Source organism: Hyperoodon ampullatus (genome assembly GCF_949752795.1).
Source record: "Hyperoodon ampullatus genome assembly, chromosome: 20".
In the NCBI taxonomy this organism is placed as follows: Eukaryota; Metazoa; Chordata; class Mammalia; order Artiodactyla; family Ziphiidae; genus Hyperoodon; species Hyperoodon ampullatus.
The window spans coordinates 23,805,025-23,949,203 of record NC_136933.1 but is presented as its reverse complement, the minus strand read 5'-3'; the positions used below and the strand labels follow the sequence as shown (position 1 = coordinate 23,949,203).

The 144,179-nt window shown below is 41.5% G+C and overlaps 3 protein-coding genes across 7 annotated transcripts; 1 reads left to right on the top strand and 2 right to left on the bottom strand.

Annotated features, from left to right (window-relative positions):
* Positions 1 to 43,891: 43,891 nt before the first annotated feature.
* On the bottom strand, positions 43,892 to 53,068 carry CASP3 (caspase 3; the record flags this gene model as incomplete). Of its 2 annotated transcripts, none has more annotated exons than XM_079726682.1 (6): positions 52,958 to 53,068; positions 50,842 to 50,966; positions 46,743 to 46,871; positions 46,237 to 46,412; positions 45,783 to 45,903; positions 43,892 to 44,115 (listed from the first exon to the last, which is right to left on the bottom strand). In XM_079726682.1, exons 1-6 carry the CDS (start codon positions 53,008 to 53,010, stop codon positions 43,892 to 43,894), a joined length of 828 nt encoding a protein of 275 aa, XP_079582808.1. In that variant the 5' UTR covers positions 53,011 to 53,068. The 2 variants fall into 2 exon arrangements, with proteins under 2 accessions (XP_079582808.1, XP_079582809.1); XM_079726683.1 differs by lacking the exon at positions 52,958 to 53,068 and adding an exon at positions 48,563 to 48,665 and having other exon boundaries at positions 50,842 to 50,896.
* Positions 53,069 to 69,381: 16,313 nt separating this feature from the next.
* Positions 69,382 to 105,333, top strand: PRIMPOL (primase and DNA directed polymerase; the record flags this gene model as incomplete). 4 transcript variants are annotated; one of them, XM_079726591.1, is made up of 12 exons in its annotated part: positions 69,382 to 69,561; positions 71,506 to 71,603; positions 72,492 to 72,621; positions 79,141 to 79,288; positions 83,526 to 83,813; positions 92,283 to 92,445; positions 94,655 to 94,743; positions 96,479 to 96,565; positions 96,638 to 96,746; positions 102,040 to 102,122; positions 102,202 to 102,248; positions 105,015 to 105,333. In XM_079726591.1, the coding sequence occupies 12 exons, from the start codon at positions 69,382 to 69,384 to the stop codon at positions 105,258 to 105,260; spliced, it is 1,668 nt and encodes a 555-aa protein (XP_079582717.1). In that variant the 3' UTR covers positions 105,261 to 105,333. The 4 variants fall into 4 exon arrangements, with proteins under 4 accessions (XP_079582717.1, XP_079582716.1, XP_079582718.1 ...); XM_079726590.1 differs by having other exon boundaries at positions 96,476 to 96,565; XM_079726592.1 differs by lacking the exons at positions 92,283 to 92,445; positions 94,655 to 94,743 and having other exon boundaries at positions 96,476 to 96,565.
* A 545-nt stretch (positions 105,334 to 105,878) lies between these two features.
* CENPU (centromere protein U) lies at positions 105,879 to 136,433 on the bottom strand (the record flags this gene model as incomplete). The annotated part of the gene is made up of 13 exons (XM_079726594.1): positions 105,879 to 106,014; positions 110,460 to 110,616; positions 112,664 to 112,725; positions 113,844 to 113,891; positions 114,117 to 114,195; positions 116,511 to 116,619; positions 117,777 to 117,843; positions 121,749 to 121,982; positions 122,435 to 122,495; positions 126,460 to 126,565; positions 131,377 to 131,494; positions 133,268 to 133,316; positions 136,402 to 136,433. The coding sequence occupies 13 exons, from the start codon at positions 136,431 to 136,433 to the stop codon at positions 105,901 to 105,903; spliced, it is 1,236 nt and encodes a 411-aa protein (XP_079582720.1). The 3' UTR covers positions 105,879 to 105,900.
* Positions 136,434 to 144,179: the final 7,746 nt, after the last annotated feature.

The window sequence follows — 144,179 nt, the reverse complement described above, 5'->3', positions numbered from 1 at the left end:
CAGCAATTCAATGAGGGAGCCCTCTGTATACCTATATTGGAAAGCTCTTCAGTATACCATTTGAGATTTAAAAAGAAAAGGCAATGTCCAATTGTGTATGCTACCTTTTCCATAATAGAAAGTAAAAGTAAGAACATATATTCATATTTGCTTATTTTTGCTTAATAAAGCCATGTCACAAAGTGTATGTTTAGGGCTTCCCTGGTGGCGCAGTGGTTGAGAGTCTGCCTGCCGATGCAGGGGACATGGGTTCGTGCCCCGGTCCGGGAAGATACCACATGCCGCGGAGTGGCCCGTGAGCCATGGCTGCTGAGCCTGCGCGTCTGGAGCCTGTGCTCGCAGCGGGAGAGGCCACAACAGTGAGAGGCCCGCGTGCTGCAAAAAAAAAAAAAAAAAAAAAGTGTATGTTTAACTTGATAAAAAATTGCCAAACTATTAAGATGGATCAGTCAGATTTTTCCTTCTTTTGCCTGTCCTGTAAATGTTTGTGCTTCCTAGTATTTCCTCCTTGGATTTCTTCTCTTGCTACTTACTCTTTTCTCTCCCCTTGGACAGTCTCAACCACTCCCTTGGATTTTGCTAACCACCGATGAACCTTATTCAATAGCTCCAACCCTGATTTTCTTGCTTGTATATCCACCTACCTTCAGAATACCTATGTCCACATTTCTACAGCCTTGCCCACTTTGTCCAAATGAGCTGGCTAACACTATGACCATCACCGCTGTGTTCTCCTCTGTGACTGACCTCAGTCATGAAAACCAGTCATCGAAGCCAATAATCCAGGAAATGTTCTAAGCTTCTCTCTTTCACAATTCACATTCATTAAGTTCTATAAATTCCACTGCTTAAATAGGTCTTGATACTCTCCCTTCCTTTTCATTTTCCCACCACTATTGCCTCAGCTCAGAACCTTGCCTGTATTACCGCACTAGTCCATTTACGGACTCTTCTGCTTTATACAACCTCAAATATCCTTGCCCAAGTGTGTCTCTAACCTGCCTGCATCTCCAGCTACCTCTTCCACTCATCCCTACCTCATTCCCTATGTCCCGGTTGCACTAAACTATTAGAAGGTCTTTGGAGAAATTATGTTGTTCATCATATAACATATTCCATGTCATTGTACATGCTGGCTAAGGGATATGGTTATAAATCAGAGAACTTGGATGAAACCTAGTAAATTCAGAGAAGAGAAATTTGGAAATTTTTGAAATTTAAATATAAACAAACTAATAAGGAGTCCAGTTAGAGCCTCTGGCTTGTGATTTTTATTTCTTTAATTATTTAATATATGGATACTCTTCTGCACTCTCATTGGAAGGGTGTATTGGGGCTATCTTCAAGGAAAATTGTCATATTAAAATTATAGTGTTCAACTCAGATATTCAGCTTCTTGTTATTTATCCTAGAGAAACACTTGTACTTATGCATAAAGGGGCATGTACAAGGATTTTCATTGCTTCTTAGTTGTATTTGTGGAAGACTGAAAACAACCTAAAAATTGGCAATAGGTTAGGGTTAAACTGTGGTGCATCTATAGAATGAAATGTGTTGCAGTAATTAAAGATAACATGTTAAATCTGACATAAAAACCTCTCGAGGGTATACAATTTAGTGGGAGGGAGGAAGCTGTGGGATAAAATACATGGTATGATATGGTTTATGGCATTTCAAAAGGTCTAGAAGAATCATTTAAGACCAATGATGACAGTATTTACCTCCAGAGAGAGGATTGGGACTGGGGTAGTGATCAAGACAGGTTTTGCTTAGTTTTGTTGTGTGATTTTTCTAACTGGCGTGTTGTCTTAATGTATTATTACTCACAGTTTTTTTTAAAATTTATAAAATAAAAAAGCATGAAGAAAAGAGGGCAAAGCATTCAGACAGGTTTGGCACAAAAGGAGAAATGTAAATAGCAAAAAACAAAAGTTCCAAAAATATTCTGAAGAAGATTTATCAGGAATCAATGATAGCTCTGTTTGGATGATAAAGCTATGAATAATTCATTTTTGGCTTTCTACTCTTTCTACCCAGCTGTATTTTTCAATCTTTTTAAAGAATGGAAATACATAGATATTTTTAAAGGGCTAAGAAATGGCTGGAAAATCCTAACTACATCCACCTTTAATTCTCACTCTGCCAGGTGCCATTTGGCGTATGAGGAAGTTTCTGATGAAAAACTCCCATGGAAAAGTGATATTTGAGGTGAGTGGCCCTCTCCTGGTGTCATATGACAGACCAACACACCGATATGCTGGAAACCAACTCCCCCCCTTCAAAAAAGCCCTGACTTGTGGCATTTGCTGATTTCTGTCGTGTTATGTATGCTTTGAATTGTGACACCCCCAAAATATATGTTGAAGTCCTAACCCTCAGTACAGTACTTCAGAATGTGACCTTGTTTGGAAATAGGGTCATTGTAGATGTAATTAGTTAAGATGAGGTCATACTGGGAGGGCGCTTAATCCAATATTACTGGTGTCCTTATAAGAAGAGGCACAGAGACAAAGACACACAGGGAGAATGCCAGCGACCACAGAGGTGCAGATTGGAGAGATGCATCTACAAGCCAAAGAACACCAAAGGTTGACAGCCACCACTGGAAGCTGTGAAGAAGCAGAGAAGAATTCCACCCAGCATCTCAGAGGGCACAGAGCCCGGGTGACACCTTGATTTCAGACTTCTGGCCTCCAGAACTATAAGGGAATACAGTACATTTAAATCACTGTATTATCCTTTATACTATCAACTAGTTGCATTATTATATTGGTTAAGAAAATGATTTATACTGCATACAAATAACTAATAAACACAAAATAATAGTTAACTCTCAATTATGGTACTTTGTGTTAATTTTTAAGGCAGCCCTAGGAAACGAATACACCTGCCATAAATACTTCTGTTGTGGCCAACTGACATGACTTCACTGAATGCAGAGTTAAAGGGCTGTTCACAAACAATTCTCATGAGCCATATAAGCTGTACCACTGAACAGCTGATTTCGGGCTCATCTAAGCCATAGAGAGTTCTAAGTGTGTTCAGAGAAGAATTTGACATAGGTTCAACCAAGAACTTTCAGCATAGAAGTGTCATCAGTGGACATTGTCTTATGTGGTATGCACTTTACTTTTAAAACCTCCATGTTGGGTTCAAGATGTACATTAACCTGTTTCAATTCTGGAGAAGCAAGTAAGAACATGAATGTGAAACTACCTGATAACCATTCAGGTAGCAATGACAACATGAGGATATATAGGTCAAGTTACCCACTTGAGACTAATTCCTGTGTAATTCTCTTTTTTTTCTTTTTGGGTTTCTTTGGGGGGGTTGTTTTTAATGTTTGTTTCTTTCCTATGTTATTCTGACTGTTTCAGTTAGGAGTTTTAAAACTGCTTAGTGCTGATATATCCCGGATCAAGACACACACACATACACAAACACACACACACACACACACACACACACACACACACAGAGTGATTGATAATTGACACATACAGGAGTGTCAGGCAGTTGTCACCAAAACGTGCTCATCAACTTCTCAGTGAATTTGACAGAGGAGATGACGTTCACTCAGTGATACTATGTGTGACAGAATTAAAAGACTGAGAAGAAAATGAGAATCACTTTACAATCATTTCTGGCTTTGCTGTCAAGATTAAAACTGCTGAGATTTACAGAACCTCCTTCCAAGGTCAAGGTCCAGAGGAGGAGCTGCGGGCTGTGGGAGCTGGGACAGGAGGACCAATGATGAGCACTTCAGATGGAAAGACAGAACGACTTGGTATAGACCGCATTCCTGGATGCCGTTTCCTCATGTAGATTCCTGGTTCCAGCAAGATGATAAGCAAATAGTAGAGAACCTTTCCACTGCACATTTGGCTAAGCCCCTCCTCTTTGTGGAACATATTAGATCTACCTTGATGTTTTTAAAAAAATACCCATCCCCAACTAACTGTCTCCTGGAAAGGAATGAAGAAAAAAGAGAAGAAAAGAAAGAGAGAAAGAAAGGAAGAAAGAAAAAAAGGAAAGAAGAAAGGGAAGAAACAAGAGAGGAAGGAAAAAAAAATGGCTTGGCTTATGGAATAAGATCTCTCCTCCAGAGAGCTTAAAATAGGAATTACCAAAAAAAGCAACTTTTTGGCATGACAAGGACCATTGGTGGCAGTTGGAAAGAATATAAATTTGGAATCTACATCCGTTGAGTGTTAGTTCTCCTTCCTTACCAGTGTCTTTCAAATAACTTTCAAAATAAAATCTTATTTTGGCAAAAGAAAAAAAAAGAATCTCACTACCACCTTGCCATACACATAATCATTAAAACCTTTATTAAGTGCTGTGTTTCTCTTCAGAATAAGTTGCCAGACTAAAGGAATTATACAGACATAGCGCCACAGTTCTTGAAGGTAACAAACTCAAGTTTCCTTCTTAGGAAAGGATAAGGAGAGCTCGTCACATTTACACATTGGGCTGCCTCTCTTCTCGCTTTAAATCCTTGAACAGTTTTCCAGGGTAACGTCCACTCCTTCAAGAGGAATACCAGACCCTTTGGGAGCAGCGTCCAGCACGCACATTTACTCTCCCATCTGTAATCTTCCACTTCCTGTTTCTCATCCTCCTCCCTCCAGCCGTATGGGATGCTATGCTGTTTCTTTCTTTCTTTTCTTTTTTTTTTTTTAATATTTATTTGTTTATTTGGCTGTGTCGAGTCTTAGTTGCAGCACATGGGATCTTCGCTGGGGCACACGGGCTCCTTGTTGCGGCGCGCAGGCTCTCTGGTTGTGGCATGCGGGCTCTAGAGCGCACAGGCTAATTTCCCCGCGGCATGTGGGATCTTAGTTCCCGCCCAAGGATCGAACCTGTGTTCCCTGCATTGGAAGGTGGATTCTTAACCACTGGATCACCAGGGAAGTCCCGCTATGCTGCTTCCTGAAGGCTCTCTGTTCCTGCCCCCGTCTCCTTGGTCCAGGGCACTCCCCCTCCCTGGATTGCTCTCCCCACCCCCCACTCATTACCTATCCACCCTCCAAGTCAGTCCTGAACCCTTGCCTTTTCTGCCAGGACTTCCCCTGCCCCTCAGTCCTTCTCTACCACATTATACTTGGTCATTACCTCTACTATACTATTTATCAATTTTGATTATAATCATTTATATTTCTCCCTTCCAGGAGAGATAAGCCTCTTAAACGCAGAGACAGTTTTGTTTTTCTCTTTGTCTCCCCAGGGCTTGGCACATAGTAGATGTTTAAATACTACTGAATGAAAACCAGTAATTGATAAAGCGCTTGGCTATTTACAAAATGTTTTTCAAGTGCATTATTTCTATTACTATTCTAGAAGTGACTCCATTTTTACCTGTTATTAGCCATTATCATCAGCCCAGTTATTTTGCAAATGAGGATGCTAAGGTTCACAGAGGGTAAGGAACTTGGCTTAAGATATTCAGCTGGTAAATGGTCAGGCCGGGCGACAAAGCTTGGATCTACTGACCAGAGAGCAGAGAGACAGGAACAGGACGAATAGAAACCTCAGCAGACTATCAAGTTCATCAGGTCTTTTTACCGAACAGTCTGACAAGGGAGCTAGGAGGCTGGGTGTTTAAGACTCACTAGTTTTAAGATTTTAACCATGCTGGACCTCAGTTTTCTCCTCTATAAAATGACAGGATTGTACTATATAAGTAATTCTCAATTATCTTATATTTCATGTCCACTAATCTTTCTAATGCAGAGATTCCCAAACTTTCCTGGTTCCTGGTGCCCCCGGGCCAAAAGAAATACCTGAACAATTCTCTTTATTAAGTAGTGTGGTCTAAACAACTTAGTAGTAGTTGGCGTGGTATCCAACAGTTGTCTGTGCCCCTCAAAAACTTAAAATAACCCACAGTGCCTCTGTAAGTTTGCTTGTCACACTAGGGTGGTTCAGCACACAATTTAAGAATCACAGTTTTAATCAAAGAAACTCAGCTCTACTCTGATAGAAATAAAGTCTCTTTTTTAGAGAAAAATGCTTATATCATAGTTATTTACACAAATTTTAAACACATGATCATTATAATGGCATTATTGAAGGTATATTTTAACGCCAAAGTTTTAAAACACAGATAATTCTGTTAATAAGCTGAAACATAGCAAAACGTTGCTGGGAATATGGTTTCCTGATATCATCATCATAAAGCACAAAATAAATTCTGGTAATATTATTAGAATTATTATAGCTCTAACACATAAAAATAAAATCATTCTATTAGAAATTAAATGATAGTAATACTATTGACATTCACTTTTACAGCTATCGTTATAAACTTCAAAGATAAAAAATAAATCCATCACCAGGAAACATATAATGATTACTGAACCTTATTATTGAGAAGCCTGTAGTTGCATTTTGCTGGATAGCATCTCAGTTCTTGGAATAAAGTTTTAAACAGCAACTGGAAGAACAGCTTTAAGTTTAAAATGTTTTATTTTTAGAGTTGTCATGGTGTAAAAGTTATTCTCACATAGCTAAGTTGCTGGAAAGAATCCAAGTTTTGTGAAAGTTTTTCATTAAGTGTTTCATGTTGTCCCTGCTTTACACGCAAACAATTGCAAACTCTTCATAAGCTGTTGTAATACTGGTTTAGCTGATAAATTAAGAAAATCCCCCTTCTTTGAGATCCTAAGCCACAAAACATGTGTTACATTGCTAATAAGGGGGAGTGGACAGAGATGGGCCACCCAAGGATTCTCCTATTCCTGCATCATCTGCAAGGAGAAAACAGCAATTTAATTGTGATTCTTGCTTATCCAGGTCAACAGTTACCACCAATACAAGGTACCCAACTGCACAGAGATGGAACCTAGAGCAGCAGGAGATGGTACATAAAAACACAGGTACTCCAGGAAACTGGGGGAGGGCAGGACAGTAATTAATAGCTGTCAGGTGTGGTTTGCAGGATGTAGGATGTGGTTGGTGGGCTAGAGGAAGAGAATTAGAAGAAATGATGCTCATCCAAGGTTATTTTGATTAACTAGCCAGAAGCCCACAGATGGATACTCACAGTAAAATGATCAAAGCAGAAACAGCACATTTGGCACGTAGATGTGGGGATTGAGGGAGAATTAATTTTAGCTTTAATTTTTAAATAGTTTTAATTAATTTTGATTTTACTTTAATTAATTTTTAAAAGCTTTATTTTTTTAATATTTTTTAAAAGCTAGGATTTTTTTTTTAAGTAGTTATGTATTCAGTATTTTATTTATTTATTGTTGGCTGTGTTGGGTCTTCGTTTCTGTGCAAGGGCTTTCTCCAGTTGTGGCGAGCGGGGGCCACTCTTCATCGCGGTGCGCGGGCCTCTCACTGTCGCGGCCTCTCCTGTTGCGGAGCACAGGCTCCAGGCGCAGGCTCAGTAGTTGTGGCACACGGGCCTAGTCGCTGTGCGGCATGTGGGATCCTCCCAGACCAGAAGCTTTAATTTTAAAAAAGCTTTTAGTTTCTTATTGTGGAGAGATATATGTATATATATAACAAAATATACCATTTTAACCATTCTTAAGTGTAGAATTCAGTGGCATTAAGTACATTCACATTGTTGTACACTCATTACCATCATCCATCTCCAGAGTGTTTTCATCTTCCCAAACTGAAACTCTGCACCCATTAAACAACCCTCTGTTACCCTCTCCACTCCCACCCCAGCCCCTTGCAACCACCATTGTACTGTCTGCCTCTGTGAATTTGACTATTCTAAGTACCTCATGTAAGTGTAATTGTACAGTATTTGTCCTTTTGTGTCAGACTTCTTCATTTAACATAATGTCGAGGTTCATCCATATTATAGACATGTCAGAATTTCCTTACTTTCTAAGGCTAAATAATATTCCACTGCATGCATATATCACATTTTATTTGTCCATTCATCTGTCACTGGACACTTGGGTGCCTCCACCTTTAGGTTATTGGGAATAACGCCGCTATGAACATGGATTTACAAATATCTGTTTAAGTCCCTGCTTTCAGTTCCTTTGGGTAAATATCCAGAAGTGGAATTGTTGGCTTATATGGTAATTCTATGTTTCTTTTTTCTTTGTCTTTTCTTTTTTCTTTTTATTTTTTCAGGAACTGTTGTACCGTTTTCCACAATAGCTGTACCATTTTACATCCCTAACAGCAATGCATGTGTTCTAATTTCACCACATCCTTGCCAACACTTGTTATTTTCTGGGTTTTGTTTGTTTTAATAATAGCTATCCCAGTGGGTATAAAGTGTTGTCTCATTATGATTTTGATTTGCATTTCCCTAAGCGCTACTGATGCTAAGCATCTTTTCATGTGCTTCTTGGCCAGTTGCATATCTTCTTTGGAGAAATAGCTATTCAAGTTCTTTACCCATTTTTATTTTATCTTATTTATGTATGTATGTATGTATGTATGTATGTATGTATGTTGGGCTGCATTGGGTCTTCGTTGCTGCGCACGGGCCTTCTCTAGTTGCGGAGAGCAGGGGCTGCTCTTCATTTTGGTGCGTGGGCTTCTCATTGTGGTGGCCTCTCCCGCTGCGGAGCACAGGCTGTAGGCACGTGGGCTTCAGTAGTTGTGGCACGCAGGCTCAGTAGCTCTGGCTCACGGGCTTAGTTGCTCCGTGGCATGTGGGATCTTTCTGGACCAGGGCTCAAACCTGTGTCCCCTGCATTGGTAGTCGGATTCCCAACTACTGCACCACCAGGGAAGCCCCTTTACCCATTTTTAAATTGTTTTTGTTGTTGTTACAGTCATTGAGTTGTAGGAGTTCTTTAAGTATTCTGGATATTAATCTATCAGATATATGATTCACAAACAATTTCTCCCATTCCATGGGTTCTGTTTTCACTCTGTTGATAGTGTCCTTTGATGCACAAAAGTTTTTGATTTTGATGAAATCCAATTTACCTATTTTTGTTTTGTTGCCTGTGCTTTTGGTGTCAGAAAATTTTTAGTTTTAAATTTAAAAACATCATGTCTCCTGCCTCATAGGTACCACTGGACCAGGTCTTTGTTTGCTAGGATTCTGTCAGGGGTAAATGCATTTTGAAGTAGAGAACATGGATAATTGCACACTTGGAATGGAAAACTAAGGTAATTATGAATGTTCCAGATGCAAACAGAGAGGGTTCACCAATCCATCCTGGACGTCTTTTGTCAGAATTGCCTAAATAGTGCAGGGGTGGAGTTTAGGACACAAGGCCTTTGGGGGCCAAGCAGACAAGGTGTGGAGATGAGATGGAGGTAAGATAGAATGAGATAAGAATATGAAGAAGTCCTTTGTTTAGAAGATTGGGAAGGGGGCAGCTTCACTTTGCTGAGGGATGCAAGGTGTTAATCACACTCTGGTGGAAAACCCCTGCTTATTCTAACACAGAGAGAAGGGTTTGACCTCTTCCCGAAATTCAGTTGTATTAAGGTGTGAACCCTCAGTGATGTTGTAGGCTCATTTTAGACTATAGGGCAGTAGATTCTCATGACTCATTGCTCTCCTAAGAAATTCAAACTTACATTCAACTTGGTTTACCCTCTGCTGTCTAGAAGAAGTTGCTCTGGGTGTGAAAGTTCAAGGCAAAAGTTCATACCTTCCTACCAACTCAGGAGATCCGACAGAAGTCTTGCCCTCTGAGGGGCCCAGTCCAGAGCAAGGCCTAGTCCTTGGGCTGAATCAGCTGAATATCCTCCTGGGTATATCCTTTCCCTTCCTCAAGACATTGACTCTGAATAGACACTCCAAGATAGATCTCCCCTCAGGGTCTGTCTGGTCCCTTCACTGCTTATCCTCCGGTCACTTCTGCTGAGACCAGACTACCCCATCCCTCTGCTGACTCTGGAGAATTGAAAGCTACTCCCATGGTACATAGACTTCTTGCTACTTCACAAACACACAGCCTCACCTGGGACAGGATGCGGCAGGAAAGTTAACGGTGGTCATTGCTTGCCTCTTAGGGTCTCTAGACAGTTTGATCATTGCCTCCCAGGACTTTATTACCTTGCAGTCCCCTGGGCCAATCAGAAATATTTCCCCTGAGGACAGGGTAATCAGCCCGATGTGACCTACTTACTAGTTAAGTCTCCAACCTGATCAAAAGGGCCTCCTGCTCAGACACCTCCTGCTCATTAGTTAGAGCACAGACCTGTGTCCACTCGAGAAAGCCTGGAACCAGGAGAAAGGTGACTTCACGAGCAGAGGACGCCACACTCCGTGTGAGCAGCAGGTAGCAGTGATCCTGCCACATGGGCTGAAGTAGTGGCAATGGGGACACTTTGGGGAGGGGGGAGGGCCTTGGTATGAAAAGCATTTATCAGGGTGTTTAAGTGATATCAGGGAAAACTTGTAATGGGAAACCACTAAAATCAATCTGTCGTAGAGCATCTGTGACTATGATTTCTCTTGGAGGACTTGATGCCAGCCTAGTGAAACATCCGGACTTCTGGTTGGAAGTTGCCACCAAATTTCCGTAAATTATCCATGCATATCTTTTAGAAAGTGTTCAAAGCAAAATCTCTGACCTCCTGTCTTCTCCTGACCCCAATGCCCTGATACCATGTCTCTCCTGCCTGTGTCTCTCTGATAGTTAGCCCAGAAAAACTCAATTCGTGTCCATTTCTATTTTAATCAGAGTCAAACCCTCTGGAGGGAAGGCAATAACTGAGCAGCTATTAGAAGTGGGGAATAGTATGAGGTTAGCCTGTTGTTGTAATGAAAAGCACAACAAAAGATAAAAAATAATAACATTACATGCAAGGGAGTTCACCAGGAACTTTTGCTGCTATTTACAGTATTTTTAGGAGGAAAAAAGAAATAAATATGGTGCTAGAAAACCTCAGATATTCAAGTGATTTTTGCCAAAGTCACACTGTCAAAAATTAAGCAGTTTGATATTAGATATTTTTTGGAAGAACGTGGAGAATGAACAAACCAGCAAAGAAAGAAATTGTTCATGGAAATTAAGTCTCCTGACTTCCAGATCAGATTCAGCTAGAAATACTCTTACTTTTATATATGCCTCATCTTCATGTCACAATCTTGATGCACCTGGAGTTTGCACACACTAATTGCTGTACCATGCCGTATGCAGGTGTATGATTCATTCATCTTTGAAAATCTTATTTACTTTTTCAAGTCAATTGGTTTCTCTGAAACATCGTGTTGCTGCCTAGTAGTCAACAGTTCAGCATCATTTTTTTTTTTTTTGCTTCAAGAAATAGCAGAGAAAATGACAGTAGCATTTTAAGGTGGGTTTTATTTCTCCATATGTAAATACATATATCGTTTGATCAAAAAAATGTATTAGTATTCAGGTGAAGATTATAGCGATCTTTTTGAACATCTGTTTTATGTTGACTAGTTTTAAATTCAGGAGCAGTAATTTCATCGCAATTCAACTTGTTTCTGTTTTATTATATCATACTAGGCTAATCTTAAAGACCCCTAATAGCTTTCATTCTATTTAGACCAGACTATCACACATCTCTAGACTGAGTAGTATAATGCCCACTATTCAAATAAAAGCAAGTTATTGTAATATAATGACACCTCCAAATGCTAAAAGCAGACCCATGGATATTAAGTTGAGGTAGAGAGACCAGTATTCCTACTTATTATTTTAGGGCAGAAATATCCCAGTTATGCTGATTGCAAAGTAAAATGGAAACTGTATGGTGGAGAGGGACTTGGGAACCACACAGACTGGATTATAACTCCAGCCCTTACACATAGAAACTGCATGACTTTGGGTAGATTATGAACTCCCCCAGAATTTGAATTTCCTCACCTGCAAAATGGAGATTAACATCTACACATTATGATTGACGTGGCATAAAAGAAAACTAACACAAATGCCATGGGCAGTGCCTGGTCCTTAGGGCAGGTGGCATTCAACAGAGATTAGTCCCCTTCCCACCTTTGCTTGCACTACAAAATTGGAAATATACAGCTATAAAAAGTTGTCTTGGAAGAGACTGAAGTGGAAACTTGTGTTATGAAAAACAGGATTGCAAGGGTGTGAATTCTGAGGCATGAGGATTTGTGAGCATATACTTGGAGCTTTATGCCTGCAAGATACTTGTAGAGCTTTTATAGCTTTAAGAGAACAGTCTGGATGCCATCTTCTTCCTCTACCATAGAACTTCCTTTCCTTTTCTGAGATTTGTGGACAGTACCTTGTACAGCTCTAAAATAATGCAATTCTTTCCCTATTGTCTGGACTATTCTAAAAGGTTACAAAACAGTATTTCACCAGCAGAGGCTACTACAGTTTATATAAAGGTTACAATCTGAAACTTCCTCTAAGACTATGCAATGAATTTTGGGGGGGAAAGGGAGGAAATACTTTAAGTTTAAAATTTTATAAAATAAATAAAAAATGATGATTACTTGTTGCATATGTCTATCACACTATATTATATTTATATACATATTTGTTTCCTATTTTATTTATTTTAAAATATTTATTTATTTATTTGGGTGCACTGGGTCTTAGTTGTGGCATGCGGGATCTTCGTTGCCTTGTGCAGAATCTTCATTGCGGCATCTTCGTCGCGGCACGTGGGATCTTTTAGTTGCGGCATGCAGGTTCTCAGTTGCAGTATGTGGGATCTAGTTCCCTGACCAGGGATCAAACCCGGACCCCCTACATTGGGAGCGTGGAGTCTTAGCCACGGGGCCACCAGGGAAGTCCCCTGTTTCCTATTTTAGTGTGTAAGTTCCTTGAGGGCAGAGACTGTGTCATAAGTTTCCTGCACCCTTGGTGCCTTGCTAAGCACAGAGTACACAGTAGGTGCTCAATAAACACTTCTAAAAATGTACTAAGAATAAATCTTGGTAGACATAAAAATACATGAGTACAATCTATTGACATGGCCAGGCCCACAAAATTCAACTTCCAGCTGTCAAAATCTTCCCCATCTTTCAAGGCCCAGCCCAGAAGCAAAGGAACTTCTTCCCAGACTCTTCCCTAATCCTTCCACAACCCCGAGAGGTAATATTCCTCACTTTTGCATTCTCATAGTGCTTCATACCTCTTTTTGAACACCTGCCACTTTCTGCCTCGTTATAATCTGTTCAATGACTTAGGTATAAATTATTATTAACTCCTGACTATCCATTATTGCATCATCCTCAAATGTCTCAGAGTCCTCACCAAATGCATGTTGAATTCACCCCTTATTCAACAGCTAACCTCTGAAATCCTAAAGTTAAAAGACAAAGTTTTGGGCTTCCCTGGTGGCGCAGTGGTTGAGAGTCTGTCTGCCGATGCGGGGGACGTGGGTTCGTGCCCTGGTCCGGGAGGATCCCACATGCCGTGGAGTGGCTGGGCCTGTGGGCCGTGGCCGCTGGGCCTGTGCCTCCGGAGCCTGGGCTCCGCAACGGGAGAGGCCACAACAGTGAGAGGCCCGCATACCACAAAAAAATAAAAAGTAAAATTAAAAAAAAAAAAAAAAAAAAGACAAAGTTTTAAAGTAGCTTCAGAACCCTTTTGGAAATACATATATTCATAACAAGATGAATATAGGAAAATACGGAACTTCGTATAATAGAAGGATACTACCTGGACTTGCATCTGGGCTCCATCATTTATTTGCTGCTGGATCATGGTCGAGTTACGTAGCCTCTCTGTGCCTCAGTTCCTTCATCTGTAAAATGGGGATGATAATAATACCTAACACTTATGGTTGGAGACGGTATAGGTAGAGGTCTTTGAGGAGAGCTTGTCACATAGTGAGTGCTCAGTCATTGTCATCTACTATTTAATCATCACCATCATCATCATCATCACCATCATCGACTCAGAGAAAGATTCCTACTTTATATTCAGCTTCTCGAAAGAATACCAGACATTGGTGATATGAAAGGAAATGACACTGATACGATTTTTAAAAATTCTATTGTGGTGGGCTTCCCTGGTGGTGCAGTGGTTGAGAGTCCGCCTGCCGATGCAGGGGACACGGGTTTGTGCCCCGGTCCGGGAAGATCCCACATGCCGCGGAGCGGCTGGGCCCGTGAGCCATGGCTGCTGAGCCTGCACGTCCAGAGCCTGTGCTCCACAGCGGGAGAGGCCACAACAGTGAGAGGCCCGTGTACCGCAAAAAAAAAAAAAAAAAAAAAAGTAGCCATCTTAACAGGCGTGAGTTGATGTCTCGTTGTTTTGACTTGCATTTCCCTGATGATTAGTGTGTTAAACATCTTTTCCTATACCTGTTGGCCATGTGTATGTTCTTTTTGGAGAAATGTCTATTCTGGTCTTTGCCCACTTTTGACCAGATTATTTGTTTTTTTGCTATTGCATTGTATGTGTTCCTTGTATATTTTGGAAATTAACCACTCTCTGATATGTGGATTGCAGATATTTTCTCTATGTTGTAGGGTGCCTTCTCATTCAGTTTTTATTTTCTGTGCTTGGCAGAACCTTTTAATCTGACATAGTCCCATTTATTTATTTTTGCTTTTACAGTTTTTAAACTTTTACAGTTTCAGGTCTTACATTTAAGTCTTTTATCCACTTTGAGTTGATTTTTGAATATCGTGTAACACACGGGTCCGGTTTCTGATACGAATTTTTACATTGATAAATTGGTTCTTTATTTTGCCATTCAGTTTCTGCAGTCCCCACTTCAACCTCACAGTCCACCTTTTTTTTTGTCTTCTAAAATTTCTTCTCTTCTTGTAAGGTTCATCTTTGCCCGGACAGGGCCCAGTTCCCTCTGCTTTGCTTCCCGCATTGCTTACTGACCCAGATCTGCACGGCTCCTGGTGCCCTCCTGCCCCGCCTGCGGCCAGCACTGAGTCAACAAGCAAAATCTCACATGTAATATTCTGAGATTCAACCCTCAGGGAATAATTCTCCTGCATTTAGTCATTCATATCCTTTGGTTCACAGAGACGTTGAATCTAGTGCCTTCAAATGGCTGACCTAAATAATATCCCTAGATTTTTGAAGATAATATAAAGTTTATTTTAGTAACAACCGTGAGTCATTACAGAAGCTAATGAACTTGGGAATTCTATACAAAATCATCCAAGCATATAAAGCCTATTTTCCAAGGTTCCTTTTTCTCAGTTCAAGGCCACAAAAATTGGAACGAGACAGAACTTGACTCCTACATTTGCCATATGTCTAAATAATTATGAGGTATAAATGAAGCCAGCAAAGTGTTAAATAAAACATGCTCTGTTCTCCTACCGTGACAAATATACCACAGTAATGACCTATAAAGGCCAAGGTTGAAGTTAGAATTCTCAGACTCCTTGGTGGTCTGTACAGGAATGTGGTAGCAGAGGGAAAGCTGGCCCCAACCCTGGGCCAATCGCCTTCTCCTTCACCCGAGCCCTGTTCTCACATGAGGGGCCTTGCATCCCCTGTGTGGACTTCCTAAGCCCCATTCAAGCTCCATCCACACATCCTTACCCCCTTCAGACAGCAGCACTTTGGGTACCGTTTGGCTAAGCAGCCTGCCTTTGAAGATAGAAGAAGCCATGCAGGCTCACAGCCATTTGAGGAGCGTCCTCAGTATGCAGTCTGTTCCAGAAGAGAGGGCACAAGCTCTGGGTGGGAAGGGGTGCAGTCGGGGGAAGGCCGGAGAGGCACGTTCTAAGGCACAAGGTCTAGGCAGGGGCCTTCTTGCCCAAATCAACTGCTCAACCAACAGTGGTACATCACGTGCTCTCAGCCCTTTCATTTCAGTCTCAGCCACAGTGAACCGTTCCGTGGAAGCACAGACTTTCCTTGTGCTGTCAGCATCTTACCTGAAGCTCAAGCTCGAGCCAGACTTTCTGCCCCAAGGTCATCTCCAACACACACAAATGCAGCCCAGAAATACCAGGAAGTTCACAGCCTAGGAGGAAACCTCAACTAGTCCAGGTCAGAAGCAGGTGGGCAAATCTCAAGCTTTCCATTTTTTTCAGGTGGACAATTCTGAACAGCTTTCCCTGGGCTTCTTTTGAGATCCCGGTGGAAACAAGCCCACCGCTCACAGCAGCAACCTCAGCAGCCCACCCTGGTCTCAGCTTTTCCTCCTTCCCTGTCTCACTCTCTTGCTTCCTGGAATCACCACCCAAATAAACCACCCACACCCCTCAGGCTCTGCTTTGGGGGTACTCAGAGGAATAAAGGGACAAATCCAGAAAACAGAAGGACCAGCCCCTTCCAAGATCAATCACATCATCATGGACACAGTCTCACTGGTGACCTTTATCAACGATCATGTAAGCACATTTCCTAAGGGGAAAGTGTCCTCGACATTTATATTACAACCTAAACTCTTGTTAAAGAGGTCTTTTGTTTGGTTTTATTTTTCTTGGAGGGGGCGGTCCCTTTGCTCTTTCCTCTACCTCAGTGTCTAAATTCCTCATGTGACGCCTCACTTTCCTGGTTAAAATTTCCCCGAATTGACTGTGGCCTGTTGGGAGACAGGATGGAGGGAGCTGCTTGTGGAAAATGAACAAGAAGGGGGAGCAGGGCTTCCCTGGTGGCGCAGTGGTTGAGAGTCCGCCTGCCGATGCAGGGGACGGGGGTTCGTGCCCCGGTCCGGGAAGATCCCACATGCCGCGGAGCGGCTGGGCCTGTGAGCCATGGCCGCTGAGCCTGGGCGTCCGGAGCCTGTGCTCTGCAACGGGAAAGGCCACAACAGTGAGAGGCCCGCGTACTGCAAAAAAAAAAAAGATGCCAATGAACATGACGAAATGCAAACAGCACTTTTTACAGCTGACCATCGTGCTGAAGACTGTGGACTCCAGATTTTCCTGGAGAGTCCCATTTCAAATTTTGATGTCAGATTTGGAAACACATTCCTCTGGTCAGACCATTGTCCAGATTTGAGCTTCAGAAAATAGGGTCCCAAACCATCCACGGCCGTGGCCAGGCGAGGGGCTACTTGCTGTCGCCTGGGTACCTTGTGTGAATCCGGGGCCTCCTATGGGGCACATAGCACCCAGGTCCTGGGTGCCCATGAGAAGGGGCTCTTTGACAAGGCCAATCAACACCTCTTCTTGCACAGCCTGGCCCTGTTAGGTGTGCGCCACTGCAGAAAGCCCCTCTGGGCCGGGTTATTACCAGCCTCTAGAACCACCTTATTCTGCACCAGCTTTTACTAATGGCTCTCAGTGGAGACCCCTTTGCCCAGACTTTGGCCCCCGTGGGAGGGAGCCTGCTACCTGGGGCTGGCTTGCCTTGACTCTTTGACAGCTTTCTTCTGTTTAATTTTGAGTTGGAGCAGGCAGAGGATTAAAAGAGAAAAGCAAATTAAAAAAAAAGAAAAAGAAAACCGGGTCGCCATGCAATAGGAGGCCTAGTTAGGGTCATGGGGCTCTTCTTCCTCACGGCCTGATTCTGCCCTGAGGCCTTCAGCCACTCCTGACCTGAAGGTGAACCCGATCACCTCCTATTTCCCTCCACATTTCAAAACCAGAAATGGGGTGGGTGGCAGAGAGATCAACCTGGGAAACCAGTCGTCTTAGAGCTGGAAGCAACCTTAGACTAATCCCTCACTTAAATCATGAGATTCTGTCATCGGATTATAGTCTAAGGTAATGTATTGGAGTTTTCTATAGATTTGGAAAGAAGAATCCTAAAACCTGAAATGGTTGCACATTGCTATTTAATAACGTTTTCTACAAGCAAGGGGCTATTTTGTACAGACTGGTGTGGAGGGATCCTGCGAGGTGTAACCGGAGGGAATTGATTTCATTACCTGTGCTGCCCCCTAGTGGTGGAAGTAAAAAGGCACACCCAGGACAGGACACAGGCATTAGAGCCTCCAGGAAACAGACATTTACAGACATGAGAATAGACAATTACCCATCATTAGAAACAATGCTACAATAACTTAGGTTTTGTCCTCCTTTCAGAAATTAGAATAGCATCCATATGATTATGAATAAACATCTTTTATGTACAAGCACTGGCAAATCACATTTTAACCTTCAACACAAGACCATGGAAAGATGTTTTAAATATTCCAAGTATTATTGAGCAAACATTTATTGAAATGAGCCATGAGCCTGGCACTGTTCTAGGCTCTTGGGATAAAAAGGTGAATAATACAGAGCCTTTGACTAAAAGAGCTCACAGTTCTTGCCCCGGAATGAACAAGCAACAAATCATTACACAGTGTGATGTGCACGATAATAGACAGTATAATGATATTTTTCATATTTTCCATCTAAACAACAGCAATTCAACAAAATGTAAATGGAGGAGTACAGGGATACTCTCTTCCCTCTCCTAATATCTGAAACAAACCTTCCATATCTGCCGCTCCAGGCTCCTCTTTTAAGATGCAAACACCCAAGAAGGCTGATGTTCTTGTCAAAGCCTGAAGTCAGCCTGAGGTCACAAGATGCAACTTTCAACAGATAATTTTCCCCATCTTCCATAAACTTTTAAATGTAGTCTTTGAAGACTTTGAAAACAAAACAAAACAAAAAACAACCACGAAAAAAAAAAAAAAAAACCCACTTGCCTACTAGTCACATTTTAAAAAACACCTATTAACTTTACCACTTTATTATTTTTCCATTATCAGTGTAGAAGCAACAAATTGTCTTTTTACAATAATATTATTAACAGCATCAAACAGAGGTATCAGAGAAGAAAAACGAACTTGCCAGATATAGGATTGCCAGAACAAAACAATGGAAAGGGAAAACTTTTAAAACAGGCCAAATGACAAATTAAATAGAAAATAGTTGGAAGTGTGGTAATGAAGCAAACAGAAAAAACATAGCAAGCAGTATTGGGAAAAGAAAATAGTGTCCAGAGCTTTGGGTGTCTTTGTCATCAAAATGGAAGATGGAAAAGAGGCAATATGCATTGATCCAACTGTGTTAACAAATTTCAGTAAAAAGCAAATTGAGGGACTTCCCTGGTGGTGCAATTGTTAAGAAACCGCCAGCCAATTCAGGGGACACGGGTTCGAGCCCTGGTCTGGGAGGATCCCACATGCCCAGGAACAAATAAGCCTGTGCGCCACAACTACTGAGCCTGCATCTAGAGCCCACATGCCTAGAGCCCAAGCTCTGCAACAGGAGAAGCCACCGCAATGAGAAGCCCATGCACCTCAATGAAGAGTAGCCCCGCTCTCCGCAACTAGAGAAAGCCCGCGTGCAGCAACGAAGACCCAATGCAGCCATAAATAAATAATTTTTTTAAAGTAAAAAAAAAAAAGTAAATTGAAATATATTCATCTTCAGTAGGTAAACAAAAGGACTAATGCTTTAGATTTGGGCAAATTTGGTTAAAAAGAGGGAAGCAATTTTGAATCATTTAAAAAGAAAGAATCAGGCCAAAATTTAGGATTAATTTAATTGGGATTTAATTAGTAATTTAGGGGGAAATGTTACCTAAACAAGTGATAACCAAGGAATGACAGACACATTCTAAAATATCAAAAGCTAACAATGTCTTCATGTCGGTGTCTCTGAGAAAGGACTAAAAATGATAGTTTTCACTTTTTTTTTTTTTTTTTTTTGTGGTACGCGGGCCTCTCACTGCTGTGGCCTCTCCCGTTGCGGAGCACAGGCTCCGGACACGCAGGCTCAGCGGCCATGGCTCATGGGCCCAGTCGCTCCGCGGCATGTGGGATCCTCCCGCACCGGGGCACGAACCCGTGTCCCCTGCATCGGCAGGCGGACTCTCAACCACTGCGCCACCAGGGAAGCCCAATAGTTTTCACTTTTAAAGAAGGTTGAATGAAGTTGGATCACAGAATCTACCTCCCTCAATACCTAATGATATAAATCACTCCAAAAGAAACGGCATAATTTCCTTGGAGTAACCAACATGGAAAAGGGTATAATGCCAGGCTATAAGCTTCAGAAGGAGATGTTGGTTAATGATAGAGAAAAAATTTTTTGACAAGGCTCTGCCAGGTATCAAACCTACTCTCATCAACAAAATGAGTCCAGAGCCATTGGACAGCACAGGTGCAGAGTCTAGGACCACAAAACCATAAGGACTTCCAAGAATGTTCACTGTTGTCTCAAAATGAAAAAAAAAAAAGAAAATTAATAAAAATTTCATTGCTGTATTATTAAAATCCCTTCAAATATTTTTATAGGAAAATTATATGTAATGTGAAATATGTGATCCTTTTAACATGTTTGATATAGTAAAGAACAAGAGTGTCTCCAAAATCGAAGACCTGCCATAATTTCTAAGAGGCCCTGCTACTATTTTCTGTATTGAGAAGAAGGGAACTGAGGGAATAGCTTTATCTTGTCATGGAATGAAAAAAAATTGTTCTAAAGGTCAGCATTGACTTCACTTTTGCTTCAGTTATTTTTTTCAGTTAAATTCAAACAAAATATGACAAGTCAAAAAAAAATTTTTTTAATCTTGCTGGATAGGCTCAACAGGAGAGTGGAAATGACAGAAAATTAAAAACTTAAGAACAGTGACTAGAAATTACTCAACCTGAAAAACAGAGAGAAAATATATTGGGGAAAAAAAAAACGAACAGAGCCTCAGGGACCTGTGGAACAATAAGAAAAGTTATACTACTTGTGTCATTGGAGTCCCAGAAGGAGAGAGAAGGAACAGGGAACTGAAAAAAACATTTGAAGAAATAATGACTGAAAGATGTAAACCTATTGATTCACGGAACTGAATGAAATCCAAATCAAAGAAATCCATGCCAAGACACATTGTAATCAAACATCTGAAAACTAAAGACAAAAAAATCTAAATGCAATCAGAGAAAAATGACACATTTCCTATAGGGGAATGGCAATTCAAATAACAGCAGATTACTCATCTGAAACCATGAACCATGGAGGTTGGCAGGAAGTGGCACAACATTTTTCAAGTAATAAAGAAAAGGAATAGGTGATGTGAATTCTGTGTCCAGAGAAACCATCCTCAGGAAGGAAAAAGAAATAGACATCCTCAGATGAAAGAAAACTAAGACAATGTATCACCAGCAGACTTACCCTTAAAAAATGGTGAAAGGAAGTTCTCCAGATAGAAAATGATAACAGAAGAAGACCTGGGATTTCAGAAAGAAAGAAAGAAAGAAAAAAAAAAAAGCAAGGGAATGGGTAAAAATACGGTTAAATATAGTAAGCTATCCTTCTCATGAGTTTCTGAAATCATACTTGATGGTTGAAGCAGAAATTAAAACAGCATCTATTTGGTGCTCAAAATATGTAAAAGAAACACTTGAAAGAATTACGTTTTAAAAGTAGGGGGTAAAAAGGACCTCAATGGAAGTAAGTTTTCAGTACTTCACTTGTAGTTAAACATCAAAATCAATAGATTGTGATGTCATGTATGTATCTTGTAATACCTAGAGCAACCACAAAGAAAGGTATACAAAGCAATATGCTCAGAAAAAATTCAAAGTAACAAGATGGAATCCTAAAAAAAGAGGCCAGGCACCCCACAAAAAAACAAGAAAAGAGAAATAGGAAACAAACAGAAAACAAATAATAAAGTAGCAGACTTCAGCTCCAACATTTCAAGAATTGCTTTAAAAGGAAACGGTCTACACCTACTAATTAAAGGGCAGAGATTAGCAGAATAGATTTTTTTTTTAATTAATTAATTTATTTATTTTTGGCTGCGCTGGGTCTTCGTCGCTGCACGAGGGCTTTCTCCAGTTGCTGCGAGCGGGAGCTGCTCCTCATTGCGGTGTGCGGGCCTCTCACTGTCGTGGCCTCTCCCGTTGCGGAGCACAGGCTCCAGACGCGCAGGCTCAGTAGTTGTGGCTCATGGGCCCAGTTGCTCCACGACATGTGGAATCCTCCCAGACCAGGGCACAAATCCGTGTCCCACGCATTGGCAGGCAGATTCCCAACCACTGCGCCACCAGGGAAGTCCCAGGATAGATTTTTAAAAAGAAAAGAAAGTGTAATCCAACTACGTGTTGTCTACAAGAAACTCACTTCAAACACAGCGACATAGGTAATTTGAAAGTAAAAGGATAAAAAAAGATTTGTCAAGCTAACATGAGTAATAGTGAAAGCAAGTGTGGTGCTATATTGAAAACAGAAGAAAATTAAAGGGACTTCCCTGGTGGTTCAGTGGTTAAGAATCCACCTGCCAATGAAGGGGACACGGGTTTGAGCCCTGGTCCGGGAGGATCCCACATGCCACGGAGCAACTAAGCCCGTGCACCACAACTACTGAGCCTGCGCTCTAGAGCCCGCAGGCCACAACTACTGAGCCCACGAGCCACAACTACTGAAGCCTGCGTGCCTAGAGCCCGGGCTCTGCAACAAGATAAGCCACCACAATGAGAAGCCTGCGCACCACAACGAAGACTAGCCCCTGCTCACTGCAAGGAGAGAAAAGCCCGCGCACAGCAACAAGGACCCAACGCAGCCAAAAATAAATAAATAAAATAAATAAATTTATTAAAAAAATATTTTAAAGGATAAAGAGGGTTATTAAATAATCATTTTTAAAAATCCACCAAGAAGACATAGAGACACTAAATGTGTATGTACCAAACAATAGAGCTTTAAAATTCAATTAAATGTAAAACTTTTAATCAAAATTAGCATTATAGTGATACCATTTATTCAGAATTACTTTAGTCTATCCACCCTTCCATCATCTATCTTTCAGTCTTCCTGTTTATCCGTCTATGAGCCCAGAGGGTGAACGGCATGTATTTTCCTGTATTAACGATGGTTGTTTGTAGGCTGTGGGGTTGGGAATGGTTCTTTACCATCTTCTTCGTCCTTGGTGTGATCGTTGATTTTTTTATTATATGAGCACTTTTTAGAACAGTAAAGTCATAGAAATAAGGAACTAAATTAAAGTAAAATAATATATAAATTAATTTGTTCAGTGTTTAAACTTTTTATTGGCATTCTGTTAGATTCAAATTAGATTTTGGAATAGTATCTCACAGAAGGCAGATGTGCTCAGCTTATGTTAACTCTGCCTTTGCCTGTGGTTTAATTTAAGCAATTTGCTTTTGTAAAGGAACACAGATCCAACCTATTTTAAATATATGTAAATGCTTATTTATTTAATTAAAATGAGATAGTGTCAAGTACTCATTTGAATAACGCAGAGCATCTTGATCTGTGTTCTGGTGAACTGTGTGTTATATGTGTGTGGAGATTACTGATGCTCTCAGCCATCAGGAAGGCTCAGTTTGGCCTGGGGCCCTGGGCATTTATCTTAGGCCACAAGCATTGTTGTCCATTAACCCCCATCTGCTATAGAAATGTTATTTACGGGGGCTTCCCTGGTGGCGCAGTGGTTGGGAGTCCGCCTGCCGATGCAGGGGACATGGGTTCATGCCCCGGTCTGGGAGGATCCTACATGCCGCAGAGCGGCCTGGCCCGTGAGCCATGGCCGCTGAGCCTGCATGTCCAGAGCCCGTGCTCTGCAACGGGAGAGGCCACAACAGTGAGAGGCCCGCGTACCACACACACACACAAAAAAGAAATGTTATTTTCTGTGTGTGCTATGATTAAAAAAAAAAGGAGCTGGGCGATTTATTACACCCTAATGCATAAGTCATGTTGGTCAATGAAGGTGAAGCTTCTTCTGAATTAACAAGAAACCTCACTAATATTTATGCCAATTTAAATATAATTAAACAGAGCAACTGATTATTAAGTAAAACAACCCATTTGAATTGCAGAATTGTAAGGTTGTAGGTTACATTTCATAGATCATAGCAGTAATCTAAATCTATCATGAAGACAAGAGCCAAGAACATCCAAGACATTATTAAAGAGGAAAGAGAAGAAACTTACCCTGCCCAACATCCGAACTTTTATGAAGCTACAGCAATTAAGACAGTGTGGTATTGCTACAAAGATAAACAAACTGACCAATGAAACTGGCCCATGAAGGAGAATACAGAAATCCCAAACCGTCCTCACATATTTAATCTTTGATATATGATATAGATGGCATGGCAGATCAGCAAGGAAAGGAGGGATTTTTCAATAAGCACAACTAGAAAAAAATGGTTATTGGTACAGGGAAAAAAGAAAATTATAGTCCTAGCTCCCTCTATATACAAAAATTAATTCCAGAGGGTCATTCTTTCTTTTTTTTAACATCTTCATTGGAGTATAGTTGCTTACAATGTTGTGTTAGTTGCTGCTGTATAACAAAGTGAATCAGCCATATGTATACATATATTCCCATATCTCCTCCCTCTTGCGTCTCCCTCCCAATCCTACCCCTTTAGGTGGACACAAAGCACTGAGCTGATCTCCCTGTGCTATGCAGCTGCTTCCCACTAGCTATCTATTTTACATTTGGTAGTGTATATATGTCCATGCCACTCTTTCACTTCATCCCAGCTTGCCCTTCCCCTTCCCCGTGTCCTCAAGTCCATTCTCTATGTCTGTGTCTTTATTCCTGTCCTGCCCCTAGCTTCTTCAGAACCTTTTTCTTTTTTTTTTTAGATTCCATATATATGTGTTAGCATACGGTATTCGTTTTTCTCTTTCTGACTTACTTCATTCTGTGTGACAGTCTCTAGGTCCATCCACAGAGGATCATTCTTAAACGTCAGAAGCAAAATGTTAAAATGTTTAGTAGAAAGTAGAAGCAAGTGAGATGCAGAAATGCATTTAACCATTAAAGGAGATTAAAATTTTGGACTATAGCAAAATTAAGAAATTCTTTCATCAAACGGTGAAAAGAGAAACTATAAAATGGAAAAAAGATATTTGCAGCACATAAAACCTACAAAGCGTTAACATATCAGCACAGTTTAAGGAGCTCTTACAAATTAATGAAAAACAACAATAGAAATTGGCAAAAGACATTAATAGGAATTTCACAGAAGAGGAAACATCCGGCCAATAAACACATAAAAAATTGCTCAATCTCAGTAATTGGGAAAATGAACAATGAGACGTTTTGCGTCTATTCTATTGGCAAATATTAGGAAGTTTGACAATACCAAATATGGAGAGATTGTGGATCAAATATGAAGAGAAAGCTATTTATTATTTGGTCAGAGTTTAAATTAGAACCACCACTTTGGAAAACAATTTGGATTATCTCATGAAGTTGAGCATTCTCATACTTTACGACAGAAAAATTCCTCTAAGTATAAGCTGTAGGGAAACTTGCCCATGTGCACCAGAAGACCAAAAAAAAAACCAAAACCCTCACATAGTGCCATTCATAATAGCAAAAATCTGGAAATAAACCAAATGTTCATTCATAAGAGAATGGGTAGATTAACAGGAGAATGGATATAAGTTATACATTTAAAAAAGAAATACAACCAAGCAATATGTTCCTTAAGCAATCATATATATGCAATAAAACATTTTTTGAAAGCCCAGGAATCATAAGCATAAATTCAGGGCAGTGGTTACCCCTGGGCTGGAGGGTATGAAGCAAGGAGAAGAACAGGGGTAGGGCAGATGTTAGTAGATGTTAGGCCAGAGTGCTTGTTCTTGGGTTGTGTGGTGGGTTCACAGGTGATCACTGGTTTATTCAAATACACTCAAATATATTCACATAGAGGCCCAGGAACAGTCAAGGGTGACCTATGAACCAAGAGGTGCCATGAACCAAGGATTATGATTAATCCATTTTGTGTACTTTAAGTCATTTTAAAAACAGAGAAAAGTAAACCAACAGAAAAGAATTTTTAACAAATGGAATATTGGGCTTCTTGTCATTTTCCTATTCTACAATTCTTCATTGCCTCTTTAGCAATGTTTTATTTTAAGTTTGATTCCTCGCAAGACTTCTTACATTTGGTTCTTCAGATTTCTTTTCCAAGTCTATTCTTAAATATATAGTGTTCACTATTTGTTAGTATGTAGGTGAGAAAATTCAGAATATGTGCTTTTATTTATTTTTAAAATTATTTATTTATTTATTTGGCTTTGCTGGGTGTTAGTTGCGGCATGCGAGATCTTTAGCTGCAACCTGTGAACTCTAAGCTGCAGCTTGTGGGATCTAGTTCCCTGACCAGGGATCAAACCCACTGCATTGGGAGAGCAGAGTCTTAGCCACTGGACCACCAGGGAAGTCCCCAGAATATGTGCTTTTAAAGGTTCAGTTCCTGCAACATGTTCTAAGTATTCATGTTTCATGTAAACTATTATTTCCTTTCCAATTGTAACTGTCATCTAGAACACAGTGGCCACTATACTTCCTCTACAAGTGTTTGGGTGGATTTTTAAAGTAGCCTAAGGTAGGATTAAATGCTAGTTTCTAACAATACAGATTCATCAGTGGCCTAGCACACTAATCTTCAGTTGCTAGTTATCTCTGTTTTTTTCCACTGAGTTGGAAAGGGAAAGTGCAGACTCTGTGAAGTTAGACTAGTTGTGTTACCCGTAACGTTTGGAGAGCTTTGTTCTTTCAGCCTTTTGCTGTTCAACTGTCACACGCAGCATGTTAGGTGAGAAGGTCCTCTTGTATGGGGATTTTCCCATCGTGCCTTGTGATGCATGAGCGCAGACCCTGCATTTAGAAGCATTTAAGTATTTTGTATATCAGTGTGACAATTAAAGGAACAAATTGTTATTGTACATTTAGTTCCTGAAGATAAGACCACAGTGACAGTAATGAGGTCAAGACATGGTATCCAGAGAGGGTGAGACTTGGTCTTTAAGGGTGAATTCCCTTTACCTCCTTGCCCTTACTCATTGACCAGGAAGTTTAGATGGAGCAATGCAGCAAGTAACAAACACCCTGGTGTGTAATCACTATCGTGTGCTGCTGATACATGTGATGGTCACTAGACCTGTCTTCCTGTTGACAACAGGTAGGTTGAAGAAAATGTCTCCTTGGGGATTTTCTTGAGTCTTTAAATTGTATCAGAATGAACTTACTTAGAGTTCAGGAAGCTTGGAGCACAGGTTGAATTTTAGTCTTTGGCAGATCTAGGTTAGAGTAACGGGCCTATCCTTTGTCCTTGTAGCCTCAGGTCACCCTTGGGAAAACATCATGATGCCACTACTGATTTTGAACTTGATGGAGAGTGGGTTGCTAACCCCTGTGTCTAGGGAGAAAAAGAGACATTAATGCCAAGAGTTATGAAATGAGTGGGACTGACATCTGCTTATTATGGGAGGTAGGGGTTTAAGACATAAGAACTTAGGACTTGACAGCCATATTCGTTCGTGGGGCTTGAAAAAACCCTGTCCAGTGACCTTTAGGCAATGTGAAAACTGATGAACGCAAATTTGAAACCAGTGTTATTTCACGATCATCCAGATCAATTGGTAGAGCTCTCTTACTTGTGAATGAAATATCACACCTCAGAGACATTGTAATAATCCAACACAGCACCATTCAGCTCATGTCTATTCTTCCAGAAGTGCCTGAAATACCCAAAATCCTACAAATTAATATTGCATATGGCGAGAGTGCTTGTCTTTTTTAAGCTATAGATTTCATGTTTATAAGAGCTACGGGTAGGGCCAGTTTTTTTGGGTTTTAAAATTTTATTTATTTTTGGCTGCGTTGGGTCTTCACTGTTGCACGGGGGCTTTCTCTAGTTGTGACGAGCGGGGGCTACTCTTTGTTGCAGTGCGCAGGCTTCTCATTGCGGTGGCTTCTCTTGTTTCGGAGCCCGGGCTCTAGGTGCACGGGCTTCAGTAGCTGTGACACGCGGGCTCAGTAGTTGTGGCTCGCGGGCTCTAGAGCACAGGCTCAGTAGTTGTGGCGCACGGGCTTAGTTGCTCTGTGGCATGTGGGATCTTCCCGGACCAGGGCTCGAACCCGTGTCCTCTGCCTTGGCAGGCAGATTCTTAACCACTGCGCCACCAGGGAAGTCCAGGGCCAGTTTTAACACAGATCATGGCAAGTTTATTTTTCAAAATGCAATTTTGATATTTTACTATTCCTGTTGGGTAGTGGAGGCATTGTTGATGTATAGGGCTTTACAAACTGTTTATACCATCCCATAAAAAGCCCACTCGCTCTTAATGGACAAGGTGTTTCAAATGTTGGAATAAAGTCTTTTAAAACTTGCTGAATAAGTATTTGAATGTGAACTGCTTCTACCCATCCTGAAAAGATACTAGAGCATATATCTATAAGGATAACATTTTATTTACTAGAGCATATATCTATAAGGATAACATTTTATTTACTAGAACATATATCTATAAGGATAACATTTTATTTGAATAGATTGTCTGAATAGTTACAAATATCCTTCCAGGAGAAGGATGAGCTACCTTCTTTGTCTTTAAGGTTTTTCTCTTACTGTGAGCTTGAAAAATAGGGCAGTTCTGACAGTCCTGGTGAGCTCCACTGGCAAAACTGTAGAGCATGTTACTCACATCTAATTATTCACAGAATCCCTTCTTTGTTCCTGTGTGCCAAGCTGTGAGTTAAATTAGTGGGAGATGGAAGTAATTTTTTGGCAGTACCAAGTGGCCATCGAGGGAGTGCCAAAGATAATTTGGGTACAAAGTCACCCTAACAGATTTCTAAGTATTTTCCCCCACTGAATTTAGTGTTGTCAGAGAAGACTGGTTGTTTTTTTTAAATCCAGGGTCCAATCTGGGGACAAGGAATAGCAATGACTTGTGTTAGCGACCTAGCAATTTAATCGTCACAGAGGTGGTCATAGAAGGGCCATTTGGACATCTCATCTCCTGTGCAAGGGAGACACCCTTATGGTTTTATAACCATCATTACCTCAAAGCATAGCCAGTGCCCTTGAAAATGTTAACAGGTTTTTTTTTTTTAAGAGGAAACAGTACTCACTTGAGGAAGAAGAGGTTCTGCTGCCTGGGTGCCCTTGGTGTTCAGCTGGGTGTAGAGCGAGGTTGTTTCCTGTCGTGTGGGCTTGAGCGGGCTGGTTATTGTCTAAAAGTTTTCTGTCTTCCTAGGCTGCCCCTCTCTTTGGAAGCTTTTTTTTTTTTTTTTTGGTTTGCACCCACTGCCCTTTCTGTGTTGCCAGCTTCTCTGTTCTTCAATCCAGGATGCATGAGACGATAAGAAAACTCAGGGAACTCACTGCCACATCACTCCCTGGGTTCTGAGGTCACTTCCCCGTCTTCCTCCTCCTCTCCCCTTTCAGAGTTTTCTATATTTGCTTTATAACATCCAGGCTTTCTAGCAGAAGGAATAAGAAGAGTGAATTGACTCCACCTTGGTTTCTACAGTATTTTTATATCAGTTAAATAGGAATTCCGTTGGAATCGAGACACATAGCATGAATTTCAGAGGTCTCTAAGGATGCACGGAGTGATCTTCATCAGAGTTTTCTCCATGAGAAACCCTGCACCTGGGTCATTTTTTTAAAATCAACTTTTGGGAATTCCCTGGTGGTCCAGTGGTTAGGATTCCTCGCTTTCACTGCTGAAGGAGCCGGTTTGATCCCTGGTCAGGGAACTAAGATCCCACAAGCTGCATGGCGCAGCCAAAAAAAAAAAAAATCAACTTTTGGTTGGTTTAATATTTATATAATAATGAATATTTTATATACAACTGAGTGCACTTAAGACTGCACTTTGATGTGTTTTGACAAATACATACACCCACGTAGGCATCACCACCATCAAGATATCGAATATTCCCATTACCTCCTAAAATCTTCCTTCTGCCCTTTTGCAGTTTCTAGAGTCCTAATCTCTTCCCCAGGCAAGCACTAATATGATTTTTCTCACTGAGAGCTTGGTTTTTTGCCAGTTCTCATCCCTTATTTAAATGGAATCTTATAGTATGTACTCTTGTCTGGCTTCTTTCACTCAGCAAGATGCCTCTAAGATTCAACCATGTTGTGTATATTGGTAGTTTGTTACTTTTTTACTGGTGATGACTATTCCATGGTACAACTATACCTCAGTTTGTGCATGCATTCACCTCTTGATGGACATTTGTGTTGTTTCCATTTTGGGCCCTTATGAATAAAGGTGCTATGAACATTCACGTACAAGTCTTTTGGTGGACATGCATCTCTATTTCTCTTGAATAAACACCTAGAAGTAGAATGAGCGGCTCATATAATAAGTGTATATTTAACTTTTAAGAAAGTGCCAAACTGATTTCACAAGTGGCTGTCCAAGTTTGCGTTACCAACAGCGGGGTATGAGAATCTGATTACTTCACATCACATCCTTGGGCTCTGGCCGGGGTCCCCGCCTCCAATATTGATGAGGGTCCCTCCAAAGCCAGTATGGTTTCGGTGCAACGCTCAGCCGATGGCACTTCTTAGTAAAGCTAGTCCGTGCCCTCTCCCCACGGCCCCCCATCTTGGCTCTTTCAATTCCCTTCACTGGAGTGCTGGGTTAGGACAGATTCTGGGATCTTCTCTTGCACAGACCCAGAAACACTCTTCCTATTTGACTTTGGACTCCGAGAGGTCTTTCTCAAATCTAACCCCACATTTTTTTCAGCACAGGGGAATGCTTTCTTTTTTTTTTTAAACATCTTTATTGGAGTATAATTGCTTTACAGTGGTGTGTTAGTTTCTGCTTTATAACAAAGTGAATCAGCTATACGTATACATATATCCCCATATCTCCTCCCTCTTGCGTCTCCCTCCCACCCTCCCTATCCCACCCGGGGAATCCTTCTTTAAGGGAAAACTAATACTGCCAGGTGTTGTTAAGAAGCTCAGCCTGCAAGAGATGTAAAAATCTTTTGGAGGGGTACTAGAGACTGGTAAGCCAATCAGGTTTCAGTGATCTGGATAGGAGGTAATGAACAACATAGCTTTGTAGCTGTTTTAATCCCAATAGACCTGGAGCCTATTAATATTAATACAAAATTTTTTTCATTGAAAATGAGGGAAAAAAGACTTTATGCAAAAGAAATATTCCTCAATTAATTCCAATAATTCAGTTTCAATTAATTTGAAAATAACTTTTACCATCTCTTTCTCTTTATAGTGGTAGTCATCAGGACATTAAATTTTATTTGGAAAATCCCTCAACCCACCCCACACTGGCTAGTATTTTTTCCATTTTCTGGTGGTCACCTACTCATTAGACCACCTACTAGGAATCCTACTCAATTGGTACGTCTCTCCTTAAACAGCAGGGACATTTTGGTCATGACATCACTGCAAGAGGCCCAGAGCAGGGGGCCAGGTGAATTTAGTCCTGTATGGGACTCAGTTTCCCCATATTTAGATTGAGAGTATTTTAAAAAGTAGATCTCAGGCCACGTGATCTGAATTCTTGTGAACGTACATTACAGCCTCAAGAAGTCTGCAGAACAGAATGGAAGGTGCCTGAGATGGTACGAGATGCTTCCTCCAGGGCAAAACATTTCCCAAAAGGACAATTTTCTTTCAGGGTGCGGTATCCGGAAATTTTTTGCTGTAATTCTGTAGAATACGTTAATCTAGCAAGAAGAAAAATCACCTGGTGAACTTCCAGCTGAATCGAAGCTGATTCATAAGTTGTCTACCAAGTGTTACTCACCTCCGTGCTGAGCCCTCAGCCCTCACTTGGAGCTGGGCATGACCAGGCAGGCACAGTGGGTAGAATTCTTAGATGCCCCCCCAATTCCTGCCCCCTGGTGTCCATGCCCTGTATGATACTTGCCCCTTGAGTGCAGGCAAGACCTGGGAATATGGTGGGATTTCACTCCTGTCATAGGTTAGGTTACGGGGCAGAAGTGAAGGGAGTTTGCAGAGGTAACTGTCTCCAACTGGTTGCCTGTGAATAATCAAAAGGGAGGTGATCCTGGCTGAGCCTGACCTGAGCAAGTGAACACCTCAAAAGGGGGCCTGGGCCTTCTCTGGAGGGAGGAAGTATTTGAAGTGAGAGATCCTCCTGCTGGCCTAAAAGCAAACAGCATGTCAGGAACCGCCTGTAAAGGGGCCCTCGGGCGAGGACCCAAGGGTGGCTCATCGTTGCTGAGGGTGATGTCCGGCTGACAGTCAGCAAGAAAACAGCCATAAAGAACTGAGTTCTATGAATAACTTTAATGAGCCTGGAAATGGTTTCTTCCTGAGTCAAACCTCCAGATGAGAACACAGCCCACTGGCACCTTGATTTCAGCTTGGTTGGCCCCTGACCTGAGAACCTAGCTCCACTGCGCCTGGACTCCAGACAACAGAAACTGTGCAAGAATAAACGTGTTGTTTTAAGATGCTGAGTGTGTGTAAGTGGTTTTGCATCAGTAGAAAATGAAAGCAGCGGAGACCAATCCATATTCACATTCTTGCAGCTTTCTGCAGAAGCTGCTTGCACCTTGAATTCACAGCACTAGCACAGCCGCCTTGCACGTACATACATGCAGTGAATCCAACCTATTATGAGCTCTAGGAATCCGAGGGAAGCCGTGGACGATCCCTTAGGAAATACATGAGCCTTGATGTAGGACAGAACTGATTGCTTGTGAAGTCCTAAGCTCTGAGCTTTATATGCATCCTTTCTAATCTTCCCAACCACACTGCAGGGATGATGTTATGGTTGTAATTATTTTATGAATAAGAAAACTGAGGTTCACGGAGGTGAACGAAAATGCCCAGGGTCATGTAGTAAACGAGCAGAGACATCAGCCTTCATGACTGGATCCTGCTGATCCCAAAGCCGGTGAACTTTCAATGTCACAACACTCCTTCCTGTTTCTCACCTCCACTTTCTTTTTGAGTTCCTAAAAGCCACATCATCATTTGGCTTCCCAATTGCCCAACTCTGTGGCACGCTCACGCAGTTACTCCTTGCTTGGAGCGATGCTTGGAGCCCAAACTCTGCTTGTTGGTCTTCTTGCTCATGTATGTTTGCTGCTACCCACACACAACACCATGGACAGATGCTCCCGACTTCATTCCGTCAGCTATAGGAGCTGCTGCTGCTTTGCTTTCTGGATCCTAAGGTAACAGATGGGTGAAAGAAGAATGGAGTTGCATAGAAAATAGAAAAGGAAAGTAAAAAAGAAAATTATGGTGTTTTAAATGCATTGCCAAGAGACTTCGAAATTTTTTAATTAAGAAAACCAGTGTGTACATCACAGGATAGGGGTCTGCCCATCTGCAACCAAATTTGACTCCAACTCTGTAGTGTTCCAGCTCTATCCTGAGGCTTGTTTACCCTTCTTTAAAGTGGCTTCTTTAAGTGATGCACTAAAGTATAGTTGTGGGTCATCTTGAGGGCAGGTTCTGGAAAGGTGAGTCTCTGCCATTTGTTCACATTGTTTATAACCATCTGAGAGCTTGTACTCTTCTGCTCTCTCCTCCAGCTACTCCCCCCACCCCCCAACCAAGAAAAGATCCTTTCTGATCGTCTATCACTTTGACCAACTCTCCATACACGTGCTGATGCAGTATCTCACAAGGACAAAGCTCTAAGGATCAGGTGTGAGGTGTTTTCCCAATCTGTTTTGCAGACACAGGCTCTCTTCTAGATTCCAGGTGCATGCTTTGGCTTGTGTTTTTCATTTGGTGTCCATTAAAGAAGTGAGTAATCGGGGGATTGTAGAAAGAGCAAGGGCTTGGGAAGCAGAAGTACCTGGATTCCTGTTCAGGCACCACCAACCACAGGCTGTGTGACCTTAGGCCAGTCGTTTAACCTCTGAGCTTTCAATTACAAAATTTCAACCTCAGTTAGCAAATTGAGATGATAATGCTACTTCCTAAGATTCTTGTGAGAATTATGGGAGATAACTGTTTGTGAAGAGCTTGGCACAGAGAAATTGCGTAAGGGTAGCTGCTGTCATAAGCACATGTGGCAAAATCTGCATCCTCACGTCCTTTCACCCTGTCACAACCTCCTGTTCCCGCACTGATTTGGCTGTGAGACACAAGGCCTTCATGGCCCCAAGGAGACTTGTCGCATTAAGCTCTTGTGTTTTGATGTTTAACAGCTGAAGGCCAGGTGTGACACAGACAGAGAAGGCTGGTCTGCCTCTCCCCTCTCTGTCCTCCCACCACCAGGTGAAAATCCTCCAAGCTGGGGAAGGGAGGAGACCTGGTGAGGCAAGAGCCGGGGTGAGTCAATGCCGAGGGCCTCACAGAAGGAGCCCTGCTGTGCAGCCCCTTAGATTTGGGGTTCTGCAACTTAGAACAGACTGGCACCCCATTTCCTGCTTGGATCCCTGAAGGAGAAGCTCCCGCCGTGCCCGCCCCATCGTGGTAGCTGTAGAACAAGGCATAAGCTGTAGAAGGGGCTTAAGTAGGTGGGCTGGGGGCAGCCTCCCAGACACCCTGCTTGTCCCGCCAGGCCTCAAGAAACAGCTCAATGACCTTCCCCTGTGGTCTGAGATGCAGCTGACTTTGATGGGTGAAGGACAGCAACAGAATGTGCCGCCCTAAAAAATACCTTTGGCACAGGATTCGTTTGAGGAACTACAGACACACGAGAAGCTCTGAAAACAAAGGAGAAGTTACCCTTTTGCAAGAGAAATGTACATTTACAAAGGAAATTTCCACTTGTGGGGTTATGTCCCTCTCCGTACCAGGAAGATAAGGAAAACCCTTAATCACAAGGGACCTATCAACTACCAGGAAGGGAAGGAAAACCCTTAATCACAAGGGACCTATCAACAGAGGAGGTACACACTGAAATCTGTGTAACAAGCCTTACCCTTGTTTACCTTGCTCTTCCTGGTAACAGTCCCCATAACTGAGCTCCCCTCTCTTTTCTTCCTTTTGTCTTTAGTGAAGAGGTTACTCAAGCCAGTGGTTTAGGTCATGTTGGGGAGTTTCTCAGTTTTGCTGGGTGTCTTCCATGTACACACAGGTTCATGAACTTCTGTTCGTTTATTGTCTTGTGAATCTGTCTCTTATTACAGGGACCTCAGCCAAGAACTCAGAAGGGTAGAGGGAAAATTATTTTTCCTCCCCAACAAGGGCCTCGTGACTGGGAATGAGAGGACGCAGAGTGGCCGCAGAGTACACGGTGAGAGCAGAAACCCCATGGGCACGCAGGTGTCCTGATGGATGCCGGGGGTGGGGGGGGAGGAGGGCAGCCAAGCAGAATGACATTCATCTCAGCAGGACCCACGGGGCACCTGTGACACTGGAAGACCAGATACCTCCAACCTCCTCCTCCCTGCATGTCATGATGCTTCACAAACTCCCAGGCAGGGAGTGAGCCCCAAGTTGGATGGTTTAACTCTGAGTGGATTGGGTTTGCCCTAAACCGATGAGTTCTCCACTACCAAGCAGAATTGAGGTTCAAGTAACTTGACATATTAACAGAGTGATAAAGACAGTTCGGGGCTTCCCTGGTGGCGCAGTGGTTGGGAGTCCGCCTGCTGATGCAGGGGACGCGGGTTCGTGCCCCGGTCTGGGAGGATCCCACGTGCCGCGGAGCGGCTGGGCCCGTGAGCCATGGCCGCTGAGCCTGCGCGTCCGGAGCCTGTGCTCCGCAGCGGAAGAGGCCGCGACAGTGAGAGGCCCGCGTACTGCAAAAAAAAAAAAAGACAGTTCGTGTATCCAGTGACCCCACCCATGTCACAGATCTAAGCCTAAATCAGCCTGCTTTTACCAGAAACTCCTGCCAAGGAAACCTGACATACACCACTCACAATCCTCCAACTCAGCTTTAGCTAGTTTACCTTACCCTAGAAAACAGGACCTGCTAGTTTTGTAAGGAAATCCCCACCCTCCTACCCAGTCGCGCTGTTTCCACGTGGCCTCTTCTCTCTGTAAACCTCCTTCTTGCCCGAAATCCCTCCGGAAGTGGGTTCCACTGCTTGTGAGACGCTGTGCTCCCCAAATCCTTGAATAAGGGACTTCAAACTCATTACTAACTCATTTTCGTTTTGTCATTAAATGAGAAAGTTGTGAGGGGAAACAGAATATGCCACCCCAAAATAGCCATTTTGACATGTGGATGTTTTGGCCTGAAGGCATGAAGACCCAGCAGTCTCTGGAAAAGCTTTTTGCCTCTCCCTTAACTGCCTAAAGGAATTTAGATAAAGGGCTTGTTGCAGGAAAAGAGCTATTACTAGAGATAGCTTTTACATCAGAAAGACTTATCTGCAAGGCAAGGCAAACATTTGTTTACCAGACATTTTTTTCTTCTCCTCTCCTTGTGATTTGTCTACCCCCTTCTTGGCTCAGGGTGGTATGTAAGCCTCACTTAGAATAGAAGGGGCACAAAGTTGAGAGCTATAAGTACAGATAAGTCAAGAAGGTCGTTTCCCTAGTTCTACTGGCATTTCCAACAACAGCAAACTGATGGATACGTAGAATAACCTGCCATGGTTCTCTAGAGCTTTAATCTGTCAAGACAACTTTTCCATCGTTATCTTTTAAAAAATTCTCATCTCACTACTACTGGAAGGAAGATATTATTGCCCCCATTTTAGAGAAAGAGAAACTGGAGTTCAGACTGGGGAAGAAGCAGCTAGTGAGCGGATTCCAGAGCTGGTACTACCCAAACTACACGAAACCAACCCAGTGGAGGAAGTGGGCACGTGGGAGGTGAAGCAGGGCGGGGGGAATTCTGAGCTGAAATGAACTGTGACTGTATTTCGTGAAAAACATTTCTTAGTCATAGTTTACCTGTAAGCTTCACATGCCGAAAAAAATGGGTTGCCCCAAAACATAAGACCTTCAAAGACAGTGCAGGTGTCAACTAGGAATTTCCCAGAATTTACTTGATGTGATTCAAAATTATGCTCCCGTCTAACGAAGCAAGTTGATATCAGTGCAGTGGTTGGAAGGGACTTTTACATCAGGGCTTGAACACAGAGTAGATGCCCTTAAGGCTCATAGATAAACTTCCACAATAAGCTTCCATCGGTGACTTGATGACTTTCAAGAAGAAAACTGTAAAGAGAATCCCTAACACTTTTAGTGGTTAACTTTAAGGATGTGAATGTATTATAGTGGCTCTGAGGCTAGCCTATCTTTTTTATGTTTTCCTTGGGTAAACCAAACCACTGTTTTGGTTCAACTATTTCAATCTATTAATTCTGCTTTATGCTTGAGGGCATGTGAGGAGATGAGGAGAGAACACGGGGGTAAATCAGGTTCTAATTTTGTCCCATTTTGTACTTACATGAGAAATTCAAATGAAATATAAAGGATATTTGATTGCTTTGAATATCAGAGAGATATACCCAGAAAGTTCAAATTAAATTTCTCACATTAAAGGTTTTTTGAAAAAAATTTGTTTAGAAGGTACCAAGGGTACCTTCAACAGCGATTAACTGAAACGAAAATAGCCAAATGGAATCTGTCCTTAATGGACAGACTTTTAATATTTAGATCATTTAATCTTGTATCAGCCTGGGTTGGGTCAAGGTTGTGATGATAAATCAGACCAGAGTTGATACACACAAGCCAGACAAATCTGATTTGTCAGTGCAAGGTCCAAGCTCATAGCTGGGGACGGAGAGCCACGAGGAGGGCGAGCAGGAGATGGGGAGAGAAGGGTGAGGCGTGGGTGCAGAACAAGAGTTTGGTACCCAGACTGCCTCCATCACTTACCCCCGCAGGAGTTCAACTCATTCTCACAGATGTACAAATGATTGAAACTCTCAACAGACACCACTTGCAAATTTTATTGCTCAGTCTCTTACCTCTGAATTTGCATCAGCAACAGTAGCTCTGAAAGCAAATGTTCAAAACAGAGACCCAGCAGCATTGGCTGGAAACAGGCAACTACGATTTCTACCTGGTGCTTTTCTCTATTTTATGTTCCAATTACAAATTGGAAACAAAAATATATATATTTTAAAGTTTTGAGCAGAATTATCGGTTATTTTTTCTAAGCTTTAAAAATGAGCAGGGACCTTGGAAAATGTGAGATTATGTCCCTCCTTATTTTGGGAGTGAGGAGGAAATGAAGGAGGTGGGAGTTAAAATGCCCTTTCTTTTATGAATGGTGATAACAGGTGGTAGTTTTAAAGTGTTAATTGGCAGAAACAGAAGGTGTTTTTTTAAAAGTTCCCTAAAAGCAAAGGTTTATAAACAAAACTACATTTTATCACATTATCTTACACTATACTCCTGCACATGGAATCTCATTTCAGCAAATCAGTGCCCATAGGGAGGAGGACACATCCAGCATTCTCACCCCTTAGTTCCATGACCTCAGCTCCAAAATGGTCTTTCATACGACTTCACTCTTCAACTTCCTCAGTCACATCTTTTTCATGATTGAATTTGCCGCACCTTCCATCCATTCTCTGACTACAATCTGCAATCCTTTTAGTCTTATTGTTCCACTACTTGTACGATGAGGGTTCTTCAAATTCATCAGGACCATCAGGCCACCGACCACTCTTCTTATTCCCTAAAATTACCCCCCTTCCGTGTTCATTGCCGTCTCTCCAGCTTAGCTTCCATGGTCCATCAGTTAGTTGAGTAGTAACTCATGTTGCAGTCTCCTGAAGTCCGTGGCTCCTCTTTTTTTTTTTTTGTTTACAAATGTGGGCAAATACCCAAAGTTGGATGAAGCCAATACATACCAAGCAGCTGAATGTTCCTAGATAAAACCCCACAGCAGGGCAGGCTGGTACCCCTGTGATTCACCATCGCCGGTTTCAACTGGGTCCTAAACACTGCCCAGCGATCTCACTAAACTTCTCCAGTCAACTCACTCTCCAGCTCTTGACAGTGATGGTTTCAAAGCTTCTTTTTTCTACTAACCCTTTGGACAGTTAACTTTGAGCAGAGTCATTGTCTTCTACTTCTTAAAAAATATAGAGTGTTATAACCTCCTGCTACAAAAGTTACAAGCCTAGCTTTATTCACACCCAGCTTCTCATATTTCCTCCCATTAAAAACAAACAAAACCACCTCCTTTCTGCATCCTCACAATTAGCTCAGATTTAACCCCTTCTCATTTCTTAAGAACCCTACACTGTCAGTTACTTTTCCCTCCAGTATTTTCAGTCTTTTTCCTGACTGGATTCTCGCCATCAGCATTTAAACACGCTCAAATCTCTCACACAACACAACATTTCAACTCACTTCCCCCTCTAGCTACTTCTTCCCCCAAATCCCGCCCTTCCTTCAAAGCCAATTTCTCAAGTTTTCTATACTTTCAATTTCCGTTTCCTCACTTGGCACTCATTTAGCAGTCCTCTCTAAGCTGGCTTCTGCCTCAATGTTTGCACAGAATCCCCTTTGTCAAGATCACCTATAACCTCCTGTCACAAATCCAATGCATATTTCAAATGTTCATTTTCTCTGAATTTTCAGTAGATTGTCCCAGCAGACCACTTCCTTGGGAAGCAGTTTCTTCCCTCGGCTTTCTCACCCTATACTCTCCTGTTTTCCCACCTTCAGCCCTGGCCGTCCTTTTCGGTCTCCTTTCCTGGGTCCCTAGATGTCAGAGCCTCTTCCGTTGCACTCTGTCCCTAGGTGGGATCTGTAGGTAGAGCATCCTCAAGGCCCTGCTCTGCAGCATCCCCCCATCAGCCTCACCTGCTCTCCTTCTGCTGACTCCCCTCCACCCACAGTGGCCTCCTTAATGCTCCTTAAACCTGCCACGCAGAAATGAGTCTCTGGAAATATTTCAGTAAGATCAGTGAATTAGCTTTCAATACATTGGCCAAACATGCTTCCCTCTTGGGAAACTGTATATGAGGCTGTTAGGTCCCTGAGCTGACATTTAAGTCACCTAAAACCAAAGCATAAGGTGTAGATCAGACATTGGCCTCTTAGCTCAAACATGCTACTTAATTGCTTTTGCACCAACTTTAAATCTGGAAAAACATTTTCTTGAAAGGGAGATGCTTGCTTTTTCTGAACATCCCTATGCATGTCAGTTCCTCAGTTCTTTCAATTATCAACGTAGCAGACGGTAGAGATTCTGTGCACAAAAATTCTTTGATGAATATTTCTTGGTCTGCCTCGTCATGTGATAATTTATTACAATCATATTGCAAAGGATAAGGATGGAACAACTAGAGAGTGAATTAAGAAACGAATGTGAATAGTCTAGTTTGCTCCTTGAGCTATAAAAAGCTGATGCTGAGTATTACTTTAGGCTCAAGTTCTAATATCAAGCATGTTACGATTTCTCAACTAATACCTACAGAGGTTGAAGCAAAGAGGAAAATAAACAAGCTAAACAAAATCCTGCAACATGGCTATGGACAGCTGTGGCATCCCTTCCAGCCCTACCCCTGTATGGATCCACGTTCTCATTCCTGAAAGTTTTGTGCCATCCCTATCCCCCCTTGATTTGATTCCATTTTTGAAGCCAGGTAATACACTGACACGGTTCCAAAAAGTCAAAACGATATAGAAAAGTCAACACAAAAGAAATTTCACTTCCATCCCTGTCCCCATCCACCATCTACATTTGTATTAGTGTCCTTTATCCTCCTGGTGTTACTTTATGCATATTCTTATACTCTCCCCGCCGCCTAGTCCTTTTTTACACAAATTACAGCATACTGTCTATAGCATTCTGTGTTTCATCCTTTCCCACCTGATCATACACACTGGAGATCTTATCAGTTCAAGAGGGTCCTCCTCATTTGTTTTACAGCAAGTCGTGTTCCACTGTGTGAATGTATCAGTGTATCTAACCTATCTTTTTTACAGCTGCGTTGCTGTATTAAAAAACAATGCTGAGGTGAATAATTGCATATATACTTTTGTACATGTACGGGTGTTTGAGCTCCAAGACCTGAGATTGCTACTTCAAGAGTAAATAATTGGATAGGTATTGCCGGATTCTCCTCCACACGCCGTTGTGCGGTCCCACCAACGGGGGATACATTTCCCCACAGCTTAGCCAACAGAATGTTGTCAAACGAGGTCTTTTGTCCGTCTGCTAGATGACAGATGATACCTTAGTTTAATCTGCATTTCTCTTGTGATGATTAAGATTTTCATCTGAGGTGTAAGGGACATTTGGTGTTTTTCTGTGAACTGTCTGTTCATGGCCCTTAGTCCATTTTTCTATTGGGTTCTTGGCCTTGGTATTTTTCTTTTTAATATTGAAGACTTCTTTATTTAGCAGAGATTAGAATGGGCTCTACTGTCAACGTACTACAGAACTATAGCTTTAAAAGAGTCTTAAAGGAGTTATTCATGTCACCCTGTACTCCTTGGAAACAGGAATCCCCTAGTCCCAATTAGAGAATTTTATTAGTTTTCTGACTTAAAATGTACATTCACTATAGAAATACTGGAAGAAATGTAAACCACTCATGTTTGCACTTTCTCATATTTCTTTTCTAAGTACATAAAACACAAAGGGGACTTCTTCCCGTCACAGCTCCTCTCCCAGAGCTGACCATCTGGGGACATCACAGGTTTTTTCCCATCCCCCCCCCAGTTCTTCCCCCCACCCTCTATTCGCCCTACTAAAAATTTATGGGTTGAAATGATTCATTTCAGCAATATCCTTTACACTCTGCTACTCCCCATTCCTCAAAGCAAGGAAACAAACAAAAATATGGTCATATTTAGGGGCTGTGATCTCTGCAAACTTAGTATCCTTCCTGGCATCATGGTAACTTTAGAAATGGTCTTCAGGGAGGGACCTGGGAGAAAAGGAAGGCGGCTTATCCTATTCGGTAATTTGCCACCATCTCAAAGTATTTGATTAAAGCGTCCTGTTGCATCTTCTCTGGCCCTTCCAAATCAAGCACTTGGTTAAAAATATTTTAATTTCAGTGAGTAGCACATCAGAAACAACAACAACAAAAACTCGAATGTGATGGTAATTTTAAGTTAAAATTTATATTTGGAAATAAAAATTCATAATAACAAATTTTTAATAAAATTGTCACACAGGGGCTTCCCTGGTGGCACAGTGGTTGACTGCTGATGCAGGGGACACGGGTTCGTGCCCCAGTCCGGAGGATCCCACATGCTGCGGAGCGGCTGGGCCCGTGAGCCATGGCCGCTGAGCCTGCGCATCCGGAGCCTGTGCTCCGCAACGGGAGAGGCCACAGCAGTGAGAGGCCCACGTACCGCGAAAAAAAAAAAAATTGTCACACAGGAACACACTTTAAGATATTTCATTGACTTAGAAAAAGTTACAGACATAGCCAAAACAAATAGCTTTCATTTATAAACGTGAGTTCCTTTCTTTTAGCAAAAGAAGGCTCACAGGAAATGTCAGACTGAAAACCAGGGGGATACAGCGATGCAGGGACAGCTCAACATCCCCTGAGCTAGGAGGCTCCTAGCCTGCTCTCCCCGGCTCGGGGCCGTGCTGCTTCTCCTCTCTGGCCTTCAGTTTCCCTGGGCACCAAAGGAGGGAAGACTGAATAACTGCTAACATCCTGCATGCCACAGTCCTTTCATTTCAGAGAACCGTATATGATCATAACAGTATCATTCTCCTTTGATTATAAATGTCAACAAAATACAACTTAACATGCTCAAAAATTTTACTACAAAGAGTGCTATGATTTTTCCCATCCTTGGTAAAGGATGGTTGAGGGCCCACATTATTAGGCCACACTCACCGCTTATATTGGAAAATGAGGAAATGCTAATGAAATTGCTTTTATGGGCTGACATTCATGGGTGGCAGAAAGGGACATTTCAGAAGGAGTGCAGGATTTGCCCTTCGGGAGTATTTCAGCTCCCAAAGCTTGGTGGCCAAGTGCACACGTGGCCACACCCATGTCTGCGTGCAGTCTGTCAAGGTCGCTGAGCACTTGTTATCGGTGAAGCGGAATGAGAGACCTCAGGATTTTCCCCCAACAACACTCCGAGCGTCTTGTAAATCATATTCATATTCATACACTTAAGCATTAATTTACATACTTGATTTCTGACAGGCCTCCCCCTCGGTGTAAAGTGAGAAGTGAATTGTTATTCAGTGTATCCAGTACAGTGGTAATGGTGCTAGCTGTATTTTATATAATGTGCTATCTGCAGAAAGGCAGATAAGAATTTAACATCCGATTAAAAGCTGTCATTGAAAAAACTGAAAAAAAAAAAGTGCTACCATTTTTATTATGACTCTCACCATCTTTTGAAAATTTCCATTTCAGAAGTTTGATTTGTTTCACTTTCTTGGAGCTTCTTGCCTTGGGTGCATCCTCCACATACACCAGTACCTATGAAGAAACTAGCCAGCATTCCTTTTCCTGAAGCCCTAGCCTATGGCTCTGCTTTCATCACATAGGCTGCGCTGTGTCCCTGTTCAGGCTCAAGCCATCTTCTAATTACGAGTGCCCAGCTGATTGATTTACTGTTTCTTCCTCACACCTCACTGTGATTCTGTAAGTTGTATTTTAGTATGTTCCTATAGAATTTCTTCAATTCATGCTGCTATCAGTGTGATCAAAGTTTGAGGTTTTGCATAAGAACCCTTCAGGTATTCTGTGGGAATGTGAGGCCCAGCAGCTGGTGGGAAGAGTTGCATTTCAGCACCTTATAGTCCTAACTCTCTCTCCCTCTATTAATGTTGCATTTAACCTGAGAGTCAACTTAGTTTTCTTGCATATTCTCAAGTAAAACATTTAGTTCCTTTTTCAATACTAAACATGATTTTTTCTTTTTTTTTTAAACAACAAGGACATGCTCGGGACAGACATCACAACACCGTGTGCTCAGATGAGTGATGTAAAAATACCATTGTCTTGTCTCCAAATGCTAATTCTAAGATCAAGGTCTTCAAGCATTTGACCATGCACATGGACCACCAAGTTTGAGGATACATTATTCCACATCGTCATGTCTATAGTTTGACAAAAACCAGAACATGTTCTCTGAAACAAGAGCATTGTCAATATCACTGAAACACATTACAGCAATGTTAAATTCTTCCATAATTCCTTGAAAATTTGTAGCATAGCATAATCACTAAAACTTGCTAATTATGAGAGCTGTTAATTTACAGTCATTTCCTCTCATAATGACTGTACCATTATCCATTTTTATTTATTCTTCATTAAGTTCAATTTCAACTACCTGATTGTGTTTGAGGTAGCTTCACAGTAGTTTTATTGCTATGAAAGTGGCATGTTTCCATGTATTACCTGGGGGATTAGATTAGATTTAAATGAGAGAGGAAAATATAGTTTATCAGTCACACCATTTCCTCACTTGGCATACAGATTAAAAAAAAAATCATCCATTTCTTCAGTGATTAAAAATACAGTTCTTTTGTGAGCATAGACACAATACAAGGAATCTGTTTCTTTGCATGAAAAGTAGAATCAGTGGAAAAGGACTCGAATTCTATTGCTACCTTTCGGTTAACCCGAGTGAGGATGTGCATAAGCTCAAGCTTGTGAGCATACTGTTTCATCATTGCACAAAGTGACTGGATGAACCAGGATCCGTCCTTTGAATTTCGCCAGGAATAGTAACCTACAAGGCAAAATGTAACCAAAATATCATGGATATCCAATGTTAGCTGATGTAATAAATTATGACATAATCATGAAGGTAAAAACAAGCATAAACATCCATAGGTATTATTAGCCATAAAAATAAATAAATAAATAAATAAATGACACCTTTGATTCCAGGGGAAAACAAAACAAAAACCAAATGGGTGCTTTATGTATACCTCTGCTTTGACAAGGAAAACAGTTGTGGACTAACTTCACCACTGAGTTACTGAGAATTTTACTTCCTGGGCTTCCCTTCCAATAGGCAAGAACAGGGTAATGCGCAGAAGATGCAAAAGCAAAGAAATAAAAAGGATCATTATAAGTAGCATCGTGTTGCAATCAGATTATTGGCTTATCCAAGAAATAAGCTGCTTTACATATGCACACACATTTCAGTGTCCTAAATTTGTCTACAGGGCATCTGAATAGAGTATAATAAACACATTATAGTATACTCAAAAGTCCAAAAAGGGGAAATAGTGTATTTATTGTTCTTTTCCCAGATTAACTATTGGATCCATTCCTTTTTTTCAGCTGTGCTGCGCGGCTTGTGGGACCTTAGTTCCCCGACCAGGGATAGAACCCGGGCCTGTGGCAGTGAAAGCACTGAGTCCTAACCACTGGACCACCGGGGAATTCCCTGGATCCATTGCTTTTAATTTGAAAGTACTTTATCTGGAAAGATGCCTGGAGGTTAAAAGAAATCACATTGACTATATTTAAAAACGTAATACTGTTTAAAAATACATTTGCCCTATATTTCCAAACTTTGTGACACCCTTAGTTATATAAGTAAACAACTGTATGATCAATAAACATTTATTTATATGATGACACATATAATACAACCACAAAAAAATGGAGGTTGATAACCTATTCATAAATCCTTTTTAACTTTGTTTTCCCTCATTCCATTTCTACCTGCGCATATGCTATTCAGGCTTATCCTTTCAATTTCCTATCTTCCAAAGGATTCCTAGAAAACACAGTTCTCTCCTATTCCAGGAAGTGGGCAAAGCTCTGACTTGTCCTATGTTTTAATACAGTTTCCATGTGGTATCAAGTTCATGAATGACACTATGTAAGTATGCTTTCTTATAGATGCATATTTTCTAGCCCAACTTTGCTAAAGACAACTTTTTGAGACTTGTCTGTGGTTAAGGTACCCTAAAATACAGACAAGTTGGCTTTTTTTTTTTTTTTTAATGTATTTATTTTGGCTGAGTTGGGTCTTCGTTGCTACGTGCAGGCTTTCTCTAGTTGCAGTGAGCAGGGGCCACTCTTCGCCGCGGTGTGCAGGCTTCTCACTTTGGTGCCCTCTCCTGCCGCAGCGCACAGGCTCTAGGCATGCGGGCTTCCATAGTTGTGGCATGTGGGCTCAGTAGTTATGGCTCGCGGGCTCTAGAGCGCAGGCTCAGCAGTTGTCGCGCACGGGCCTAGTTGCTCCGCGGCATGTGGGATCTTCCCGGACCAGGGCTTGAACCCGTGTCCCCTGCATTGGCAGGCGGACTCCCAACCACTGCGCCACCAGGGAAGCCCCAAGTTGGCTTTTTATGGATATCAAAATCATGACAGCCTTTGGAACACACTCTTCATTGTTTAAAATCTACATATAACATTCAGTATTAGTAAGTTTCTTACCAGGTGCTGTAGAATATGCATACAAGAAGTCCGCCTCAACCGGTATTTTCTGACAGGCCATGTCATCCTCAACACCACTGTCTGTCTCGATACCACAGTCCAGTTCTGTGCCTCGGCAAGCCTAGAGGTTAGAAAATAAACATTTATTTAAGAAGTTAAAAAAAAAAGAAAAAGAAACTAATCATTTATTTTAAAAAATATGTGTGTACATGTACAACTGTTATTTCTAAGAAATGCAAAGGCTCTGTAAAAATTGATGTTAATTATGCAGAATCCTTTTGCTAGAAGTCTAAAATTAAAATTTATTCTCTATCTCCTAAGTGGTAGTTTAAATAAAAAACTAACAATAGTTCAGTAGCTTCAGGGAAAACAATAAATTTTTTTGATAATCCACAATTAAGTAAATTAATCCCTAATGAATCCTCAATAACCAAGTTGCTCAGTTATATATTACCTGAATAATGAAAAGTTTAGGTTTTCCAGTCAGACTTATACAACAATCCCCTCTGAAGAAACCTGTTAATTTTTTCAGATCGACAGGTCCATTTGTTCCAAAAATTTTTCCTTCCTCGCCATGGCTTAGAAGCACACAAATAAAACTGCTCCTTTTGCTATGATCTTCTTTAGAAACTGGGAAAACATTTACAAACAAGAAAAACAAACAGAAAACCAATGCAATTTTATTCAACCATTTCATATGCACTGTATGGGAATAAGATGAAGAAACCTGAGAACAGAACTAAGAGATCGTGTAAACCCAACTTGGGGCGGAGCAACACACCTCAAAGCACTCTAGTGAGTTGGTATGAATAACTTGTTTTACTTACGTACAATATATAGAGTAGGATTGTGTACAGTTTAGTTCCACAGTTCTCATGCTTTACTTTTATATGTGTATAATTACAGCTAGATTGTAACATAAATTGGACGACGAAGGTCATTCTTTTCATTATTTCTTACCACTGTACATTAATTCCAAAATTTCTTCACATGTAAGATCATTTTTATTCCTAACTTCATATTTCAAGTTCGTGAAGGTTTCCCAGAGGTTTGCTGCATCTACGTCTGTACCAGACCGACATGCCATCCCTTGAACAGAAAAAGTTACTTTTAGTTGCATTAAAAAAAAAAAAAATTTGACTTAACCTGGTGGCGCAGTGGTTAAGAATCCGCCTACCAATGCAGGGGATATGGGTTCGAGCCCTGGTCCGGGAAGATCCCACATGCCATGGAGCAACTGAGTCTGTGCACCACAACTACTGAGCCTGCGTTCTAGAGCCCGCGAGCCACAACTACTGAGCATACATGCTGCAACTACTGAAGTCCGCGCGCCTAGAGCCCGTGCTCCTCAACATGAGAAGCCACCGCACCACAACTAGAGTAAGCTCATGTGCAGCAACGAAGACCCAGCGCAGCCAAAAATAAAAAATATATAAAAATAAATTAAAAAAAGACCCATAAACTGCTTTGATATGAACTATTCAGTGATTCACACAATCTACAGTAAACTCTTCCTTGCAAATGCTAAGAAAATTCAATATTCTGATCGTGGTGACACAAAGTCTCTTTCATTTCTTAGCATATAAGACATTTCATAACATAAGCTGTTATAGTGTTACAGTCACAAAGACGTCTTTCACAGCTGCTTAGATAGTGAAAAACAAAAATGCCTAACAAGAGAGGTTTGGTTAAATAAATTAAAAGTCATTTATATAATGGGATACTATATTGCCACTGAAATTTTGTAGACAAAATTTTGCCATGGGAAAATGGTCACTTAAAAAAAAAGAATAGGATCCTACTTTAAAGAAAAAATTATAAGTATATATATATATGTATATAAACATACACACCCACATACATATTGTACATACACAAACACACACATACCACCACACACACATATGTATCAATACACACCTCACAAACTCAGAGGAACTATTTCTTTGATTTCAAGTTCCCAACAATTCTAAGATACATTAGTACTTTCATAACACCTTTTCAGGAAAAACCCCACAAACCACTAGCCACTTTAGCACTGTTCATCAGGCATTCTGCTCTGTGTGGTTTCCATTTAGCCTTCTAACCACCATGAGACCGTTATCATGGCTGGCTTCATTTGCACAGATGTGGGAGCACAGAGGAGTCCAGGAACTTGGACAAAGTACTGAAGCTGGTGTGCGGACTGTACCCAGGAGTCCTGGGCTTTCCTCATGCCTTTACAAGCCTTCCACATACACGTACGGATTGACTGAACAGTGAATTCAGATTTAAAAATGCTAAAGTGCTGCCGGGGGAGGGCACACATTGAGTAAACTTAACACATATGCATAGAAAAAAGACTAGGTGTTTCTAGCTCCAAATTATTGTTGATTATCTGAGTAGTGTGATTAGGAGTGATTTCAATTTTTCTTTTGCTAATCTGTAATTTCTGAAATGTATATTATGGCCATATATTATTTTTATAAAATTAAAGTAAGCTCATCAAGGTTTTGACATTGGAAAGGCTGAGGACACCATGCAGCTGTGTGACAAGGTGACTGAATTCTGGTCCTGGTTTGTGAGCCACTTAGTAGTTGAACAAAAAATACCAGGCTGTCAGAGGCGGTTGTAAAACCTGACCTTCAAATTTCAAAGCAGAAAAGGGGCTCACTCTAAGGCTAAAGCCAGACTACAGGCCTAAGTATTTTTGGGGGGAGAGTAGAACAATTTTCCCCCTCCCCCTTTAAAGATAAGTAAGTGGGCTTCCCTGGTGGCGCAGTGGTTGAGAGTCTGCCTACCGATGCAGGGGACGTGGGTTCGTGCCCCGGTCCGGGAAGATCCCACGTGCCACGGAGTGGCTGGGCCCGTGAGCCGTGGCCGCTGAGCCTGCACGTCCAGAGCCTGTGCTCCGCAACGAGAGAAGCCACAACAGTGAGAGAGGCCCATGTACCGCAAAAAAAAAAAAAAAAAAAAAAAAAAAAAGTAAGTACTCGGGATGTACTAGAGATACAACATACAATGTGATAAACATAGTTAACACTGTTGTATGTTATATATGAAAGTTTAAGAGAGGAAATCCTAAGAGTTCTCATCACAAGGAAAAAAGCTTTTTTCTAGTTTTTTAATGTTGTATCTATTGGAGTTGATGGACATTCACTAAACTTACTGTGATAATCATTTCATGATCTATGGAATCGAATCATTAAGCTGTACACCTTAAACTTATAAGTGCTCTGTGAAATTATATCTCAATAAAACTGGAAGGAAAAAAACCGTCCAGTAAGTTCAACAATGGAAAATTCTATGGGACGAGGGCATTATAACTAGTAACGTGAGGCAGAATACCTAATGGTTGAAGGTGGTATCTCAACTTAGAGCCGAAAGCAATACAAATGGTGCCATTCCGGTTGAGACACTCATTTTCAACTACTTTTTCCTCACTCCTTATTATGAATCTAACATCAAATCTGGCTTATCTTTCCAGTGTAATCTGGCTTCTTTCCCTTTTCACCAGTACTCTGGTAGATAGCCTCCTAAACTGAATCAGCAGATTCTAGTTTCTTTAACTAAAATTAATTCTAATACGATTAATATGCAAATTCAAAGAATTATCACAGCACCAATTTAAAAATGAAAAATGAAGAAACAGCCAAAGTGTTCATTCATATGGTAAATTATGCAAGTCAAGTGAACACTAAATTTAGGGAATGGGATATTATATAATCATTAAAATAACAGATATGAAAATTATACAGCAACACAAAAAATGCTTATATTACATTAAATGGAACAAGCAAAATACAATATTGCTTACTATTATGGATAAAATTAAGCTTTGAAAGATACTGTCAAGGAAAAAATATCAAGTAATACAGTAAGATGTTAAATAGCTTTTTAGGATCGTGAGGGATTTTATTTTTTACATTCTCTTAAAAAAAACCTCTGGGGCTTCCCTGGTGGCGCAGTGGTTGAGAGTCCGCCTGCTGATGCAGGGGACACGGGTTCGTGCCCCAGTCCGGGAAGATCCCACATGCCGCGGAGCGGCTGGGCCCGTGAGCCATGGCCGCTGAGCCTGCACGTCCGGAGCCTGTGCTCCGCAACGGGAGAGGCCACAAGAGTGAGAGGCCCGCGTACCACAAAAAAACCAAAACAAAACAAAAAAAACCTCTGAAAGTATTATTCAATTCAAGCCATACATAGTATAGAGACTGAGAACGGGATCTGGTGATCAGGCTATGGTGAACCTAACAGCAACTTCTACAGAGTGGTTGAGGTAGAAACAGAGAAAACAGGATCAAAGGGATGGAAGGAAGTGAAGATGGCAAGTTTAAAGTACGTGTTTTTAAGATTTAGGGAAGGAGACAAAAATCAGATCAAAGCTTAAGAGGCATCAGGGTAAAAGAAAGGTCTCTTTAAGGGTGGGGAGTCTGCTTTTCAGGGGAAGAAGAGAAAGTCAACAGAATGAATGAAGGCACAGGTGAAGTGGCACAGAAAGTGGATTCAGAGCACCAACGCTGAGTCCCAGTTCTGCTACTAAATCATCTGTGGGACTCTGTGCAAGGATTTTTAACCTTTCGGCACCTAATGGTGGTTAGTTTTCAGGGTTGCTCTAAGAATTAAATAAGACAATTTCTGTGAGGTGCCTTGCACAGTTCCTGGAATGGAAAAATACTTCTACTTACTATTTGTTGAGATCCTTCCATTAACATGAAAGAGGGAGCAGGAAGATAAAGAAGCAAGGGTTACACAGAAGTCAGGGCAGAAGAGATAAACATACAGATAGAAGAGGGAGAGATTTTGATGATGGGTAGAAGATTAAGAGTTCATGTTGAATTGTAGGACCCATAGGGTCCTGCTCTATCTCTACTTCATGGCTATTCTGTGTCGTTAGTTTACAAACTAATAACATCAATTCTGTTTTTTATACTACACCAAATATAAATGGTACAAAATACTTCATGGCTATTCTGTGTCGTTAGTTTACGAACTAATAACATCAATTCTGTTTTTTATACTACACCAAATATAAATGGTACAAATATTTGTAAAGGATTAAAAACTATCTTATGATACATACCAGTACTTTCATGAAAGTTCTTATTATTAATTATTATACATAAACCCATTTCAGGATAATCCATTTTGTAACTATAGTCCAAGGATATTCCAGAGTCCATTGATTTGCTTCCATGTAAGATCTTTCTGTTTGGAAATCAAACAACAGTTTACAAAGAGAGAAATGACCAATGCTGCTGTTCACATTGACACAACTTCTCTAACACATAGGAACAGTTAACATTTGTTGAATATAATATGCCAGGTTGTGTGCAACAGGCTTTCCCTCACTAAAATTTCACAAAAACCCATTTCACAAATGAGGAAGTGACCACTATGAGGCTGATGGTTATGCAGATACAGTGTCAGACCCAAGGCTGAAAGCATCTGTTGAACTTCAGAGTTCAGATTTTTAATCTCTATATTTTGCTTTCCTCTAAATTTTATTAAAATTTCATCAAATTCATTTTATACTTAAAATTTTTTAAACTTTCTAAAATATTTTATCCTTTAAGGTAAGAGTGAAATCATAAAAATTACCCTGAAATGATAGGGAAATCAAAAAAGGCAACTATGACTCAAAACACAATATTTATCACAATTCCTAAATTGTTCCTTAAACCCTGTGCGCTAAACAAACTAATAATTTATTGCTACATAGAATCACTGTTGTAAATAATTGAAAATACTTGTCTAAAGGTCACTTATTCAAAAACCTCTGTTATCTAGACCAGGGTCAATAAACTTTTTCTCAAAGCGCCAAATATTAAGTATTTTAGGCTGGCTAGCTGCCTGTACAGACTCTGCTGCAGCCCACTCCATCCAGCTGGTGGAAGTCGCCCAGGACAATATGTAAATGAATGGGTGTGGCTATGCTTCAATAAAACTTGACCAAAACAGTCTGCAAACCTGACCCTTGAGCTGGACCAGGAATCAGGAAACAACAGCCAAACACTGATACCTAACGTCCATGTACCCACACACTCAACCTGGGAGTATTTCATGTTATATGCAATTCTAAAAATATTGTTGGAAAAGGATAGTAAATTACTATCTTTTAAATTAGTAAATTATGTTCTGTATGATAGGAAAAGGTAGGAAAATGTGTAAATCAGTTTAAAAGGGTTTAAAAAAAGGCAAGAAACCTCTAAAATGAGACTGCCTTTCAAAAGGTTAATTTCTAGGCAAATTCCTTTGCTTAACAAATACTGCAAAAATCTTTATCGGTAACCTGTTAATAGCTCTGCTGTAACAGTATTGTTTAGTACTAAAATTAGTTTATAATTCCCTGGGTGGTCCAGAATAATAATACTGGACCCCAGAAATAAACTTTTAGAATTAAATGTACCACAAGAGATCCCAAATGGATAATAACAGACATGATTAAGAGTGTTTGAGCTCTATCTTTTCCCTTTCTCCATTTGCTGGTTATTGGAAGCATTAATGAGCAGAATATTCCAAAAAGGAAGACTGAGACAAAGAGTAAAAGATAATCTATAACCAGGCAATTCTTCCCCAGACTGAGAACTGGCATTTTATTTTAGCCTTAAAACTCACAAATAAACAGGAGGCCAGGGGCTTCCCTGGTGGCGCAGTGGTTGAGAGTCCGCCTGCCCATGCAGGGGACATGGGTTCGTACCCCGGTCCGGGAAGAACCCACATGCCGTGGAGAGGCTGGGCCCGTGAGCCATGGCCGCTGAACCTGCGCGTCCGGAGCCTGTGCTCCACAACGGGAGAGGCCGCAACAGTAAGAGGCCCGTGTAACGCAAAACAAAACAAAAAAACAGAAAAAAAAAAAAAACAGGAGTCCAAAAAACTCCCCCAAACACAAAACCTCTCATCCTGCACAGAGATTCGGAGGGTGTATCTGCTTCTCCTGGGTCATCCTTCTGCTACTAGGGTAGGGTTTCTGACTACACGTCAGGCACCCTCCAACCTCCCCGCAGTTCCGTGAAAGTTTTATTTTAAGGAGGAGATTCAGAGCGGATAATGTATAGCCATGCAGCTGTCACATGAGGTAGGAAGTCACCTGGGCCTCTCTGGCTTGAAAGCCCATATTCTTTCTGCTTCCTCAAAGTTTGCTGTATTACATACACCCATCTTTCTCTGCTTGTATGAGATTCCATTTAAATACTCACGTCTGTGAAGTTTTAATGGATTTCGAATCCACTGAATTTTCATTGTTCTCCATGGATACTTTTATTAACTAGAATATAAAGAAAACAGATGTTAATCAAAATCAGTCATTATAAGATCACTGCATTAATTATTCCAATGATTATTTCTCTAAATAAACACAGTATATGGATATTTTCATATTAGCAGTACCATCACTCTCCCAGCTTCACCTCTACTGTTCAAGGCTTCTGTGAGTCAAACCTGAGAACAATCCTTTGTAAAGGTATGTGTAAGGTCACCCATTTCTCTGTCTCTTTCGTTTTTAATTGAGCTATGAAGTACACAGTGCACAGATAGGAAGTGTGCAGCCTGATATATTTTTACATTTGGATACCCCACCAGATCAAGATACATACTGCAACTTGTTTCTATTACAACAGATCTGGTCATTGGTAAGAACTCTGCCTTCCAACTCAACACAGTTAAAACAAAAACCAAAAACGGTCTACCTCACATAACACTATTCTACGATGCTTAGATTCCCAAGAGATTCAGCACCAGGAAGTTCCAAACCTCCACATAATCTTTACTCTTAAACTAGACGTGAAAATCCCACTTTCTCATTTAAGGTGGTGGACCGGCTTTAGGAAACCTGGAAGTAAAAACTAAAGTTCCTGCTTTCATTCTTCTGTCAGACAATTCTGTTTACCTCCCACAGTGAGTGGGTCCTTCTAATCAAAGCAGCTCTCACTTACGGAGCATTTATTATACAGCAGGTACTGTGCTAGGCATCTTATCTTTTATTTTCCCAACAACCTGAAAAGTCAGGAAACCCAACTCCTAGTGATTAAGTGACTTTGTCCACAGACGCAAAGCTCAGTGATGGAGGCCCTCTTCTTCCCACTCTTCCCTACTGTCTCCTAAGAAGCCAGTTCCTTACTACCTGTCTGGAGTTCTACCATGTCTTCTCTAGCTTCCCCAAAGCAAAGGTACTTCTATGGCAATCTGCCTCCCTAAATAAAGAATACAGAAAAACAAGGACAAGACATTTTCCTCCAGCCTCTAGAAGTCCTGCCTATCTCAAAAATTCCAATCAAAATAGAACTTTTAACTTAACTCCCACGCTAAAATCAGAAATCTTACAAGAATACACACCCCATCAACAGGACTCACTCAACCACAAAAGGCTTTACAGAAAGTCCTAGGCTCCCTCCCCCTTTTTAAATTTTTAAAATTGTGATAAAATATACATAAAATCTATCATTTTAATCTTTTTTTTTTTTTTTTTTTTTTTTGCGGTATGCGGGCCTCTCACTGTTGTGGCCTCTCCCGTTGTGGAGCACAGGCTCCGGACGCGCAGGCTCAGTGGCCATGGCTTACGGGCCCAGCCGCTCCGCGGCATGTGGGATCTTCCCAGACCGGGGCACGAACCCGTGTCCCCTGCATCGGCAGGCAGACTCTCAAGCACTGCGCCACCAGGGAAGCCCAGAAATCTGAATTTTTTAAGACTAGTATTTAAAACAGTTTCTATCTGATAAGGATTTCTCAGGAACAAATACTATGATGTATTTTGTTCCCTTTTTTTTTTTTTTTTTAAACCAGTGATGACGGCTTTATGAAGTCATGTGGCAGGGTCAACAAACAAACTCACACTTTTACATAAACAAGAAATAAACCCCTTCCTTTAAAGTCTTTCACAGAATCGTACCTGATCCACCATGCCAGAATTAATCTCTTCCACCTATATATTTACTTAGCATGTAATTAGAACCCTTCCTGTATTTTCATTTTATCCTGTTTTGGATTTTTTTTTTTAATTAATTAATTTTTGGCTGCACTGGGTCTTCGTTGCTGTGCACGGGCTTTCTCTAGTTGCAGTGAGCAGGGACTACTCTTCATTGCAGTGCATGGGCTTCGCATTGCGGTGGCTTCTCTTCTTGCGGAGCACGGGCTCTAGGCCCTTGGACTTCAGTAGTTGTGGAGCACGGGCCTAGTTGCTCCGTGACATGTGGGATCTTCCTGGACCAGGGCTCGAATCCATGTCCCTTGCACTGGCAGGCGGGTTCTTAACCACTGTGCCACCAGGGAAGTCCTGGATTGCTTTTTATGTATGTGTATTTGTTACTCTCATAACACCATGACATAGTGATGGTTTTTCCTCTCTCAATTCCACCAATAAGCAACAAGCATGCTATATGCTGGTCCCACTGGATTCTCTGAACGGTTTAAAAATAATTTTCTCTCAGGGTCTTCACACTTGCTATTCCCACTACCTGGAATACTAGTCTCACCGATATATTATGTTATATAATATTATATAAGATAATATGACTTATTTTGCTCAGGTCTCTATTGAAAGGTCACCTCTCCCAGATGTCTTCCCTCATCCTATTTCACTTTCTTTACTCTGCTGATATGCAATCAACAAGGATCCTGGAACAGAAATCTTGAGGAATTGCTGAGACAGAAAGTAGGAAATATCAGGGAAAGATTCCTGAGGTGATGGGAATGATTTTGGGAAATTGAGCTGAGAGAACATTAGAAGTGGAACAGAAGTGGGTAGAAGTGGAAGGAAGGAGAATTTTAGGGTCATCTCTTGGTGAGCTGCCTTTGGAGCAGTTGAGGGATTGTCCCTTTCTTTTCTTATGGTTGGCTGAATAGTGAGTAGTCAGAGTATTTCCCCACAGGTTTTAAGGAATAAAAGTGTACATTGAAACCTGGTAAACAGAGTACTCACATTAGCAAATAACACAAACTGGAGTTTGGCACCCAACTTGTTTGCCAAACCCAACTGATTTGGCACAACTCCGAAGATAAGTCCAGCCATCCCAGTGTCCCATCACAAGCAACAGAGGCAGACAGAAAAAGGGAATAACCAAGAAATCACTGACTATTCAAGAAAAACTGGTACCATGAAAGAGACACCAAACTCAACAAAAATATTAAAACAGAAAAAGAAGTAATTATGAGTTTTTCTGAGCCTACTGTGTGTAATTTAAAAACTAGAAACACCAGAAATCAGCGAGAAGGCAGATAATGACTAGAAGAAAAAAGTCATTGCTCAATTTTGGGTTTCAAAAGAGAGATTTAAATTCCAAGACAGACAATAGTTTGAAAGCCAAACATATTTGACTTTAGTTGAAAGAAAAGGTTGTCTGCTGCCAGTGTCCTTGTCCTCACAGTGAGACACAGCCGCCGCCACCCCCGCCCCCACCCCGCCTCTGCAGGAGACCCTCCACCACTAGCAGGTAGGTCTGGCTCAGTCTTCTATGGGGTCACTGCTCCTTCCCCTGGGTCCCGATGCGCACACGACTTTGTGTGTGCCCTTCAAGAGTGGAGTCTCTGTTTCACCCAGTCCTGTCAGCTGACCTTCATATACTACTGAAAATTTATATAATGATAAATAAAATCCTCACTGCATCAGACTTGCGCACATTTGCTTTCTGCTTGTCACCATCTGCTTTTCCCACATGAAGGCACCAAATCCACACGCTTGGGCGCAGAGCTTTGGTTCCTGCAGAACTTACTTAAGAGTTAACTCGGCATTACCTCACCTCCATTAGCTAATGCCTGGCTGAATATAAGTTATTCTGGACACGGTGATCTCATCTCAGAGGATAAAAAAAACTGTCCCCCAAGGGAAAAAAATGCCCTATATGATGACGAGAGTTTAAGGTCTTAGAACACTTTCATTTGACAAAACACAAATAGGAAAATATACAATAGGGCTTAAAAAATATATAGATTGTGTGTGTGTGTATATATATATATGATGAATTACTACTCAGCCAGAAAAGAGAATGAAATTTTGAATAAATCCATAAACAGAAAATAAATTAGTGGTTGCCTAAGTTTAGGGGTTTGGATAGAAATTGGGGATGACTGCTGATGGTTATGAGGTTTCTTTTGGGGTGATAAAAATGTTCTAAAATTGACTGTGGTGATGGATACATTACTCTGTGAATATACTAAAAACCACTGAATTCTATAGTTTAAATTGATAAACTGTATAGTATGTGAATTATGTCTCAATAAAGCTATTTAAAAAGTAAAAAAATAATAATAAAAATAACAAATATATTGTAGCACAGCAGTGGACTGAACACTAATTGCTTCTTAGTGTACTGAGTATGTAATTCTTTCCATCAGTTCAGGATGCTGATGATAATAAATTTCTAAACATATATTGGGTCCCAGAGAAGTTCTAAGTAGATCAATTGGCATTAGATGGCAACCTGGAACCTGGGTCTTAGGATCAGGTCTCTGAGTTCCTAGATCCCTTTAATACTTGCCACTGAAGCTACGACAGTCAGATTTTTCAAAAGTTAAAAAATGTTGTCAGTAGAAATTTACTGTCACTCTAAAATACATAAGCCTTTCAGGCTGTTTTCCTAAAGTGAAAAGTTGCAATGATTTCCCAATTTTTTATTGTGGTTAGCCAACTAAAGGGACCGTTGCATAATGCCACAATGAAGTTAAGCAGAATAAATTGTCCACAGAGTTCAAAGAGAGAAATAAAAATTGATTTCTAAAACTGAAATTTCTATATGAAGTTACAAAGTATCAACATTTTAGGAAAAATAACCAACAACAACCTGTTATTAAAAATGGCTTGAGGGAGGGAGGGAGACGCAAGAGGGAAGAGATATGGGAACATATATATATATGTATAACTGATTCACTTTGTTATAAAGCAGAAACTAACACACCATCGTAAAGCAATTATACTCCAATAAAGATGTTAAAAAAAAAAAAAGGCTTGAGGACTTCCCTGGTGGTGCAGTGGTTAAGAGTCTGCCTGCCAATACAGGGGACAGAGAGAGGTTCGAGCCCTAGTCTGGGAAGATCCCACATGCCGCGGAGCAACTAAGCCCACGAGCCACAACTACTGAAGCCCGCGCACCTAGAGCCTGTGCTCCACAACAAGAGAAGCCACCGCAGTGAGAAGCCCGCGCACCGCAACGAAGAGTAGCCCCACTCGCCGCAACTAGGGAAAGCCTGTACGCAGCAACAAAGACCCAACGCGGCCACAAATAAATAAATACATAAATTTAGTTTTTTTTTAAATGGCTTGAAAGTTGTGCCTATGGTAGATTTCAAAATGAGATATTACGTTAGGATAACCAGTTTAAGTTATTCCTACTTAGTTAACCTGTCACCCATCAGTGGGTTTTTCTTGGTGCGTGTCCTATGAGGAAACTGCAGTAAGGTCTAAAACCTGGCCTTTGTCCTACCAAACGAGTTTTAAATCTCAAGATGAGACATAAGAACCAACATCACTTGCTTCTGAATCATCTCCACAAATACGAGTATCTTCAAAAAAATTATAAGGAAAAATTTACCAAAACAGGTAGCCAAAGAAAAGCCCAAAGTATCATAACACAATATGTGATTTGAGTGTTGTGTAATAACAGGTCCTCTTACTGTTAGCTAATAGGGGCTAGACTCTGAGCTAAAAGGTACATTTATCTATGCATGTGTTCATTATTTACGTATTTCTAGTTAGTCCTTCCAACGATGCTTTGAGGAATAATGAGATTTCCATTTTATAGTTCAGTTGACTGAGGCTGAAAGCAGTTAAGTAACTTTTAAGTGGCAGAGCCTGGATTCAAACTCAGATCTGTCAGCTTCCCACACTTCTACATGGCTTAGTTCTACAAAGGAGGGGTAATGCTATCAATAATTTCAAGCAAGGAAACAAAAATCCACAACCTAGAAACACTAAGATGAAAGAGGAAGCATACATAAACATGATAGAAACTGACTGCAAGGACAGTGAAATAGGATAAAGTGCACTCATTCCAACGCACGAAGAAACCAGGAATGATGTTTATGGTGTTTTGGGTGCCCCTGGGTAACTTACTTCTAAAAGTAAGATTACTCTATTAAGCATTTAGGATGTCATTCAGACACTTTTTTCTATGTCTCTATTTGCCTCTAAAGGAGAGGTGAAGCCTTTTCACCACGACTTGTGGGGAGATTAGTCAGTCCTCTCTCAGTATCCATAGAAGATTGGTTCTAGGACACATCCCCTTCCTCCTCCTTCCAGGGATACCAAAATCTGCAGATGCTCAAGTCCTTTATGTACAATGGTGTAGGAGAAGTGGCCCTCCAGATCTGGTTAAGCACCTACAGACAAGGAGGGTGGCCCATCCTTTGGCCAAAGAACTTGAAAACCATCGAGATTCTATTTATTACCAATTAGAGTGGACAAAGTCTCAAAAGCAGTCATGTTTCCAGATTTGGTAAGTGAAACAGAAAGAAGAAAATACTTTTTACACAACAGTTTGGATAAGAGGAGATTTCTGCTGTGACGTACTAGAGGTTTTATTGAAATCGTTTCCCATCTGGTCCCTTGCATTTCTTTGGGAAGAGTCACCAAACCGGATATTGTCATTGGGCCTGGTAAAAGTCAGACTTTTAATATTTATTTTGTAATAAAGGAGGAATCTCACACATGGCAAGTAAAATTAAATACAGGAGAAACTTAAATAAGCTCAGTTGTGCCACACAAACAAAACCATTCTTTCTTTTTCTCTGGCAAGGACCGCACCACCAGGAAGACACAGACAGGAGGGCTTCCCCACCACTCAAAAGCCACAAGCCAGAAAGGACACAATGCTTACTAAGTGCAAGGGGCCTGTTTCCCTCACCTGAAGTCTTGTCCTAAGATGGTATCTCTGGAGGGGCAGGAGAAATGGGAAAGTCCTTGCAGACCTAAACATTGCGTTAGGAAATAAATGTAGAATGAAGGATCTTGGATGCCCTTTATAAAAATTATAGATAACCTGTAAGGCCTCCTCCCTCCCACTGAGAATCACTCCTCTGTAGAAGGGATTCAGTTTTACAACCACCTGCCAGAGAAGGTCTGAACTGCGAAAAGCCAGGGTCAGTAGTATTTATTTATTTGTCACTTGTACCATAACAATTGACTGAACACTAACCGTGTGCAGAGTCGTGAACCCTGAGTGTCTGAAGTAGTGGAGACCAAGATCCAACCCCTATGTGTGACTCGCACCAGAGCTCACTGTATTCAAAAGTGGCTCAACAAGACAGGTGCCAGCGTTCAGGACAAAACAGATAACTTTATTTTACTCTACCCTAATGCAGAAACTCTGTAAGCAACTTGAAGATCAAAATAGGGAGAGAATTAACATTACTTAGAGATTTACAAGGCACTGTCACAGACATTATCTCATTTTATCCCTATAATAACCCTGCGAGGTATGTATATTACTCCTGCCTAATTGATGGATGAAATAGGAAGTGTTGCCCTTGGGATGTGGCCTCGGGTCCTATGACAGCAGAGTACCTAACCCCTTCCATTACATTTGTATTTGTTAAATGTGTACACGACAGTATCTAACAGTCTAAGGATTCCACATCTTTTTTTAGATCCAGCACCAGCGCTTCCCATCTTTGAGGCAGAGCCTAAAGAACTATCTGATACCAGAGGCACCAGAGATGACCTAATGCCACTCATGAAACTAAAGACTGCTTTCCAGCATCAGAAGGGGGATGAACCAATAGGAGACTGTGTTAAATTGGATTTGAAAGCAAAACAGAAAAGAAGCATTATAATTGCCTCTATCAGATGTCAGTCTCTTAAAATCGCAGGAGGTAAGACTTTTTTTTTTCAGGATAGCAAAAGCAAATCTGATGTAATTGGATACAATGTTTCACTTCTTTCTTACTGGGAACAGGTTTTATTGCTACACTCCAATAAACTGTTCATTCCTTCATTCATTAAAACACATTCTAACTTTCAAAAGCCTTCATTGCAAAAGAGCAAAGCAAAACCATCAGGTTGGGATAGGGATGATTTAAGCTTTGTATTTCATTCTTAGAGATCACGTAACTACAATACATTCAAAGTGGCTGAGCGCATTTTGACACAGGCTGGTCTATGCAGCTTGCTGAGCACCTCCTAATACGAACCTGCATAAACACATTGTTACAGCAACTCTGCATTTCAACTCTACCATTCCTTTCTAGTCCGCATCATTTAATTATAATTTGCTAAGCAACCTTAAAATAGGATTTTTTTTTCTACATAGGGCATAATTATTAAAAAGCATAATACTGTAGTATTGGCATTCATTTGTGCCAGGCCCTAAATATGGGGAAAGACAATACGGAACAAGATAACAAGAAAAACACAGTTCCTTGTGGAATTTGCTTAGGAGCTAATAGGGGAGAGTGTAAAAATAAGCAACTGCAAAGGATATGACACTTTCCTCTTAGGATGAGACGGGTGCCAAAGGAACACATAATAGCTAGACTTAACCTTGAAATGTTTAATGAGAACAGAAACATAAATAGGAGTTCCTCAAGCAAGTGTGTGGTGATGGGAAGAGAGAGAGAATGCAAGACTGTTCCAGGCAGAGAACAGTTAGTGTTAAGACCAGCATGGCTCTGCAGAAAGTGAAACGGTGCCATATGAAAGATTAGGCAGGGGAAGGGGACCAAGGAGCCAACCTATGCTTGGCTTTGTTAACCGTGTTAAGGGACTGGGTTATCCTATGACCAAAGGAACAGCTTTCTGGATTTTTATTCTGTAAAGATCCCTCAGCCTGTGCTATAAAGAATGGACTGGAGAGGGGCCAGAGGGGCCAGAGGGGCCTCCTGTAGCCAGGTGAGAGCTTAGGGTGGCTTAAATCTGAGATGGAGAGAAGGGGCCAGATCCAGTGGATATTTAGGAGGGCCGGGAGGCTTGGGGGCTAACTGGAGGAGCCGGGAGAGGAAGCTGATAAGGTTGGTTCCCAGTTTCTTGGCTTGGGAGCCACTTATTGAGAACTGGGAAAGAGGCAGCTGCCTTGGGAAGTAAGGCTTGAGAGCACACCCACTGAAAACAAGAGTGACTAAGGCACTCTTATTCAGCATGCGCTGAGGGGATTTCAAAGCCTAAGGGATTTGGGCCCTGGATACACAGTCACCCGCAGGAGCTAGAAGGATGCATGGAGGCCTTCAGGTCTGAAAGTGAATAGGAGTTTAATACTTGAAACTACCTCTTTGGAAAGCGGAGTCACCCGTCAACCTGATAATACCTAGACAAAGAAGGCAGCAGAGACCAAATCCTCACCAGCAATGGGAGGATAAGCCCTGAGGGCCAGAGCCCTTAGGACAGCACCAGCCCGCCTCCTGCCCTCAGGTCATCTTTTCTCCACGCCCAGCCTCCTCACCACCTTCCCGATTAAAATTTCAGCCTTCGATCCCCGCTGCCTCCCGCTCCCGGGTCCGACCTCCTACCCCCCGGCCTCAGCGCCTCCGCCTGGGCCTCCCGCGCCTCTCCTCCCCAGGTTCAGCGACCCGTGTCAAGCCTCCTGCTACCAGGCTTCAGCGACCCGACCCGGGTCTCCCGACACCCCCCATTCTCGGCCCGGCCACCTGTCCCCCGGGCTCGGCGTCTCCGGCTGGGTCTCCGCTCCCCAGCCTCCCGCTATCCGCCCTCCACATCCCACGCGGATCTCCCACCACCCCCGGCCCAGCCTCTCGATCCTCGGTCCGGCCTCCCGTCCCCCAGGCTCGGCATCTCCAGCCGGATCTCCGCTTCGCGGCCCAGCCTCCCGTCCCCGGGCCGGGACTCTCGATCTGCGGGCTTCAGGGCTCGTCCCCGACCCCGTGGTCGCGCCAAAACAAAGGATCCGCCGCCCGGACCAGGCACGTCTCCTCCGTCTCCCCGGGGCAGCTGCAGGCCGGTGCAGGCCCCCGGGGCAGGCGCTGAGCTTGGGAGAGTGGAGGGAACCAGCCCAGGGCCTATGGCGCCAAAGCGAGAAGCGTCGAGGGCGTATCTCACCTCTCAGCCCCCACGCCACAGGAACCAAGACGCTCTGCTGGGCTCGGTTCCTGCTCTGCTTCCGCCGCAGCCGCGCTCAGAGGTAGGAGCCCGAGCAGCCCCGCCCCCCTCTGGCCCCACCCCGGTCCCGCCCCTCAGCTCAGCGAGCTCCGCGCCGCGCCGACACGCCCTTCGGCCCCGGCTCCCTCCGCCCGAGAACACCGCCCCCTCACAGGCCCCGCCCCGCCCGAGAACACCGCTCCGCCCGAGAACGCCGCCCCCTCACAGGCCCTGTCCCGCCCGAGAACACCGCTCCGCTCGAGAACGCCGCCCCTTCACGGGTCCCGCCCCGCCTGAGAACGCCGCTCAGCACGAGAACACAGCCCGAGAACGCAGCTCACTCACGGGTCCCGGGAGCTTCTGGCTTCCAGGCACGCTTCTGGGCCATTCTAGGCCCTTCCCGGCCTCCGCTCCCTTTCAGTCCCCGTCCTGCCCCAGAACGCTGTCGTCTCTCGGGCCCGCGCTCTCCCCACTTCCCGCCCCAGCCCCGCCCCCGCGCCAGGTTTGAAGACTCGGTCCCGCCACAGAGGGCGGGTCGCGTGTCCTGCCAGCTGCAGAGGACCCACGGCTTCCCGCCCACAGGGAGCGTCTCTGGAGGTAAACGGAGGGAAACCCGAAGGCCTCGCCGGGCCCCGGGGGCAGGGAGAAGGGAGTCACGGGCGGGCCCTGCGGGAGGACGGTGAGCGGGTCGCGGCCTGCCGGTAGTCCCCGCTTCCCCTCGGGCGACCGGAGGCCTTCCCTTACGTCACCCCGAATTCCCTGTCCCGAAACCAAAAGCTTTAACCGCCCTGCTGGGCCTCCTCCTGTCTTGGGTCACGAACCCTTTTCAGACTCTGAGTCATTTTCGCAAAAGAATGTACCAACCCAATTGAGCACGAAATTCTCCATCAAATTTCAAGAGGTTCAGGACATTCTGACAAGTCAGGGGCCCCAGGTGAAGAAGTCGCCCACTTCCAGCACTTGTTTACTTGGGTATAAGTGAGGGCGCTGGTTTGTTCACAGATACACATCGTTCTGAGTGTGGCTACCGTTCCCTGAGTGCTTATCTGTGTTCTCACGTTGTGGCAATGCATTTTCTTTTTCTTTCAGCAACCCCTGCAGGTAGTAAGTCCAGTTTCCACCTGGGCTTAATTAAAAAGGCTAAGTAGTTTGCTCTTGTTAAGGGCTACACGAGCTAAACTCAGATCCTAGGAATCAAACCTAGGCCTTTATCCCTGCCACGTTGAGAGAGGACCAGTGTTTGCAGCCCTTTTTCTGCTGCAGTAAAACTGAAGAATAGGACCCACTCCCACCCTGCACGGTGGTTGGCGTGCAGTTATTTGTAAGGCAGGCACTAGTGTACTCGTTTTTTTAAACTAGTCCTATTACCCCGTAGTGCTGCTCAAACCCCTTCCTGTGCTAAACTTTCTTAACCAAAATTACGCTTTAGTTAAAGCAGCGGCAGCAGCAGCGGTTTTCTGTTTTTTGTGTAAATTACACTTATTAGTTTGGAGAAACTTTAATTATGGTAAAGTAGCTGGCTAGAAGCAATGTGGGAAGTTTCTTTCTGCAGAGGTGTCTCAGAGGTGGCAGAACCTGAGCTGGGCCTGGGAGGGGAAGACTTCTGGAAGGGTGAGCGAGGCGTTCCAGGGGAGGGAAACATGCACGAGGGCTCTTGGAGCGGGCCAGGTGCAGGCAGTGGTCATCGTCATTCATGTGGTGAGCAGGCTGAACAAGAAGAAATCGAATGGGTCAGTGGTTGAGGGCCAGATTCTGGAGAGTTCGGACTTCTTGAGGTAAAGCTTTAGCGTGCATTAAGTGGTGCTCCGAATCATTAATGAGTGTCCCTAGGAAAAACTGTGAAAATGGTCTTTTTAAAATTTATTGGCGTATAGTTGATTTACAATGTTAATGAGTTCGTTTCAGGTGTAGAGCAGTGATTCAGTTACGCATATATTCATTCTTTTTCGGATTCTCATATAGGTTATCACAGAGTATTTTTTTTTTTTTTTTTTTTGCGGTACGCGGGCCTCTCACTGCTGTGGCCTCTCCCGTTGCGGAGCACAGGCTCCGGACGCGCAGGCTCAGCGGCCATGGCTCACGGGCCCAGCCGCTCGGCGGCATGTGGGATCTTCCCGGACCGGGGCACGAACCCGTGTCCCCTGCATCGGCAGGCGGACTCTCAACCACTGCGCCACCAGGGAAGCCCCTATCACAGAGTATTGAGTAGAGGTCCCTGTGCTGTACGGTAGGCCCTTGTTGGTTATCCGTCTCGCAGATAGTAGTGTGTGTGTGTTCATCCCAAGCTCCTGATGTACAACAACCCCCCCGCCCCCCGTTTCCTCTTTGGTAACCATGAGTTTGTTTTCAATATCTGGAAGTCTGTTTCTGTTTTGTAAATAAGTTCATTTGTATCATTTTTTAAAAAAATTAGATTCCACATATGAGTGATATCATATGATATGTCTTTCTCTGCCTTCAGGTAGTATGATAATCTCTAGGTCCAGCCATGTTGCTGCAAATGGCATTATTTAGTTCTTTTTTATGGCTGAGTAATATTCCACTGTGTATGTGTACCACATGTCTTCATCCATTCCTCTGTCGATGGACATTTAGGTTGCTTCCATGTCTTGGCTGTTGAAAATGGTCTTAAGGGTGATTAGTCTGGCAGAATTAGGCTCTTTGGATGGGAGATCCTGTGGGGATGGTAGAAAGGTGGAACTGGATAAAACAGTGTACCACTGGATGTTTTCTTCCTTATAGGAGACTTCTGGGAAATTTAAATATGAGTTACTCTGTTCGAGCATAGACAGGCAAGGTGACTGAAGTAGGAAAAAAAGAAAAAGTCAATTAGTATATTTAATAATTTTGTAAGGTGTTATTCATCTGGGAAGTAAACTATTATTGCTGTAAATGAAGTTTAATCACATACTTCATTGTGTGGGAGAAATAGTATAAATGTATTACAAGAGGCCATAAAGGTGGGCTTCCCTGGTGGCGCAGTGGTTGAGAGTCCGCCTGCCGATGCAGGGGACACGGGTTCGTGCCCCGGTCCAGGAGGATCCCACATGCCGCGGAGCGGCTGGGCCCGTGAGCCATGGCCGCTGAGCCTGCGCGTCCGCAGCCTGTGCTCCGCAACGGGAGAGGCCACAACAGTGAGAGGCCCGCGTACTGCAAAAAAAAAAAAAAAAAAAGAGGCCATAAAGGGAATTATATTAAGAAAACATTGCCAAATACCAGAACATTACTAAATATTAGAACTGGAACATATATGCAGAAAACACAAGGTACTGCTGAATATTCTCAGGGCAGAGGAAGAAGTTCGAGTTGGGGAATAGGAACTGACTTGTGATTAGACAAGAAAAGAAACTAGGAGAACTGGGCTAGAGAGAGCCATGCGAGGCAGGCTTCAGCTGTCCCTAGAAACCAGTAGTCGTGAACCATGGGCCTCATGGTCCAGCTGCTCCTGGGGACCAGGCCGTCAAGTGTCACCGATGAAAAAGTCTAGGCATAAACCTCTGGAAACCAGGGCTGCTTAGGTCGGCTGAGTCATCGCTTCACCCTCACTCTCACTGTCCCTTCTCCCGCTATAGTTACTCTAGAAAGACTAAGCCAACCTTTTTTCTAGCCTGACCACCTTTAGTTGTGAAACTGGTATCAAAAATGGTTAAACAATCATTCCCGTGCGATGCTAAGAAATAAATAATAAAGCTCTTAAGCCTGCTATTTTAAAATACAGCAAATATTTTTCTTTGGGTCTTGGAAACTGTTACAAAAGTAGTTATGGTCCCTGTGTGAAAAGGGGTTTTCATGTGTAATTATATGTATATAAAAAAAGACAGCACTATTTCCCCACCAGCATTTCTGAAATGGTGATATGTTCTCCCAGGGGGTAGGGCTGAGGAATATGATAGTCTAAAACCAGAATGCCAGATGCCTTCCTGTTCTCCATTTCCTTTGCTTTTAATATTCAAGCCTGCTGCTTGAATAGTCTAAGCCCCAGTTGTCTTTCAGCCCAGCTGTTAAAATTTTAAAACTGTGCAAAGAACAGGGGGCATAACATATTTTGAGCTTCTCTCTTTTTTTTCTGTTGACATGCGTGGTTTCCTCAGTCCAGTAAGTGTTAAACTGGTTTTCCATTGTGACTGTGACTTTCATATATGATATACTCCCATGGTCATACCAATATTTTTACAAAACCAGAAAAAATTTTCCCGATGTCATTGTAACTAAGTGTGAACATCCACATGGTTATTTCTAGTCAGTTATTTGCTAGATACTAGAGTTATAATTCACCTCTGATCGCATTGTGTGTTTATTTTCTTCGTTAAGTAATTGGTGGGCTTTATTAAAAGTTAGTTTCTTAGAAGAAAGTTTCTCAGTTAGGTTGTCTAAATGGAGGGAATTTTTATCTGTGTGTGAAGCAGATTAAATAAACTAATACTCAGAATCTATCTAGCAATAAGGAGCCCTGTCACATATATTGAAAAATTAACACAGTTGTATTAAAAATTGCCCCATCTCTTCAGTCCAAAGAAATTGTATTCCTTTCCTAGGCATATCTGTTATGAAATTTATGTTGATAGCTTTAGAATTTTATTTCTGTTTCTTGGTTTATAATTTATAATATCCATGTGGATTAAGTGTAATTCTGAGAGTATAATCTTAAGTCTGTTATGGTTGAAGTCAGATTTGAAATCTATGGATAATATGCCTTTTTTTCTAACAATGCATGAGGATATTCCTATCCTCTTAATCTTTTTGGGTGATTCTATTTTTCTTTCCAGGGAATATTTCATTTGCCAGGGAGTTTATGTTGCAAAGTTTTCTGCTAAAATTCAAGAGCATATTTATCAATGCAAGTACTAGATAGGCATTGACAAAGGTAAATAGGGATTTTACCTTCAAATGCTTTAGTGTATGATATTATGTCACTTAAAACCTAATATATCTGTTTTCTACATACATAAATTACAACATAGATGATATTAGTGAGGAAGGAAACTTAGTTATTTCTATTTCTGTGTAAAACCCAGGCCAAAACTTGCTGGCTTTAAAAACAACAAATTAATTTTTTCTTAGAGTTCTGTGGGTTGCTTGGGCAGTTTGCTGGATCTCTCACCTGAACTCACTCAGGCTTACTCAAGCATTGAATTCAGATGATGGCTGGATGATCCAAAATGGCTTAACTCACGTATCTGGTAGTTGGTACTTGCTATCAGCTGGGGTATCTTGGTTCTTCTCCAGGTGGCCTTTTATCCTCTGTGAGGCTAGAGTTATAGCATGATGATCTCAGAGCAGGACTCCATGATAGTCAAATCTAATGCAAAAGCACTTATTAAACCTCTGCTTGCTTCACATTCGTCAATGTGACATTGGCAAGTCACATGGCCAAGAGTCTGTAGGGGAGTGGGCTTAGATGGCATCTCTTGATGGCAGGAATGCCGGAGAATTTGTCCCCATTTGTTCTCTATACTGGAAGCTTTTCCCCCCTCTTCTAAAAACCTTTTTCCTTTGTAAGTAAACCGTAATCCCAAATTGGAAAGGTATTGCCTGGTCCCCTTACTTTGGCATGGCTAACATGGAAGCATTGTATGCAAACAAAAACATATCATTAGGAAACAAGGGTTAAAATGTAAACATTTCAATTGACTAATCACAAAAGTAGTCATTAAGTTAACAGATTAACATTTATTCTTTTTTTAAGTCATGCTTATGATTACCATACATCCCAAACCAAAACTAGCCAGTATCGTAATTCCCACTCATACACTGATTATCCTCCCAACTAATAGTTGTTTGAGTAGAAAAGAAGAGCAGTGGGCAGGAAAAAGAGGAAAAGAGCTAAGAACTAGACAGTGGTGCCTAGAAATGAATTCTACACTAAGAAATAATAGCACTGGAATGATGCCCACCATCTGGGTGAGGTACATGGCACTTGATGCAACAAAATGATTATAATGAAAACCATAGTGATGCAAAAAACTCTTATATTTACACGAGGCATTGGAATTTGCAAAACATTTTCATGTCTTATGACATGTATCCTCAAGATAACTACATAAAGATGTTGATTCCCATTTTGCAGCTGATTACAATTTAGGGAGCTTCATTAACCTGTTAAAACTGTAGCGCTGGGCCTCCCTGGTGGCGCAGTGGTTGAGAGTCCGCCTGCCGATGCAGGGGATACGGGTTCGTGCCCCGGTCTGGGAGGATCCCATATGCCGCGGAGCGGCTGGGCCCGTGAGCCATGGCTGCTGAGCCTGCGCATCCGGAGCCTGTGCTCCGCAACGGGAGAGGCCACAACAGTGAGAGGCCCGCGTACCACAAAAAAAAAAAAAAAAAAAAAAAAAAAAAAAAAAAAAAAAAAAAAAAAAACTGTAGCGCTATTAGATGGAAGAGCCAGGATCTAAAGATTTCTGATAACCAGCCCTGTCCTTGTTTCACAACAAAACTTCACGCAAAACATAAACTATAAAGCAAAGAAATAAGCAGAAATGAGCTTTGAAGTTTTACCAAACAAAATACATTTTAAACAAAGAAACTGACATCCATGTTTGTTTGTTTTAGTAGTAATTGACAAGAGATCCTACCTGGGATAGGATTTAGTCTCTGCATACTTCTGAACCAATGAAGAGAAAATGGGAAGCAAGACTGAAGCAAATTGAAGAACGAGCATCCCGTTATGAGAAGGAACCATTGCCCTTGGAGTACAGACCAAGATTGTCTAAGCCAGAAGAACCACCATCCATTTGGAAACTATTTCATCGGCAAACTCAAGCTTTTAATTTTGTTAAAAGTTGTAAAGAGGTAATTTTTCTCATCTTTTTTTTAGGGCTACTATACCTTAAGATTTCCAAAAAAAATCTGTTGTTTGTCTTCATTTCAGTCCACATATTTTACCAGAAGAATTTAATTGCTATCTTTTTGTACTATTTAGGAAAGATATCCATGAATCATTAACCATTTACTTTATATTAATAATGAAAAAAATGACATATCTAGTGCCAAATAGTTTAAAAAATTTGTAATGACATAGAAATGAAGCTATGCTTAGAGGAGAAGTGACTGTATTCATGGACTGAAAAATAATAGAATGAGTGTAAGAGTTAAACTAAAATATAAAATAATACCCACAGAAATATCAGGAAATAAGTAGAGTGTGAGATTTTTTTTTTTTTGGTCTGCGTTGGGTGTTCGTTGCTGCGCATGGGCTTTCTCTAGTTGTGGCGAGCGGGGGCTCCTCTTCATTGCGGTGCACGGGCTTCTTATTGCGGAGCACAGGCTCTAGGCGTGCGGGCTTCAGTAGTTGTGGCTCTCAGGCTCTAGAGCACAGGCTCAATAGTTGTGGCGCACGGGCTTAGTTGCTCTGCGGCATGTGGCATCTTCCCGGACCAGGGCTTGAACCTGTGTCCCCTGCATTGGCAGGCAGATTCCTAGCCACTGCACCACCAGGGAAGCCCAGAGTGTGAGATTTTAAGGATGAAATTAGGGATTGGAGATTTGAATTTAAATAGTCGCAAATGAAAATGTCTCAGATGTCATAGCTTAGAGTTAATAAGCCCTAAAACTTACATCATAGTACCAAAGCACACGTTTTTATCTCTCTACTGTCCCTTTTGTGCTTTGGAGTGGTAGAGTGGATTTATCATAATTTCCAACACATTAGGAAAATGGGAGGAAGGAAGTGCTTGCTACATGCTAGCCTCACAAAGGGAATGGTTCTCAAAAATAAACAGGTGTGTATTGCACATCTTTTTTTGTTGGGCACTGTGGGGAATATAAAGAAATATAACGAAAAGATACATCTTTCCAACATAAATCCATAAATATATTGTGATTCTGAAAATTGATTATATATAAAAACTCAAAATGCTAAAAGTTTTTAAGGAGGAGGACCTTCTTTCCCTGGTAAACAGAAGCTCACTCATATCTCATCAGAATAGTTTAGGAAATAGAAGAAAAGCCTTTTGTGTGCATTTTGTGTAACCCTAATTCAGGTATCAGAAATTAAAATACAGATTCGCTTAATCTTGACTTAAAAAAAACAGCTGTATGATTGCTGGATTTACCAATCATCAGTTTATAAAATTTATCTCAAGAAGATTTTTAATAGGGTCGGGTAACTTAGTCTTTTTATGATTTCTCTCATGAAAATGGAAGTTTAGTTCCTTTATAGGCTCAACAGCTACCTTTAGCTAAGTGGAAACAAAAGAACTTGTGTATTCCTTTTCTATGGGAAAGAATAATGCTGCATTTTAGAATGTTCTGCATTTTAAAACTTTCCTTAAGCTTTTAAGATTTACATACAAATATATTTTTTAAAATGGTTCTTATGTATTTTTTATATACTCTAGGAAATTTATTAACTTTAGTCCAAATTATTTACAGTAATGTTCAGGTAGTTTTAAAAAATAAGTTCTTTTTCATAAACTGGCAGATAAAACTGTAATAGGAAGTCAAACGAGTGACTGAAAAATGATTTTTCTTTCTTTTTTTAGTTTTAGTCTGGATGTTCTAATTGTTTCTGCCTTGAACATGTATTATTACCTGAGTGACTAAATATAAATAAATACAAATAACTAGATTTTGATTGGCATAGATTTAGTGATTAATTTTCTTGTTTTCAATAATACAAATGTTCCAGTTTTTGAAAATTTGAATGATAAAATCTTTATGAACATTTAATAGCTACAGTTGATTTTAAATTTGCATTTTACTAATTTTTTGAATATTATTTTTGGTTGTATAAAGGACGTTCATGTATTTGCTTTGGAATACAAAGTGGGCGACGGACAACGTATTTACCTCGTAACAACGTATGCTCAACTTTGGTTTTACTATGAATCCCGGTAAGTAGCTTTTAAAGCACAACACATTAAATTACATTTCCTTCATCTGGAAATGCTTGTGAAATTAAATTAGGCTGCCTTGGCTTTCGTAGTTCTCAGTCACGCAGTTAGTTACTACTTTACTATTAGAATTGAATTCTGGAGTTTCCTTGTGATAGCAACACTGAATTATCTCACCAGGTGCTAGGAGAGAGAAATTGCGTGTGTTTTGAATTCTTGTACCATGTGATGACACAATTCCCACCATCACTTTTCTTTGTTCAAATTACTGTAAACCTTTTATTTGTATATGATGCCACTAAGCAGTTTATCATTTACTAATCAAGTCAGCATTTCTTCTTAATAACCCATCTTAAAGTCATACCTCTTGATTCCAGTGAGAATGAAACTGCACATGTGAGCATTGAAAGCTCATTGAAGTCAGGTGATTCAGAATGTATGTAACCAGTTTTTAAAATATTCCTAATGAAAATATGGAACTTAAAAATTCTCATTAAAAAATTCATGGAATCCCAAGAATATGTGATTGTGGGATCACAGTTTGAGAAAGTTCTTAAACAAAATTTGCTTCATGGTGATACCAAAAACATGTAGAAGTGTTACCTGATATCAAAATTATCTGTGAATAAATAACAGTATGAAGTTGACTATATTTTCCAGTTAAATAATGTTACAGAAAATGATTGTTAGATCTTGTTTGATGGAAACTCTTGATACTGTGTTCCGTCAACCTGTGGTAAGCAGTTGTTCACTTTATCTTGTCTTCATTATGTCATAGTTATCTGTCATTACATCACAGTTAATATACTATCTTGAGATACAAGAGCAACTTCTGTGATTTAAAAGGTATGAGATATAAACCTAACAATCTTGAATTATTCAATTCAGAAGAAATCTCTTACACTGCTATGAAGTTATTCCTGAAAATGCTGTGTGCAAGCTTTATTTTGATTTGGAATTTAACAGACTCGCCAATCCAGGAGCTGATGGGAAAAAGATGGTTGCATTACTCATTGAGGTAAATTACAGACTCAGGTTTTTCTCCTTATATCTACCTGTGTATCTTTTCATTCACTCATTCATTCGTTAAATGAATCCAACCTATGTAATATATAGGTTCTGTGTTTCTCCTTTTTCTTGTTACTCTTCCTTTTGACCTCGTTTCTTTTTTTTTTTTTTTTTTTTTTTTTTTTTGTGGTACGCGGGCCTCTCACTGTTGTGGCCTCTCCCGTTGCAGAGCACAGGCTCCGGACGCGCAGGCTCAGCGGCCATGGCTCGCGGGCCCAGCCGCTCCGCGGCATGTGGGATCTTCCCAGACCGGGGCACGAACCCGTGTCCCCTGCATCGGCAGGCGGACTCTCAACCACTGCGCCACCAGGGAAGCCCGACCTCGTTTCTTAATGCCACTTCTCTGAGTAAACTTCTGAAAAGGAGGAAGGTTCAGTTTAAGTCTATATATTTCGTAATATTGTTGTATCAAAAAAAACTGAGAGGACTTCCTGGTGGTGAAGTGGTTAAGAATCCACCTGCTAATGCAGGGGACATGGGTTCAGTCCCTGGTCCGGGAAGATCCCACATGCCGCAGAGCAACTAAGCCTGTGCGCCACAGCTACTGAGCCTGTGCTCTAGAGCCCACGCGCTGCAAGTACTGAAGCCCGTGTGCCTAGAGCCCGTGCTCCGCAACAAGAGAAGCCACTGCCGTGAGAAGCCTGTGTACTGCAACAAAGAGTAGCCCCGCTCGCCACAACTAGAGAAAGCACACACACAGCAACGTAGACCCAATGCAGCCAAAAATAAATATATTAAAAAAAAAAACCCAAAAAACTGAGAAAGGTGGCAGTTTGGGAATTTTCTGTTTCTTAATTATATATTCTTTTGCATTACAAATAGTTGACTCTGGTGAAGATTAGGTGAAGTAATTTTTACTGAAAAATTGAGTACTAAGATAAACTTCAAGAAAATTTTGATAAAAATAGTATCAGAAGTTTCGAGCTGGCAGAAATTTTGGAAACTATTCTGTCTTACATCATCATAAATGAGGAAGCTAAAGCCTAGAGAGACTTAATTCCAACTCCTGGTCCAACAACTAGTTACTGGCAAAACCTGGTCTAGAACTACAATTATCATTTCTCTTTGTTTTTCACAAAGAGAAAAAGTGTAGTTCTAGTATATATTTTTGATTTAGCAGTGTCAACCAGGAAGTTAGTAATAAAAGGAATATGGGCTTGTGCAACTAAGCTCTATTAGGTTAGTTTATAAAATCTTTTAAGATTGTATTAAGGTGTACTAAAATTATATTGACTATTATTTGGACTCAGTAGGTATTAACATTAACTATTTTTTGTTTTAGATGTTAACTGTAGATGACTCATTTTATAATGTTAAAAATACATCCAAATTAAAATGTTTTTGATTAAAAATATCTGTTGATTTTGTCGGATCTCTACATGTTTTATTTTAAATTTATTTGAAAAATGTATGCAAATACTGTTTTTTTAAAAAATCATAATGTCAGCTTTCTCCTGACTTTGAAGCAAAAGAAATATACATAAGTTCCCCCCAGCCCTCCCAAAAAACAACAGAAAAGTTATGTTTTTCTTAAGATAGCCATTGGACCCTTAAAAATAAATTTAAATGTTTTATTTCATTATAGTTGGTAAGTTATATTTAATTTTTAACCTTAATTACATTTTTAATAATCCATAGATATTGACTCTTTTCTAGTGTATGATACAATTCTACAGTCTAGGGTAGGATTTGTTATGTGGGCTCTGTGTGGCCAACAAGGAATTAAGATTCAGAGATTTTCACTGGCACTTTAATATGGTGATACTGTTAAAAAAGAAGTATTAGTACTTCATTGTATTAGAAACTGGAAACTTATCCCTAATGGAATCAACACTAGTGCAAATCCCATTTATAACAAGAATAAACACTGGTATGGGAAAGATCATGTAGGTGTTTAAATTTTTTTCCTCCTAATTCTTTATACAATCTTATCCAAATTAGTCTTGAACAACTAATCTTTAACATCAACAAAAGTTGGAAAAAGTTGTAGAAGTCTGAGTTTAAAATTATACAGCATTTTTATTTAACATGATCATGTTGGTAGAAAAGTTATTAGGATTATTTTACTTAATATAACCTTTACAAATGATTATATTGAAATTAATTTCATTTACTGGTTACTTTGTATGTTAACAAGTGTATAATACAATAAGTACTTTTCCTTTAGCGTCTCTGTGTGAGGAGGCATAGGTTAGCTGTTATCATAACAGATGGTTAATAAATAACTGGCTAATAGTAACTAGTGATAATATGTAATGCCCTTTGATACTGACAAATTTTTTTTTTTACATCTTTATTGGAGTATAATTGCTTAACAGTGGTGTGTTAGTTTCTGCTTTATAACAAAATTAATCAGTTATACATATACATATGTTCCCATATCCCCTCCCTCTTGCGTCTCCCTCCCACCCTCCCTATCCCACCCCTTCAGGCGGTCACAAAGCACCGAGCTGATCTCCCTGTGCTCTGTGGCTGCTTCCCACTAGCTATCTACCTTACATTTGGTAGTGTATATACGTCCATGCCTCTCTTTCGCTTTGTCACAGCTTACCCTTCCCCCTCCCCATATCCTCAAGTCCATTCTCTAGTAGGTCTGTGTCTTTATTCCTGTCTTACCCCTAGGTTCTTCATGACATTTTTTTTCTTCTTAAATTCCATATATATGTGTTAGCATACGGTATTTGTCTTTCTCTTTCTGACTTACTTCACTCTGTATGACAGACTCTAGGTCTATCCACCTCATTACAAATAGCTCAATTTCGTTTCTTTTTATGGCTGAGTAATATTCCATTGTGATACTGACAATTTTTAACTGACAATTCCAGTAAGCCACTTCTGCCAGATGGAATGACTTCTGGTGCTAAAGCATTTTGTAAAACTATGTTGACAGGTAACATTGCTCAAATAATCATATATTTTTAACTTCTGGATTTTACAACTTAAATACTTAAATAAAAAACTTTTAAAGTTGAGGTATAATTGATTTACGATATATTAGTTTCAGGTGTACAACAGTGATTCAAAATTTTTACAGACTACATTTATAGTTATTATAAAATATTGGCTATATTCCCTGTAACTTAAATTTTTATTTAAAATTTAACTTGGGAAAAGGAACTTAAGGGGACTATGATTACTTTTATTATCTACAGTTTTTACGTTTACTCTGTATAGCTCCAAAGTACATAACTAGACTTTATTCATTTATCAAAATTTTTTCAGCCTCTTAGTGTCAGTGTGCCTAGGCATTAACAATACAATGGCTAGCCCAAAGAGACATGATTTCTGCCTTCACAGAATTTATCATGTAATGGAGGATAATAAGTTAGGATAGATTTAGCTGCCATAATAAAGACCTAAAATTAAAGGGGCATAAGCAAGATAGAAAGTTATTTCTCTCATGTAACATCTGGATGTGACTCCATTGTATTAGGGGACTAGGCCTGTTGCTTTGCTCTTCCTAAGATGCCATTATTTACATTGTCCAAGATGGCTCAGCACCACTGTGTCTACATTTTAGACAGTAGAAAATGGGGAAGGGGTGAGCATGCCCCTTTCCTTTAAGATTATAATGTAGAAGTGGAATACTTTCCTTCTGCTCACATCCTCTTGGCCAGAACTTAATCACATGGCCACACCTTACTGCAAGGGAGTCTGGGGAACATGGTCTTTATTCTCGATGACCTCATATCTACCTAATAATCAGGGTCCTATTTCTACAGAAGCAGGAGAGAACAGATCCTGAGGGATATTCTCTATGATATAGAGGAAACCTATCAAAATAATCACAAAAATTGCAGCTGTTGTAAGTACTACAAATAGAGGTAGAATATGTATGGGGCAATTTGATGTAGATAACGAAATTGAGGAAGGCTTCTCTGAGAAAGAATTTACTGAGGAAGAGTAGGATCAGAGAGCATGATGGGAGGTGGTATGCTATAATACCAAAATAACATTAATAAACACAATTTACTGCATAACTATTTGGTATCTAAGTGTTTGGCAGTTTACAGACATTTTTGCTAATCCCAAGATAACCCTGTGTGGTGTTTGTTTATTTTATTTTTTTATTTTTTCAACATCTTTATTGGAGTATACTTGCTTTACAATGGTGTGTTAGTTTCTGCTTTATAACAGAGTGAATCAGTTATACATATACATATGTCCCCATATGTTTTCCTTCTTGCATCTCCCTCCCTCCCACCCTCCCTATCCCACCCCTCTAGGTGGTCATAAAGCACCGAGCTGATTTTCCTGTGCTATGTGGCTGCTTCCCACTAGCTATCTGTTTTACATTTGGTAGTGTATATATGTCCATGCCACTCTCTCACTTTGTCCCAGCTTACCCTTCCCACTCCCCATATCCTCAAGTCCATTCTCTAGTAGGTCTGCATCTTTATTGCCATTTTGCCCCTAGGTTCTTCATCACCTTTTTTTTTTTTTAATATTCCATATATATGTGTTAGCATACGGTATTTGTTTTTCTCTTTCTGACTTACTTCACTCTGTATGACAGACTCTAGGTCCACCCACCTCACTGCAAATAACTCAATTTCGTTTCTTTTTATGGCTGAGTAATATTCCGCTGTATGTATGTGCCACATCTTTTTTATCCATTCATCTGTCGATGGACACTTAGGTTGCTTCCATGTCCTGGCTGTTGTAAATAGAGCTTCAGTGAACATTGTGGTACATGACTCTTTTTGAATTATGGTTTTCTCAGGGTATATGCCCAGTAGTGGGATTGCTGGGTCGTATGGTAGTTCTATTTTTAGTTTTTTAAGGAACCTCCATACTGTTCTCCATAGTGGCTGTATCAGTTTACATTCCCACCAACAGTGCAAGAGGGTTCCCTTTTCTCCACACCCTCTCCAGCATTTATTGTTAGTAGATTTTTTGATGATGGCCATTCTGACCGGTGTGAGATGATATCTCATTGTAGTTTTGATTTGCGTTTCTCTAATGATTAATGATGTTGAGCATTCTTTCATGTGTTTGTTGGCAATCTGTAAATCTTCTTTGGAGAAATGTCTGTTTAGGTCTTCTGCCCGCTTTTGGACTGGGTGGTTTGTTTTTTTGATATTGAGCTGCATGAGCTGCTTGTAAATTTTGGAGATGAATCCTTTGCCAGTTGCTTCATTTGCAAATATTTTCTCCCATTCTGAGGGTTGTTTTTTCGTCTTGTTTATGGTTTCCTTTACTGTGCAAAAGCTTTTAAGTTTCATTAGGTCCCTTTTGTTTATTTTTGTTTTTATTTCCATTTCTCTAGGAGGTGGGTCAAAAGGGATCTTGCTGTGATTTATGTCATAGAGTTTTTTGCCTATGTTTTCTTCTAAGAGTTCGATAGTGGCTGGCCTTACATTTAGGTCTTTAATCCATTTGGAGTTTATTTTTGTGTATGGTGTTAGGGAGTGTTCTAATTTCATTCTTTTACATGTACCTGTGCAGTTTTCCCAGCACCACTTACTGAAGAGGCTGTCTTTTCCCCACTGTATATTCTTGCCTCCTTTATCAAAGATAAGGTGACCATATGTGCGTGGGTTTATCTCTGGGCTTTCTGTCCTGTTCCATTGATCTATACTTCTGTTTTTGTGCCGGTACCATACGTGTGTGGTGTTTCTTAGTACCTTCGTTTTGCAAAAGAGAAGACTGAGGCTTCAGAAGTGACTCGTCTTGTGGCTGCACGGCTGATGCTTTTAAGCAGTTACGTGTGCCAGCATTGGGCCAACTCTTTACTCCCCTTTTCTCTTTGCTCCCTACAACAACCTGAAATGTTAGGTTCTATTATTATCCCATTTTGCAGTTGAGGAATGTTAGGTTTGGACTTGACTAAAGCGACAGAGCTGGTAAGTGGCAAAGCCAGAACTCAAACCTTTCTGACTCCTAATCGTGTGCTCCTAACCCTGCGCTCGCTACCTTCCTATAACGCGTAACTGCTTTCATTACTAGCATCACCTACCCCTGGAGGCCACATTTTAACTCATAGATAATATTTAAAGAGATGCTTAGGACTTCCCTGGTGGCACAGTGGATAAGACTCTGTTGCTCCCAATGCAGCGGGCCTGGATTCGATCCCTGCTCAGGGAACTAGATGCCACATGCATGCCGCAGCTAAGGAGCCCACCTCCTGCAATTAAGACCTGGTGCAACCAAACAACAAACAAATAAATAAATATATAAATTAAATTTATAAAAAGAAGTGCTTAAAAAGAAATATTTTTATTGTGATTTTAGAGATTAATGTATAAGATAAATTGAATTCTGAGAGGACTTTAACCCTGAAGCCTATGCATTTTTAACATAAACTGTATAATAATTTAAATATGTATATTTCAGTAAAATTGTTATGTAATAATCTGATATCAAAATAAAAAACAGATTAGACTTGTACCAAGATATTTGAATTTTGCTCATGGAAAAATTTTAAAACAAAAAACACTAATTATTGATGTTTTACTTGTGTTTCCAGCATGTTTGTAAAGCACTTCAACAGTTTTACAGGGTTAGTTGTTCAGCTGAAGATGTTCTCAACTTGGATTCTAGCACCAATGAAAAATTTAGCCGCCATTTAATATTTCAACTCCGTGATGTGGCATTTAAAGATAATATTCATGTTGGTAAGTGTACTGTTTTTTTTAAAAAGTCACAATTATATTAAAAACTTATGTTTTCCTTTCCTCTTAAAGTTTTGTATTTGTCAGGTTTTATGGCCATTAACCTGTCCTAAAAAAAAGAATCATGATTTTTCATGTTTTCAGGATTGACCTTTAGTTCTAGATCTATCTTGCTATTCTAGATACATTTTAGACACATTAATGTACTCAGGATATCCTTGGCATTCGTGCCTCTTGCTGTAGATACTGGGATGGCCATGCATGCCCTGGTCCTGGTTTCTGTTCCAACGGGAGTCATTTCAGAAGTTTTCTGGGTAATGCAGGAGAGGCCTAACTCAAGTCTTATCTGTGATGCCTCAGATCTGGATTTCTGACCTTCGCTTTAGCCTTGCCTTAGCTTTTAGTACATGAGAACTGGGCTTGGGTTCCAGGCCACACTCACAAAACCTTGTTTATTGTTCCAGGCCAAACCTTAGGGTTGGAGAGAAGTGTAGATGTGTAAGCCTGAAAGTGTAACCAGAGGATTAATTCCAGGACTGGACATTTAGAGATATAGGCCCAGGTATAAAATGAAGTCGGTCCAAAGGGGAACAAATAGGCAGAAAGGGAACACTGAAAACCAAGATCTGAATAAAGGCCAAAATCCTGAGTGTATATCAGAGCAGGGGTAGGGCAAGCAGTTGATTGACTGAAGTTCAGGTAACAGGTAATCCATTCCAGGACAAGTGTCTGACAGTTTCCAGGGTACCAAGGGCAAAAGGCATGAACATAGTCACTAAAAGACTGGCATAAAAGTCAACGTCTAATTGCTAGATTGGGGTAACACTAGGTCACAGGGGTCTAGTGTGCCGTATACCTAGGACTCCTTATTATCTCCCCATTTTCTTTTAGTTTAGTTGGACATCTCTTTTCTGTCTCTTTCTTTCATCCCTTGGATGTTAGTAATTGTTGAATCTGTCCTTGTCCCTTTGTTCACTCCGTCTGTAACCTTAATGATCATCCACTGTCATGGCTTCAGTTCCCATCTGTGTGTTGATGACTCTCAAGTCTTTATCTGCAGCCAAGACAGTTCTCCCATTAAACATCCCCACACAGACACTTGAAACTCATCTTTTCTCCCAAACTTGCTCTTTCTCCTGTGAGGTGTATATCCGAGTGGTATGACCATTCACCCAGTTACCCAAGTGGAAATGCTGTGTCTTGCTTACTTCTTTAGTCAGCTAGCTAGATTGATCTGATCATACTACTGTGTGCCTCAAACCCTTCCAGGATTATTCCTTGCCTTCAGGGAAGAGTCCAGGTGTCTTAGTTTGCATGATGAGGCCCGTTGTGCACTGGCCTCATCTCTCACCACTTGGCACTTCTAACTCTGTTCTTCACTTAGCTCCCACGGGGGCCACATTTTCTGTAGTCCTTAGGCCTCTGCACTTTTTTTTTTTTTTTTTTTGCGGTACGTGGGCCTCTCACTGTTGTGGCCTCTCCCGTTGCGGAGCACAGGCTCCGGACGCGCAGGCCCAGCGGCCATGGCTCACGGGCCCAGCTGCTCCGCGGCATGTGGGATCTTCCCGGACCGAGGCACGAACCCGTGTCCCCTGCATCAGCAGGCAGACTCCCAACCACTGCGCCACCAGGGAAGCCCCAACCTCTGCACTTTTTGACGCTGCTGTCTGACCATATCACCTGGTCTGTTAAGACTCAGTGTAGGTATTGTCATCTGAGAAGGCTTTTCTGTCACATCCCAAACCCTAAGACTTAGGTTCGTGTTCCCTCTGGGTTGCAGAGCGTGCCCAGTGCCTATCATGTCAAAGCCTTCACTGCTTCCTGGGGTAATTTCTTGTTTTGTCTTCTCTATTCTACTTAATGTTTCTTTAGGGCATGGATTGTTTCTTATTCACTATTGTATTTCCAGAGCTTATCAGATAGTAATGTCTTTATCAGTAATAATAATATAACAGTAGCAGCAGCAGCTACCATAAGTACAAGAAGTCACTTAATATTTGCTGAATGAATGACTGAACGTTAGGTGGCTCTGCTGTCTGGTGCGGGGGGTAGAGTCCTAAGCAGGTATTTCTTTGATTCCTATTTACTCCTCGTGGTCTGCTCTGGCTCCTAGCCACGAGGCTAAGCACGGAGATTTGCTGCTAGGCGGAAGAGGAGAGTGGAAATTTGACCGGTAATTAGCAGTGTCTCCAACAGATAGCTTCTGAGGGCAGCTGACGTTGAAGCTGGGCTTTAAATCAAATTCCATCAGGCAAAGATAAGAAAGGCTTTACTGTCAGAACAGCGTAAGCAAAAGTATAGAGGTAAGAGTTCGTGACTAATTTGGGGAGCAGTGGGAGTCTAGTGTGGCTGGAGTGAGAGGCACGGTCAGACCTGGTAAACGGGATGCCATCCGCGGCTCCGATCCTCCAGAATTATGAACTGTCAGAACCAGAGGTGCAGAGATTATGAAGTAGTCCAGATTCACCACGTTGGTTCCCCTCCCTCAATGTATCTCTTGGTGACATTTCTACTTCCTTTTGTCAGCCTTTCAGAAAGAGGAATTAGGAAGTGTAAGATCATAGGATGTTAGCAAGATGTACAAATTTGATCTCCTTGAAATACTTTCCTACCAGCCTGCCATAGAACCTGAAATTTCTATGATCGATACGTTCTTTTGAGTTATTCCCAGCCAATAAAATTGTCCCTGTATTAATGATGAGGGAGGGTGATACTATCGGGGAAGAGCAGCAGAAAGCAGCGTCGTTTGCTGGAGCCGGTGTTAGTGTTAAGGTGGTTGCGCCGTCCATCGTTCTAGCCCAGCCTCCTAAGCATGGTCTTGGCAACTGGTTCTGCAGCCACGCCTCTTGGTGTCAAGTAGGTGTAATGTTACATTTCCAGGAAAATTTACTTTATCAATTTGTGTTTGGACTGCTTTATTGTCCTTTGATATATCATGATTTCTTTTTGCTCAGTATTTACCTTATTTCCCTCATTCCAGAGATAATCATGTCTGTATATGATTGCAAGGATCAAATTCTTTTGCCTTCATTTTGATTTTTAGTTTTAGAAGATAGTGGATTTGTTTCTTTGAGGAGGGAAGTAATTAAGTCTAATTTGGAGAAAGAGAATTTTGAACTTAGAGCATGTGTATCTTATGATTTAAGGGTTCAGGCTGTCTGGTAAATAAAGTGACAAACCCAGACTATACCAATTGTAAAGACTAAAATTAAGTTTTTCTTATAGTAGTGCATTTCTCCGGTATTGTTCTGTGTGAAGCAACTTAACCAGATTGTTATTTGATTTTATGATACAAATTATGAGAGTTTAAAGAAGCTCTGGATTGTCATACCATCTTTTCTATGTAAAGATAGTGCTACTCATATTTAGAGCTCTTAGAATAAATGTTGAAATACAATAGATGTATTTACTTGCTTTAGTTCTGGACTTTAGTTATTGAGCCACAACCCCGCTCATGACCAGTTATCGGGAGAGGCAGGAGGAGCAAGAACCTTAAACTGATGGCTGTGAATGTCCAGGTTCTTGGGGCGTGTCATGCGAGTGAAGGAGAGAAGATAAGTCCTGAGAAATTTGCTGATGTCCTGACATAGGGAGAGTGTGGCAGCACTGTTTACTTGTGTAAACCTTGCATTCTTTAATCATTGATTGTGAATGTAAATTCTACTCAATTTGTATTCATTAAAATGGCGCTTTTTTTGGTGACAGCATTTGGCCCAGGCCCATACTAGCAACACTGACAAATCATCTCACATTAACCTTCCCTTCTAAGATGATTTGTTTACAAGTTACACCAAACTCCCCTGTCAAAGGGAATTTAAAAAGTAAAGGATTACACAAGAGAAAGGAAGTATAGGAGAGGTATGTTACAGTTTATAATAACAACTCAGTTGTTTTTTTGGTTTTTTTTTTTGTGTGTGGGGTACGCGGGCCTCTCGCTGCTATGGCCTCTCCCGTTGCGGAGCACAGGCTCTGGATGTGCAGGCTCAGGGGCTATGGCTCACGGCCTAGCCGCTCTGTGGCATGTAGGATCTTCCCAGACCGGGGCATGAACCCGTGTCCTCTGCATCAGCAGGCGGACTCTCAACCACCGCGCCACCAGGGAAGCCCAACAACTCAGTTTTAAAACCAGAAATCGAAAGTAGAAGCCTTACTATGTAAAATTGTCCTGTGTAGATTTGTGCCTAGATCTTGTTATAGTTTGCAGAAAAGAATTAGATTAACGTTTTTATTTTTCCTTTAGGTAATTTTGTGAGAAAAATTTTAGAGCCTGTTTTTCACTTAATTGCTACTGAAGATGATGATATGACTCCAGAGACAGTGGGCCATGAATTTTCCCATTTTTCTGAAACACCAGTTAAACAAGGAATTTCCTTTAGCAAAAAGTCCACAGATAAGAATATAGGAGAGAGCTGGACAACGAATTCAAAGAAACTGGAGATGCTGGGGTCAGCTAAGCAAAGCAGTCCTGATCTTTCATTTTTAATTGTGAAGAATAACATAGGAGAAAAGCATCTTTTTGTAGATCTAGGTAAGTAGAATTGACAGCTCTCTGTTGGACTGTCCTTGTGTACTTCTGTGAGAGACCAGTCAGTGCCCACTTGTCACTTGGCTTAGGATTCTTACTGCCACCACTGCTCCACAACGACTGGGGTCACTAGCAGAATGTGATCAGTGAGCTCAGGTGCAGGAAATCTAGTAGGTTTCTGTTAGGAGATCTTAAAGGGGTCCTGTGGGACATAAGCAGCAGGCTGGCCTGAGCTCCAGAAGAGAATGGTTGTGGCTGGCTCCTGCTCTGAAATGTTCACAGGATTCATGACAGGGGACAGTTGGATAGCAGTCTCCAATGCTGCTGACAGGTTTAATTAGATGAAATAAATTGTAAAAATAGGTACACTGTAAAAATGGAGCTATTATGTGGCAAAGTAAGCCTGGCGTTTTCTGCACTGAAGAGCTTTGCAGGGGTTATTTCATCAACTTCCTACTATGATAAAACTGGTGGCTTCTTCAGCTGTGCTCTCTTCTGCCCTGCTTGCTTCTGGTCTCTGAATCTGAGGATATATGAAGCACTGGCACAAGACCTCAGCCTGTTTAGGTAACACACAGGCCAGTCAGGACCCCTAATTCAGCTGAGCTCCAATTTGGTGAACTAAACCTCATTTTTATGTTGAGTTCTAGCTTGTGATTTGAAAAGCCATAAGAGCAGCATTTTTGCCATTGATGGTTAGAGCAACTCAGAGAGCTTCAGTGTCTACAAGTTGAAGAAAAGTAGGTTTAAGCTATAAGCAAGATTACCAGGCCAATCAGGCTGAGAATAGGAAGTGTTCCTGCTGTATTGCATATCTTTCTAGCACCCCTGACAACCAAGTATAAGAATTTGGAAATAAAACAGGCATTCCTTGTTTTATGACACTTCACAGATATTGTGTTTTTTACAAATTAAAGGTTTGTGACAGCCCTGAGTCAACCACTGATATCGCAGTTTTTCCAACAGCATTTGCTCACTTTGTATCTCTGTTTCACATTTGGTAATTCTTGCAATATTTTATACTTTTTCATTATTGTTTTGATCTATGATTAGTGATCTTTGATGTTACTACGATGACTCGCTGAAGGCTCAGATGGTGGTTGGCATTTTTTTAGTTATAAAGTATTTCTTAAGGTGTGTATATATTTTTTTTTTTTTTTTTTTTGCGGTACGCGGGCCTCTCACTGTTGTGGCCTCTCCCGTTGCGGAGCACAGGCTCCGGACGCGCAGGCTCAGCGGCCATGGCTCACGGGCCCTGCCGCTCCGCGGCATGTGGGATCCTCCCAGACCGGGACACGAACCCGTGTCCCCTGCATCGGCAGGCGGACCCTCAACCACTGCGCCACCAGGGAAGCCCAGGTGTGTATATTTTTAAAGACTGCTGTTACACCCTTAATAGACTATAATGTAATATAAACATAACTTTTATAAGCACTGGGAAGCGAAAAAATTCGTGTGACTTTATTCTGATATTTGCTTTTATTGTGGTGGTCTGGAACTGAACCCACAGTAGCTCTGAAGTATGCCTGTAGCTTTCAGTGTACAGGTCTTTCACCTCTTTGGTTAAATTTATTCCTAGATACTTTATTCTTTTTGATGCAATTGTAAGTGGGATTGTTTTCTTATTTTCTCTTTCGATAGTTTGTTATTAGTGTATAGAAACACCACAGATTTCTGTATATTGATTTTGTATCCTGCAGCTTTACTGAATTCATTTATTCTAACATTTTTTTTGGTAGAGTCTTTAGGGTTTTCTACATATAGATGATCCCTGACTTAATGATGGTTTGACCTACCACTTTTTTTTTCCCACTTAAAATATTTTGACTTTACAGTGGTGTAAAAGTAATGTATTCAGTGGGAACCGTACTTCGAATTTTCAGTTTTGATCTCTTCCTGGTCTAGTGATATGTGGTATAATACCCTCTTGTGATGATGGGCAGGGGCAGTGACAGTGAGCTGTAGCTCACAGTCAGCCATGCAGTCAGGAGATAGATCAGTCACAATCATTTTGTATCCAGACAACCATTCTGTTCTTTTTACTTTCAATATACTATTCAATAAATTACATGAGGTATTCAGTGCTTTATTACAGAATAGGCTTTGTGTTAGATGATTTTGCCCAACTGTAGGCTAATGTAAGTGTTCTGAGCACATTTAATGTTGGCTAGGCTAAGCTATGATATGCAGTAGGTTAGGTGTATTAAATGCGTTTTCAACTTATTGGGATGTAACCAGTTGTTAGTTGAGGCAGACCTGTATAATATCCGGTATACAAGTATACAATATATCTGCAAACAATGACGGTTTTACTTCTTCCTTTACAATTTGGATGCCTTTTTTCTTTCTTTTCTTGCCTAAGTGCTGTGGCTAGGACTTCCAATACTACATTGAATAAAAATGACGAGAGTGTGCATCCTTGTCTTGTTCCTGATCTTAGAGGAAAAGCTTTCAGTTTTTCACTGCTGAGTATTTCTAATTGTGGACTTGTCATATGTGGCCTTTATGTTGAGGTATGTTTCCTCTGTATCCACTTTATTGAAAGTTTTTGTCATAAGCGGATGTCGAATTTTGTCAAATACTTTTTCTGCATCTGTCGAGATGATCATATGATTTTTATCCTTCATTTGTTAATGTGTTGTTACATCACATTGATTGATTTGTGGATGTTGGACTGTCCTTGCATCCCTGGAATAAATCCCACTTGATCATGGTGTATGATCCTTTTAATGTAGTGTTCAAGTTGGTTTGCTAATATTTTGTTGAGGATTTTTAGATCTATGTTCATCAGTGATACCGGCCTGTAATTTTCTTTTCTTATGGTATCCTTGTCTAGTTTTGCTCTCGGGGAATTTTGGTCTTGTAAAGTAAGTTTGGACATGTTCCCTCTTCTGTTTTTTGAAAGAGTTTGAGAAGGATTGGTATTCTTTGAATCTTTGATAGAATTCACATCTGAAGTCATCTGGTCCTAGACTTTGCTTTCTTGGGAGGTTTTTGTTTACTGATTCAGTGTCCTTACTAGTACTTGGTCCATTCAGATTTTTGCTTTCTTTATGATTCAGTCTTGGCAGGTTGTATGCTTCTAGGAATTTATTCATTTACTCTAGGTTGTCCTATTTGTTGGCATATAATTATTCATGGTAGTCTCTTATGATCCTTTGTGTCAGTTGTAACGTCTCCTCTTTCATTTCTGATTTTATTTATATGAGTCCGCTCTTTTTCTTGGTGGATCTACCTAAGGTTTATCAATTTTGTTTATCTTTTCAAAGAACCAGCTCTTGGTTTCATTGATCTTTTTGTTTTTTGTTTTTTTAGTCTCTATTTCATTTGTTTCTGCTCTGATCTTTTATTTCTTTCTGTCTGCCAACTTTGGGCTTCATTTGGTTTTATTTTTCTAGTTCCTTGATGTATAATTTTAGATTGTTTATTTGAGATTTTTCTTGTTTCTTGAGGTAGGCCTATATCACTGTTAACTTCCCTCTTAGAACTGCTTTTGTTGCATCCTGTACATTTTGGTATGTTGTGTTTCCATTTTCTTTTATCTCAAGGTATTTTTTTATTTCTCCTTTAATTTCTTTGTTGACCCATTGTTTACTCATTAGCATGTTATTTAATCTCCACATACAAGTGAATTTTCCAGTTTTCTTCTTATAATTAATTTTTAGTTTCACACCATTGTGGTCAGAAAAGATGCTTGATGTGATTTCAGTCTTCTTAAATTTGTTAAGACTTGCTTTGTGGCCTAACATATTATCTGTCCTGGAGACGGTTCCATGTGCATTTCAGAAGAATGTGTATTCTGTTGCTTTTGAATGGAATGTTCTGTAAAGTCCATCTGATCTAATGTGTCCCTTAAGGCTAATATTTCCTTACTGATTTTCTTTCTGGATGCTTTATCCATTGATGTAAGTGGGGTATTAAATTTTTCTACTATTATTGTATTGCTATTTCTCCCTTTAGGTTTGTTAATATTTGCTTTATATATTTAGATGCTCCTAGGTTGGAGCATATTTGTATATAAGTATTTACAAATGTCCTTTTCTTGTATTGACCCCTTTATCAGTTATCGTTACGTAATACCCTTCTTTGTCTCTTATTACAGTCTTTGTTTTAAGTCTGTTTTGTCTGATACAAATATAGCTATTCCAGCTTTCTTTTTGCTTCCATTTGTTCGGAATATCTTTTTTTACCTCTTCACTTTCAGCCTGTGTGTATCCTTATGTCTGAAGTGCATCTCTTGTAGGCAGCATATAGATAGGTCTTGTTTTGTTTTGTTTTGTTTTTAAAGGAAAGCCAACATTGGGGGAAGATGTGGAATCTTTTTTTTTTTTAATTTATTTTTATTTTTGGCTGTGTTGGGTCTTTGTTTCTGTGCGAGGGCTTTCTCTAGTTGCGGCAGGCGGGGGCCGCTCTTCATCGCAGTGCGCGGGCCCCTCACTATCATGGCCTCTCGTTGTGGAGCACAGGCTCCAGACGCACAGGCTCAGTAGTTGTGGCTGACGGGCTTGGTTGCTCCGCGGCATGTGGGATCTTCCCAGACCAGGGCTCGAACCTGTTTCCCCTGCATTGGCAGGCAGATTCTCAACCACTGAGCCACCAGGGAAGCCCGGTCTTGTTTTTTCATTCATTTAGCCACTCTGTATCTTTTGATTGGAGAAGTTAGTCCATTTACACGTAATTATTGATAGGTATGTACTTATTGCCGTGTTGTTAATAGTTTTCTGCTGTTTTGTAGTTCCTCTGTTCCCGTCTACTTTTCTTGCTCTCTCCCTTTGTGGTTTGATGACTTTTCTAGTGGTATGCTTAGTTTCCTTTTGTCATTTTGTGTATTATCTACTATAGGTTTTTACTTTGTGGTTACCATGAGGCTTGCATATAACAACTTATAGTAGTCTATTTTAAGTTGATAACAATTATTTAATTTTTTTGGCTGCGTTGGGTCTTCGTTGCTGCGCGCGGGCTTTCTCTAGTTGCGGTGAGTGGGGGCTACTCTTTGTTGTGGTGCGTGGGCTTCTCATTGCGGTGGCTTCTCTTGTTGTGGAGCATGGGCTCTAGGCGCGTGGGCTTCAGCAGTTGTGGCATGTGGGCTCAGTAGTTGTGGCTGACGGGCTCTAGAGTGCAGGCTCAGTAGTTGTGGTGCATGGGCTTAGTTGCTCTGTGGCATGTGGGATCTTCCCAGACCAGGGCTTGAACCCATGTCCCCTGCATTGGCAGGTGGATTCTTAACCACTGTGCCACCAGGGAAGTCCCTAGTTTTATAAGTCTTAATCCACTACCTTTACTATATATTTACCTTTACCAGTGAGATTTATACTTTCATTTTTTTAAAAGACTTATTTATTTATTTATTTTTGGCGTGTCAGGTCTTAGTTGTGGCATGTGGGATCTTTGATTGTGGTGCGTGGGCTTCTCTCTAGTTGTGGCGTGTGGGTTTTCTCTCTCTAGTTGTGGTGTGCAGGCTCCAGGGCACATGGGCTCTGTAGTTCTGGCGCTCGGGTTCCAGAGCGCGTAGGCTCTATAGTTTGCGGTATGCAGGCTCTCTAGTTGAGGTGCGTGAGCTCAGACGTTGCGGCACACGTGGGCTTAGTTGCCCTGCGGTATGTGGGATCTTAGTTCCCTGACCAGAGGTGGAACCTGCGTCCCCGGCATTGGAAGGTGGATTCTTTACCACTGGACCACTAGGGAAGTCCCCATATGTTTTCTTGTTACTAATTAACACCCCTTTTATTTTTTCAGTTTAAGGAAGTCCCTTTAATATTTTTACAAGGCTGGTTTAGTGGTGTGGTGATGAACTCCTTTAGCCTTTATTTGTCTGGAAAACTCTTTCTCTGTCCTTCAATTATAAATGATAACTTCAGGTAAAGTATTCTTGGTTGGAAATCTTTTTTTATGTCAGCCAGATTGAATATATCATACCACTCCCTTCTGGGGTAATAGTCTTATGGGGGTTCCCTTGTATGTAACAAGTTTTTTCTCTTGCTACTTTAAGATTCTCTCCCTTTAACTTTTGGCATTTTAATTATAATGTGTCTTGGTATGGGTCTCTTTGGATTGATCTTATTTGGAACTCTCTGGGCTTCCTGTATCTGTATGTCTGTTTCGTTCCCCAGGTTAGGGATGTTTTCAGCCATTATTTCTTCAAATAAGTTTTCTGTTCCTTTCTGTCTCTCTCTGTCTCTTTTTTTTCCTCTAGGACTCCTTTAATGTGAATGTTAGTCTGCTTGATGTTGTCCCATAAACCCCTTAAGAAGTCTTCACTTTTTTTTTCCATTCTTTTCTTTTTTTGCTGCTCTGATTGGGTGAGTTCCTCTGCCCTGTGTTCGAGTTCACTGATCCTCTCTTTTCCTTCATCTAGTCTGCTGTAGAACCCCTCTAGTGTATTTTTCAGTTCACTTATGGTATTCTTCAGTTCTTTGATTTATGTTTGGTACTTTTTTATATTTTTCTTTTTGTTGAAGTTCTCATCGTTTTCCTCCATTCTTTCCTGAGTTCGGCAGGCATCTTTATGACCATTATTTTGAAATCTTTATCAGGTGAGTTACTTTTCTCCATTTCATTAAGATTTTTTTCCCTGAGGTTTTATCTTGTTCTTTCATTTAGAATATATTCCTCTGTTTCTTCATTCTGCTTGACTCTCTGTGTTGGTTTCTACCCATTAGATGAAACAGCCACTTCTCCCAGTCTTGAAGGGTTGGCCTTGTGTAGAAGATGAACTTTATCATTCAGTCCTGTCTTAGCTCATGTTGTCACAAACCTCTGTGCTTGTCCAAGCAGCCTATTTTATATATATAATATATATATATATATATAATTTTTTTTTTTCATTTTGCGGTACGCGGGCCTCTCACTGCTGTGGCCTCTCCCGTTGCGGAGCACAGGCTCCTGACGCGCAGGCTCAGCGGCCATGGCTCACGGGCCCAGCCGCTCTGCGGCATGTGGGATCCTCCCGGACTGGGGCACGAACCCGTGTCCCCTGCATCGGCAGGCGGACTCTCCACCACTGCGCCACCAGGGAAGCCCCCCCCATTGTATATTTAATAGCTCCTAGTAACTGAGTGTGTGCCAAGACCAGTCAGTGCCCCAAAGGGGAGGATCTCAGACAGCACCTAGATTCAAGCTGATTGGAAGCCAGACCTTCAGGCAGCAGCTTTTAAAGAATGCAAGTATATACACTCCTGTGGGATCACAAGCTTAAGCCCTGCTAGTCACCAGAGCCAGGCAGTCTGGTTGGGCGGGAGTCACAAAAATTGGGGCTCCAGATGAGTGTATAAGCTCCTTTCTGAGAGATACTGGTGAGCTTTAGTGAGGTGGAGGGAGAGTGCCAAGATGGTGTCCACTGACCTCCATTCCCTAGGAGCCCCTAAGCTCCAGGACAAGCAAATAGGCCTCTTTGTTAGAAAGACTGGGGTTGTGTTTAAGTCTGCTGTCTGTGCAGTACTCTGGGAGTGGTAGTCTACCAAGAGCTGTTTCTCTGATTGTTACAGCTCCATGGGACCCAGGATCACAAGCTTCCCTAACCTCTAGAGCCAGGAGATCAAGAGGTATCTGGATGGTAGCCACAGAAACTGTCACCAGCTGTGAAAACCAGGGCAGCAGATGTGTGTAGAAGCTCCCCTCTGGGAGCTACTGGCACTCTGGATCATGGCAGAGGGAGAGCACAAAGATGGCACCCACTGCTGGAGCAAGGCAGAGGGGTGGTATGAAGACGGTACCTGCTGATAAAATAAAAAAGAAAGATGAAAGAAAGATGGCTCCCTCCAGCTTTAGCAAGGCAGAAGGAGAGCAGGAAGGTGGTGCCCACCAGCCTCCATCCTTAGAGAATATCCCAACAGGACCTTGCCCCTCAGACCAGTGCTTTAAAATTAGTAAATGAGTCTCTTTCACATAACGAATGGGCGCTTTTCGATGGGCTGCTTCTGCACTTGACCCTGGGGCTGGTGAGTCTTCATGTGAGCCCTCTAAGAGCCGTTTTCAGTTTTCATGGCCCTGTGGGTCTCGTGGGTGTGAGCCAGGTTGGTCTTCAAATCCAGGTGTTTGGAGGGCTCATCTCTCAGGTGCTGGTCTTAAAAGTTGGGGTGCCTGATGTGGGGTATGAACCCTGTACGCCTTGGGGAGAGGTTCTGGGTTTGCGTTCCCTTCTGATTGTGTGCTGCCGTGCCTGGGGTGGGGTTTGTGGTGAGAGTGCCTGTCAGCCTTTCCTGTCTGCTTCCATGTGAGTTCCCTCTCGTTTGCCTGATGTGAAGGGGCCATTCCGGTTTTCAGACTTTTTTCCACAGGAAATTGTTCCATGTAGAGCTGTAGATTCAGTGTGTCCCTGGGAGAAGGTGAGTTCAGGATCTTCCTATGTCACCATTTTGAACCACAAGCAGGTGTTTTTTCTAATAATACTATACAGAATTAACTTAATATTTGCTGACTATAAAAACAAATCACTGAAAACATGCATTCATATTTTATTAATTTTTGATATAGGAGTTTATACAAGAAATAGAAACTTTCGACTGTATAAATCATCAAAAATAGGAAAGTATGTGCCTTTGGAGGTTGCTGAAGATAACAAATTTTATCCTATACAAGCGAAGACTATTTCCAAAGAAAATCAATATTTCCTCTCTGCTTTGGTCAGCAATGTCAGGTATACAGGACCAGAATTAAATCATTGTGTGTTCATGAATATTTATTAAGCAGTGAATGGCACTGTATATTACTAAAATGTGAATTGTATAAATTTTTTATATCTTGAGTAAAAGAAAGTCATTTCTTTTTTTTTTTTTTTTTTTTTGCTGTACGCGGGCCTCTCACTGCTGTGGCCTCTCCCGTTGCAGAGCACAGGGTCCGGACACACAGGCTCCGCGGCCATGGCTCGCGGGCCCAGCCGCTCCGCGGCATGTGGGATCTTCCGGGATCGGGGCATGAACCCGTGTCCCCTGCATCGGCAGGCGGACTCTCAACCAGAAAGTCATTTCTTAAAATTCTAGGTTAACTGTTCTTTTTTGTCCGTTAACTAAATAATAATAGTAAAAGTTATTTTTTAACCATTTTTCTCTTTATATCCTTTTATGATTATATTTGATATATTTTCCAGTTTTTTTAAAATGATTATTCTATAAAAATGAAAAATGACTTGTATTGCATTTGGAAATATAATTACTGTTAACATTTAATTTTCTTTTTATATATGCACATACAGAAATATAATTTACATAGCCCCTTCATTTAAAACATATTTCTTTTTTTTTTTTTTTTTGCGGTACACGGGCCTCTCACCATTATGGCCTCTTCCGCTGCGGAGCACAGGCTCCGGACACGCAGGCTCAGCGGCCATGGCTCAGGGGCCCAGCCACTCCACGGCATGTAGGATCCTCCCGGACCGGGGCACGAACCCATGTCCCCTGCATCGGCAGGCAGACTCTCAACCACTGCGCCACCAGGGAAGCCCTTGAAACATACTTCTTGAGATCATTATTTATATTGTTATGTCACCTGTTTTATCCACTCAACATTATGTCATGAATATTTGTCAAGTTAATAATTACCAACAATAAATAAAATTGTTGATGTCTGTATAATTTTCCATTACACTGATATACTCTTGTCAGTTCTGTTACTGAACATTTAAATTCCCATGTTTTGGTCATTTTTAAAAAGTGTGAAAGACATCTCTCAACAGAAATATATGCCTTTATTCCCCTTCACTCTGGGCTGGCAATTTTGTTAGTGTAGGACATGTGGTTAAAGATCAGACTAAATTGCCTTGCTGAATTAACTTGTTCTGATTCTTCTCCTTTTTGCCTTTCCTACATATAATTTTAAAGAGAAATTTCATAGAGATAAATTTTAATCAAAATACTTAAAATACACTGCCATAGGGCAAGTTGTGTCCAAATGTCGACTTGATAGCGGTTACTCAGGAGGGTGGGAAGATGTGTTGTTTTTCTCTATATATTTATGGACTACTTAAGTTTTCATAACAAATCTTAGAAGTAACATCAAAGTCTTAGTTTCCTACCTTTAAAATGGAAATAATATTAACATCTATTTCATGGAGTTGTGAGGATTAAATAAGAGCTGTATGTGTGTGCTTACAACAGCACCTGGCACATGGTCTCTGCTCAATAAATGTTAATTATTCGTCCTATCTGAGATTCTAGAGGTAGTGTGGTCGTAAAAATTACATGATTCTTCTCCCCACTGTTGTTGGCACCAGAATAAGGTCACATTCTGTCATGTATGGGAAAAGCAACACAGTCTCTAATAACAGCCTGAAAGTACAGGTAATCTCTTGATTACCTAATCTCATTTCTTTTGTAGTTTCAATATTAATTTTACAGAAGTGGAGAGTTCTTTTACTGAGTAGAGTTATCTTAATTGTCATTTGTGTATCCAACTAAATATCAGGTATTTTTCTTCCTGAAATAAAGGCTAAATTCTTTATGGTTATGAATGTATTTTTGCTTTCAGTTAATTTTAACCTATTTTCCCTTTGCTTTCATCCCACTTTTTTTCTTCCTATTATCCAGACTTTTAAAATTTTGTTAACATAAATTTCAAAGGCTCTGTATGTTTGGGGAATAGTTCATTCTGCAGCTTCAGCAGTCCTAAAGTCTTCTGATTCACTCTGTAGTAGAGGAAAGCATCAGTTTTAAATGATCACCAAACTACTCTTTTTTTATATGGGTTGGATTGGTGCTTTTGTAGGCAAATGTGGCATAAATATCCTAGAACAGTTAGTTATCTGTTGAACAAAGGATTTTATTATGAAACTATTTGAAATTGTGTCCTTTCTGTAGTCACGTCTCTTTAATTCTAATGTTACTTTTTGTTGTACATATTTTCTTCTTCAGATTCTCAGATACTTTACGAATTCTGACATGTGACATATCTCAAAATAAACAAAAACGAGTTGAGCATTTTAACCATACCAGTACTTCAGGTAATTTTAAGAAAACAATTTCCTATGAAAATTTAAGGATGCAAAATTTATTTTGCTTATAAATCTTAAATCTTAAGTATTCATATGTACTGATCCTTCAGAACAACTGGGTTTCTATCCAAAATGGAAAAAGTATAATAATTGATGTATTTTAAAGCTTCTTTACTAATCTTCATTTTATGGTGTTTTGGGGAAAAATATGAAAATGTAGATTGTTTATATAAAATAAACGCATATTAAAATTAAAAAACAAAGTTCTCTTCACCCCTCTGTCCACAATCAAAGATGGGTAACCACTGTTAATAACTGCCTATTTAACCCAGCAGAGCTTTTCCTATATTTCCTGTACATGGAGAGCTTCTGCATTCTTTTAATGGCCATATAATTTTTCACAAAATCTATGTGTTCTTCATTCCTATACTGAAGAAAATATAGATCTTTTTCTAAGATATATATCAACTCTCCAGTAAATATTTTTATACACATATTTTGGGCTATCATTATTTATAATAGTGAAACTGAAAATTTAAATGTACAGCAAAATGGGATTGGTTACATACTGTAAAATACTCTGTAGCCATTTGATTTAAATTTATAAAGCCTATATAATATGAAAAATGCCCATTTATGACATTAAGACTCAAAATTATATGTGAGGTATGATCACAGGTTTATTTTAAAAATATGGATAACATTTTCTTATGTTTATTTTCCTCTGTTTGTTTAACAGTTATTTCTAGACATTCCTCTCATTTCTGCTGTAATATATTTTCCAAAATTTCTTAAATGTGTACTATTTTTGTAGGTGAAATCGGGCTTTATTTTAAGAAGAGTATTCTGTCTTTAAATTTAAGTAAGATTTTAAATAAATTATTTTTAATTATTCCATTAGAGTCTTGGATAGAAAATATGATGAATGTCAGTGTTCTACAGGTAAAGAGCACCGGAGAACACACCTGTGGTAAAGCCGAGTTTATTACTGGTCACCACGGTGGAGAATGCACACCATAGGAAACTGGGGGCATCTCAGTAAAAGGGGGTTAGAAAGGACTTCTTATAGGATTCAGGCTTGAGTTAGATGCTTTTGAAGTCTCCAAGGAAGTGTGTTTGTTTTGAGTTGGGTGCTGTCAGTGACAATTTTATGATTAAATATCTTGATAAATCTTATCAAGAAGGAGCAGCTCCTTACATTAGACAAGATAGGTGGGCGCTTGGTCATTTTTGTGGTTTGGAAAATGTTCATGTTTTGTCTGTGTTCACACATGATTACAGAGTGGTGTTCATTTTTGTCTTGAATCATCATGGCCACAGAGTGACCTTATCTGATGTTGAAGTTCTGTGAAATAGTTTATGATTAATAGGAGAACACCAGGGCTGAGCTGTGAGTCCCCAGCCAGCTTGTAGCAACACCAAGGCCTCAATGATACTAGGACAGCTCCTGGATGCAAGGGGCTGCTTTTCTCTTTATCAGAATGAAGCAAGCAACTGAAGTGATACTAAATGCTTTTTATGCAAATTAGCTAAAATTTGATTTGAGAGGTCTGAATTTTACCTGCTTCCTTGTAAGAGTCCATGACTGACTAAAAGACAAATTGCAGAGAAGGCCAAAAAAAAACCAAAACAGACTGGCAGGAGCAGGTTGCAAAACCCATAGTTGTACTAAACAACTTAAAATTTAACTCCTCATCTTTTAGCCGTTATGATTTATAATTAATTTTTCTTTCTGTTGCAGTAGAAACCATTGAAGGTTTTCAGTGTTCACCTTACCCTGAAATTGATCAATTTGTTCTCTCGTTGGTGAACAAAAATGGCATTAAAGGAGGTAAACAATCTTATTCTTAATTAACTGTTATATGATACAATAATATCTTTAGAAACATTATTTGTGGTTCAGGAATTCGGCGCTGGAACTACTTTTTCCCAGAAGAATTATTGGTTTATGATATTTGTAAATACCGCTGGTGTGAAAACATTGGAAGACCCCACAAGAGTAATAATATCATGTAAGTAATATTGTTTAATGAGTTCTGTGTTTAACCAGTATTTTATTTTTTTATTTTTTTTTGCGGTATGCGGGCCTCTCACTGCTGTGGCCTCTCCCGTTGTGGAGCACAGGCTCCGGATGCGCAGGCTCAGCGGCCATGGCTCACGGGCCCAGCCGCTCCGCGGCATGTGGTATCTTCCCAGACTGGGGCACGAACCCATGTCCCCTGCATCGGCAGGTGGACTCTCAACCACTGTGCCACCAGGGAAGCCCCTAACCAGTATTATATTTTAAATGTTTATAATTTTTTAAGATGAGAATATAAAAATGATTTTGTTATAATAGATTTAGTTGTAATTCAATTTATATTTTATTTGGTTTGTGTGGTTTTTTTTTTTTTTTCAGGAGTTAATTTATTTTTGCTGTGTTGGGTCTTCGTTTCTGTGCGACAGTTTTCTCTAGTTGTGGCAAGCGGGGGCCACTCTCTATCGCGGCCTCTCTTGTTGTGGAGCACAGGCTCCAGACGCGCAGGCTTAGTAGTTGTGGCTCATGGCCTACTTGCTCTGCGGCATATGGGATCCTCCCAGACCATGGCTCGAACCCGTGTCCCCTGCATTAGCAGGCAGATTCTCAACCACTGTGCCACCAGGGAAGCCCTGGTTTGTGTTTTTTAATATTTAATTTGAGTTTCTTATTACCTTGCCTCTAGCACATATCTTTATTTGTATTTTATTTGGTAAAATAATCCCTTAAATAAACAGTAAAATCTTGAGGAAACTAAAGTAGAACTAAGTAGGGCTAGAAAGAAATGAGAGGTAGTAGCCATTGGCCCTTGACACCTATGGAGTCTAAATCAAAAGTGAGCAAATTTGGACAAGAAGGAAACTACTCCATCAGTGTTTAAGAATTGGAGTTAAGGTTATGTTAACACGTTCAAGACAAAGAATGGTATAGAAGGGAACCAGTATTTATTGGGTGCTTGCTGTATATGCCAGGCCCTGTTTTTAGAGTTTTTTTTTTTTCTTTTATTCTTTTTTTTTTTTTGTGGTATGCGGGCCTCTCACTGTTGTGGCCTCTCCCGTTGCGGAGAACGGGCTCCGGACGTGCATGCTCAGTGGCCATGGCTCACGGGCCCAGCCGCTCCGTGGCATGTGGGATCTTCCCGGACCGGGGCACGAACCCATGTCCCCTGCATCGGCAGGCGGCCTCTCAACCACTGCGCCACCAGGGAAGCCCTAGAGTTTTCTTTTAAATGCCCCTGGCAAAAGGAGAGGAAGTAATGAAAGAAGTAAAACCATAAGAATTTTAAATCTTATAAGGAAATATTTAGAATAGAGATAAAATAGGAACCCAGTAGTTATCATTTATGATGTGAGAAACTTTGCTGTTTTAATGTCAAAGCTCAGACTTCGATATATCAAGCTTTTATAGCACATGGGCCAGATGTGATAAAATGATCATGAAGCTTTTGTTAGAAAGCTGGAAAACAGATATTATTATTCAGTGCTATATTATATATGTAGATTAATTCAGTAAAGAAAAAAAAACCTATATGCTCAGTGCAGAAAGCTATAACAGAAAAACACAAAAGACCACCCATAGTCCCAGAACCAGTAATAACTATGGTTAAGATTTTGGTGTATCTTTCTAGTCTTTTTTCTATGCATGAAAGTTTGCCAGAAAATCATTATCATACAGTGATCATCTTTTAACTTCTTGAGATATTCAGGTTGCTATATATTTCTTTCTGAAGAATTACCAGGTTGTATTATCTATCCACAGTGTATTCTTTCTCTTAACTGTGAGATACATCATATATATAAAAGTGTGTATATAATGTATTGATATATGTACATTTTAAGAACTAATACTAAAACGATAACTTGCCATATCTGTCACTCACCATAAGAAACAAAATTTATTCAAACCTCAGAAGTACATTGTGGGCCCAGCCCCAGTTTGTTTAGAGATTATAGCTATTATCCTGGATTTTGTGTTAATCTTTCCCTTGCTTCTCTTTATGGTTTCTCCATATATATTTGTATCTCCAAACAGTATATTATTTCATTTTACATTTTTTGAATCTTAGGTAAATTGCATCCTTTGACTTGCTTTTTTGGTCAGTACTGTATTTGTGAGGTTCATTCATACTATACTGCAGCATGTAGCTGTTGCTTATTCTTGTTTTCATCATTGTGTATGATGTCATTATACAAATATAAATATACCAGGTTATCTGTTGTCCTACTGTGGACATTTGGCTTGCTGCTATAAACAGTGAAGCTACAAATAGTCTTGTATGTATCACTTAGTGCACATATGCAAGTTTTTCAAAATATTTCTTAAAACTAGAACTGCTGTGTCATAGAATATGCACATATTTAATTTTATTAGATAATAAATTATTTTCCCAAATGGTCACGCTACTTTACACTCCCACCAGCAGTGTTTTCAGATTTTGTACTGATCCATATTCTTACCAAAACTTTATTATTGTTAGATTTAAAAAATTTGTTTTGCTAATCTGGTGAGTTTAAAATGGTATTGTAGTTTTCATCTGAATTTCCCTGATTGCTAACAAATTTGAGGATTGGATTGTCAAACCTCACTCATACGAATCACAGACCTTACCCAATGATAAGCTTTACTAGTAGCTTTAAAGATATAAGGAAGCAAAGGCACAGGTGAAGCAGAATGAGGCCTGGGACGTCTGGCACGGTGACCCGGGTCCTTCCTGCACTGGATGCTTTTCTCTAACTTAGGTTGAAAGCTGAGGCAGAAGTGAGCAGTCACTGTACACAGCAGGGAGCATTGACGTTAGGAAACATCTGTGTTTTATATTCATAGTTACATAGCATGTGTGACATGTCCAGGGAACCATGCCTCATAAATCCATAGACTCTAGGTTTGTTTACCATATGCAGAAACATCCTGCGAAGAACATTCTACATAGACAAGGAATCTCAACTTAGCAAACTGCCATTGGTCCCCAGACTTTCTCAGTTATGTTGCCCTTAGTATCGTAATAATTTTTTCACATTGCTCCAAGGACAAAAGAAATACCTAACAGTTTATTAATCAGTTTCAAGCAACTTAGTATTTGTCCTAATAATTTAGTACCTCTTTGAAAAAAAAGTTTATCAATTGAAAGAAAATATTTGTATTTATTTAAATTGAGGTATAATTGACATAACATTACATTAGCTTCAAGTGTACAACATGATTGCAAAATGATCTCCACAGTAAGTCTAGTTAACATCCATCACCATGCGTAGATGCAGTTACAATTTTGGTTTTTTTGTGATGAGAACTTAAGATTTACTCTTACCAATTTCCAAATATGTAATACAGTAGTATTAACTATAGTCACCATGTGTACATTATATCCCAGTGAGTGACTGATTTATACCTGGAAGTTTGGACCTTTTGAACCTCCTTAAATATAATTATTAATGGGATGTGTGTCCTTTTGAGCATTGCATCAACTCCTAAACCTTGGAATTAGGCTGGACACTGCCACCCTCACTGTCACGTCTCATTCCACATTTATGGTACTTTTCATCACAGCCACCACCAAAACACTCAGCTCTACAAAGATAGGACATCACTGAAAGGAATGAAGAAAGGTGATATATTGAAGCTGTGAATTACAAGCAAGTACTTTGCGGGGTGCTTGACAGATGTGTTATCACCGTTTCCCTAGAAAGATAAATATCCTACATCACTCTGGGGCACTTCGGTGTACAATTTGGGAACTGTAGCATTCGTCTGTTTATTAGGAAGTCTATTATTGGAATGTTTATGGGGCCATGAGATTGGGTTGCCAGCATTTTTGTCTCCTTGGTAAATGTCCCAATACCATATAGACTGTTAACCATTTTATGTTTTCTTTTCTGTGAAATGTGGGAAGATTTTAAACTACTTAATCAAATTAAAAAAAAATTTTAGTGGTTATAGGATTGTTTGGGTTTTCTGTAACTTTAAGTTTGCTTGGTTTGGTATATTCTTATCTAGTACTTTGTCTCTTCTACCAAAATTTTCAACATTACTGGAAAAAGTTCATAATAGTACATTTTTAGTATATTTTGCATTTGTAGTTATATCTCGATTTCTAATAACATTTATGTCTTTACCTTTTTTTGTTTAATCTTGAAAGAATTTTATTAGTTTTCATTTTGTCCTTGTTGATTTTTCTAAATTTTTGCTCTTTATTACTTCCTGCCTTTTAATTTATTAAGGTTTATTGTTACTTCTCTAAGTAAGTTGTGTTTAGCCATTTTTTTTGTACATAAGGTTTTAGGATTCTAAATTTCTTTCTAAAGATCACTTTGGCTGTTTCACATATTTTATTTTTTATTTATTTTGGTGGTGGGGAGGGTGCCCACCACACGTCTTGTGGGATCGTAGTTCCCTGACCAGGGATTGAACCTGGGCCCTCAGCAGTGACAGCGTGGAATCCTAACCACTGGACTGCCAGGGAATTCCCCTCATATTTTAATATGTAATTTCAGTTCCATTCAGTTCTAAGCATATTCTAATTTCCATCATGGTTTTTCCTTGAGTCACGTGGTTATTAAGAAAAATGTTTTAGGGCTTCCTTGGTGGCGCAGTGGTTGAGAGTCTGCCTGCCGATGCAGGGGACACAGGTTAGTGCCCCGGTCCGGGAGGATTCCACATGCCACAGAGTGAGAGGCCACAACAGTGAGAGGCCCACGTACTGCAAAAAAAAAAAAGAAAAAGAAAAAAGAAGAAAAAAAGAAAATGTTTTAAATTTCTAAGTTATGAGTTTTAGTTAGCTATCTTTTTGTTGCTTATTTCTAAATTGCTTTGTGGTCAGAGAATGTGTTGTGTGAATGAATACTTTTAAATGTGATGATTCATGTTGTACCTAGCATAGTCAATTTTTAGAATTGTTTTCAGTTTTTGATATCCTGACTTGGGGAGTTGTTTGGTATCAATTATCAAAAGAATTTTTTTTTTTTTAAATCTTGATTTATGGTTGAAGATTTGTTTACCCTTGAAGTTGTCAGTTTTGCTCACATATTTTGAGGCTCTCTTATTTGGTGGATAGAAGTTGGGAATTGTATATTCCTGGGAGGAACTTTTGTCAGTATGTAATTTTTGCCCTGAAGTTCATTTTGTGTGATACTTTTGGCAACCATGGTTTGCCAAGTAAGGGTCTATTTTCATCCTTTTACTTTTCTCCATCTCTTAAGTCTTAGGCATATCTCTTGTAAATGGCATGTAGCTGAATTTTGTTTTCTATGAAGTCTAGATAGTAAATAATTTTTTCTTCTTTTTTTAATGTAAAGGATTTTGGTTGACCTGAAAAATGAAGTTTGGTATCAAAAATGTCATGACCCTATATGTAAAGCAGAAAACTTCAAATCTGACTGTGAGTTACTAATTTTTACATTTACCACAAAGTAAAAATTAGATATTTATATAATAGTTCTACTGTTTTTCTGATTCAGGTTTCCCATTACCTGCTGAAGCACGTCTTCTGTTTCTTCTCAAAGAGGTAAGTGCAGTTTTTAGTTTCCTTCTCATTACTAACTAGTTCTTGGTACAATGGTGAATGAGCTAATGGTATCCAGGTGTGTCCAGATACTGTTTAAACACCCTGTTCTGTACCTTGTTTTCACTTAGGAACATGTTGTAGTGATTGTCTCAGCACAAATCTGATAATATGAACCTCACTTTTTCCCACTGCTGCATAAGAAATTAATGTAGCTAGCTATTTTACCAGTTTCAGACATTTAATAAATTTCTCATTTTTTGCTTTACAAAGTATACCAAAATATATTGTTTCTTTAAACTATAAGAAGAATTTCTGGAAGCAGAATTGTGTCAAAGGGTATATGCATTTTAAATTGTGGTAGATATTACTAGATTGCCAAACCAATATTTCTCTTTTTACAACTTTTATTTACCCAAGTAATTCACATTCATTGTAGACAAACATTAGAAAATACATTAAGCACAAAAGGAAAAAAGCATCGTCACTTATAATTTGACCACGCAGATAACTGATGTAAATGTTGTGGTCTGTATCTTCCAGAATTTGTTATCTGTCTGTGTACCCTCATGTTTTTTTAGTCATAGTGTATGTACTATATTGTAGGCTTTTTTTCCTACTTAAACTATCACAGATATTTTCCATACATACTACCAATTGCTCTCCAAAAAATGATAGGAAATTAGATTTCAGTTTATGGGAGTACCTATTACCCTACACTTGCCAACATTGCTTGTTTTTGCCTTTTGATCGCTACCAACCTGGTAGGCATAAAGTGGTATTTCGGGTGTTTTAATTTACACTTACTAATGCAGTTTAACTTTCATCAGATTTACTATGTGTTTCTATTATGGATTGCCTGTAACTGCCCTCTACTTTTATATGGGGTCTTATTAATATTTTACAAGAACTTTTCATTAAGCACTCTTATGTTATTTTCTAGACTTTAGTGTTTTTTCCCCCACATCTATCAGCCTTTTTGTTTACAGTGTTACGGTTAGAATGAAAGTTACTTGCTACAAGTTGAATTAGTGTTTGAGTTTACAATTTGATTGGTACCTATTAAATTTGATTTTTAAAAGTCTCCTGAAAAAATTCATTCTGAAATGGTAGAAATCTCATTCTTGATCTGTAGGAGCTGGATATAAAATAGCTGATAGCCAGATTCTCTGGTGAACTAAAGAGATAACCAAGAAAAAAGATTTAAATTGTGCCTCTAAGGAAGAATATTTTATCCTTTTTCATTTGGAGTGTTATTTTGATGCATGTTTGTGGTTTCAGTGGGTTTCTAAAACTGATTTATTTTCCTGCCTATCCAGTAATACCTCAGAAATGCCAAGGTGAAAGTATTTTTGGTGTACAGTATTACCACTGCTTGGATTTAATTTATTTTGTCTTTTTATTTAAAATAAGAACAGTATAAACCTATCACTTAGTTTTAACAGTTAATATTTTGTCATTTCTGCTTCATCTGGTTTTAAAAGAAGGTTCAACCTACAAAAATGTTGCAGCAGAACAAGGAACCATCCTGTATGCCCTTCCTCTAGACTTGTTAAACATTGGGCCACACTTTTTTCTCCCTCTACTGTACACATTACACATCATCATTTTTGATGAATCTTGTCTAGGCATTTCAGGCTGCTATAACAGAGTACCTTAGACTGAGTGACTTAAAAACAACAAATTTCTCTCAGTTCTGGAGGCTGGTCAGTCCAAGATCAAGGTGCTGGCAGACTCAAGTCAGCTTCTGGGTCATTGACAGCTGTCTTCTCACTGTCCTTCCCTGGTAGAAGGGGTCACAGAGCACTGTGGTCTTTTATAAGGAGGCACTAATCCCATTCATGAGGGTTCTGCCCTCATGATCTAATCACCTGCCAAAGACCTCACCTCCTAATACCATCACATTGAGGGTTAGGATTTCAACCTCATGAATTTGGGGATGGGGGTACATAAACATTCAGTTTGTAACAAATCTCTTCAGAATAAGTTGCAGACATCACAATCCTTCTTATTCTCCAGCTATATACAAGAGAGAAAGAACATTCTTATATACCTATAGTGAAATTAATAAATTCAGGAAATTTCATGTTGATACAATATTATTTAATATACAAATCCACACTCATACTTTGACAGTTGTCTCAAAACCGTTCTTCATAACTTTTTTCAATCCATGTTAATTTTTTTTTTGCGTTACGCGGACCTCTCACTGTTGTGGCCTCTCCCGTTGCGGAGCACAGGCTCCGGACGCGCAGGCCCAGCGGCCATGGCTCACGGGCCCAGCCGCTCCGCGGCATGTGGGATCTTCCCAGACCGGGGCACGAACCCGTGTCCCCTGCATTGGCAGGCGGACTCTCAACCACTGCGCCACCAGGGAAGCCCCATTTTTAAAATACTTTAAAGATAGAGAAATATGTTAAGATAGCAGATACATTTTAAAACCAGTTTCTTCAGCTAGACTATCCACTTTTTAAAAAAATCAGTCTTACCTTTGCTGTAGCCCCATCTGTGTACATTGAAAAGAATGTACCACAGGAACTGCAGGTATTTCTAAATTTGGAGTTTCAAGAGTGTGCCACAAAGGCAGCAGTAGTGAGCCCATTCCCATGGTGACTGTATTGGAGACAGTATCATCCAGTGTTTTCATTTTAATATCTGTTGAACTGAATACTTTAATTCAGTAGAGATGAACTGTCTGGTGAAATCATACATTCTGTCTGAATAAGCAGTATTTTCTTCCTCTACTCTCCCTCCCCTTTGGAACTAAAGGAAGAGGAGTTTACAACGGATCAAACAAGGAACAGTGAAACCAAGAATCCTCATGAACCATCGTCTAGTGCATCGTCAAAAGGTACATTTTGTGATGCTGACTGGGATAATGGCATTGATGATGCTTATATTTTGGAGGCTACAGAAGATGCTGAATTGGCAGAAGCTGCAGAGAACAGTCTTCTCGGTTATGATGGAATTGATGAAATTCCTGATGAACTAATTATAGATGTATTACAAGAGTAGCTAATTATGGACACTTACGTAACTAGGCTGTAATTTGCTTGAAAACATTTAATAACAAACTAGTAACTTACAAAGCCTGTTGTATCAGCTAAGTTTTATTACTTTGCTTCCAAATCTTATTTATTGAAGTAAACCAGTTTTATTGAAAATTAGCTCCAGTGTGCTTAAATTCAGTATACGTCTCCTTATTCGATTAACCAAAGTTATTAGTCTTTGTTCATATCGGCTTAATTCTGCATGTTTATTTTTACAGTAAAACTTTTGTATGTCTAGGGCTGATTAGGTGTCAACATTTTAAAACATTTTGAAACTCACTACTTGACATTAATCAGAAAAATTAACTATGGCCTCTAAAACTACTATACCTTGCCATTTAATTTTAATGACAAAGTAATATTAAATTCTGATGACAAGACCATACAACCAGCCTGAACAATTAGACAAGTTTACTTTTTTTAAATGTACCTGAGAATGTTGCTATAACATAACAAAAGAAATATTCAATTCAAATTAATAGTAATAAAGTTTGGGTTTTTTTTCCCCCTTCTCCTTTGTGGAAAAATACATACAGTTTCAGAAGGTAACAGGCAGTAGTAGCATGAGACTAATCTTTATATGTGCACACTTTAGTAGACTGGCCTCATTTCTGGTCAAGGAGCTTCTCTAATTGACAGTTGATATTTTGCAGATGGTTTTCAGCTCCCAAAAGGGGTCTTGCTTTGAATAGCAGAGCTGGAAGGCTGGATGAATCATACTGTTGAGGGAAAATATTCAGAATAACAAATATCAAAAACTTTTAGAGCCCTATCCATTTTACATAGCTCAATGTTATGACCAAATGCCAATATTAATAGAGGTTTCTATGAATCACTCTCCTCTCATTTTTTTGATAAAATTGGTTTTAATTCATTGCCTTAGGACAATTGATAAGTAAGGTTGCAAGGGAACTGCTCTGCAAAGCTTGAGCTAATCATCCCGGGAGATAAATTGGCTCAAAGAACTGTGGCATCTGAATTATTTAAAACAAAATCATCCCTGGGACAGGGTAAGACCTGGTTTGGGCAAGTCAGCTAGAGCTCTGTGGGGTCGGCTTGATCTCATGCTATTTTAAACACAGGAAACCATATGGAAGATTTACTTTTACTATAAGAACTGATGGAACGAGAACAGCAGGTCCCTAAAATTCATCATCTGGAAAAATTACTTACTGGGAAGATCAGTAAAGTGTCTTAAAAGTTGCCAATCCAAACTGTCCTTAATGATTAAAGACAAAATTAAATGCAAACCCAATGTAAAATAGAAAACAAAACTCAACTCATGATTTTGAAATAATTAACAAAGCCAAATATCACGGTGCAATTTGTATCTAAAGGGTGAGTGACTGAAATCACCCGACAGCTGTATCATACTTACGATAGTTTGTTATGTTTTCAAGGTGATTTTCTTAGAAGTAAGCAGAAAAGCTGTCAGACTGACTACCACCCAATAATAATGGAATTTTTTCTAGAATATCACTTACCATATTCCTAGGCAATTCAGTTTAACAAGTATTTGAGAGCCTAATGTGTTCAAGCTGCCATGGGGCACCTGCTCTCAGGGAGGGTGGGCATGGGGAAGAACTACCATTTGGTGCTGGATTCTTAGTTTAGGAGAAGAGGTAAGACATATACCCTAGTATCTACACTCTGAAAGCATAACGCACAGCTGCTACAACGGAAGTCCAGAACCCCTGAAGGCTTGCACAGAACAAGATGTTAGTAAGAGTCATGTATTCCGAACAAGGCAGTCACTAAGTCTCAGTTCTCATCAAAGTTATCATGTTCAAATTCAACCAATGCCATTGTTAATTTCTTCTACTAACCAAAATCCCCAACTCCAAATAAGCTTTAGACCAGTTGGGTACTGTCAAAAAAAATTAAAAACATTCTATTTCCAGATCTCTAATATACTGATTATAAACAAATCTTTATTCTCCTGAGCCTAACTTTTAGATCAGTATCAAAACTTTGAAGTTGAATTTGGAAGTGAAGAATAAGATATATGTATACATTATATATTTGTATATCATAATTTTATATAAAATATACAAATTTTTCTATAATTTAAATATTTCTATTAATCTGAGTTGGTTATCATAACAGTAGCAAAGTCTGCAGCAAAAATCAGAACCAACTACAAAGTTTACTAAAACTGAACCAAGCAAGAAACAGGAAATATGAACAGACCAATTACTAGTTACTGAAATTGAATCAGTAATTTAAAATCCCCCAACAACCAAAAGTCCAGGACCAGATGGCTTCACAGGTGAATTTTACCAAACATTTAGAGATGAGCTAATACCTATCCTTCTGAAACTATTTGCAGAGGAAGGAATACTTCCAAACTCATTCTATGAGGCCACCATCACCCTGATACCAAAACCAAAGATATCTCAAAAAAGTATCACTGATGAACACAGATGCAAAAATCCTCAATAAAATCTAGCAAACCAAATCCAACAATACATTATTAAAAGAATCACTATGATCAAGTGGGACTCATTTCAGGGATATAAGGATTTTTCAATATCTACAAATTAATGTGATATACCTCACTAACAAACTGAAGAATAAAAATCTCAGTAGATGCAAAAGAGCGTTTGATAAAATGCAACATCCATTTTTGATAAAAACTCTCCAGAAAGTGGGCATAGAGGGAACGTGCCTCAACATAACAGAGGCCATATATGACAAACCCAAATCTAACACCATACTCAATGGTGAAAAGCTGAAAGCATTCCCTCTAAGATCAAGAACAAGACAAGGATGCCCACGCTTGCCACTTTTATTCAACGTAGTTTTGGAAGTCCTAGTTACAGCAATCAGAAGAAAAAAGAAAAGGAATCCAAACTGGAACAGAAGTAAAACTGTCACTGTTTGCAAATGACATGATACTACACATAGAAAATCCTAAAGATGCTACCAGGAAACTACTAGAGCTCATCAATGAATTCGGTAAAGTTGCAGGATACAAAATTAATATACAGAAATCTGTTGCATTTCTGTACACTATGAAATATAAAGAGAAATTAAGGAAACAATCCCATTTATCATCACATCAAGAAGAATAAAATACCTAGGAATAAACCTACCTAAGGAGGCAAAAGACCTGTACTCTGAAAACTGTAAGATGCTGATAAAAGAAACTGAAGAGGACACAGATGGAAAGATATACCCGGTTCTATACCGGATACTATAAAACTCTTTATAGTACAGTATTTATAGAGGAAAACATAGGCAGAACACTTTGACATAAATTGCAGTGACATCTTTTTGAATCCACCTCCTAGAGTAATGAAAATTTAAAAAATAAACAAATGGGATGTAATTAAAGTGAAAAGGTTTTGCACAACAAAGGAAATCATGAACAAAATGAAAAGACAACCCACAGAATGGGAGAAAATATTTGCAAACAAAACGACCAACAAGGTATTAATTTCCAAAATATACAAACAGCTCAATATCAAAAAAAAACCCAATCAAAAAACGGGCATAAGATCTAAATAGACATTTCTCCGAAGATGACATACAGATGGTCAAAAAGCACATGCAAAGATGCTCAACATTGCTAATTATAGAAATGCAAATTAAAACTACAATGAGGTGTCCCCTCACACTGGTCAGAATGCATCATCAAATAGTCTACAAACAACAAATGCTGGAGAGGGTGTGGACAAAAGGGAACCTTCCTACATGGTTGGTGGGAATGTAAATTGGTACAGCCACTATGGAGAACAGTACGGAGGTTCCTTCAAAAACTAAAAATAGAACTACCGAGTTATCCAGCAATTTCACTCCTGGACATATATCTGAAGAAAACCATAGGGCTTCCCTGGTGGCACAGTGGTTAAGAATCCGCCTGCCAATGCAGAGGACACGGGTTCGAGCCCTGGTCTGGGAAGATCCCACATGCTGCAGAGCAACTAAGCCCGTGCACCACAACTACTGAGCCTGCATGCCACAACTACTGAAGCCCGCACGCCTAGAGCCCGTGCTCCGCAACAAGAGAAGCCACAGCAATGAGAAGCCCGCGCACTGCAACTAGAGAAAGCCCGTGTGCTGCAGTGAAGACCCAGTGCAGCCAAAAATTAATTTTAAAAAAATACCATAATTTGAAAAGATACCCTAGTGTTCACTGCAGCACTATTTAAAATAGCCAAGACATGGAAGCAACCTAAATGTCCATTTACAGAGGAATGGATAAAGACGTGGTATATATGGAATATAAAGACCTGTCCAAAGGAATATTACTCAGCCATAAAAAATGAATGCCATTTGCAGCAACATGGATGGACCCAGAGATTATCATACTAAGCGAAGTAAGTCAGAGAAAGACAAATGTCATATAATATCACTTACATGTGGAATCTAGAAAAATTATACAAATGAACTTATTAACAAAACAGACTCACAGGCTTCAAAAACAAACTTACGGTTACGAAAGGGGAAAGATGTGGTGGGAAGGGATAATTAGGAGTTTGGGATTAACATATACATACTACTATATGTAAACAACAAGGACCTACTATATAGCACAGGGAACTATATTCAATGTTTTGTAATAACATATAATAGAAAAAGAATCTGAAAAAGATTCTTATATACATATATGTGTATAACTGAATCATTTTGCTGTACACCTGAATCATTGTAAATCAACTATACTTCAATAAAAAAAAATTTGCCACATTTTTCCCTACTACATGCCTTTTTAATATTTCTCAACTTCTAAAATTACACCTACCATTTATATGGGATAATGGCTAGTTTTTCAGATACAAAAGATACTAAAAGTACGGGCTGAACAAAGAACAAGAGGTTGGTCTTTATAACATGTATGAGTGGTCTTACGTTGATGACAATTATAGTAATAAAGCATAGCTGTTCACTTGAGATTTGTACACAGAGGATACACTTCCCTTAAAGAAATTCAGTTCTCTGAAGCTTAAGTATAACACCTTAGTAAAATCAATGTTTCTGGATTTTTCTTTACTCCTCTGGCCTAAATTAATTAGCAAGAAGTGGTGATAACAAATTTTCACCAATTTATAGTGATGCTTTTTGGGTAGACACCAACGCTGCCTCTCCATAGCTCTTGTACTGTAGCATGCAAATGCCCTGTATCTTCTGAAGCATAGTGAAAAGTGAAAACTGAAGTTACCGTTTCCTTTACATTTGGTTCTTTCTCTTGAATATCTGAATAATCTTGATGAAGCTGTTTTAAATCAGACAAGAAATACGCTGCATTCATAAGGGAAGCTTTTCTCTCCTTAAGTTCATCATACTTTACTTGTAGTTGTGTCAGCTCTGGCTCTAACCTAAAACAAAAAAAAAATTTTCCCGAAAATAAATGACATAAAGTATAACAACAGCCTAATAAGGTAGATGAGATGGAGTATGTCAGGGTGCTGAGTGAAGCTTTAAAAAAGCAGGGAAGGTGGCCTAGGTGGTCCAAGGTATCTTTGGCTCTGAAATTACAAACGTGAACGACTCTGGACTCAACACACAGAAAAGACTCTGAGACGTGATGCACAACGAGTGCTCAGCAAAGAAGCCCACCCACGAGGATGCCTGTTAGGTCCTAAAATTCATCGAGTCGTTTGTAAAGTCTTGGGAACTACTGAATTAAAACATATCCTTGGGTAAAGATTTTAGCGCCCCAGGCGGCAGTAGACAGGCAGTGCAGTTTAGCAGTAAAAGTGGACAAAAAGCCTTCCCTATGCCCCTTCCCTTCCTCTTGCTGAAATTTTGTCCATTTCCAAGGTCTAAGAAAACCAGTGGAAAAACTCTCTCAGTGCCTGGATGAAATGTGTGACCTTGAGCAACCTGCTTTTTCTCTCTCAGTAGCTTATTAGTTTCTTAACCTATAAAATAAAAAGGGATAACTTGGATTTTCTGGACCAATTTGTAAAAGAATGGGGAGAGGCTACCATCTTTTATTCTCACAAATGAAGATATAAAAAAACAACTATGCTCTGATATCCTTTTACAAAAGAAAAGTCCTCATAACAGTTCCGTACACTGAACAAGTGCTGCATTCTGGAAAACTCACTGTGCCATCTGGGTTGTGGGCAGGAGTGCTTGATTTGGAGCCAGTTGGCAGACACCAGACCATGGCTCCCTCACTTCCTAGGCGGGTGGCTGAGGGTCAGTTACTGCCCTGTGCCTTAGGTCTTTCACATGTAAAGTTACAATAATGACATACATTTTTCTCTTTCTGTGCCTTTTCAAAATGCTATACTTCTCAACTTCTAAGGAACAGCAGATCTCAAAGACAGATGAGTCTTCTGTAGTTGTCTTATATGGCCAAATAACCTACCTCACAGGGTTACAGCGATGAGTTAGTATGTAAAGCACTTATAGGACAGTGCCCAGCACACACAGCTAACACCTTAAAAAGCTTCCTCTCATTATCTTTCTTATTTTGGCCTGGGCCAATGAAAGCTTTAGCATGGGCCAGCAGCACCTGTCCATACACCAGATTTGGAAACCAAAGGCCTAGACAACCAATTTTTACCACTTCTAAACTTCTGTGGCCATCTCATCTTTAAAACTTAGTACTTAATTATAGGTTGTCTTTTCTGATAAGACCACTTTTTCTAGCTATTTTAAACTCCTTAAGAGCAGAGAGCATATTTGACACTGCTTATTCTGCTGCTGCTTTACTACCAACCCTCCAGTTCACACAGCAGCCCTGTCTGTATGGAAGACCACCAAAAAATACTAGTTGGTTGACCAGCTGACGGATTGTGCTCCAGTCTTCCTAACCAGACCATGGAGACGGCCCTGGTGGAAAGTGTCCTGGCCCAACACTTGGGAATGGACTCACACGAGTGCCATGCCAAGCTATACCTTTCAACAAGATTCACAAAAACTGTTAACACTTAATACAAAACTTACGGTATCCCAGTCTCTGTGAGGCACTTTCTGTATATTTATTCATTTAAATCTCACAACACCCTGTGAGGTATAGTTATCATTGTGCTCATCTACAAATGAGGGAACTGAGGCATTGAGAGGTTAAGTAACCTGCCCAAGGTTGCACAGCCAGTACGTGGCAGAGCCTAGACTCAAAGCCAGGCAGTCTGGTTCTAGATAGAGTCTGTGCATGCACTAAGTCTCTAATTCGGCTGCCTCTCGGGCCAGAACTGAGAGCTCTCATGGGGGGGACGGGCCACTGCTGAATTCCCCTCTGCTCACAGCTTCTCCACTTGGCAGCAAAGCCTGCCTTCACTGAGCTTCCAAGCTCAGAGAAACCTGGGGTTTAAACGCAGCACAGCGGCAAGTTTTACAACAAAGCTTCGCATGGCATATCGTGATTAAATCCTTGTTAAGTTCTCAAAGAGGATTTTGATATTATCTTACCGAAGCAGTTCATCCTGGACTTCAATCAGATGTTGCCTTTTCTTTTCGATATCTGAGATCATCTAAGGAATACAACAGTTAGTTAAATTAATTTTGTAAATATTTGAGCACTGCCTTGTACACTGTATTGGAAATATAGTGGGAAACAAGACAAACCCCATTCTTACCATCATGGAACTTTGGTCTAATAGGGAAGATAGATATTACATACAAACAGGATGTAATTACAACATGTGATACATGCTATGAAGGGAAAGAACAGGGAACTCTGAAAAAGAACAGGGGTATCCAGTTGAGGACAACTTTAAAGAGGAACTGGGGTCAGATCTTTACTACCCTGTGAGCTATGAAGTAAGGAGTTTCCATTTTATCTAGGTACACTAGAAAAATATTGAAGCAGGGGAGTGTCAGGACACAATTTGTATTTTAAACAGGACATTTCAGTATAATGCACTGTATTATCTCAACTGTCACTTTTAGTGACTACCTCATATTCCACTGCTGGACATTGAGACTACTCCTGCTTGCTTATAAGAAACGCAGAATTGAGCAACAGGAGATTAAAACTGAAAAACGACAAAGGCTTATAATCACCAGAAGGAAAACTGTATACATTTCAAATCCATTTCTGTTATACATGTAGAGGGGGAGCTGTGCTTCTACACGTAGGTTCCTGCAAGTTTGGAGCTAGAACGTCGGGTGTCAGGTGGTCCAACTACAAACAGACGGGCAAGGAGGGCCTCGTGTTTCCTTGCAGACCTGGTGGCACACAGTGCGTTGAGGGAGCAGAACCAGGACGAGAAAGGAGGCCTCCTGACCCTTAACCCAGGATTCTCCCCAGGCTGCCCTTTTACCTGAGACCTAAGACAGTTCTTTAGTCTAAAAGGTTTTTGACATACACAGCAGTGATAAATATACATTACTTGATACTTATCCATATAAGTGGCCATTTGGGGCTTGAGAGCCATTTTTAGGCTAACAAGGATCCCCAGTTCCTCAGCTTGCAGGATACTCATCTGATCAATCCAATCACCAGATCAACCAAAGAAAAGCCTGACTAAAAAGATAAAAGATCTTATACAGACTCTCAAGGTCGTAAAACCCAGAGTCAGGTCTTTACTTAACTCTACATATGTGCATGTTCTACAGGACTGTGTTTCTAATCACATAAGTGAGTTACCTTAGTGTTCTTCCTTCTCAGAGTTTTCAACATCTGGACTTCTTTAAGCTACACAAAACAAAAAATAAATATTCGCCTGCATTTTCCACAGTTAACTGTTTATCAGTTTACAATATAACCACATCTAGTTTAAAAACAACATGTGAAATATGTATAGTTCTAATGAGTTCTTTACCACATTGCCAGCAAATGCAAGCTTTTCTAAGATAACAGTATGCTGCTCAGGATTAATAAAAAATATCCAGACCAACAAATTTATGTCAGTGAACTTACCATTTTGATGAGTTCTTCTTTCAAATTAGAATGAAATTTGTTGATGGCTTCCTTACAAATTCTAGAGTCTGTTTTTTGTCTATAGCAGGATAAAGAAAGTTAAACTTAGGTATTACATAAAGGATTTTGAAAGGTGTGTTGCATTTGCTTAGCACACCCGTAGACACACACACTGTTTGGTACGTGCCCTTTTGAATATCTGAGATGGCATGGTCAGCTAGCAGCCCTTTCTCGGATTTAAAAAAATACTGGAAACATCTCAACAAACAAAAGAAAAAGAAGAGGAAATATTTCCCCCAAACCCTCATGTATGTGGTCAGCACTCCCTGACACTGGCCACATCCACAGGTGACACTAAGCCATATAGAAAGCAATGTTTACAGCCAATCCCCATCTTTTTCTGCTGCCTGATCCAGTGACCAGCAGACTTTAGCCCCTTCTTCCTCCCTCCCTGCTATAACTGGAGAAATAATTCTATAACACATCTGGACTAACCAATGAGTAAGTAGCCAGAAGCCAGCCATTCAGTTCTGCAAAAACTATAAAGCTGACCCAAAACTGGCTCAGGTCCCTGTCGTCAGGGACAAAAGAGCCCAGTCTCCCGTCTGGCTCACTCTGGCTGGACACAGACCCACAGCGACTGTGCAGGAGCAGCGCACACACTGCCAGGGCGGCAGCCAGCCCTACCCTGCCTCGGCACAGTGCACCACTATGAAGTGTGCTTTTAATCGAAAATAAATCTCGTGTGACAGTGTATCTTATAGTTATTTTTTTCTTGGGGCAAATCCATGAGGAAAAGTCACCCAGCATAAGGGGACTAAGCCCATGGCCTAATTCTTCAGAAGCTAAGCATAACATAAGAGAAGGCCTACACATCTGAATACAGATTTTTGAAGTTTTCATCAAAAAAATGGAGTATTTCTAGTGACATCAGAAGATGGTGGAATAGGAAACCCCACAGGGAAACCAACTTAACAACTACCTACAGCCCAAAAAGCCTTTATGAGAACTCCAGAAACCAGTTGAGAAGTTGCAGTACCCTGGCAAGTTCAAAGTCAAGAACCCACGTTGAAACAGGTAAGAGAAGCCATTTCACATCAACTGTGATAGCCCTTCTCCCAGAATTAAAGTCTCTAGGTATTATAAACATGATGGGTTTTGGGGTGGGGGAAGGGTGAGAAGACTAAGACATGAGAGCTTGCCAAAATTCTAACCTTATTGGTGGGGAGTTGTAAACTCTATTTTTTTAAAAAAAAGTTATATAGGATTAAAAACATCAAAAGTAAAAAAAAAAAAATTTTTTTTTGAAGTAGAAACAGTGGTTCAGTACATTCTTCTAAATATATGGATAATTAAAATGTAAATGTAAATGTAAATGTAAATGTCAACAGGTGGAATTCAAAGATGGACACTTTGGATTTAAAAAAGAATTTATAAGATAATAAGTTTAAGGTGAGACAAAGGCTGGAAATAAAAGAATATAAAATCTGGCAAATACTAGCAAAAGAAATCTAGTGACATATTAGTATCAGATAAAATAGATTTTAAGACAAAAAGCATTTTTAGGAATGGAAGGGGTCACTACATAAGGATAAAATGTTCAATCTAAAGAGCAATTTTAGGGCTTCCCTGGTGGCGCAGTGGTTAAGAATCCGCCTGCCAATGCAGGGGACATGGGTTCGAGCCCTGGTCCAGGAAGATCCCACGTGCCGTGGAGCAACTAAGCCCGTGCGCCACAACTACTGAGCCTGCGCTCTAGAGCCCGCGAGCCACAACTACTGAGCCCACGTGCCACTACTGAAGCCTGTGTGCCTAGAGCCCACGCACCGCAACGAAGAATAGCCCCTGCTCACCGCAACCAGAGAAAGCCCGCGTGCAGCAACAAAGACCCAACATAGCCAAAAATAAAATAAATAAATAAAATAAATAAAAGCAATTTTAAACATGATGTCTTAATAAAATAATCTCTGTATATAAATAGCATAAATTGATAGAAGTACCAGGAAAAACATGAGTAATACTGATTCTACATAGATCCAATAATTAGAGATTCTACATAGAACCACTAATTAGAGCTTTCCCACAGATTATGTGCCAGGCCATAAAGGAAGCCTCAGTATTTCAAAAGTAGCTATCACCAGTCCACGAAATTTGACCATAACTATTTAAGATGGAAGGTTAATACAAAAATATAAATTAAAAAGTCACATATTGGGACATACAAAAACATACTACTTAATAATTCACAGGCTTGAAAAAAATCATAATGGAAGTTTAAAAATATGTAAAACAGTGATAATGAAAATTCTACATATCAGAAGCTGTGGAGTGAGTAGAAGTGCTATTTCAAGGGAAATTTATTAGGTACATATATCACAATATCAAAAGACTTACGTATACTCTAGGAGGATGTTCTCAAATGCAGACAAAACGACATCTAACTCCATGATGTCACTGGTTTTCTTTTCTTTTAAACACCAAATAGGTACACAGTCGGAAGTATCTAAAACATTAGGATAAGTCAATTTAAAATACTGATTATCAACAATTTAGCTCTAGGTCCAGGGTTCTGAAAGCCTACAATGAAAGTAGTTCCACCAAATTGCTAAAAATAGCGAGAGGTTTTGAAGCACATGGGAGGAGACATGCTCACTTCTTCCTCTCCCGGTCAGTCTCACAAACCCCTGTCTGTACCTCACCCTCCAACTGCCGTCTGCTTGATTCTCCCCTTTCTGCTGAAGCGGCCTAAAGCGCTGCTGCCTTTTCATTACCTTGCTGAGTCCTTACTTAACAGTCTGCTCTTATCTAACACTACTGGTGACTGAGATCTTCTCTGTTAACTGCATTTTCATAGTTTTAATCCACCTGAGAGGCCACTTCTAGGACACATAAAGGTTACTGAGTGTATTGATTCAGATAGCTGTAGGAATATAATAAGAGATTAACTAAACTATGGTACATTTGTGAGCAAAATATTATACATTCAGTAAAATGGTAGAATATTTAATGACAAGGACTTGAGCCCACTTAGTGTGAGAAAAGCTCAGTAAAAGAATTGAAGAGTAAAGACCAAAAAACATGGTAGTTATTTTGGGGTGATGGAATTGTAGGTGATTTGATCTTTCTTTCCATACCTTTGAAATTTTCCAAAATAAGCATTTTTATAATAAGAAAAATATAAAACTTATCTTTTAAAAGAACTGAAGGAAAGAGAAAATGCTTTATTTTCCTCCCATTTTTCAATAGACTGTCAATAAAAAATGATGCAAAATAACATGGATGAATCTCAAAGTTATGCTGAGTGAAAGAAGCCTTCTATAATAGAGTACATACTATGTTGTATGAAAAGAGTATATACTATGTTATGAAAAATTAAAATAGATTAATGAAAAGGCGCTAAAGCAAGTATAATAAATTTTGACAGTAAAATCTAGGTAGTGGGTATATGAATATATATTGTAAAATTCTTTCTCCTTTGTTGTATGTTGAAAATTTTCATGATAGATGTTGGGAAAATCAGTTATTCCAAAGTCACATATTTTTAACTTTTTAAAGTAACAATTTTATATACTTAAATTTACTACTTTATCAAATTAAGAAAAATATTTTTAAAAAAGAAATTCTTGAATGATTGACTATGTATAAAACACTATTGTATACCCAAGTCTGTGGCTTCACTTCTTGGTTTCTTCCTTTTGCCACGAAACATCTTCTTTTTCTGAGCTTTCTTAAAAAAAACAAAAAAAAAAACAGCAAAGATTTTTATTTAAGAGGAGTTTCTCTTAAAACAAGAATTAAGACAGTATTATCAGACACTGTCAATATTTTAGCTACAATTCTCATTTTGTTCTAAGTTAATGGTTAATTATATAAATTATCTAAATTAATATAAGGAAATGCTGAAAAAAATTAAACCGCCTCAAAATAAAAAGTAATTAAAACTTTCAGTTGGCTTGTAACAGTGGGTGCCTTGGAGGAAACTGAACTTTTATTATTTAAGATAATAATGTGTGGGGCTTCCCTGGTGGCGCAGTGGTTGAGAGCCCGCCTGCCGATGCAGGGGACACGGGTTCGTGCCCCGGTCCGGGAAGATCCCACATGCCGAGGAGCGGCTGGGCCCGTGAGCCATGGCCGCTGAGCCTGCGCGTCCGGAGCCTGTGCTCCACAACGGGAGAGGCCACAACAGTGAGAGGCCCGTGTACCGCAAAAAAGAAAAAAAAAAAAAAAAGATAATAATGTGTGGAATCGGCTCAATTTCTGCTCGAAGCTAAGAGGAAGTAACAGCTTCTGAACTAGCTATCTTGCCATAAACAGCCATAAAGTGGGGAGAGGGGTGGCACCTTCATTCAGGCACTGGACAACAGGCAAAACACGCCTGAGAGACTCAGAAGGTGGACTCTGGCTGCCCGCCTTCCCGCACGCCTGGGGACAGCTGAGACAGCAGCACAGCAGGCCCAGTCCCAGCAGAGTGGTAACCCTCGTCCGCGGGAGGCAGAGGCCTGCAGTAAGCTGCTCAGGGAGAAGAGCCCAGGTCTTGGGTGCGGGTCCCCGACAGCCCCTGACCGCCCACTCCACATGCGCATGAGGCTGCAGAGAGTATACTGGGACGTGGCTATCGCGGGATTAAGAAGGTAACAGGTAATAACAGACAGGAAATTCTGGGGGAGATCAGATGGAGAAAATGCAGAGACCTCATTAACAACTAGTTAACAGCTGTCTATCCAGCTGAGCTTGGGGAGAGACCACAAGTTAGGGGTAAGAACGGTACCCTAGATCGTGCAATATCAAACAGGGTGAAACTGTTCCCAAGGGGGCAGGCCAGAAACCCTCAGATAGTACAATGGTTTGTGACCCTCCTAAGTACCTAGTATATACACAGTATATTTATGATATTAAAATTTAACTGCGGGGGATGGTTAGGAGGAAAAATGTCTAAAAAGGCTTCTTAGGGAGGACAGCAATGGAAGAGGGTTGAGAAGCACTGCTCTAGAGAAAGGCCTACCCTAGACTCACCCTAACGAAGCCTAAAGCCAGTCTCTGGCCAGATTCACCAGGGAGACAGAGACAGGAGGGTGTGGTAAGCAAGATCCCCAATGACTTGGACAATTCCCTCCCCTTGAGTGTGGGTGGCTCCTGTGAATATGATGGGATGGTCACTCCCTTGATTAGGTTACGTTTCATAAGAGGCCACTGCAGCAGACTGGAGAGATTCTCTGGCTAGCTCTGAAGATGTCAGCTGCCATGTTGTGAGAGGGCCATGTGACCAGGACCTAAGGGCAGAGAGTGACCCCGCTTTAACCAGAGAGGAAGCAAGAACCTCAGGCCTACAACGGCAAGGATCAGAATTCTACCAACAGCTTGCATGATCTTAGATGGGGACCCTGGGCCTCAGATGAGATTTCAGTCCTGGCTGGCACCTTGACTCCAGCCTCTGAGACCCCGAGCAGGGAATCCAGCTAAGGTGAGCCTGGACGTCTGACCTATAGAAACTGTGAGGTATAAATGTATGTTGTTTGAAGTCACAAAATTTGTGGTATTTTGTTATGCAGCTACTGGAAACTATTACAGAGGTTGAGTCCCACTGAGAGAGGCTTGGAAGACACCTTAGGCTTTCCAAAGACTGACTCTAACGAAGGGTAAACCACACTACAGACACTACAGAAGGTCAAGATGATCAGCCAATAATTAAGATGCCTATTAGAGTGGAAGGCAGCATTCAGAAGAAAACACAACTCAAAGTCTCAACAACCTATCAACAATGTGCAATACACAAAAAGTACCAGGTTAAAAATGTTATACAAAAAATGTAACCTATAGTCAAGACAGACAAAGTACTCAAAAGAAGCTGACCCTGAGACAGCCCAGATACAGCCATCCCTCAATATCCAAGGAAGATGGTTCCCGGATCCCCCATGGATACCCAAATCCGCTGATGTCAAAGTCCCTTTTATAAAATGGTGTAGTATTTGCATGTAACCTATATACATCCTCCTATAAACTTTAAATCATCTCTAGATTACTTATAATACCTAATATATAAATACTATGAAAATAGTTGCTGGTGCCTGGCAAATAACTTTTGCATTTTTGGAACTTTATGGAATTTTTTGTCAAATTTTTCCTATCAGCGGGTTGGTTGAATCTATGGATGTGGAACCTGCAGATACAGAGGGCTGACTCTACCTGACTGAGAAAACAAAGACCTTAGAGCAGCTGTTATAAATATGTCCAAAGAAGGAAATGATGGTCTTAATGATTATGCAGATAGGGAATCTCAGCCAAGAAGTAGAAACTATGGGAAAAAAAAAAAAGGAAATTCTAGAACCCAAAAGCATGCTACTAAAAAGGAAAAGTCACTGGGTGATGTTTTATTTCCTGTGGCTGCTATAATAAACGACCACAGCTTCGTGGCTTAAAACAACAGAAATGTCTTCTCCCACAGTTCTGGAGTTCAGAAGCCTGAAATCCATTTCAGTGGGCCCAAATGAAGGTGCTGGCATATTATGACATATTAAAAGCTTGACTAAAAGATATTATATATTAATATGTCAAGAATCTTAAAATAGGGACTTCCCTGGTGGCACAGTGGTTGAGGGTCTGCCTGCCGGTGCAGGGGACACAGGTTCAAGCCCTGGTCTGGGAGGGTCCCACGTGCCGTGGAGCAGCTGGGCCCGCGAGCCACGACTGCTGGGCCTGCGCTCTGGAGCCCGCGAGCCACGACTGCTGGGCCTGCGCCCTGGAGCCCGTGAGCCACGACGGCTGGGCCTGCGCCCTGGAGCCCACGAGCCACGACTGCTGGGCCTGCGCCCTGGAGCCCACGAGCCACGACTGCTGGGCCTGCGCCCTGGAGCCCGCGAGCCACGACTGCTGGGCCTGCGCTCTGGAGCCCGCAAGCCACAACTGCTGGGCCTGCGCTCTGGAGCCCGCGAGCCACGACTGCTGGGCCTGCGCTCCGTAACTATTGAGACCCGTGTGCCTGGAGCCTGTGCTCTGCAACGGGAGAGGCTGCCACAGTGAGAAGCCCGAGTACTGCAACAAAGAGTAGCCCCTGCTCACCGCAACTGGAGAAAGCCCGCGCGCAGCAACGAAGACCCAATGCACCCAGTAAATAAATAAACTTATTAAAAAAAAAAAAAAAGAATCTTAAGATTTCATATGACCCAGAAATCTTATCATAGCAATTTCTTCTAAGGAAATGATCAAGGATGTGCACAGAGATTTAGCTAGAAAAGAAAAACATCAAAGCACTTACATTTTAAAAATTACAGTTGCTCAGTAGTAAGAGATTAAACTATGGCACGTTCATGAATGAAATGTCATGCATTTATTAAAATGGTATGTAGAATACTTAATGAGAAGGATATGGTTCCACTTAGGGTGAGAAAAGCTCAATAAAGAAGAGTATAGACCAAAAAATGTAGTGGTTATTTTATTTTTGGGGTGATGGAATTATAGGTGATTTTATCTGCTTTTCCATACCTTCCAAATTTTCTAAATAAACTTATTTTTATAATAAGTGTAAAACTTATCTTTTAAAAGAAGTGAAGGAAAAAGAGAAAATGCTTTGTTTTCCTCCTAGACATTTTCTATCAACGTTTTTTCTCTCCAAGGGGATAGCAGACACTCTCCTACCAGCTGACTTTCTGTTTCCAGGGTCTCTTCTTCAACAGAGGGCTTGGCACCAAGGGGTCCCACCTTTTTAAGCGTGACCAATTCAGCTGGTTTCTCTGAAGGTTCTGAAGATGCTGTAGCTGAAACAGCTTCATGTTGTGTACTTATGTTCTCTGCTGGTTTAACTTTTCTCGTTACGTCACTTTCTTCAGTGCTTTCAGATTCATCACTAATGGGCTTGAGTTTTCTTCCTGGCTATGTCAAGAAAACAGCATTACTGTTTTGAAAGTACAGATGCTTACCATTCCTATTGTATTAGATAACCATGAAGCCCACATTTCTTATCTCTAAACTTCAAGACTGAACATAATAGGAAGATGGCAACAAGATTTAGCGGATAGGACGGGAAACCTTGACTAAAGGGCTCCAAGCAGGCACTCCCAGCAAACCACTCTGCCTTTGTAAACCACCATCTAAACACATTACACGAACACGATGAAAACTGACAAGGTACACAGAGAGTTGAGATCTCTGTAATGAAAAACACTTCAGATATAAAAATATTTCATTTTTATTTAAAAAAATCTTCTAAAACATTATATACTCTTTATGAAAAATGTTGCTACAGAACATTTTCTCTATTTGCATCCAACTTGACTGGATATGAAATATCTTACAATTTAAGATAGGAGAACACGCCTACATACCTTTTTTGCACTAATTTTTACAGACTCATTTTCACTTGCTTCAACGTCAGAAGTGTCCGAACTGTATCAAAGAACAAACCATCAATATCTTGCACACATTTCGTTTTTATTGACATATGTCTTCTAAAAGTTGCTCCCCCAACACAAAAACGAGCTCAATTTATAAGGAGATTTCCCACCTGTCACGGGTGGGCCTGCCACCTTCCCAGATTTACTGGTCATCTCCCACACCTTCCCACACCCAGGCCACATCAGTTTAGTGCTGGCAGGCAAGTAAGCGTCCCATAACTGCAGTACCTCATGGTCCTGTCTGAGAACCGCTCTTTTCTCCCCGTCACCACTCCCAGGTGTACGGGCCATCATCTGTACTAATCCACAGACACTAGGCCCATGCTCAGGCGACAGAAAAGAGAATACCTGCTTTCATCCTTTGAAAAGGAAAAAATAACCCTCAACTTCTGATGAGAGTTCTTTCATTTTTTTCATTCAATTCAACAAACATTTATTTAACACCAACCTCAAAATGCAAGTACAAGGAATAAAATGACTTGAAAAATGAGGAGGCTTCCTTTAATGGGTTCACTGACTAGCAGGAAGGCCAAAGACAGTGAGTGCAGAGGAGATGTGGAGAAATGGCTGGGGAATCAGGAAACACATCATGGTTATGAGACTTGAGGTGACTTTTGAAAACACTTTTCCAGGCAAAGAAACAAAGGGAATGGGATTTAAGGAAGAAGGAAAAGTAAACATAAAAGCACCGTTCGACGTACGGGAAATCAGAGTACAGAGTGAATGTCTTGCTAAAGAGAAGCTAACACTATGGAAGAAGCCAAAGGCTAGGACCGGGGAGGCACCGAGGCGGCCAGAGGCGGCCTGCTCAGACCTGCCTTGCTTGGGTGCTGCGCCAGGGCGACCCTCGCGTGGCGGCCACTGCTGCCTGGCCTTCCCTTCAGAGCTGCCCACCACCTGGGGTCGGCCAGAGCTGTGAGAGCTGTGCTGCAGTCTGAGGCCACCTCTGCTCAATCCGGATTCTTCCACCTGTAACTTTCCCTGATGTTGCTAATAAATCTCTTCAATTCTCACCCTGCCTCAGGTCTACTTACCCGAGGAGCCAGACAGACACAGGGGGCCCCTGTACCACGCCTACAGGTTGGGGGTGAGGGAGCTAAGGCCTCCATGCTAGACACACGCACTGGAGGCGGGGGTGGTGGGGGTGGTGATCGCACAGACAAAGCGACCAGCAGCAGGGGCCTGAGCCGTGGCCACAGGGAGGCCGAGGGTGTACGCAGAGAAGAAAAGCAGCTTCTCAAGGGAGTCACAGGCCAGAACAAAGGAGACCGGCCAGAGAACAGAAGGTACCAGGAACGGTTCCCAGACAGCTTTGTGGGGTGACTGGGTGACAGCAGGACCATCAAGCTAGAGGACACCAAAGGAGCTTGTTGACACCAGACGAGGGAGGAATGGTGGAGCCTGGTTTCGGCTTTGTTGAGCCCGAGGTGCCTATAGGCATCTAGGGAAACGTGGCCAAGGTGCAGGACAGCCGGGGCCTCGGGAGGGGCTGGGTGAGAGGGAGACCTGGGGTCAGCGGCTTATGGGTCGTTAAAGCCACGAGAGGAATACGGGGGAGGGTGGAGAGGAGAGGGTGAGCGCAGACGCGCAGACACAGAAAGAGGAGAGGAGAGCTGGGAACAAAGAACCCGACAGCCCTGGACAGGCCCGGGGGCCTGGCAGCGGACGCCGCCCGAGTCCTGGGGAACGCTGACGTGCGCGCCCTCTCTCCCCACCCGCGCGCCTCCCCGTGCATCCCTGCTGCCCAGACGTCCTTCTGTATCCATGTATAAGCCCGGGCTAACCTACCCAAATAAAGTGTTTTGTCTGGACGTATCACACCACCAAAACCAACATTACCAAGGACATCCACACTGTTAAACCAACCCCTGTGCTCAGCCTTTCCCCGACTGGCGTTTGGTCCTCCTGAGGGCACACACCTACTCACGCCCCCGCCTCTCCCGAGCACAAGCCCTCTCCTGGCTTCCTTTCCCCTCTGGCCACTGGTCCTCTCTGCTTTGCAAGCTCCTTCTCCACCTGGACAGATGCCAGGCTTTCCCGCAGGGTGGCCCCAGGTCCCCGCCTGCTCTCGGCCCACCGTCTCTCCCTGGGAGTGCTCACCCGTGCCTACACCTCCTGTACCAAACCACTTCAGTCTGAACTCCGGCTCAGCCCCTCCTGGGAGCGCCAGGCCCAAGTACACAGCAGTCTCTCTAACATCTCCACACCAAGTTCATGACCGCCTCAGGATGACAGGAGTACTCAATCTCCTAGGTAGCCCCATCCTACTCCATGGCACAATCTCAATCCACTTACACGACAGAAAGGCAGGAGTTGTCAATGACAAATAGGATTAATTGCACCCAGATTTAGATGAAGTCACAGAAGTCAAGGAGAAAATGACCAACACTAGAAGAATGGAAAAAGGATACAAAGAGTGTGCAGAAAGAAATTCAAGGACTTGTAAAACATATAAGAGATGCTATCTAACTCAGCCATGAGAAAAATACAAACTAGAACTAGACTGAGACAGCATATCACACTGGCAAAACTCCAAGTCTGATACCATGCTGGTGGGAACGTGGCAGTAACTGAAAACTGCTAACATATTTCATTTGAGGATTTCCCTTATGAACACATCCCACAGAAATATAGGCACATATGTGAAAAATACAGGCACGTGTGTGAAACGGCATATGTGCCAGGTTACTGACTACAGCACTGTTGGTGACAGCAGAAGACTGGAAACAACCCAACTGCCTGTCGATCCAGGACTGGGGAAACAAACTATGGAAGATCCAAACTATGGAAAACCTGCGACTGTGAACAGAAGAACGAGGAAGCTCCATATGCACTGATATGGAAAGACCTCCAAGATACAGAGTGGAAAAGCCAGGTAGCAAGGTATCCTGCCTTTTCGAAAAAGGTTAAAACTCTGTATTCTTACTCTGATGTGCACAAAGAAACTGTGAAAAGACATATAAGAAATTAATAGTGGGGGAGAGGGAAAAAGTGGATGCAGGAGCTGGGTGATGGTGGAGAGGACATAAAGACTATTGTTAACCTTTTTATATTTTTAAACCATGTGAATGTGTCACCTATTCAAACATTCTTCTTGAAAAATTACATTCACCACCCTTTAAAATGGACTGTGTGGTTTTCCAAATATTTGGCTTTTGTTACCAATTTCCAGTAACATCTCATAGAAAAACTGGAGTCTCCCAAATAACCAAGGACCATAAGTTTTCCCCAGTGCAGAGAACCTCAGAAAGATGTCCTCATCTAGATTTCTGCCCAAGTGGGATATTTGTTTTAAAAATACAGTTTTGTTACTTTCAAAATATAGTCAGTAACTAGAACTGACCTATTATCTAACAGAGGTCCTTAAGTCAAGGATTTGCTCTAGCTAATAATTTTTAGTTAGTACTACAGCTGCTGAAGAGTTCTTCATTATTTGTGCTCTCGAGTTGCCCCTGGTGTCATTTTTACAGATTTTCCTGACTCAGGCCTCCACATAAATCTGAAAACTCAAACCAATGCAGCTTAGGGACCACGCAGCTGAAACGTACAACAGACTGCGTTTCCTTTGGGATTATCAGCTTCTCTTCCCTATTCCCACCCTGAACTAGAAAACATATCTTTTGTGACAATTAAGCATATTTGTAAATTAAAGGGACCTCTGAAAATCATCTAAAATTCTATGCTCCTAAAACCTTTCCCCTCCTTCTTTGTTTTACCTCAAAGCTAAACCACCTTCACCGGTAAGTTTTCTAGGATAATCAGGTGTCAGTTACAGTTCTTATAAGTAATGTCAATTACTGAAAAACTGCCTTTTCATGTCCCAGTCTTCTTGAGGGAAAACATAAGTTGGCTCAAAAGATCTTTAAAAAGTTTTGGTTTTATAAGCTTCTGTCTTAAAGAACGTCTCAGAAATCCCATTAACCAGGAGTAAACAGTTGCTTGAGATCCACCCATACCTTCTTTTTGCTTCCTTTCCTTGAGGAGTTGAGGGGAGAGATGACCCGCAGTGCTCGGAGAATTCTTCCTCATCAGCATATATAGCAGTGCTGTGTAAAGGAGGGTCTACAAAAGATTTTTTTAAAAAGGGCATTCAGAAGTCTGGCTGTCTGAGCAGTATTCAAGTTTGTTCCTTTACATTGGAGTATAAAGCAACCTGTGTTTAAATGGCTAACGAAATCAAAACCAATTACATATGCTACTTATGATCTCACACCTCAACAAGAAAAAATGTAAACCATTTCACCAATAAATACATGGATAGTTAAGCTATAACCTTACTGTCCTTATATATTACATGGAAACTTTTAAATGAGCTAAAAGATAAACAGGAGGTCTGACATTCTTTCCTCACCTGATGGAGCATCACACATCCACCTGGGAGACACAGCGTGAACAATAAACCCAGAGGTGTGGAGGGCTTGCCCCACGCCTGCAACTCCATTACCCCACGGAGTGCCTGGCGCAGGGTGGGCACTCGACAGCTGTGGACGACGAGCCCTTTGGGGAGGGACCCCAGTCCTTCCGCACTTCCCCTCCTCTCTCCTTTACTCTAGAGCCTTGAGCTAAGCATAAAAAGTTAACTGGAGGGCTTCCCTGGTGGCGCAGTGGTTGAGAGTCCGCCTGCCGATGCAGGGGACACGGGTTCGTGCCCCGGTCTGGGAGGATCCCACATGCCGCGGAGCGGCTGGGCCCGTGAGCCATGGCCACTGAGCCTGTGTGTCCGGAACCTGTGCTCTGCAGCGGGAAAGGCCACAACAGTGAGAGGCCCGCGTACCGCAAAAAAAAAAAAAAAAAAGTTAACTGGAATGGAGACTTGCCTGGTGGCGCAGTGGTTAAGAATCCGCCTGCTGATGCAGGGGACACGGGTTCAAGCCCTGGTTCAGGAAGTTCCCCCATGCCGCCGAGCAACTAAGCCCGTGCACAACTACTGAGTCTGCGCCCTAGAGCCCGTGCTCCACAACAAGAGAAGCCACCACACCACAACAAAGAGTAGCACCAACTAGAGAAAGCCTGAGCAGCAACGAAGACTCGATGCAGCCAAAACTAAAAAAAAAAAAAAAAAGTTAACTGGAATGAAGATAAAGGAGATAATGAGATAATGAAGATAATGGAGAAACGGAGATAAAGGAGAGGAGACCACATGGCCTTGGTGGGAGGATGCTCCTACCTGCTGAGGAAGAGGTGGGTCACAGGAGAGGCCTCGGCACCCTGGCCTGGGCTTGTGGCGGGGGAAGGAGGAGGCCAGCAGCGTGGAGCCAATGGCTGCAGGGGGGCCTGGTAAGGGCCAAGCACCCATCTCTTCACGCTCAGGCTTTAGCGTGCTGCACACATTTAAACGTTCTCAGATTTAAACGTTTCAGCTGCTTATATAATGAACATAGCAACTGCACAATTTTAAAGTTAGTAATATACTTTGTATTGGCCTCAACTAGGCAAAGGGGTTTATTTACTTTACTACTGGGAATAACAAGGGAGAAAAAGAAAACTAGACCAATTTTTTTTTTTTTTTTTTTTTTTTTTTTTTTTTTTTGTGGTATGCGGGCCTCTCACTGTTGTGGCCTCTCCCGTTGCGGAGCACAGGCTCCGGATGCGCAGGCTCAGCAGCCATGGCTCACGGGCCCAGCCGCTCCGCGGCATATGGGATCCTCCCAGACCGGGGCACGAACCCGTATCCCCTGCATCGGCAGGCGGACTCTCAACCACTGCGCCACCAGGGAGGCCCTAGACCAATTTTTAATCTCCATATGTAACCAGTCACACAAGCTGTACTCTTACTACTCAACAATAAAAAGATAAATAACCTGATTTCAACCCAAGTAAAGGATGTGAACAGATACCTCTTCGAAGAAGATAAAGGCGTACCTCGTTTTATTGCACTTTGCTTTATTGCACTTCGCAGACACTGCATTTTTTACAAATTGAAGGCTTGTGGCAACCCTGCATTGTCAGATGATGATTAGCAATAAAGTAGTTTTTAATTAAGGAATGTATATTGTTTTGTTACACATAATGCTATTGCACACTTAACAGATTACAGTGTAGTGTAAACATAACTTTTATATGCACTGGAAACCAAAGAATTCGTGACTCACTTTATTGCAATATTTGCTTTACTGCAGTGGTCTGGAACCGAACCCGCAGTATCTCCAAGGTGTGCCTGCATACAAATGGCCAATAAGCGCACCAAAAAGATGCTCAACATTAGTCATTAGGGGAATCCAACTCAAGACCACATTGAGATACTACCGCACATCCATGTGAATAGCTATTATCAAAAAAAACAGAGAACAAGTAATGGTGAGGATGTGGAGAAACTGGAATCCTTGTGCACTGCTAATGGTGCAACTGCAATTCCTCAAAAAAATTAAACCCAGAATTATCATATGATCCAGCAATTCCAGTTCCGGGCATATACACAAAAGAAGGGAAAGCCGGACTGGGACAGATATCTGTACACCTATGTTCACAGCTGCATTATTCAAAATAGTCAAAAGGTAGAAGCAACCCAAGTGTCCACTGACAGGTGACTGGATAAACAAAATGTGGTCTATAGGTAAAATGTATACACTACACTGTTAAAAAGGAAGTTCTGACACATGCTACAACATGGATGAACTTTAAAGACATAATGCTACATGAGAAAAAGGATACAAAAGTACAAATACTGTATGATTCCTCTCACATGAGTGGGCAAATTCATAGAAACAGAAAGCTAGAAAGAGGGAGGGGGGGCGAGGTGCCATCGGCTGTTGGGCAGAGAGTTTCACTCAGGGGAGAGAAAGGACAAAGTCCTGGGGACGGATGGGGTGATGGCTGCACACGACGCACACACTTCACGCCACAGAACCAGACACTTCAAAATGACTAAAGGGTTAATTTTATGTTATGTATATTTTACCACACAAACACAATGAGACACCATTTCATACCCATTAGGATGGCTAGAATCAAAAAGTCAGATAATAACAAGAGTTGATGAAGATGTGGAGAAACTGGAACCCTCATACATAGCCGGTGGGAATGCAAAGTGGTACAGCTGCCGTGTCAACATTTCCTCAAAACACTGAAGCGGAATCACCACGTGACTGAGGTGTACAGTCGGCCCTCCATATCTGTGGGTTCTGCATCCACAGAGTCAACCGACCATGGACTGAAAATATTTGGGGAAAAAAAATTCCAGAGAGTTCCAAAAAGCAAAACTTGAATTTGCTGCACACAGGCAACTACTTACATAGCATTTCTATCGTACTAGGTATTATAAGTAACCCAGAGATGACTGATAGCGAACGGGAGGATGTGCACAGGTTACACGCAAACACTATGCCATCTTCTGTTTGTATTTTGTTGATTTCCTGGCCACACCTCGCACCATATGGGATCTCACCTCCCTGACCAGGGATTGAATCCACACCTCCTGCATCGGCAGTGTGGAGTCTTAACCACTGGACCACCGGGGAAGCCTCCACTATGCCATTTTATATAAGGAACTTTAGCATCCTCGGACTACGGTATCCACGGGGGGTCCTGGAACCAATCCCACATGGATACTGAGGGATGACTACATTCCCAAGAGACATGAAAACACATGTCCATACAAAAAACTGGAACATGAATGTTCCCAGCCACAAAGTGGAAACAACGCAAGTGTACATCAACTGATGAATGGATAAAAAAATGAGGTCTATCCACACAATGGATTACTGAACTCTAAAAATTTTTAGGAATGAAGTACTTACACTACCACGTAGATGAACCCTGCAAATACTACATGAAATGGAAGAAGCAAGTCACATATGACCACATACACAATGTATGATTCTATTTAAATGAAACGTCCAGGATAGGCAGAGCCATAGAGACAGGAAGTAGATTTATGGTTGCCAAGGGCTGAGAAGAAGAATAGGGAGTGATTACTTCTGGGCACGGAGTTTCTTTCTGGGGTGATTAAAACGTTCTGGAATAGAAAATGGTGATGGTTGTACAATTCTGTGACTATACTAAAAGTGAATTGAATTGTACACTTTAAAAGGGTGAATTTTATGGCAAGTGAATTACATCTCAATTTTTTAAATTATGATTTCTTTTAGATGAGTAGTTAAAACATTTTTATCAAGTCATAATAAAAGGGGTTTTCTGGTAATGACTACTTTTCACCTTACAAAATGTACAATATTTTCTTTTATTAACAAAAATTAGACTAGAAATATTAGATGCCAAATTAAAAATACGTGAGAAGTTGTATGTTTTCAAAATTCCCTTAAAACTTATTCTGGCAAAAAATGTCTGATTACTGCTGTTCTAGATGTGGGCACACATGGCACACTCTGTATCATTTCTGGCCTCTAGAGTGGCCAGTGACACACTGACAGAAGCCGTCCCATCTGGACAACTCACACACCCCTGGTCAGACAGGCACCAGTCCCGTCTTCCTAACACTCCAGGGAACACAGGGGAAGCTCCCTGAAGCATCCTCTGCCTCAGTGTGTTCACGAAAAGGAAACATTATCCCTCTGCTCCTACCTAAACCAAAGCCCCTTACCGAATGACTGCTGGACGTATGAAGTAAGAAATATATTTTATATTCCTCTTGTTATAAAGGTCTACAACAGGTGTCCTAATGTGGCTGGCTTGTTGACAAATGCTACTAGGAGAGCTCCACTTTGACAACACTTAATAGAGTTCTTAGTTCCAACGTACCTAGAAGTGAGAAAAATTAATTCAAATTATCAAATACTCCCCAGAACATTGTATTCATGTGCAGACAACCTCGCTTTTGTATTTGAAGACATTTCTATATTTTTATTAGTAACTAGCCTAAATGCTGTTGCTTGAACCACTTTAAAGACTTTAGGATAAAGATTTAAAATACTAACCAAAGGTTTCATAGGGTTCTTCATCTTTCTCATTTTCACCCAGCCTGCCGATGCTTGAGATCCCAGAATTATCAGGAAAATCAAATACATCAGTAGGCTTGTGCTTTTGGCCAGCTTCCTGGAAGTGAATAAAGTTCAAAGTCACTGAATTGGCCCTCCCAAAAAGAACATTACAAAGCTGATTTACGTGGCAAGGGTCCTCCCGCTATCACCACGGCCTAAGAAGTGAGCCTTCACACTCTCGGGGGTCAGAGGCTCTTCTGGTCATCCGAGGCAGGGGTTGGGAAGCTTTTCTATGAAGGACCAGGGGGTAAGCACAGCTGACCACTGAACAACGCAGGGCTCAGTGGCGCCCACCCTCCGCGCAGCCGAAACCCCCGTGTGACTTCGCGGTCGGCCCTCCCGATCCGGGTTCCACATATGTGGTTTCAACTGCGGATAGCCGGATAGCGTAGAACCTACTATTGAAAATAATCCGGGTAGAAGTGGACCCTCCCAGTTCAAGGGTCATCTGTATATTAGACTTTGCGGGCCCTGGGGACTGGTGCCACTACGCAGCGCAGCCGTCACAGTGTGAAAGCAGACAGTGGCAACGCAGAAGGAAGCACGGCTGGGCGGCAATCAAGCTTTGTGTGTGGATACTGAAATTTGACTTTCATATTTTCACATGGCATGAGACACTCTTGATTTTACTTCAGTCATTTCAAAATATAAAAACCACCCTTAGCTCGCAGGGCTTTACAAAACCAGCAGGCGGGCTAGATCCGGCCCACAGGCCACTGCCTGCCAACTCCTGAGCCCGTGTGGGCCTCTCCCCAGAAACATGCCTATGAAAGTTCCTAAACACAGAGGCTAAAAACTCCTGATTGCAGGAGAGAGACGAGGGTTTACAGTCCAATATACTAATAAGCCCCAGGAAGACTGCCCCTCAAATTCCAATGAAAGACAACATACAGAAAGTGAGAAAAACATCCACAGTAGCTCTGGAAAATGTGGAGGGCTGCCATTAACAGACAGGAAAATAGGAAGGAATCCTGGAAGATATACAGGAGATGGAATAAAAGTGAGAGACAAAACAGAAACTACCACTCACAGACCCTCAGGGAAAAATCTTTCACGGAGCGTGTGTGGGGAGAACGGATGCCAAAGACGAGCTGACATCCTGCATCCTCCCCGAGCAAGTGGGCCTGTGTAAGGCAGCTCCCTTCCCGAGGAGGGAGGAGGACCGGAGAGCTGAAGAAACCCTTCCAGAGAGGAAAAGGGCCCCCTCCAAACGGGGAGGGGGTCAGGGGAGCAGAGGGAGAGACCCTGCACAAGGGAAAAGCAGGGGAAGGGCACAGAGCAGGGAGAACCCCCGACGCCCGGGCACCCCCGAGCAGGCACTGTCAGAGGTTGTTCGTGTGAATTTCCAAGGCCAACTGGACAGGCCGCTGGAAAATACTCTGAAGTGAGCTAGCCGGAGGGTTAAACAAACGCACCTGCCTTTCACAGACATTTACTTCTAAGACTCCACCCTGAAGTAAAAATACCATGCGAATGTGAAACTAAATGGAATATTATGAAATCATAAACTGTGGAAAACTATAACAACATGGAGAAATGGCTATAAGTGACAAAAGCAAAATACAGAACGTTGTACAATTGTTCAACGATGTCGATGATCCAAATGAAAATGAAACCAGTCGAGGCCCAGAAAAAAAGATTCAAAACGTTAACAATGGCCATTTTCTCCATTATACTGGAAAGAGCAGGAGGAAAAGGAATATGCTTTTCCACTGCAAGAAAACACGGAGCTCACCAAGTCTACGAAACTCTGAGTCTCCTATAAAACGCTATTTTGTTTTGTCAATTACGAGAAAAATTATATTAAAATATAAAAAAGATAACTTACATCTTTCGTGGAATGTGTTCTTCCTACAGTGTTCTTTGAATATCTCGTACTAGGAAACAGCAAAAACACACACAAGAGTTAGGAAATACTTAAAAATAACTTGGGGAAACACCAGAATTACACCTCAGCCAAGCATTTTCTTTCCAAATTACATTCCTTGTTAGTTGCACTAACAATGTGCACATGACGAAATTCAGGTAATGGCAAAATCCTTTTAGAAAGCAGAACCCATATCTCACACATTGAATTAAATTTTTTATAGGCCAACTCATAACACCTACGTATAAATAGCATACCTCTGCCCTCAGGGACACAGAAAACTCCTAACGCTGCTGTCATCCTTGTCCCTGAAGTCGCAGTCAACAGCAACGGCTGGCGTTCCGCAGAAATGAGCGAGAGGTACCTCTCTCTCTCAAGCACTGGACCCCCGTTCCCTCCGTGCCTGGCTCTCTTACACACACTTTCTCATTTAGCTCTGAAACAGTCCTCAAGGTAGAAGTGAATCCCATGTTCCAGATGTGTATCTGCCCAAAGCCACACGCGGCCAGGAAGGAGGGAAGCCTGCGTTAACATCTGCACCAGTTCAAACCCAGAGCTGCCTGCTTTCCGCCCTTCAGGCTCCCTCCACTGGGCATTAGGATAAAAGGATAAAGTTGCGTACCTTCAACGGAGCTTAAAGTAAACAAGATATGACAATAGTGACCAGAAGAAAAAGTGGAAATATGAGAGGCAGGAAATAATCCCGCCAGGGACTATGCTTTGAGTGTCCTCTGTGGTCCAGGCATGGTGCCAGGGCGGGGGGGGATGCCCTACACCACACACACAGGCCCTGACTTTCAAAAGTGCCCTGCAGACACCGGTTAGGGACGGCAAAGTCCGTTTGGTGTCTGAACGAGTATTTCTTTGTGGAACAAGTATTTCTTTATTTGATATAACTTCAAACTTAGAGAAAAGTTGAGAATGCTCTAAGAACCTTCTGTATACCCTTTACCTGCTTCACCAACTGTTTACATTTTGTCTCACCTGCTTCCTGTGTGTCTGTGTATGGTAAACTGGGGACACTGCAGTGTGTCTTTCCTAAGAGGGCGTTACCTTGTGTAGTCACAGTACAACTTCCAAATCAGGAAATTTAACACTGACATCATTGTCTAATCTACAGTCCATATCCAAGTTTCATCAACTGCCCCATCATGTCCTTTAAGGTTTTCCCCCAGCATTAAAAAAAAAATAAATACAGGGGCTTCCCTGGTGGCGCAGTGGTTGGGAGTCCGCCTGCCGATGCGGGGGACACGGGTTCGTGCCCCGGTCCGGGAGGATCCCACGTGCCGCGGGGCGGCTGGGCCCGTGAGCCATGGCCGCTGAGCCTGAGCGTCTGGAGCCTGTGCTCCGCAATAGGAGAGGCCACAACAGTGAGAGGCCCGCGTACCGCAAAAAAAATAATAATAATAATAAATAAATACAAAAGAATATAAAATATAAGATTTCTTAAACCTTTGGTTTTATTATGTGTGCGTACGTGCACGTTTGTGTACCCACTGTGATGTAAAACATCATTACTGTGAATTACAGTAAAAAAAAAAAAAAAAAAAGTTGGAAAACTGTTAGAGCAGTGATTCTCAATCCTCAGGTATCAGAATCACCTGGAGGGCTGGTTAAAACAAGACTGCTTGGCCCCAACTCCAGAGCTGCTGATTCAGGAAACCTGGGGTGGCCACTGAGAGTCTGCATGTCTAACAAGTTCCCGGTGGAACCACATTTGAAAACCACTGCTCTATTTGATTCTCAGACCCAAAAAAGAAGGTAGAGCAGATACTAGTGTTACGGCCTTTATGATTCTGGGGTTCAGAAAAGTTAAGTGACATCAGTGGTCACACAGCCAAGTGATAGGACGAGAAACCAGATCACGTAACTTCTTAAACCACTCATTCCACCCTTTCTTGCCTTGTCTGTGTTCAAAAAAGTGGTCAAGTTTCCCCCTCACCTTAGGTTAGGAGCAAGGTGAGGCTCCCAAAAGATGGAAACCTCGGTGATAACATACGTAAAAAATTTTGGTGTATGCGCATTAGTGCGTTTTAGGGGGAGGGATAAACAGATTTCAGGAGTCCCAAAGGCAAAAATGTTACATGTACGTGTATACGTGTGTGGGGGGAGGAGGGAGGGAGAGAGAAAACCCCCCACTGGCCTATCAGATCACGTTTCACTCTTGTCGGCTGAGGTTCAGGCCCCTTATTCTTTCCCAGCCCTCCTCCCCACTGGCCACGGGAGCCCAGTCTCGGTTTACTCAACTGCCCTGCTTCGTTCTGCTCCAGCCTGTCCCCTACGCTGTTTGGCTGCCTGCACCCTCACCCGCCTCTACAAATGCACCTTCTCCAGACCGCCTTCCCACGGCCCAGGTGGAACTCCTAAGGCCTTGAGTACCAGCCGGGGCGCGAAGCACGCCGAGGCCCCTCCAGCCAGGACCACACAGGGCCTTGGATGCACTCCAGACACCGCCAGCGAGACACGGGCCCATGAGTCCATGAAGAATAACATTTTAGAGAGCAGTTTTGTAACCTATTTTAAAATGCAAGCCCTTTTTGATTAAAAAAAAAAAAGCTTGATTCATCGCGGCTGGAGGCCCTCTTTAAGAATAACAAGCGGCAGCTGGGGCCCCCGCGGCGGGAGATTTAGTTCAGCTCTACAGTCTGTGGTTTGTGTTACAAAAACAAACAGGGTCTTGAAAATAAGAATACTGCCTACCAGCCAGAGTGTAAGCGTCACTAGAACGTAATGTCTGGCAAGTAGTAGGCACTCATTAAGTTATTTGTTGGATAGTTTGTTTCAAAACATTTGGAGTCTACTTGAGGCTACACTCACCCACACAAAGTAATGCTGACACTAGCCAACGTTCTCCCCTCCCCGCCGGCCACGGTTTTAAACTCCTTTAAACCTCACCGTAATCCTTCCAAGCTGGGAGTATTATTATTCCCATTTTACCGACGGGAAAACCAAGGCCCTGAGAGGTTAGTCACTAGGACAAGTTGCACAGTGGCAGAGCCAGGGAGCACGAGCAGCTCCGAGAGGCCGAAGCCCGGCGGAGAAGGAACATAAAGCGAACCCCCTAACCCGGCGCTCCGAGAGGCCGCAGCACTTACCCCGAGCGCCGAACTCGCCGCGGCGGGGCCATCTCAGCACACCGCTCACCGCGCCGGCGCAGCTCCCTAAGTTCCCGCCAAACCCCGCGCTGCTCCCAGCGGCCAATCCGGGCCGAGCACGCGGGCACGCCCCCCCCCCCCCCCCCCCCCCGAGCTTGCTTCCTACAGGGCCAGGGCTCCTCCCCGTCGAGAGCGCGAGAGAAAACTCGGCCTGGTACGGCGCGAAAGCGGAGCTGGAGTTTACGCCTTACAAGCAGTTCCTGACGGGTCCAGGAGACGCCAAAGATTTCCCGGGTTTTCCCTCACCCCACGTCCGCCGCGCACGTTTTCCGCGCTCCTGAGCCGCGAGGGCCCGCCCCAGGGGGCGAGGAAGGGGAGGAGCCAGTGCCGGGAAGTCGGAGAGCGCTCTCCCGCGAGGCGGCGATCCAAACCCAGGGCGGGGCGCGCTGGGTGCTTAGGCGCCTGCGCAGTTGTCTAGTATAGACCTTGACTTTTACCCCGCTGCTTCCCTGAAGCAGTGGTGTGAGCTTGGCTTATTATTTCTACCCCAGTTTCTTCATTCGTAAATGGGGAGGGCCCCTTTTAATATTCTCTGATTCTTTGCTTTGTGTTTAAAAATGTACTATCCTGCAAAAGAATGATGTTGGACCTTTATCACACCATAAATAAAAATGAACTTAAAATGGATCAAAGACCTAATTGTAAGAGCTAAAACTCTTAGAAGAAAACATAGGGCAAAAGCTTCACGACATTGGACTTGGTAATGATTTCTTGGATGTGACAGCCAAAAGCACAGTTTGGGATGATGAAAAAGTTCTAGGTGGTTAATGGTGGATGGTTGCACAGCAGTGTGAATTACATAAGTAACTGTACACTAAGTTGTACAGTTAAAAATGGTTAAAATGCTGAACTTTGTCATGTACAGTTACCACAATAAAAATTATTATATTTCATGCGTACTAAAGAATATAACATATAACGTAAAGATAAAAGGGAGCACCTATGTGCTCACCACTGGGTTAAGAAAGTAATAACGGTCATTCCTTCCACGGATAACCACTCTTCTGATTTTGTGTTTCTCATTCCCATGTTTTTCTACCTTGATATATCCCTAAATGATGTATTAATTATTGTTTTTTGTTTTTTTTTTTGCGGTACACGGGCCTCTCACTATTGTGGCCTCTCCCGTTGCGGAGCACAGGCTCCGGACACGCAGGCTCAGCAGCCATGGCTCACGGGCCCAGCAGCTCCGCGGCATGTAGGATCTTCCCGGACCGGGGCACGAACCCGTGTCCCCTGCATCGGCAGGCGGACTCTCAACCACTGCGCCACCAGGGAAGCCCTATTGTATGTTTTTAAACTTTATATAAATGATATTTGATATGTATTTTGGAAGTGCTGTTTCTTCCTCAAAGCCATGATTTTTAGGTTTTATCCACATTGATGCATGTAGCTGTCATTCATTCATTTTCACTGTCTTTGGAATGCATTAAGTAAATACACCACATTTTATTAATCCATTCTCCCGCGTATGGAAACACCAGTTGTTTTCAGTCATTTTGCTGTTACCAGCAATGCCAGGCTAAACACTCCTGTAAGTGTCTTGCAGGGCACATATCTAAGAGACAAGGATAGACTCAGTAGTACTATTACTGCCTCATGGGATAAAGACATTTTCAGCTTTATATGAGAATGCCAAGTTATACATGCCGTTTTATAGACGGTACAATTTATAGCCCCATCAGCAGTGTATAAAAGCCCTCTTGGTTCCATATACTTGTCAATACTTAGAATTTTCAAGACTTAAATATTTTTCCCTGACTAGCAAGTTGAAATGGTATCCTATTGTGTTTTTGATTTGTATTTCCCTTAAGTTGATCATCTCTTCCTTGTTTATAGGTCCTTCCTGATTCCTCTTCAGTGAAATACCTGTTCACCCCATCCAGGAATCATTTGGGCAATTGCCACAGAAGAGTAAATCACCTGTGAGGATTTGAAGGTAGTTCCCCACTGATGCATAGAAATAGCGTTCCTGGAATCACTGAAAGTTGTCACCGGTAGGAGTGTGGAAATATAGCTCCATTTCCCAGGAGAGGGGTTACAGTGAATCCTTTTGTGCTTGTGCTTCTTGTCTTTCTGTTAAGACAAGAAGAGGTTCAGCACTCTGGATGGAAATAAAATCTCAACCCGAGTAAGTTTAAATGATAAAGGAATTTATGAGCTCGTGTCACTGCAAAGTCCAGCGGTAGGACGGCTGTCAAGCTCAATTGGATCTAGAGGTTGGAGAAGCCATCAGGGCTCTGAATCCATTTCCTTGCTCTTCTTGGACCTCAGCTTTTTCCTCAGCCTGGGTCCTGCCATCATCATCCCCATCCCCATCATCATTGCCTGGACTTACTGAGCACTTACCACGATCCAGGCATCGTTCCAAATGTTTAGTATAATGAAACCATTTAACCCTCTCAATAACCTTCTGTGGTAGGCGCCAGAATCCCACTTCGCCTATGGGGAAACTCAGGAGCAGCCCCACAGGAAGTAAGTGACTGTGGCTGCACAAGATCTAAGGATTCTGGCCCAGAGCCTGCACCTGGCACTCTTCCAAGACTCCCGTTGGAATTCCACCCTTCAGAGAAAGAGAGCAGCTGTGTCCCAGCACTCCTCGTCCAGAAAAAGGCCTGAGATTTACTCTAACTGGACCAGCTTTCGTGACATGCCTACCTGTATTAGTCAGGGTCCCAGAGAGCTAGAACTAATAGGACGTGCCACTGGGGTTGTGAAGAAGTAGGGACAGTGCTCAGGATGGGGCGGATGGGAGCAAAAAACACAGGAGTGGAGCCAGCGGGTCTGGAGCCTCGGGGGAACCCAGAGCAGCGCGGGGAAGCTCAGAGGGACTGCAGGACCTACGAGGCGGGTCGTTAAGTTATGGAATATACTTTCATGTTTGGGAAATGAAAAAAAAAAAAACTACTGCTTTTATAATACAAGTACAGAAAATAAAGAACTACAAGACATCCTGGATCCTTGGGGTAAACTGAGTGGTTGGGTATGGACACTTCCCTGCGAAAATATATCTTCCCTGTGGAGTAGGTTGATCTATATATTAGTTCTGTATTTTGGAATGATTAGCTTGATGTTTAATGAAAATATAAATGAGAATATTATTTATCTTATGGGATTACCATGAAGATAAAAGATAAAGAATCTGGAGGTCCCTAGACAGATAGAAGGGCTTATTATTTCTTTCTGTGCCTCTTTGCTTTTTTTTCTAGCGAGCTCCTTCTGTTACATGTTCTGTTCAGCGCTGTGTCCACTAGGGGGCAGAGGAAGAATGGGCTGGAGATTGGAAAACGTAACCAGAGACCAGAGCTACTTACCCATGTTCAGACATTGTCAATAATGTTTACCGTCAGTTCAAAGTGGGTTCAAGATTAATAAGACTAGACATCTTAACTGCCTTTGCTCAACTCATTTTCCCCTTCATGATCCTCTTCCATAATTTATCAAATCCATTCCTGTAAGTTTCCCTTAAGGCAAAGAGTGTAATTTTCTATCGTGGGAAAGAAAATCATTTATTTCTCTGACTTTCTTTTGTAACTTCTTACAGCACCTGCGAATTATTGGGTACACAGTTATAACCCACTAAACTGGGCAGTTCTCATTGGGAAGAAACTAAAGTCGTTATCTGTTTCAAACAGACCAACGGCTTGACATCCACAACTACGACACTGCAAAACAAACTTGAAACATCCCAGGAGGGCTAGTGGGGGGGCAGGAGGAAAGAGACCTTCCCTTGGATGCCCCCCTTTAAGAAAAAGGGGACATAAAAATTCAGAAAGGAAGCACTATTCGGTGTCCTTTAAGTTGGAGGGCAGAAAGAGTTTTCCATCGGAGCAAAACTGCAATGACATTAGCTCCCTCCCCAGGTCACGTGCTTTCCAACACTGCCCTGGCTCTGATACCCGGCTACTAAACTTGTTTGCTCTGTAACTAATGTTCTACTTTTTCCAGACCTAATTGGCACTTCTCCTACCCAAGTTGAGATCACATGGCTAAGTAGGTCAACTCACTACATCCTGACGATGCTGTGTCTCATGTTTCAGATTCCGTTCCCAGCTCCCTGCAGGACTCAGAGAGTCTGGTGCAGGAACCCTGGCAGGAACATTCTAGCAAAATCCAGGATTTCACTCGCCAAAAAAAACCGACTTCCAATCTGTGAAGGGAATAACTTTATAACTTGTACAAGGATCAAAGGAGCACATAAGCGGAGAAAGAGAAAAGAAAATGGAAGAACACCTCAAAGAAAAAGATTTTCTTAAGGACATAAAATTTCTACAGTAGGAACTTGTCTCCATGATTCACTTTCCAGCTCTGGTCAAAAAAGAACTTTCTGGAAAAACTTTTCATCCTTGTGATGACCTTGCTCACTCGGACATGACTTTCGGGTGGCCTGGGGACACACACAGTTGTGAGGCTGTGACCTTGTTCAGAACGTTCCGGGCAAGCAGGGTCCTTTCCTCAGGGATCCTTTCTGCTCAGCGAGCAGGCAGGAGGGGGCAGTGGAAGAGCCAGGGACACTTCAGACAAGCTCAGGTCAGACAGGCTTCCCTCTAACCCCAGGTGACACAAAAACCTTCTTCCTAGAACCTTCTGTAGGAGGAAACGGCTGTCCCCGCCCTCTGGCTGCCACCCTGTACCTCATGATCTAGCTCACTCACCCCGTTGACCTTGTGCCCTAGCATCAAAAGATTGTTATCACCCTACCCCTCCACCTCACACCACTGCCAGGCCACAAACATGCTCCACAATTTGTTTCCTGGGCTTGGAGAATCGGAGAAGGTTTCCTAGAAGAAGTGACACCTATAATCTCACTGAAATAAAGGACAGGAGTCAGCCAGGGGGGCAGTAGAGAGTGCTCGAGGCAGGGTACATGTGCAAAGGCCCGGGGGCCAGTGAGAGCATCATGCATTCTGGGAGCTAGAATAAGCCCCGTATGGTTGGACGAGTCAGGGAAGTGGCCAGAGATGAGGCTGGGGAGACAGGCAGGGGCCCTCCAGTTCCTTGCCCCTCACAGGCCAGCAGCACTGGCTTCAGCTGGGAGCTTGTTAGAAATGCAGAATTTCAGGCCTGATTCTAGATTTCCTCTCCCCCAGGGGATCTGATGCGCAACCACATTTGCCAAGCCTTCCTCTAAGTACATTCAACAGTTCAGGCTTGAGAGCAACAGGCAACATCAGCATGATTAAGCAGGTGAATCACGTGATTAAGACACATGACTTAGAGAAATCATTCTTGCTGCAAAGTAGAGGGAAAGTGGGTGAGTTAGTAGAGACCAAAATCGAAGGCAAGGAGGCGGAGTAAGAGGCTGGTGCGGTGGGTGGGAGGACTAAGGGATGCAGGGAGCTGGGTGGGTTTGATGCACAGCAGGGGACACAGCAGCAAGGGCAGCGGCCGAGCTGCCTGGGACAGCCCTGGAGTTTCTCCCAAACGCAGGGCCTGGTGACAGCTCCGCCCGGGCAGGGCCGGGCAGCCAGCAGGAGCCCACGGGGTAGGGGCAGCAGTATCGTGGGTGCGGGGAAGCAAGAGACTCGAAAACAAGAGTCCCTCTGTGTCTGCGCACGTGGCCCGACGCAGCACGTGAGCCAACTGGTTCCGCACCCGCACCAGGAGTGTCGCAGCCGAGCAGGGACTCCAGCGCCCCTGAGCAGCACTGCTGTAGCGCCCGTGATTCACCCTCCAGTTCAGTAAGCCCCGTGCAAAGCAAGAAGCCTGCTCAGGGTTCTTGGGGGAAAATCCAGCAGCCTTCGTATTTAGCAAGGACGATTTGTGTTATAGAAATGTGACAGCCCAAACCGTCCCCTGTCTAAAAATCTCAGCAAAAGAAAGTGGCTAAGAACTTACATGCAAAATATATTTGTGGAAAAAACCCTGCTTCCAGGCAAGAGCAGAGTCTCTCTGTACCTGAAGAACGGTGCCAAGAAGCAGAATTCACCCAGCAAGACGGCCACCCTTTGAGCAAATCAATAGCAAAGGAGTTAAAAGTCAAAAGGAAAATTCTAGATTTCTTTTTATGCCAAATGTATGGATAATAAGTAAGGTGGGCGCGTCTTCCAATTCCTCTTGCTGGGTGAAGGGGTGAGATCAAGATGAACACAGGTCTGAGCACCCACTGTGGGATACAGGGTGACAGGCGGCTGGGTGAGGGGTGGGTGGGGGCGGGCTCGCTCTGCTCAGAGAAGACACAGGAGGTCCTCCCCGGTGCTGTGAGCCACAGGAGAGCCCCCTTCAGGCACACACACAGCCGTGGCCACCGTCCGTAATAACCGCGGAGGGGGTGGAGGCTGGAGGACGGGAGGGATGCTCGGGGCCTGACTGGCTAACAGATCCATGGCCTCACCTCTCACGGTGCTGCCAGAGCCTTCTGCCCTCTGTCCACCTGCTCTGCCCAGCAGTTGGGGACAGACGGGCAGCTTCTCTTCTGCTGCCGTGAAAAGCAGCAATCGCTGGGAATATGGATGACACACAAAAAGGAAAAGTCCAGGGTCCCTGGCATTCACCCCGCCCCTCCTCATAGCCTGACTCAAAGTGCACTGGAGACTGTAACTGCACCCGAGGTGCTAATTAAGAAAACTCACAGGGAGATCAGCTCGGTGCTTTGTGACCGCCTGGAGGGGTGGGATAGGGAGGGTGGGAGGGAGGGAGACGCAAGAGGGCAGGGATATGGGAACAGATGTAGATGTATAACTGATTCACTTTGTTATAAAGCAGAAACTAATACACCATTGTGAAGCAATTATACTCCAATAAAGTTGTAAAAAAAAAAAAAAAAAAGAAAACTGATCTAACATGACGACCGGGCCCCTGAGACGCTCAGGACAGTGGGCATCACGCCATGCAGGGGGAGGGCCAGGAGGGAGGTGGCCCAGACACAGAGAGGCCCTGGAGTCAGAAAATCCAGCTCAGCCACTTACTAGGACAAGTTAGCCGATCTCTCCAAGCCTCAGTTTTCTCACCCATAACAAGGAGGTGATACTTCAATGAAAAAAAAAAAAAAAAAAGAAGAAGAGGAAATATTCGGATAGGAGCTCCCTAATTGTTCTGCGTCAGTCACCTTGGATCTACCTGTATCTACCCCCGCATTCCCTAGCCCCCTTCCTGTTGCAATGCAAGAATCATCCTATGGAAATATCCCATCGATGGCCGATCTCTGCACTTGACTGTGGGCTCTAACCCCTCCCGCTCTCAGGACAGCCTAGCCTTGTTCTCCCCTAGTTTCTGCATCATCATTTTCTGTGATGATAGGTCATCATCATCACATCACAACGCTCTGTATCTCTCATCTTCAAAGCCACCACCAGCAGCAAAGAAGAGCCAACCTCTCCACCTCCCTTCTTCTCCAGTTACCATCCATCCACCCATCTGACTTCCTTCACGGCAAAACTTCGAGACAGAGCCGTCCATCCTTCTTCCTGGCTCCCACCCCAGCAGGCTGCTGGCTTCCCCACTCTGCGGGCCACTCATTGCCAAGGTGGAAGCCACGCCCTGCTACAGCAGCACACCACGTAACTGGCCCGCCCCTCCCTCCCTTTCTGAAACGCTTCTCCCTTTGGGCTTCAGGGATGCCACGCACTAGGTTCCCACCGTCCTCATGGCAGGTGACTCTCAACCCCCGTTGCTGGCTCTTTCGTCAACGCCCCACTGTGGAGGTCCCCAGGGCTCCGTGTGGGGCCGCCTCGATTTCCTATCCAGGTTTCCCAGTCCCCAGGTTGCCTGATAAAGCC